We start from the raw sequence: 120,000 nt of genomic DNA on the forward strand, positions 1-120,000 counted from the left end.
GCGAGGATGATTTATAAAAACTCAACTCAACACAAATATCAGGAGAAATAGAAGATTTTCCACACAAACTAACCCGACACGCTGGTGTGTGTTTTGGCTCCACCAAGCTCCTCTTGAGTCACGTCTTCATTGGTGACAGACTTCACAACATCGGGTCCTGTGATGAACAGGTATGATGTGTCCTATACTCACGCAAACAAACAAACACATATACACACACACATCAGAAAGTGGCATTTTGGAAATACTGAAACATTTTGGTTATCTCTGTTTGTTAAAATAAAATGAAATATTTCTTATTATATTAAGAAATAAGCAGAACAGTTCTGGCTCAGTTTGTCAGCTGGAATGGTGTGGGTCTTTTATACCTTCACCATGAAGGTGAAATCTGTCAGCGCAGGGGAGTAGACGGCCCCTCCTGCACAGGGGCCCATGATGAGGGAGATCTGAGGGACCACTCCTGAAGCCATCACATTCCTCTGGAAAAGGAAAATGTTTTTACTTTTTCCATTGATAGTGCCAAGAAAAAAAAAAAAAGAAAAAAAAACCCTAAACCATCCATTTGCATTTCAGAATGTTAATACTGGGAGTGCGTTAACCCCACAAATATGTTAAGTGCCTACAGTCACTGAGTAACGACTCTTGAGGTCTGATAGGTGTGAATTTGATATTAAGATTTCAGTCAAGGAGCAGCGATGTGCAGAGACTCCACAAAATGACCACACCAGGAAAATATCTGCATATCCAGCCAGAGACTCCACTCCCTCCTGGATCCGAGCTCCTCCGGAGTCGTTCAGCCCGATGACCGGGGCGCCAACTGTCATGGCCTGATCCATGATCTGAGCACAGAACATTTGAGAAGTTTTAGATCCAACATGAAGAACCGCTGACAAAATAACAAGACATCATATGCTCAGAGTGCACAAGGCAGGCTGAATGCCACGATTTCAGCATTTTACCATTTTGTCCAAACAACCTGCATAGTTCATACACACACACACACACACACACACACACACACACACACACACACACACACACACACACAGGCACAGAAATATGCACACACACTTCGGTATCTGAGTTATGTTTTAAAATAGGAAATAGTGATAAGGTTCCTGGAGGTTTCACTAACCTACCTTACAGATCTTCTGTGCGTGAGCTCCAGACAGACTGCCGCCAAACACTGTGAAGTCCTGAGAGAAACAGAAGAGAACAAGAATATTATACAAGTGAACCAGGGCTGCTCCGCATTTCAAAAATGTGGGATTTCCTTTATGTGTTCTACCTGACTGAATACGTAGACCAGTCGGCCATTGATCCTGCCTCGGCCTGTCACGACGCTGTCACCCGGGAACTAAGACACAGAGAGAAAAAAAAGATATGCTGACTATAATTATATAATATAATAATATTCAAACCCGCGAGGAAGGCACTACTACAAACTGTAATTGAACAAAACACGATTAGTGCCGTTACCTTGTTTCTGTCCTGCTCCATGCTGAAGTCGGAGCAGCGATGCTCCACAAACATGTCTGTCTCCACAAAGGACTCGGGGTCCAGCAGCAGCTCCACTCGCTCCCTGGCTGTCAGCTTACCCTGCAACACATACACCCTGTTACTGCAGATGTTCCTGAAAGAACACTACACTGTGGTGGTGCAGTAGGACAATATATACTGTGACACAATTTTAATTTGTCTGTGCACTGTGGTCAGCACTGCGAATCATTCAGTAGGGCTGCTTTATAGCAATATTTCGGGGTGCACTGATCCAACAGCTTCTCTCCTGATACAGATATAAGTATCCCAATCCAGAGTATCTGCAGATACTGGATACTGGTCCGATACCAGTGCTACCATAAGACCAAGGAAAAATTTTACTGGAAGCTGGTGATGACTAATAACTGATTTCAGAGTAACAGAGTAACATCTGATCATCCCCATAACTATTACACTAACTTTTGAGAACACTAACTTTTGACATTTACATGTCACCTTGTCTGTGCTGTAACACTGGACACTAAAACTGTCATTTTCAATTACCAGTTTTATATATATATATATATATTTTTTTTTATGTGTTTTGCGATTTGTTATTTGAGCTTTAGCTTCTATCTGAAGCTGGCAGAGGATTAGTACCTAGCTCAAGGGCACTGGGAGGTGGATGTTGTTGAAAGTGTCACTGAGTAACACCTTACCCATGCAGAGCTAGAGAGTTAGCTCGTAAAGATCACTTAAATGCGTATAAAGGTAAAAAAAAAAAAAAAAAACAGCAAACACTCCGGCAGTGACCATTGACTTTGAACCTTTGAGCCAGGCAATTTCCCTATCAAACCCTCCAGCTGCTAATGTAATGCAAACAAGTCAGACTGAAAACCCCGCACACATGCTCCAGTAAATGCATGTTAGCATAAAACAGACATAAAGTAAAATGTTAGCTAACTTTACCCTTTTGTGCTGTGCATCTATTCTCTTCTGACCTCCCCCGACTAGCGCCGCCTTCCGTTTCTTGTCGATCCTCTCCTTCACGGACAGGTGGCCGACCGAGTACCAGCGGCTGTCCCGTCGCAGGCTCGTCTGCGGCACCGAAGCAGCGACTGCGCCATGTTTCACTTGCGCCAGACTCCTGAGAGACGTCCTCAACCCGTGTATCAGCCCACAGCTGCTTCGAGCCACACCGAAGGCCGCCATCATGGCCGAGCGTGTTATCGGATGACAGCGGCCGGGAAATGAAAGGCAGAGATTTGAGCCAATAGTAAAAAGGGGGCGAGCTCTCACAGCCAATCAGAAGGAAGGAAGTTGTAGCTGTGGCTGGTGGGCGGGACCAGGAAGGGTCAGGTTTTTTTTTTTTTCCTGCAGTTTATAGGTGCCGTAATTTGAAAGTCACGGTTTTGGGACATTTTCTGACCTGAAATGATTTTGTCAGGTAAACTTTCCTCTCAGCTTGGGATCACTTTCACTGCTTGGAAGCTCTCGCCTTCAAACATTGCTCAAACTGCACATGTTGTTCAAGGAAAAGTGAGCATAATAATAATAATTGTTACGACCCTGGGGGGTAAGCACTGCCTGAAAAGGTCCAACACAGGGTAAAAATGCCCCCTTGCCCTAAAAAAAATCCCAAATATTACATTTTCATGTCAACCATTAGTCAGGCAACAGATGAAACGTATGAAACAAAATAAATAAGACGACATATGACAAAAGTTATGTCTGTTTAAAAACAGACATAGGTCTACTTGTATATAAGTGACCAGCAGGATACAAATAACCAATGTGAGTGAAATAATGTATCAATACTACAACTTCACAATGTTTATTGTCTAGATATAATATAACATTCTCAGCTGTGCCTGAATTCATTTTGCACTGAAAAACAAAGTGTGTTGTTTTTACAGGTCACAAAGTCTTCGAGTCATTTTAGTTGTAAGTTCACTCTGGAAAAATATGCTTCACTACATGTAAACAGAAACAGTTTGGCTAGAAGTCTGTATTAAGTTATCCTGAAATGTGACAGTCTTTGTGTGTATTATTATTTGTGCTCTTCCAAACCTAATCTATGGCAATAACTGGATAGCACTGTCAGAGACAATTCAGTGAACAAAAGGGAACAAACAGGTGGTGCAAACACATTAAACTAGTTAGCTGTTTTCAAATTATACAAAGCAACTTTAATTAAATGTAATAATAAAAAATAAAAAATAAATAAAAAACTTAAGACCCTGCCTTAAGAGCATGCTACAATTACTCAGAGCCCAAAGTGACATCCTCGCAACGTTTGTTTTGTCCAGCCAGTGGTCTAAATCTTAACTTGATCAAAAATGCATTAAAATGAGAACATCTAAAGGGAAACGCAGGAAATCTTCATATTTAAGAAGTTGGGACCATAAAATATTTGGCATTTTTGAATGAAAAAATTACTAAAAACAATTACCATAATAGTTATCAATTATTTCCAGTCAATCGACTTATCATTTCAACTCTACTCTAATAATCCAATTTATGTTCTTCATAGTTTTTGTATGCAAAAATCTGCATTGAAGTAACTAGTAACTACAACTGTAAAATAATTGTGGTGGAGCCAAAAGTACAACATTTCCCTCTGAGATGTTTGCAAGTTTTCTGCAGTGTGTGATTCATAGATTATGAAACATTTAGTTAATTAAAACGGGAACTGGTAAAAGCAGATCTTTGTTCTTTTAATCAAGCATTCCTCGTTGACGAAATAAATTAATTGCTACGTTTAATTCGTAACTTGTTTATGTCAGTAAGTACAGAGTGCGAACAGCGGCGCAAGCAGACGCCGTGAAGCCAACGTAAACTACGGTAACCAGGGTAACTAGAGGAAGTCTCGCGTGATTATCGTGCCTGTCGAGAGGGGTTGATGCGAGGAAAAGTGGAAAATCGAATGCTTGATGCATTTGTAAAACGGCTAGTTAGCTATGTTTCGGTCAGCACTCGCCAAGTATTATAGTAAAACGTATCAAAATCGAAGGATTTCAATTTACAGCTTTTATTTCCCTCCTGTGCTTGAGGTTTAAGGCGGCCCTAGGGGGGGGGGTTAGTGATACGGTTGATTTTTCGCTAGCTAATTTGGCTAGCCATGCTAACGCTAGCTGGTTAGCTTTGTTTACATCAAGTGCGCGCCTGCGTTCTGTTAGCTAATTGCTAACCAAACAAACTTGCGATCTTAGCAGCGGCTTATCGTTCAGTTAGACATCGACGAGGAGACAGTGTTGGATAGTAAACTGGCTCTATGGCTAACATCGACCATCTCTCTTGTAAAACCTTTGGCTGATGTCGTAAGCTAACGCTAGCCACATAATGCTATCCTTTTGATCATGGATCGTTTGATCATTTGGTTATTCGTAATCTGTTAAGCAACGTTAGGGATGATGTGAGTAATTGTAACATAGGATCGAATTGGTCCAAATTAATAGAAACTTTAATTGTGATCTGACAGATCTCGATGGTGAACAGTAACGACTACGAACCGGTGATGCTAACTTTAGCTAGCCACCTGCCAAGCTAACGTTGTGCGCGTTTATTGATAACCGCTTCACCATGTTCGTTGTCTATTATTGTGTCTAATATTAATTCATATGTCTGCATTGACACACTGGAGTGACTGACTGTTGCACCGCCAGGCCAGTTTATATTCCCTCAGTCCACCCTGAGACTATCTTTAACTCCGTCGTAACGAGTGGCTGGATTTTTTTTTTTTCTGGGCCGTATTTCCCTGAGGCTGAGGAGTATATCGCTATGAACCCAGTCAGTGCAACCGCTCTGTACGTGTCTGCCAGCCGGGCCGTGCTGCAGTGTGACCCGCGGCAGCCGCACACCTTCGCAGAGATGTACAAGCTGCTGCCCTTCTTCCGACAGTCCCTCGCATGCCTCGTCTGTGGTAAGCATCCTGAAGATATGAGTGCACCACTGCATGCTCATCTTCTGTTCCCTACCGCGAAATTAGTTTTACTGTCCTACTCTGGATGAGTGTTTCATAATCTTACTATCCATATTGATTAAAGTGTCCGTGGGCGTGCGGTGCGCCTCGCAGCAGTTGACACGATTTGTCGTGCTCACCACCGTGGTCTCCTTAGCAACCGAGGCTGAGCCCCAGTCATCTGTTCTCTTGTCAAGACAGATGACTCCTCTGCTGTCGTGCCTGCTGCAGAGCCATGTGTTTCCTATTCATGCTTTATTTACTCACCCCGCTTAGCTAGTGGAATATCAATACTGGCCCAGCTTGTATTTATAGATGGGCAATATTTGCGAAGTGATATATGATCATTATTTATGACCTTTGTTGAATGTGTAAGATTTGTTGGCATGATTGTTTGTGCTTTCGAGCATGATTTGGCCAAACTACAGGTTGATGTAAGCAGTAAAAATCAGTAATGGTGACATAACGATCAAGCAGGTTGGAGCCGTCTTTGTTAATTTCAATAAACTCAGACAGAAAAGTTACCAAAAAAAGTCCAAACACACCAAGATATAAGGTATAGTAACAATTAAAATCCCAGATGAGTCACAGATCATTAAATTGGTATTGAATTTATTGATTGCTGCTTTGTTTAAAATTCATGGGTTGGTACATAGAGCTGAAACAACTGGTTCAGAAATTGGAGTTAGCTGGCATCTGTTTTGAAAATCTATTAGTTATTGAGGTAATTTTTCTGGTAAAAACTCCCACCATCCTCTGATTCTGGTTCTCATTCTTGGGCATTTGCTCACCCTCTCCATTTTCTTTCACTGTAAACCTGATGTCTTTGGATTTTAGACTTTTGTTAAGAGAAAATAGGATATCTTAAGAAATCACCATAAGTTCTGGAAAATGACAGACAGACATACCAATGGTTAATCGAGAAAATAAGCGGCAGTTTTATTGATTCTTATGGTAATTATTATGGTTTCTGTATAGGCATGACGGTGACTGGAAATGGCTTTAAATGACTCTGGTGCAGCTAGTTGATTGTGCCATATTTGCTGTGAATAAGCACAGCAAAGTGCATAAACAAGTGGATTAATATCTCCTTCTTGTTTTTGTCTCAGGTAAACTGCTCCAGGATCCCATTTCGCCAACACATCCAGAGTGTCAGCATTATGTCTGCTTGGGCTGTAAAGGCCAGAAGATGCAGATCAGGTTGACGTGTAGTCGCTGTAAGGATTATTCTTGCTTCCAGGAGAACAAACAGCTCTCCCTGCTGGTTCAGTGCTACAGGAAGCTCTGCCTCTATGTAACTCATTCACCGTTGCTGCAGTTGGTCAGCAGTCATGTGGGAGGATCTCCAGAGGTTATGGCCTTGCTAGAGGAGGTGCTAATGTCACATGAAGAGGACATAGAGACAGAGGACCCAAGCTTAGCACAGGAAGATGTGAATCCTTCTGCCCCTGAGTCACTTACCCCCACAGAGGCACCACCTGTTCCTGCAGAGCTCTCAGCTGTACCCCAGAGCTCCTCCTCTGACCCTCCCTGTTCCAATGGACCGCAGGAATGCAATGGAGAAGTGCTGGAGGACCTGGACCCCTCTTCTCCTGAGCTGGAAGTATGTGAGCTGGTAGAAGAACAGCCACAGACAGGCCTGTCTGTTTCCAATACTGGTTGTAGTGGTTTGGAACTGAGTCTGACCACTGGTCCTCTAGCCCCAACTCCAGGCACTGTGTGCTCACTCAGGGATGGGGAATCTAGCAGCAGGGAGCTGGAGGAAGGGGAGGTGTTGCTCCTCAGTGTGGAGGAGGTGTTACAGACTTTGGATCCCCTTCAGCCCAGTCGAGATTCTCCTCACACACAGCCAGACAGGACGCACACTCACACACACATAGCCACAGACAGAACACATGCTCAAATGTACATACAGCTGGATGCAGCTCATAACTACACACAGATTCAAACGGACAGGACTAACACAGTGGCAAGCCATGGTGCTCATATACACACATCCTCCTTTGATCCACCGCCAACCTCCAAGCCCCCACCAGTCCGCCTTAACCGTAAACGGTCTCGTTCAGAGAGTGACAGGGAAAAGGTAAAACCCCTCCCCATCACCTCCATCCTACAGGGCTCATCCTCACATGTACACACTCCAAAGCCCTCTCATACACTGCACACACAACCACCCACACCTTCCTTAACTGTACCAGCACACACATACTCATCCCTTCCCAATGGGGTGCCTCCCAAGCCCAGCCGCCCTGCACCCAACCACAGTAAAGCAGCCAGGAAGCACGTCGATCCGGGCCCAAAGAAGCCGCATGCAAAGGCCCGGAGTAGTGGAGGCTCCAAGACCAAGGACCGAAGCAAAGACCAGCGGTTGATGTCAGGCTGCCCGGTGCCCCCAGCACCTGTCAGGCCTCCGTATAAGAAGCCAGTGGAGAAGAAGGGCTGTAAGTGTGGCAGGGCCACCCAGAATCCTTCTGTGCTGACCTGCAGGGGGCAACGCTGTCCCTGTTACTCTAACCGCAAGGTGAGACCGGAAGCGTGTGTGTCAAATGTTTTAATTTGTTATGCTGTCATTATGTGATTGGGTGTGGGTTATTGTTGCGACTATTTTATGTAGTCTAAATATAAACATTTATGAACAATAATATTATACTATTTTTTAATATGGACCACTGAAGGAGTATGTGTTGCCAGGAAAACAAATAATGGAAATTCCAATAAACAAACTATAAATTGTAAGACCAGTGGATAGTCTTAAAGCTCTCATCTTAGGTTTTTAAGATGACTTGAGGTTTACGTGTTTTGATTTGTGCACCGCCATGATTGTTAATCCAGAAAACCGAGCTTAATAATATACAATCCTGACTTACATTCTTTACCTTACTTGTGGTGAGATCAGAAACCGTTTTGCAGCTTTTATGTGACATTGGTGGGCTGCAAATCGATAAATCTCCTTATCCCGTTTCTGTCATCTCTCTCAGGCGTGCTTGGATTGTATCTGTCGAGGTTGCCAGAACTCCTACATGGCCAACGGTGAGAAGAAGCTCGAGGCCTTCGCCGTGCCAGAGAAAGCCTTGGAACAGACACGGCTCACGCTCGGCATCAATCTCACCAGCATCACGGCGGCCGCGGCGCTCCGCAACCCGGCAACCACCAGCATCCGTGCAAACACCCTCCTCAATGTCGCCACAGCAACAGGAACCCCCGTAACCACAGCCTACCTGTCCCCCAGCCCCCCGCAAGAGTCCAACTATGAGGACAGCCTGGAGCTGCTGATTGGATGAGAGGCTGGGACTCCAAAAAAAACAGACAGCTCGGTGCCGATTGAATGTGACGGCTGATCATTGTGTCTGTCAGACAACCTGTACCTTCCCCCCTCCACAGGGGAGGCAATCTAAGGCAGCTATGGGTCTGTCCTGTCCTGTAACCTGCTCTTCTTGTTTATTGGAAAATGCTGAGTAGTAAGACTAGCATGGGTGTGCCAAAGCCTCCTGTATTGTGCCTGTGTGCCGGTGTGTATTGTTGCCTGTCTGTAGTTAAACACTTATACTTGGTTCCACGGCTGTTCTGTACTTCAGAGGTGCTTTTTGTTCATAGACCACAGACATACTGTAAGAGGCAATAGGAACCCATACCAGGTTTTGTGTTCTGTTAGTGTGTGCGCACAATTATCAATCCAAGTGTGTGTGTGTATGCGTGAATTTTTGTTTTTTTGGTGCATAATGACAAAAAAAAACTGCATCATTGCATCTCAGTTACTTGTCACAGCATTTTCCATGATTAAGTATTGCTCCATGTGTGTTGAAGAAATGCATAATAGGTGTCAGGACAGCCCTTACTAATCCTTAACCGTGTATGTGTTCACACCTTAATTGTGAATGACTTTTGTGACTAATCTATGGAGAACTTCTCACACAAGACTGTATGCCTTTTCTATCTCATTAACTCACTCAATCCAAGTACTGTTGGCTGTTAATGAATTTGTCTTAATGAACTTGACTGATGCAGGCATTGTACGGGCAGCGAGATAATGTCAAAGCACTTGGCTGGCTCCACGGTTTCCCTGTTTGTGTGTGTGCGCACGTTTGTGTGTGTGTGTGTGTGTGTGTGTGTATGTGCCTGCTGAGATTTACTGTAGTGTCAGTGGGGAGGCGGATGTTGGGTTGTAAGCACTTAAGTCTGATTGATTGGCCAAATTACAACAACAACCATTCTTGGTTACAATAGCAATAGGAGCACCAACAAGGAGCCTCTCTACAGCTCTCGTGTACACACGCAGTTGTTTACAGTGTTGCCATTTGTAAACTATAACTGTCTTCTAAAATAATACACCATCATGTTTTGATTATGGGATTGTACATGACTGTGTGTGTGTGTGTGTGTGTGTGTAGATAAACTGAAGCCATAGGTTGTCATTAACAAGACAAAATACCCTCTGTGTGTCCATTTTTTCCCCACAATTATAGTGTCCTGACTGATTAGAGACCAACTCAGAGACTATTTTTGATATCAAGTGTTTGAGATTTGGTACCACTGTCTTTGTCTGTGTGTGTGAGCGTGTGTGTGTGTGTGTTTTGGTTAAAGCACCTTGAAGCCCTTCATATAACCCAAGAGGCTGTGTATTGTCTGTGTTTGTGTTTACTGTCTCAGCTGTAACTACAACATGTTTTTCAGTCCAGTCACGGTGACCAAAAAGAGACTGAAGGAGGAGAGAGAGAGAGAGAGTGAGTGAGGACTCAGACTGACCAAACAAACACTTTGGTTCTCCACTCATAGACCAGGAAGTAGCAGGTCGATTACAGTATGATCAGCAAATATGATCTATCTTCCTGCGTGTGTGTGTGTATGTTTCAAAATGTATTTCTTTTGGGCATTACTTGAACCCTGATTAGTTTTTGGTATTGTTTTTTTTTTATGTAAAAACTCTTGTTTGAGGAGTGACTCTTATTATTGCTGAAACATTCACTGCCATAATATGGAAACATGTAATACAACATGAATTAAATGATAGTTTTTTACTTTTTCAGTTTTGTATCGTTTTTGTGTAGAGGTGGCATCTGACCTAAAGCAAACTTGAGTGTGGCTCAACACCATGTCTTGTTAAACTATAACTCTGAACACAGGAGTGGATGGAGGTTTGTGGTGGAGGTTTGTAGTGAAGGCTAATAGGCTTTTTGGAAGCTTTTTTCTCAGAGGATACCCTTATAAGTTGGACAGTCTTTGTGCTGTAAACCACTCTCATTTTCCATTCAAGAATATTAAGAGACAGAGAAAAGTCTGGATAGTCAATGGATATTGGCCATTTGGCCTCAACTCCATCCATAAAATCTTGATATTAGTGTGAAATATTAGAAAACTAGGAAAAGTAAAGTAGGAATTTCATAAAATTTATTCTCTATAGGAGGCTTGAATAAAACAAGAACTGAATAGAAATGCCATTAAATTTTGTAGGTGTTTGGTCATAAGCCACAGTATGACATAAATGTCAAGTTAATAGTGGCTCATCAGAGTTATTAGGATTCATTATCTAGAAACTGAAAGGCTCTACAAGTTTTCATGCCAGTTTATCCAGTAGTTAAGTTGTTGACTAATAAGTTACTGAATATGTGGGGTGGTTTATTCTGTTGCCTTATTATCACTGACCTCGGAAAAGCAAGGTTTTTATTTATATTCAATTAGCATAGCAACCATTTGCAAATGATTTTATACAGCACCAAAGAAAATACAGATGTGTATCCATTGGATATAGAACTGTAAATGTATCAAAACAGTTTTAACACTCAAATCAATTCTTAGTAAATCATAGCTTATCTTCATTGTCTCACTGCACTGCATTTGTTCATGACATTGCACAAAGTCCATAAGTACAGTAAACAAAGAAAACACCTCATTCATCACATTGAAAATCTAAAATCTCATCTTGTGCAATTTATTTTTTGATACGTATTTTTTAATAAAAGATCAGTTTTGTGTCATGTATCCAACACTGCTGTTGTTTTCCTGGTGTTGACAACTCAGCTCTTGACTGTTTGACCTGCAGGCAAAACATCTCACTGTGCTCTGAATAGAAGGCATTCACACATGAGAGCACAACATTTTATCTGCAACTATTGTACTGCTCCAAATGCCTTGTGCTCTGAATGCACCATATAATCTGTTCTCCGTCAAGCAGTGCATTCTGTTTGCCAGTCTTAAAAACAGAAATAACATCCTGTGTGAGGTTTAACAGTTGGTCAATGCTGGAGTAAATGGACACCTTCATCCTTGTCATATTGGGCCCCTGAGAGTCTGCCACCGCAGCTCCGTTAGATCATATTGGCATATGATTGCACTCCTAGCAGTCCATCCTTCTCCAATCCTGTATCCCCAGACAGCTGCTCATATTATCAAGCAAACCCCTGACATTTGGGTTAACTTCTGTTGACGTCTAAATCATGTCATCCCAGTCCTGGACACATCTATCCCCGCTTTTGTTTCTTTAGCCCACCAGGAAGGCCCCAAAGTAGCTTGCCCTCCCGTCCATCTCCATGGCGCTTGCATTGCTAACTGTGATGAAGAGGCGGTCAGCAGGCTGTAAAAAGGCTGTACCGGCCTGATGCAGAGAGAAGAGGCCAGGCTCCTGACCCCGAGGCCAGCAGGCACTCCTGGACGATTTCATCAGTAGGATGGGCACCGTGTAGGAACTCATCTGTTGGCCACACCACAAGAACAGTGGAATCAAGTCATTATATTATACATTACATTAGCATATAGCATTAATTTATTAGAACTATAGCCTGCCCTTCTGATACTATCTAAAATGAATAGCTTTTCATTTCTTGCTCTTGGTGCATTCAAGGACACTCAAGGACAACTGAGGTTTGAGAGTTGGCCTCTGTTCACAAGCTGTGTGTTATTAGAAAATCATTACCCACAGTAAAGTGGCTAAATTTAATTCACTTTGTCCAGCCTGTTCATTTGAGCTTATTTCTGTTTGGGAGGGATATCAGTAGCGAGTGACATGTATTCCCCCTGTGGTAGGGAACACCGGGAAACACTTCCCCCTCTTGAACGTAGCTAATGCCGGTCGACTGCTATGAATGAGGGCCGGGGGTGATTAAGACACCTGTTGGCTTTTGCCATGACTGCAGGTCCGCTCAGTTTTACTACAGAGGTGTGTTGCCGGACACTTTGTTTGCCTTTGGAAGAAGCTTCGTTTTAAAGGAACTGCTGCTTTAGTTTGTGTGCCGGGGCATTGCAGTGAGGCTCTCTGGTTGTTTTCACACCACCTGGGTAAGCAGCGCCTGCACAACTGTTGCATTATTGAGGACACATGTAATTACATTGTTTCACTTTTGTTTTATGCGCCTGCCTTGCTCTTTTATTGTTTACACACTGCTTCTCTGCACTATTTTAAAACACTTTATGGCATTTTATTCAGGTGCTGCCTTTAGGTCGGTCTGTTAACTTTGTAGTTCCTCCTTCCTTTTCCTTAAAGCTGCTTCGTCTCACTTCCTCGGCCACAGCTAATGTCATTTTCTACACAGACGCTGCTTTAACAGTTGCTCATCAATTAAACATCAATTAAATTTAAGAGCTATTATTTCTGCAAGTGGACTTACAACAACCTGTGCAACTTATATAGTTGTCAACAACTTGTAGCATTTGTTTGTCTTGGATGTAGCTGGGTAGATGGCTAGTTCTGTGGTATGAAGACTCAGGTGTACAAGGCTCTGATTGGTCAGTTGCTTGTTAAGCTTTTGGAAATAGAAGTCACAGGATGAGACACCAGACATATTTGAATCACTCATCAAATCAAAGCACTAGGAAAAGATTAAAAAGATTGCACCCTAGGCTAACGCCAAACAGCCATGTGTGTTTACACTGAAACGCTTTAAATTAGTCACACTCCAAGATGACTGTACGCATGCTAAACCTGCTTGACTGATTTTTGAGTGCGGTGTTGAACAGTATCAGGTTACTACTATCGCCTCACAGCAAGAAGGTTCTGGGTTCCAAACCTGCTGTCTGGCTGCGGCCTTTCTGTGGGGAGTTTGCGTGTTATGTCATTGTTTCAGCCCTGAGACAGTCTGACCTAATGTCAGCCTGGACAGACAGTTGGTGTACTCCTGCTCCATCGCCCTCTAAAAGATAAGCAACCAAATGATGACTATCTTCCAATTCTTTTTATTGTCCAAGGGTGGGCAAAGCCTAACCTTCTTGTAGATATACTGGACGAGCTGTGCTCCTTCTTCCTCCCTTGTTTCCCCTGTCTCCCCGTCTGTCTCCCCAGAGGAGGGAAGTCTGAAGTAGGTTTGTGCATATATGTAATAGAGACCCGCTCTGGGCACCAGCAGCTCTCCACCTCTCAGCTCCATGTTCTGCAGGAAGGACAGACCTCTCTGGCCCTCCCATGCTCTGATGCACTCTCCCAGGTACCCCCTGCTGCTCCGCGAGCCTGCGGCAGCACATAAATGCACAACACATAAAACAGGAAGAAATGCACACATGTACAAGGGTTAAAGCAGTTCACTATGATGCAAGATCATTTGAGATTGCAGGGTGGAGTGTTACTGAGTTTAAACAGCCACTGCTATTCAAATTAGAAACAAATGTTAAAGAACCTCTGTTTGCAAATAACGCTTACAGATGTGCCCGCAGACCGACAGCTGCCCAGCAACTTCTCTAATGGATTAAAACAAACTCAGCTATGTGTGAAGAAATGTTGTGTAATTTCATTGACAACAGCAATATGAAGTGACAGTGTGATGACAGGCCTTTTATTATGATATACTTCAGTTGTCTAATTTGAACAACTTTCTTCAGTGATTTAGGGGCGTACTCCAGTGTCGGTCAGTAGTCTGACATCACTGTTGATTACAGCTGGAACAGAGAGGGCCAAGAAAGACTGCTTTTTCACCTAGAGTGAAGTTATTCTTTAATGACTTAAGCAACATTTCCCGCCCTTGTTTTTCTTTCATGTTAATTTGCAGAACAAAGAGTGACAAAGGCACTGACGTGTCCAAAAGAAAACTACACCATGCTCTAGGTTATGCAAAAGCAGCTGCACATCTGCAGGTCCTGACAGACATGTAGGTAGGAAGATGATGCAGAATCTGTAAGTACCCTGAGATGCCTTGAAGCACATTCCTCACCTCTTGCACTGGAAAGGTGTGGGCTCAGTGCATCTAGTCTATACACAGCACCCCTATTGCTTCAACACCCACAACACTTGATACTTGGCATCATGGGTCTCACCAACGTCACTCATATGCTTCCCAGGACCACCTTACCTTATAGAAAATAAATGATTGTAGATGCATCACAGACCACAATGATAATTATACTCACCCTCTGCTGTTGGAGACTCTGTGGAGGAGCCGACACCCGTCACATGAGCTGCAACTTTAGGAAGAGGGACCCCAGGGGTCAGGATAGGAAGCACTCCGGTCAGCTTATCTGTGAAAATGCAAGCAGATCAGACACACACACACACTGGATATTTCTATTGGAAAAGGTTTTACTTAAGCCCATTAGCAGTAATTGACAGTCAATGGAGACATTGTTCTTACCCCTCATAGCAGAGGATATCTCTTTCTGGAATCTGTCAGCCATCGTCTGAAAGAAAAACACCCAGAGAAACAGAAAGAAAAAGAGAGTGAATGGGCCGGCAAGTTAATGTATCATGTTTTCTATTATTTTGACTTTTAGGTATCTTTCAATCTAAATGACAGCATTCAGTAATCTACCAGAGACCTTGTTACCCCATGAATCATCCAGTTCTCACTCTGGGTCAACAATCATGTCATCTGTTGACCTGTAATAGCAGCATTCCCCTGTAGCTCAGTCAGAGTTACTTAGAAGAGATGTGGAGTTGTGTAATTGTCCTGCTTTCTGTCAGTCTGAATAACTGAATGTAATGTTCAAACAAATAGAAGTCTAATTTCTCAATGTGCTGCAACATTGTGAAGAGAGCATCCCTGAGTATTATTTTTAAAAATGGCCACTGGTTTATTAAAAAAAAGATTAAAAATGAACAGATGAACCTGGCACCCAGTCTTGGTTGCGAGAATTGCGTAATAAGGAAACTTGAAGTTAGATGAAACAAAAATGAATCAAAACCTTCTCTATGTGGTAGTGGAGCTGTTGCGTGACTTGCCAGCAGGGGTCGCTCTTCTTGTCCTCAGCTGCCAAATCCTCAAACTGCGAGCGCAGATCTGCATTTATCAGACAGGACACACTGCTCCTGGAGAAACTTTCCTGCATCTGTCCAGAAGAAAAGATGCGAAACAAACAAACTAGCAATTAGGTTGATCTGCCAATTATTTTCTCGATTACATTTTTTTTTTTTTTGTCATAAAATGTCAGACAAAAAATGAAAATTGTCCATTACTTCACAGAGCTGATGCTAAGTCTTAATTTGTCCACTAGTCCAACATCCTTAGATTTCCAGTTTGTGAAAATCATGTATATAATCTTATATGACAAAATAAAAGCAGAAAAACCTCACATTTGAGACGCATATTTGCTTCTTGAAGAAGGACTTATACAATTAATTGATTGATCATCAATCAATTGTGGAAAGCAAAATTCTCATTTTCACAAAATATTCTTCCTCAAAATAATATACTCCCTCTTGTAATTTGGACAATAAAGGCTAGTAGAGGTGGATATCAATAGATGTGTTAATATATAACTAACTTTGAAGAGGTCACATGTGTGGATGAGGAGAGGTGTGTGTGTTTTACTGTGATCCTCAGCCAATCGGAGCTCAGGACCTGATCTATGAGCTTTATAAAGGGGTTTTAACAGCTTGTACTGCTTTTCATAATGTCTGCTCAGATCTGAAATATGTTGCTTTAGGGTGTCACAACCCCTCTGGCCCAACTAGTCTCATTTCCTCCCATTGTTTTCTCTTATCTGCTCACCCAACTTTCTCCTCTCTCATTGTCCAGCGTTAGAAGCACAAATTCCTGCATGAGTCATGTAGAATATTTACACCTTAAATAACTAAATACAGTCATCTAGACTATTATTACTGCACAGTGATGGAAAGTTGCTAAGTATATTTACTCACTACTGAAATAAGTAATATATGTAATTGTGAATGTGGCATTTTGCGCAATGAGGACTTTTATTTTTGGTAGCAAATTCTTTCTACACTGTGGTTTTGCTACTTTTACTGATGTAAAAGATCAGAGCATTTCTTCCATCACTCTTCTCAGTTGTCATCTCTGTAGGAACAGAAAGGTCTGTAACTACTCAAGGGATGTGATAACGCAATTTCAAGGCATATTGATCTGATATTATGTTACAAACCCTAGATAAACTCTTAAACTCACCACCACATGTTTCTCATATATAGTATTTTGGTATTTACATGATAGTGTCATGGGTAGTTGAAAGCCATGAAACATTATTCAACCCCTTCAGTCATTCTGACACTTCTACTTTAAGGACCATGGAAATTTCTTTATATTTTGTTTCATCGTTCTTGGCTTCAGGCAAACTAAGGAGGACCCCCAAAGAAAATCTTGCTTAGGCCCCCCTGTTGTCTAGCGCCGGCCCTGGTTGCAATAGCTACACGGTGTCTGTGGTACCAGTTCAGGACGTTATTATAAAGGTCCTATTTCTATATTCTTTTGGAGCCTATTGTGTCCCTGGTATTGTGTCCCTCTTAATGGTGGATCACTATGAATATGTTATAAGTAGAGCTAGTTTGTTATGGTTATAACTCCCCTTTCCCCAGTGAGATGCACTCACTATCTGTCAGATTGAGGGCAAGACAAACGCATAACTTACCGTGTTCAGGACTTTGTTGAAGTACATAAAACTGACAGCAACAGCGATGGTCTGGAGGAGGATTGCTGCGAGCATGATGAGGCCCAGACACTGGAGAGAGACAGAAATGGCCATATCACAGCGTGAGAAAAGCACCCAAATAAGTCCCGAAGAGCAAGAGAATACTTCCAGCAGGCAGGACAAGTCAGATCAAGCTCTGCTGCATTTCTGCTCTGGAGGGAGAGAGAGAGGAAAACAGAGCAGCAGTTTGTAGGTGGAGCAGAGAGGAGGTATGGAGAATTACAACAGCCTCAAGATGTCACTGTTATTATCCAGAAATGAGCAGGGAGTTTTAAATAATGCAAATGCAACTTCAAGTGCTGTAGGAAATATGGAAACTTTGAGGTGACCTGCTGATTTACCACTGGTGTATGGCCTAATATATAATATTTACTTTGCATTTCTAATACTTACTGTACACCACAGAAAAGATGGTGCAGAATTAAACTGAACTCTATCACAGATTATTTTCTTGACAAAACAATCTCAAATCAGGATCCATTTATTGGCTGTTCTGGAACTTTTGGTTATCTTACCTGATCTTCATCTGCAGGTGGAGTTTGCGTGGATGTAGATGTTCAAATTTCAGGACTTCTCATCCGTATTGGCTCAAAAGTTGGAGCTCGAAATTTATTCTGCTATTCGATAACATGTGCATGATGATGTACGTATAATAATGTAATGTATATATAATGTTGGAATAAAAATGATAATCAAAAACAGCAAAGCATGTTTTATTTTCTACACATTGAAAAAAACATTGTACTTACAATGAGGTTTAAAAACAAAAAAAAAAAAACATAAATCTAAAATTATTTTGTGTGTGTTCTGAGCAGACAGGGATATAGAGAAGGAAGCGGTTTTCTCTTTTGTTTTCTGACTTGTATTAGGTTAAATCCTATAATCACTGTATGTGTAACAGATGTAATAGCTGTAACTGTCTCTCAGTCTTTGAAAATGTTTACTCTGTTCTCAGTTCAAAGTAGCTTTATGCCATTAAAATCCCAATTTCCCAACATCAGCCATAATTTGTCATGGGGTCTATTTAGTTATTCCAGCCAGGAGGAACCCTTCAACGCATTGCAAATCGTTTTTATGACTCCCAGTTTCCACATTTGGAGCAGCTGAGGAAGGAGCATAAGATAACTGTGTTGGCTGAATGAGGCGTTTAAAAAAAAAAAAAAAAAAAAAAAGTGTTGAGGCTCTGGAAACAATCAGTGTTAAAAACTAAAGTGCTTTATTAAGGCATTTGGCCTTTTGTTTGTAATTTCCACTTTGTTCCTTTGTTCACTTTTCATTTCCATAATGTTGTTATCTTGGAGTTCAGCAGTTAAACAGCTGCAGATGAAGTTAATGTGCAACAAACGCTGTCTAATACTGTCATTTAATCTAACTTTATTTTCACTCCTGTTGTCTGTTTGCTCCTGTGGACTCTGCAGATACAAGGACCTCCAAACTGTTGTTGCTTCTCACTTAATGTACAATGATTTGTATGTATGGCAGTCAAAATCGGGTATAGGAGCTTGAGTGGAGCACTTGAACACAGCATCACTGCATGAAAGCGTGGGTATCAGTGTGGTGCAGGTAGCAGATTATCAGCACCTGAAAGTGAGATGAAAAAAAAAAAAACCCGCCTTTCTTCTTCTCTTTCCTGCTATTGTGAAGTGATCTGAGAGAATGCTAACCGATTAGTGCCAAATGACCCGCCATTGTTACTGCTCCAGTGTAGCCCAAAGTAGCATTTGTCACAGGGGAGTCATTCAATATGCTGAACTTAACCTTAAATGATTTCTGCTAGTTCCTGCACTTTCATTCCTCCACCTTTAACCCCTGCTCCATTGTCAGTGTGAGGAAGTGAGAATGGAGTTGAGGGAGTTCACAGCTCCTCCTGGATGTGCATGACCCTCCCAGCAAACCAGGACCTGTGTTAAAGCCTGTAAAATTCAACACAGCACCCATGCACACGCATCATAAATTCCACAGCTGGTTCACAGAGATGCTGTGTATGTATGTAGCATCAAATGAATCTGAGAATATAGTCGTAAGTGCGTGCGCCACATCTGAGGAAAAGAAGTGTTTTACTTTGTTTCCCCTGAGTGATTAAAATCTCAAAATGCGGAAGAGAACGTGATAAGAGGTTCCTGCCTAGTTCCATTAAGTGAGTCAATTCCCAGGCTTGTCAGGGAGAAGGAGGGGAGAAGGTGAGTGACAAATGAAGGCTGTCTGGCCTCGGGGAGGGAAGATGACACCCTGAGAGAGATGCCTGTCTACAATATCATGGCAAACAGGCAGAGAGAGAGAGACCATGTGTGGAAATGTGTGTGTGTGTGTGTGTGTGTGTGTGTGTGTGTGTGTGTTTGAACAGTTTATCTCTTTTCACTAATTTCTTCTCATAAGTCCAATCAGCCGGTGACCTTTGACCTCTGTCAGACATGTCCGCATGCAACAGGCCCTGGCTGATTGAAACTTACATTTTGGGAAATGTGCTTGTACTCTTCCTTACCCAGAGTTAGATGAGAGGGCAGATACCACGATGACAGGAGGCGGTTAGCTTTGCTTAGCATTAAGACTGGAAACAGCTTCCCTGGTTCCATCTAAAGGCAACAAAATCCACCTACCTGCTCCCTAAAGCTCACTAAAAACACGCATCTTGTTTGTTTTGCCTGCTCAAAAACCAAAGTGTAAAAACATCATGTTGGCTCAGGAGGCTTATGCGTGTATTCTGTATTATTTTTCTTTTCCTGGCTGTGGGAGGAGTGAACAGGAAACAGTGAGGCTGATATCCGTGAGATAAAATTACAGATAATAACTCTGGATTACCTTCCTATGATTCCCCCCACCCCACCCTCTGAAGACAATTTCAATCCAACTCAGGAATCCACTACTACGAATGACACCTAGTATACAGCAAGGTAATCACAGAATGCTGACCATAAATAAGATCAAAAACGGGGTTTTGAAGCCCTCAAATGGGAAAATAACTTTGGTTAACACAAATCATCAAAAGCTAATGTCTCTGTGTGGAACACAGGCTCTGACTGCGATGCTGTTATACACAGTGACTTAAAACGTAAAGAATTTTCCAAACCCTAAATCTGAACTCGGTTACAAGAACAATTGGAAACAGGCAAGCATAAGGAGAACTGTTGCTTCACTGGGAGTAAAAGCAGTTTCCCCCCTCAAGCGAAGAGCCTGCATTATACCCAGAAGACATATAATGGATATAAAGGAAGGATCATGCTCTATCCACCTTCCTCTGCCCTCCACTCCTCTCTTCTCTCCCCTGAGGCTTCCCCTCCCAGCGTTCCTCCTCCCAGTCATGGAATCTCCCTAAATTACCGCCTGAGCGCTACAGCTGCTCATTGTCTCCTCCTTAAAACAAAGACTAGAGCTGAAAATGCTACAGCAGCACAATGCACACAGAAAGTTGCCAATGACTGAGCCTGTCAGTGGAAGGGTGTTTGTTTATGAGAATGTGGCAGTATAGAGACAGAGCCAATACACAGTTTAATTTCAGAATCCTTTATTTCTACCATCATTTTGAAAGAACAAGAGTTTAATTTGAAACTGAGAGTTAGGGTTTGACTAAGATATGAATATTACATTTAGGTATTAAGAAAATGTTCAATGCCCCCCTCCAAATACAGTGTATCAGCAGCTTGCATTCCATATGTTATTTTAAATTACAGGAGGATTATCAGAAAAAATTGACTTTAATAGTATTTTATTACTTTCATTACTATATGGTTCATCATTGCATTATTCTTACCGGTGTATTAATGTGTAAGTAGCACTTTATGTTGTGGCTGGTTGAGGTGGAGCTGTTTTTTGAACTACTTTACAAACTGTTTGGTTGTTTAATCTAAAACAATCATTTTTTTTAGGCTGGTACTATGTTTTGTATGTGAAAGCTAAATCATAAAAAAAAAAACAACCGTTAACTTTAACGGCCACATAAATGTGCTGAAGTTAAAACAACACACCAAACATGTTAGAGTAAGAACATCGTGGGCCCATGCTGTTATCAGACCTCTAGAGGGCACTGTTGTATTGCTTATCGATGCTGCTGGATTTAGTGACCCAGGAATGCACTCGACTCTCCTGAAGCCCCTGTGCAGAAAAAAAACCTAATGCTTCTGTGATCATGAAAATGTATTGAAAGCGGATGCAGTTGTGAGTCTTTTACGTTCTTTAGTAATATCGTCTTCATTGTGTACTTAGCTGCTGTGTTATTAAGTGTTATTCATTCAGATTTGCAATTTACACATATTAAGACTCCAAATTCTGAGCAGCTAAAGGTGGCAATATAATACCTGGAAGTGTCCTGGAAACAGTCACTGGCAAAAAAGGCTGTGGTTAATTCAGAATTGTTTTATTCTATAATAACTCTTTGTTGTCCTCAGACAGGCACAGTTCAATGCATTAACTCAAGCATAGTTTTTTTTGCATGATGAGCATCTTCTCCTTTTAACGCAGGATTTCATCATATGTCCAAAAGCCCTTGGCAGTCACTTCTGTCATACACAGCCTGCAGGTAGATTTGCAACATTCACACCTTTTACTATGAGCTAAAAGGCAATCTGGGAAACATGCATGTCACTAATAAGACAGGTTGAGAAAAAGCAGAATCACTGATTATGAAAACAAAACTCATACCTGGTCAGAAAATAAGATCTGACAAGTACCGAACATCACAGACTGATGGTAGATACACTAACTGTGTATCTGGAATTTTGGTTTAAGTAAACCAATAAACAGATTGTTTGACTCGAGGTTTTTATGAACATCCTTCAATCAATTAAACAGAGACACTGAAGGAATTTGTGTCTCAGTTTGAATAATTGTTGGACCTCAGGTGGCATGTATGTTACTTTCCCGCCATTTCAGGAGTGATTTCATACATGTAGACGTCTGACCTTAGACAACAGCCAGTATGGTTGAAGGGGGATTTATACTACTCCTTTTTGGAAGGGATACTGACGAGTGAATGCAACTTCAGTGATTCGTTCATGTTCTATAGTTATCCCCATTCAGGCTTTTAAATCACAAAACATATCATTCATTGCAGCCTCAAGGGCATATACCTAAAATCTCCTGTGACTGGAATAAAGCTGAAGGAAACAGTGCATTTTCTTTGTGATTGTCACGTGGCAGCATCATTATCAGGGAAGACATCACCTTATTGTCGTACAAGGGTGTTTACTACAGCTGTCAAACACACAAAAAGTCCAATACTGTCCTTATGAAAGGTAATAAATTACCTATTTATTCAAAAGAAAGAATATCAGTTTACAAATGTTGTGTCCTGTGTTTGATGTAACAAGAGAACCAACCACTGTGGACATGAACTTTTATCAGGGGTTTATGATACTTTTATTCTGAAATTTAAAAATATAAAATCATTTACTTCTCACGCGTTGTTTGTAGTGTGCATATGAATGAGTGGACTGATGGGGGACCAGCTTATAAATTTGTCCCTCAGTGTAAAGCTTGTGGCTGTGATGTCGAGTGTTTTCATCAGCTGGTCACAATGTGAGTTGATGTTACGATATTTGCCCTTCTCCACTGTCAGCAGACTGTAAACTGCTGAAGGTGGTGTGTGTGTGTGTGTGTGTGTGTGTGTGTGTGTGTGTGTACATGAGGGCCCTGAGCTTAGATCTTCTATTTTCAACACAAAGAGCAGATGTACGAGCCCTTTATCAGGTCTATAATTCACAAAGCGAAGGAGTGCATTTGTATCAATGACACACACGCGCGTGCAGGCATGCACCCGTTACTCACTAACTTACTCACAAACACATACACTCTTACAAGTTGTTCTGCAGCCAGTTGATATAACCCCTGAGCGCCCTCTTCCCGACATCAAAGTCCAATGGCCACGCTATAAAGCTGAAACATCCGTGGAAGCCGTCCTCATAGTGGTCGTTGGTTACCATGACACCTGCGTCCTGTAAGCGCCGAGCGTACATCAGCCCGTCATCCCTCAGCACGTCATACTCGCACGTTAGGATGTACGCCCGAGGGCATTTCGCCAAAACCTCTGGGCCTGCCAGCAGTGGTGACGCCCGCACATCCAGCAGCCCTGGCACCTCTTTCGCGAGCCCCTGTGAACCTTTCTCCACGACGAGAGGCTTGTAGCTCTTCTTGTACTTTGGGGGCAGGAGCGCGGTCCAGTCTACTCGCGACCTCAGCTCGGGGGTGATGGCTGAGTGGTGTAAGGAGCTGTGGTTGTTCACTAACAACTGAGGCTGCAGGGAGAGGTCAGCACCGAGGTACTGCAGCCAAAAACGGATCATGACGGGCCGGTAGAGGATAGGTATCTCTTGGTTCTGCAAGTAGGAAGGCGTGTTGAAGTCCAGAGCCTGGAGCACTGGGTAGACCAAGGCCTGGATGCTGAATTTCACAGTCGCAGTGTCATCTATGGCAATCTGGAGAACATATATAGACACACATGAGGCCTTGCCCTTTAATCCCTTGCTTTACATTTACACTGTGACGCACATTTCTACAGGAGATGGCTTCTTTTTACCTCCTGAGCGACCGCAGCAGCCAGATTTCCTCCAGCACTGTCTCCTGACACAGCCACGCGCTCGGGGTCGATTGCGTACTTGGCCAGAACCTCTGGGGACAAGAAGTGTTTGGCAGCAGCGAGGCAGTCTAAATATGGCAGCGGGAAGTGAACCTCTGGATACAGACGATACCTACACCAGACAATGGTTACAGATGAGAATTTACTTGAGGTTTAGAAAGCTTTAGAGCGTGTGATTGTGAGCATAGTCAAAGGGCAGCAGATCAGTTTACTTTGTCTAAGGGCAGAGGAACTGTTGAAACAGTGGACTTGCGTTGCAAGAAAAGGCACACTTACTCAACAGACACCACAACAGTGTTGAGCTCATCCGAGACCATTCGGTTGATGGCATCATACGACCCCTTCTCTGAGGAGGAGAGAGAGAGAGAGAGAGGGATGGTGGAGAGTGAAAAAAAGCTAAATGAACAAAAGTGATGTCCTGTCGAATCGTCAGTTTAATTGAAAATTTACTGGAAAACACAAAAACAAAGTTGCTACACAAATTCCACTTGCTGAATCTGGACAAATTATTTCTATTAACGACAGAAACATAACATCACAGACAACTTGTCTGCAGGTTTTAGCCAAACTTAGGAGCTTAATGTTGCATCTATAGTAGCATTTATAACCCATTTAAAATACAACATGAAGAAAGCTCTTGAAACTAGCCTTTTTCTAACTGAATACTGGGCAAAGAGCAAGAAAAGACACAGTGAAACATGCATATTGTGTTATTTGCACCGTTGGAACAAGCTGCACCTGTAGTGCAAACAAAGTTGTAATTATGTGGTAAGAAAAATTCTGCAATTCTTTCTTCCTCTTGATTCTACTTTAAGACAGCAGTAACGTCCACACTCACTGCCACTGCCGAGGGCCCAGCCTCCTCCGTGGAAGTACATCAACCCTCTCCTCAGATGGCCCTCCCCTCCAGCCGGCGGTTCATAAACTCGGACCGGGATGCCGGCGAAAGTGATGTCGCTGACCTTCACGCCGGGCATGACCCCTCCGCCGGGCTCAGATGTGCCCAGCCCGTTTATCATGCCCTCGAAGCCCTCTGTGGACTGCCTGATAGACCTGATGTAATGGTCCAAGCCCAGCCAAGCCTTCAAAGTGGCCTGAGAAAGGAAAGGTTTAGGGTATATTTAGGCAAAGAGTGAAAACAGCTGGTGGAGAGAGGAATATGGGAATAGACAAAATGCGTTCATCCTTGGGTGCAACTGTCTCACCCAGTCACCTCTGTCCTCCTGCACTCTATCTTACTGATGTGTCTGCCCCCTGCCCCAATAACCTCAACACTTAGACTGTCTCAACCAAGGCCAGAACACACAGCTGCTTGGCACAGTGGGGCCTCAGATCCAGCCAGCTAATAAAGTTTCATAATGATACTGTGAGGAGAAATTTGACATTTGAATTTCATCTTTCTCTCTCTCGCAATACCTCAGCTCCAGGTATCCGCCGATACTGAGTACAGATCCAGGACCAGCGTCCCCCTTTTCTCCAGTTTAATATCTGTAAGCTTGTAAAGCACTGGAATAATTTTTATCTGGATTGCTGTGACACTAAAAACTGAATGAATGTGACTGAGAGCACAAACACTGATGTTTATAAAGAAAGAAACTGGAGTTCATGTAGATCATTCACATCATAGCTGACGCCTGATCTGAAGCTAAATGAGGTTAGGTTAGTACTGACCCTGCATTGCCTTTGGATGTATCTTATACACACACACACACACGTACTTCTATCTTTGTGAGGACACTCATTGACATAATGCATTACCTAGCCCCTTACCCTAACCTTAACCATCACATCTGAGTGCCTAACCTTAACCCTGACCCTAACCTTAACTTCCCCTGTTAAAATATTCTTAAAAAGTTATATTTTAACTTAAACTGACATGTTTGTCTTCTGGTGAAGGGGAGCACTGTAGACTACACATCATTTAAACACTTCATTTTAGGTATTTTATCTGATTTTTGTTTTTACAAGTGTTTTTCAAGTACTTTGTTCTATATGTTACATGTTCTTGTGCTTTTATTTTTTGTTGAGTTCCTCCCTGATGTTTAAAACATTTGTATTGTATTCTGCTTTCACCTGCATCAAAGGGACAAAAAGCTAAAGCTGCTGAAAACCATTTTGGCTTCTTCCTTTTCTTCTCGAGTGCATTTAAAGGTTGTAAGAAAACATTTTAAACAACACTGATAACTGTATATGATTTAAGAAAATGATTATGGAAATGATATTCATTATGGATATTCATTAAGATACAAGTTTAAACCATCTTATTTCAGTGGATCTTTCCACTTAATTCTTGGGAAATAAACACACAAAATGTTGGATGACTTGTGTAAAGAGGAACAAACAAGACCTCGTAAGTAGCACATCACTCTGTCCTGCAGACAGTGTGGTAACATGAAACTGATATCACTGGCAACCTACACAGCCACTTTCAAAATGTAGATCAAAGGTGAATGTGAAGGGTTCACTGTCCTCGCATAGGCCCAGAACAAAAGTCGCTCCTTGATGATTAGCACCATGACAGACAGAGTGCAAGTTTCACAAGCAAAAACTGAAAAAGCTCTTTCACAAAGTTTGTGCATTTCAGCCTGCTGTTACTAATGCGCTATGATCAATACAACCATGGAAGGACATGTAGTCTGGTAAAGAGAAGCACCGTAGAACACACATAACTTCATTCAGGGCACGATGGGCGCCACATTTCATTTGCATGTTCATATCAGATTAATACACATTGTAAGATACTGATTATGCAATTATTACCTGAGCCTCATCAGCAAGCACTCTCGTAGCCTATATTAAGGTGGGGTACTTCAGGGTTGACATACTTAAACACAAGGTTTTAGTGGGTAGGGTTAAAGTCCAAGTGTGCAGAAGGTTACCAGGCGACACTATCACACTATTTCACATCTATCACATGTGTCACAACTATTTCAAACACACAGCACATGCAACTAACCTATTTCACTGGATGACAACTCTTGGCAAATAATACCTTTTATTATTTAGCTAAAAAGAAATGGTGAAGCTTGTGTGCAGGTTACCCTGCAGTTGTACACCTGCTGCATTCACCTGTTTGTGACAGCAGATCCGCTTACTACCTTACATGCACCACGATTGCTTCCCAATGAAAACACCCTCCTCTCTTACCATTTGCGACGCTGCCCGGAACCCGGCATTCAGCATCATCAACTTCCACGGCTCCTGGATGGCATCGGGCAGCGGGACGTAGACGTAATAGGCGACCGCCACCGTCAGCAACAGTGTGAGGGCCACCGGCTTCAGCCTCATCTTGTGTGTGACAGCCTCGGTGTCCTCAGTGACTCATGGAAAGACGGATGCTCACATCCAGAGGACCGAGGATCCAGACTGACTCTGCTGGCTGCAGCTGGTACTCGCTGTTTTGACGGTGGGGGTCTGAGCGGGACTGGGAGGGCCAGCCGGGTCCCAGAGGTAACGCGAGAAGCGGTAGTATAAAGCCAATAAGCATGGCATTAAACACTTCCGCTGCAAATCTTCAAAATAAAACCGTATTCTTATTATTCTTATTGTTTTTTTTGTTTTTTTTTTCTAATCGACAGAAACGTGTCCATTTTTTTTGTAGGCTACAAGTTCAGCTTTATCTTTTCTAGAAAATCAGTTTTGAATTGTGCATGAAACCTTTAGTCAGATCACTTTGCAGTCAGTAAATATGGTTGTTGTTTCTAATTATATTTTTAATATATTTTTTGCTCTGTTATCGTTATCGTCTTCTTCAGCCAGAAACTTTAGAGAAGAAGAGAAGTTTGTTTTTTGTTTGTTTTTTTTTTATCAAGAAATTTGACAAGATTTACACTTTTATTTTGGCAGGCAGAAAGGCAACAACGAATGGGAATATGGGAAATGAAGTGTTTTTTTTTTTTTTATGACAGCCGTTTGGTTGGTACAAAGTTGTACTGTATATATGTGACCACAGCGAGGCACAATAGAGCTGCAGCCAGGCCCCCACACACTCCATCCTATTTTATCCATATCTTTATCAGACAATGTAAAGTGAAGATGTAATCACTGAAATAAGAAAGTTGGCTAGGGGATTGGAAATCTTAAGTTAACTGTTTCAAAAACATTTAAACAGCTTTAATTTTTTTTTTTTTTTTACCTCTGAGAACACAACAAAACCTGTGGAGGTGTGCTCTCTTCAGATGCATCATTTTTGAACTGCAGGGCATAGAGTAGGTTTTATACTGCAGGATACACAAATCCAGTATAAATATGCCATATGTCACTTGAAGAGGCAGAAACTGGCAAGTAGGAAAAAAAATAACACTACCTCCTCTTCAACAGCTTATTTAGACACTTGTTGCAACTGTTAATGCAACAAGCCATTAAAGCAATATCCTGTGTTATGCAGCATCTCTCATGTAATGTGAGAACGGTAATAACTGCTAAAGAAACCAAAGAGAATCTATTCTTTTTAATGCACAGCTTGTTAGTTAATAAATGATTATGATGAATTTGTATTAACCATTAACCATTAGATAATTATCAATTCGGTTGTTACATTTTTGTTGTTGTTATTAAAATGATATGGTTAAAAAAAAAAAAAAAAAGCATTAAAATCCAATGGGTTGCAGTTTTTAAAAGCTTTGAACAGGAGGGTAAATGTTGTGTGGTGAAGTTCCTGTACATTTTGTGAAATAAAGAGCACCTTTCTCACTGACTATTGATCCCTTCCCATGTGAAGATATCAATACCGGACTGAAGTCTCACTTGCATTAGTGATGCAAGTTCCTGGCAAGAGATCAGACTCATCACCGGTCGGGGATATTGATCGTTCTACAGTGCAGTAAAATCTCATTTTTCTGTCTCTCCATCTGTTCTTAGATAAAATAGGTTTTTTTTTTTCTTTTGACATTGAAGCGTCCAGCAAAATCAGCAGTGTTGAATATTTACACTCGGCCAGCACACAAATCAAAGCAATCACTGACAGATCAAAACCTCCCGGGAGAAACTGCTGCATGCATGACTTTTAAATCGAATACAGAAATGACTCGGCATGATATCAAAAGATTTTTTTGCATTGAAGTTTGTTCTTTTTGCCATTTTGAACTGAGGATGCTGCAGTTACATATTATGCATCTTAGACCACTGAGGCTAAGGATTTTTAAGACTGATCTGAATCCAGGTCGCAGTCACAGAAAGGGAAAGAGCAGCACGGTGCAGTCAATAGTGCTACAGCCCACTGTGTAGACAGAGCAAAGACTCTGCCTCTCTCTCTCTCTGTGCTATTTATCGCCCTGTTACTTCCCACGGTTTAACTTTTAAATGGCCACTGTCTGTCCCTGGTGGCCCTGTGTGAGAATGTAAACAAACATCAGAGCTGATGAGGATCTGACCCCTGCACTGGGCTGGTTTTCCAAAACATAGCAGCCAGACCACTAGGCCATGTCAGATTAGCCTCATGGAAGACAGGAGTGGGGTTTTCAGGGGACAACATGACAAGTGGCTATATAAAGTCATAGTGATCTCTTTGATTAAAAAAAAAATAGGGATGTTTGATTTCAAAACTTGATGAGAATTGTTTATACAAATGTGTGTGAGCGTCCATGTTGGAAATAGTGGTAGAACATGTGTTGTTTGCGTGGTTGAGTTGCTCAGTAAAAGTTATGGAGTGATGACCTTGTACCATGACCTCACACATAAACTCCAGATGGCTGTCAAGACCCAGAGGAATAGTTTAGCATTTTGGGAAATAAGCTTATTAACTTTCTTGCCAAGAGTTAGATGAGAAGATTGATGCCTCTCTCTTGTCTGGCCATTCAACATAAAGCTGCAGGCAAGACCTGGTTATCTTTGCTGAGCAGAAAACCCTTCCAACGCTCATTAACAACTCACATTTTGTTTCTGTAATCCGTCCCAAAACTTGTAGTGTAAAAATGACAATTTGTGTTTTTACAGGGAGTTATGTGTTAGACTAGCTATTTCAGGCCTGGTGGTTGCCAGGCAACCAGAGGAAACTATAGAAAGTCACATAATATAAATAAACATAAACTCCTCTGTAAAATGACCAACTGTTGTTTTTACATGAACAAGATGTAACATGTTGATTTGTCAGCTTTAGAGCTGCTAAATCTGCAGGCAGAGTTTGTTATCTGTGGACAGAGCCAGGCTAGATGTTTCTGGTCTTTATGCTAAGATTAGCTAACTTTTTCCAGTTTACAGCTCCACCTTTACCATACAAGGATGAGAGTGGTGAATAAGCATCACAATACAAAGGATTTTAACCGTGCCTTATGCCACTTAAGATAAGCCAACGGTAAGTGTAGGTGTGGGTAGTGTAACTTGGTAGAAATGGTATGTAGGTATTTTATGATGCATATTTTGGTGATTATGGTATTGAACTATTTGCTCCACATTAAGCAAATGGGTGAAGGTGGCTTGTGCTACAGAGGTGCTACACCATAGCATACATAGTAAATCCCAGTTTAATCACTCAGTTTAAAAGTTTATTGGAAATGGCTTTCACACAAAGCTTTTAGTTTAGTACAATTACATGCAAATTATGAGTACACCTGACGCAAAATTACTGTATCACATGACCTTTGTTTGACTGGAAATTTATGTCAGTTCAGCAGAACTTTTTTTTTTTTTTAATCACAAAACAAAAAACATTTTTACATCATATGAATAACAAATATATGTTATATGGCATACAACTATCAGGTTTCTGAATGTTTATTTTTATGTTTATTAAACACAAACAAAATTATGTGTCATAACTTATTTATTTTGTGTACAAGCCCAGAGCTTGGCCCTGCACGGCCCGAGCCCTGAGCTAGCTGTGTGGCTCAGATCCACAATTATACTAAGTTTATGATCTTATTTTGAAGTTTACATTGACCTAAATTTATAATAATGTCTACAACTTTTCAGAATACAAGACTGATAACTTTGAATTGGCATGGTAAAAATAATTTCTGGTTTGCTTACCATTCTCTCTATGTGCTCTAGTCAAAGATGGATTGAGTAATGTGAGCTATACTTCCCTAATTTGGTGTCACATGATAACTTTTGTTTATGGTTACCTAGATACAGGGGGCGGCTCATTTTATCCACGGGCTCAGCTTACCCTGTTGTCCCTATACTCATGACGCACAAAACTACACACTTTTTTTTGCTGTCATCTTGTAACCGTAAATCCTACAGGGGGTCAGTGTTTCACACTCATAAGATCATTTTATGTCAGACATACATGTTGCACTCGCTCACTTTCCAAAAATCCCTCTGAATGAGAGTGTCAGCAGAAAGCTCAAACCGTAAACGTTAATGTGATATATGTGCTTTCGTGTGAGTGTATGTGTGTGAGTGTGTGTGTGTGTGTGTGTGAGTGTGTGTGTGTGTGTGTGTGTGTGTGGTGTAAAGAGTGTGCATTAAAATTCCCTCTTCCTGCCCCCTCCCTCCCTCCTGTGTGTTAGTCTGGCGTCTCCCTCCAGTCTGTGGTATGGAGGGCAGAGAGAGGGCCCCTCTCTTGTGTCGCTGACTGGAATTACACTTATGGTCATTTAACATGACTAAACGCATGAGGCAGAAATGGAGATTTTCCATTTCAGCGACGTCCTGTCTCGTTGTTCAGCCCCTTTCTCAACACAGCCTTCATGTGTGTTTGAGGACAAATAATTGGGTCGATTGTGCTGGGATATTTTATCAATAAAAAGCACCTTGAACAAACTGCTTTGCATCTGTTATTCTTCATTATTATTTCCCAGGTGCTGCAGTTAAAGGACTTAACCAGGACTTGGATGAAAAGATGTTTTACAGCATCTTGCTGCAAGTAGAAATGACAGAATACCGGCTAATTGGCAGCGGTGAAAAGAAAATGTGAACGCGGTTGTTTCATTATTTGTGTCTGTCACAGGCTGAGTTAGGTCCATTAGCTCCAACACGATATTTTTGTCTTCACTCCCTTTTAATATTTTGAATGTATTCCCAGAAAAGACGAAAACACTTCTGGACAGATAATTTACATTATCTTGATGTATCTAATGTGCATGTAAAATCAGGAATGTTCTTCCTGAATATGTCTGAGAGGGAGAGACGCTTCAGCTGGGATGCTGACAGGGGCTTGAAAGATTCTGACTGCTCAGGGATGAACGCATGCCTGTGTGTGTTATGGCTTAGGCTTATGTGTCTGTGCCTGAGTGCATCGGGAGAAAATAAGAATTGAAGTGCACTTTATCTCAGCTGGCCCCAGGTAAAATGTTTTCATTTCATCATTACAAACAGACGTTCCATTCTCTGAAATGTCCAGCACACCCACCACAGCTGCTCTGACAGATCGGACCTCTTTTCATGTTAACGTTGCTTATCTTTGCTAATTTTGGAGGATCACTGGGAAAACGCAATCCACTGCAGGACCCTTCATGAAGCTCTGGATGTAGGCCACCAGGGTTAGATGTGTGGCCACATCTTCAATTGAAACAAAAAGAGGATAAAGAGACATTTCACCTGAAATCTAACTGACATGAATTGGAGTTGACCACAGCTGCTGTTCTTTGTAAAGGAGGAAACTACCAGCCACCTTTCAAGTCTACAGGAAATGAGTTTTTGATACTAAAAAGGAAAGCTGCACTGCCATTCTGTTGAAGCAGCACTGGTGAGGATTGGCAACAGCCACCAAAGCAGAACATCTGCAACCCTTAAAATTAGACTAAATTCACATTTTACTGTCACTTTTTTCTATTGAATCACTGAAGAAACTGAAGATATGGACAGTGATATCTGGAACCATGCAGTTCATCTGTAGGGTCATTCTGAATTATGTTGACATTGTAAAAGCCAGAGAAATGTGGATGAAGAGTAGCAGAGAGTAGAGTATTTAACACTTGTATTGTCACTTTTACTTGAGTAAATCAGAATATGTCTTCATCCACTGCTGTGGGGGGTTCGTATTGTCACGACAGAGGGCAGAATGAGTGAGACAGGAAACACACAGACTTCTTTTGTGGTATTACAGCTGTGCTCAATCAAATGAATGGTTAATGGTTATGATCAAAATGCTTGACATTGTCATTTTTTTTCTAATTGAAATGGTTCCTTTAAACGCACCTCACATAAGGATACAATGCACTGTTTGACAGGACGGACAGGGGACACACACACACGAACATACACAGTGACAATAATGTATGGGGGTATTCAGGAATGTCATGGACAGCAGGCCAGTTGGTATGCTTCAGCTGCAACTCAGACTATTTCTGAAATGACAAACAACAACCTGTTGTTATTTTGCCCTCTGCAATGCAAGGTGTTACGTCCGAGAGAACGGGAACAGAAGGAGGCCCGGTTTTGTGCTGGGTTGCATGCTGTTGTCGGTGCGAGGTGTTCAAGTACACAATGTTCTTAACTGTTTGAAGGCTGTTTGCTCTGTTTCCAAAGAGATAAAATCATCATCTTGGCCTGATTCATCTTTGTTTTAACATTTACTTCTCTGCAATTACACACCAGATTTTATCCTCTATATTCTATAGCAATATTATTATGGTGTGATGTTGCTAATCTGTTTCGACATGGCTTGATTTGTTCTATAGAATCTGTATTTGGTTGCATGCAACAAGAGCGAAAACAAAGGGACTTTGAACTCACATTATAATTTTTTGCTACATCTGTATTATACACAACTTTAACAGTTCAACTCAAGCGGCCCCAGATTGTTGCAATCACTCTTGCAAAATGAGACGAGGCTTTGTTCCTATGCCAGCAAAGAAGTGAGGATGTGAAACAGAACTGATCATAATGAAGTCAAACATCTCTTAGACCGAATTCACACGCGGTGCTCTGCTATTAACACATGTGTAATGTGGTTTTCATTTCCTTTATTAAGAGGATGCGCTACCAAAGAGAAAAAAACGCTGTGGACAGTGACAATGAGAGAAATTGATCCAAGTGAATCCATTACAGAAAATCTGCACTCCATTTTAGCCATGCTTGTCATGTGGCTGTTAGACTGGCAGTGTTTGTCTGTTTGTCCGTCGGTCCTGAAATATCTTAGCAACGATTTGATGCATTGCCACAAAAGTTTGCACAGACGTACATGGATTCCAGCAAATGAATCCTACTAGCTTTAGTGATCCCACGACCTTTCCTACCACCATCTCCAGGTTGACACCATTGGTTTTTAGTGAAATGTCTTGACAACCATTGGATGGATTGCCCTGAAATTTTGCACAGACATTCATGTCTCCCTCTGCATGAACTGAAATAAGTTTGGTGATCCTTTGAATTTTCCATCAGGTCCACTGTCCAATAGTTTGGTTTATAAGTATACTTTGTGTTAAGTGCTAATTAGCATGCTAACACACCAAGTTAATGCTGTCAACAAAGTAAACATATTATACTTTCATCATGTCATTATTGCTTGCATTTTAGCTTGCTGGCATCATTTAGCTCAAAGCACTGCTGAGCCTGAGTAGAGCCTCACAGTGATGCTAGAAGTGGCTATAGACTTGTATTTAGACACATTTTAAAGCTTGCATCTGTTTTTACGTTTGTCACACAATTTGAATGTAATTTAATGAAAAATAAACAGAGACGTCTATTATGCTAAGTTGATTCTGAGTCATAATTCCCATGCCAGCTAACAACAATACGTTGAAGATATTTTCCGAATCTCATTTACTGTCTCAAGTACCCACGCAAAATAGCCAGAAGCAAAGACAGCCTCTGACTAATGTAATCTTCTGGAGTTAGTTAAAATCTTTCCTTTACTGTTAACACAAGGGGGAGATATGAAGTAAAGACAACTCAGTTGTATACAGTATGTTCTATACAATGTTGATCTGGTTTCAGTCAGAAACACATCAACTGATTCAGTTGTAGAGGTGTAAAAATATTTCATAGTCTTTTCATCACCGGTTTCACAGTTTCTCTCCTCATTTTTTTCGTCAAACCCGCCCCCCCCTCCACTCCCAACCAGATCTTTCCACCACCAACTCAGAGCCAGCTCATATCTAGTTACTGTCAGAGTCAAGTTTTCCGTTGGTCTCCTGGGGATCCTGGACTTCAGAAGACAGATGGTATAGTCCGTCCACTGTAGCCAACAGCAGATAACACATCAGTTTCCTCAGTTTGTGCATCCCACAGTTTGGAAAAAGCGTTAGGTTGGCAGCCGGCCTGGGCAGAAAGAGGTCAAAGGTCAAGTGTCAGACAGGGACTTATGTGGACAGCCGCATACCTCGGCCCTGACCTTTAACCTGGGGGTGCGTGAAGACAGTGCTGTACTGTTCTGCAGTCACACATGCTCACACAAAACCTCAAAGTCTTTGATGGATACAGTGGCAAATACAAACCACCACATTAGAGACAATACAAATGCACATGAGGCGGTAGAGATTAACAGAGCAGCTGTGATTAAACACGCTTTAAAAAAGCATACAGATGAACATGCACACTCTCCCTCCCCCAGCATACTCAGCCGACACCCTGTCCCACTCCCATGAGCCTCGCTCTGGTCTAAATGGGATCCTGATGTTCTGTTAACCAAACCCCCACTCCCCCCCCAACCCGCCCCACCTACCCTTCCGCCAGAACCAAGGCAGTTAAACGGGATTTCGCACTCCACCCCTCATCCTCAGCTGCTGCAGAGCGACGTTGACAAGAGGCAGCTGTTGCGGTGGTGAGAGGGTGTGAGTGATGCAGTAGGCAGCAACCAGAGAAGATACATAGATAAATAGGCAGATACTCAGACATATGGTTGGGGGGGGGGGTTACCTCCAGCATGCACACCCACATTACAAATATGTGAACGATTGCCATTTTATTAGAACATAAGTCTGTGGTTGTGGCTTGTGGGATTTATTTTAGCAAATTTGTAGTGTGAGTGCCTCAGAGATGTAAGGATGAGAATATTTGGACACAGGAGCAGCAGTACAGGACTTTGAAATGTTGAGGAGCTGCTAGAAGCTGCAGGGAAAGAGTGTCTTGGTCTGGAGAAGGGAGCCAGTTTAGACAGCTGGTATCATGTAGCACTCTAATAAAACTCTTCCCCTTTTACTAACATTTCCCTGTGGAGATGAAACCCAAACTAACAAAGATGTAGAGTTCGGGAAGCCTGGTGATAGCAAGTGCGCGCACACGCACACACAGGCAACCAGGCTCACCTTGTAAAAACGCATGTGCAGTCAAGGGTTTTATGAACTTGGATTTAGTAATAAGCTCGCCTCTGTCTGCCAGATTCAGGCCTGGGTAACTGAACTGTGGTGTGTGTGAAAGAGGGTATGATTGTGTGACCTGGTCGTCCTTGGCTCTATATGTGATGCTGTATTTCTGGCATCTGTTGCTTTCAGCAGAAGCTCAGATCCAGGTGCCATGTCCTTAAGGCAAAGCTCTCATGTACACCATGTACGCGTGTGTGTGTGTAGTGTATGCACATTGGTGTGTGAGGTGCTGAGTGACACTCCCTGTTCCATTTTGTCAGGATGTGTCAGCACCCTCATTGCTTTTTCTTTTTATCCCTCCAGCCCTCTCTCCTTCTCTTTTTCAGCTCTGTGCTGCAGCTATCACCAGCTCAGGATGGCTTGGTATTTTCTGCATTTCAGCGTGTTTTTCTTTTCTGTGGGAAAAAGACGCTATTCTGTTCCTCAGGTTTCCTCCTTAGCTAGCAGCCCTCATTATGAAACAAAGTTAGCCTCCAACTGCTTCTTGGTTTCAACTGGTGATGCTTACAATTTATTTTATGGAAAACAAAAGAGTTATAGCTATATCTTTTCTGTGGGAAAAAGGGACATAAAGGGTTGTAGAAGCTAGCCACATTTTGGTTTTACTTGCTCCAAATTTTAATATATCTGTCACAAGTATTACTGCAGTCAAAGTATATACTACTTTGTGTTGATATTTTTGTTTGAGGCCAAATAGAACACTGTGATGAACTGGCATGTACAGTACACTGTAACATGTACAATAGGAGAGTGTGTCCAAACTTGACAAGACTTGTATTGTACAACCTATTAAAAGCTCATTTTTATTTATTTTTTCTAGCTATTGAGCATGTACTACATCTGACTTATGCAGAAGAGCAGAAGTTGCCTCCCTTCATGATTGTCCCCCAGCCTCTCTTGCCTAATCATAATCATTTTTTGTTTGCCATAACCACTATGTTCCTAACCTTAACTATACAGTCCAAATATCGCAGAAAGCGAGAATTTTAAAGACTGCCTTATTGGCTGTGCAAATAAAAACAAATCTCATTTACCAAATTATCATGTGCCACTGGAGCTAAAGGAGTAGTTTGTGTGAAATGAAAGTTTAAGGTTTCACTTTATTGCTGCTCTTCACTGGGGTTCAATATGTGGTAACCTACCCGGGCAGTGTTCCTGGGCATGGCAAACAAAATTAGAAGCAGGGTAAAATTGTATTTTGCTCTCTGCTGCCTCCTGGGACTTGTTATGTAAGTGGTCTAAAATGTTTAGGCAAATTCTTGTTATCCCTGTAGTTGGTCCTCTCCCTGTAACGCTGGAGTGGCTCCTCCACTACTTGAGTGTTGGTGTTTATTTTTACCCCATGGGCTAGAACAAGGTACTGTCCAACATGTGCGCACACTCTCAGAGATATATGGACACACACAGTAACACAAACAGGCCCTTCTTGTCATGTGATGCCGGCCTTGTGATAGTTGATGTTGTTATAGGAGACACATTCCAGCAGGATTTGGAGGGGGATCTTAGGTGTGAGTTGGTGTGTGTTCTGGGAGTCTGTGTGTGTATGTGTATAGAGCTGGGGTGCTTTAAATCAAATCCACTGTACATCATCCATCAGCAGGTCTTACTCTCAATCATCAGCAAGGTAACTTCACACTGACAGCGATGCTAACCACAGACCATATCCCATTTTAGCTGTTTTTTCTTTCGCCCTCCTGGGTCATCTGCTAAAACTGTGGTTTAAAGTCTACGATCAAGCGGCGCCGATGTCATCACTGCCTCTCATGACATCGATGGAAGACACACGAATCCCATCTACTCTTTTGACCATGTGTGTTTAATAGCACAGTTCGTGCATGTGTAACGAGGGGGGGGGGGGGGGGGGGGGGGGGGGGGGCTCACGTCTCTACAGAGCACATTTCCATCACTTCCTATTAACACAACACTTAACTGGGAGTAGTGTTCTCCACTTGAAGTCATTGTGTGGGTGTCACTGTCAGCCACCTGTCTAACTGAAAGAATTTCTTCTTATCTACATTTATAAGCTGTATCACGATCTGCAGTCCGTGCTGTAGTCGACTACCTGGTCTCCATAGAAACACAGATTTTGAGAACAGAAGTCTTGTACTCCACCAGATTAGTTGTGTAGCTGGACTATACCAGCTGCCTGATGTGGATATTGTACTTCAGTTTTGTCATGTATAACTCACTGACTATTGAAAGAGGCCAAGGGCATAAATCTCACACACTTGTCTGTGGTTGTTACAGGGTCCTTATATGCTCCAGAGATGAGTACTTGCACTGCAGGTTAAACTATGGCCTTGGAACTCAGGCACCAAAATGAGAAGATGTTTTGTTGCTGATTACTGTTTAAAATTGTATATTAAGAAAGAACAGTGTGAAAGTCATACTCAAACATGTGATTAACGGAGCCATTCCCATGCATTATCTCACTGGATTCATCTCTAGTGATAGTGAAACTGAAAGGCAGAACTTTAACAGGTGAGACAGGGACCCTTTAAATGACCCCTACACTTCCCTGGACCCCACTGTGAGAAGCAGTTTTATGTCCTGCCTGTCATTGTTCGAGTTTATAGCCACAAGAGTCAGGACCACATGTTTATTCTATTTAAAATGAATAAATACATAAAAAACAAACAATCGTACATCTATATTTCCTGATTTTCTTTTCATTTTAGAGTGTAATTTCTTAAAATGCTGCTTCATTTGTGTTGAGGTGAATTAAAAAATGAATGCATTTGAGTATTATAAGTTATCTTATTTTGTGGGAAATCATTTTTATATCTGACAATATGAGTTTTCATAAAAAAGTTATTGTTAGTTATCAGTTTCAAATTTCAAATAGCATTTTGACACTGAAAAACTTCATACAGACTACCAAGCTTGCAATAGCCTAATAATATAATAATAAAAATAAATAATAATAAAAAAATATATATATTTTTGATCACTGATTATGATTATGTAATTTTCTAAGCAAAAATGCCAACAGTTCTTGCATCTCAAATGTGAAAGTAAACTGGATATATTAGTTTTCTATGATGGTAAATTACCCGTATTTGAGATTTGGACAGTTCACTGAATGAAACAAGTCATTTGAAGATGTCATCTTGTACGTGACATTAAACACAATTTTTTTTTGCCATTCATGCAGATTTGCAGATTCATCAGTGATGAAAATAATCATTAGTTCCCGCCTTAATTTATAACAACCTGATATGTTTGCATGTGGGCTATAATCTTTTGTGGTTGGAAAAAAAAAACAAAAAAACCTTACCCTATATAATGTTTAAAGTGAAATAGCCACTAGCCTATGCAAAGTAGCCCACCGGTGACATCACAATGATATGCAACAATGCAGCATACGGGGCTACATATAGCTACAATAACCGGGTAAATACATTTGTTGCTCTTCACCTGTGGCACTAATGAGCCGCGAAGCTGGGAGTAGTCGACCTGTCACTCTGCTCCAGCCCCCGCCTCCCCGCTCTGTTAACGGGAACTCCCCCTAAGTTCCCCGGTTCTCCTCTCTCTGCTCATTCTCTCCATGAGCTGTCACACACACACACACACACACACATATCAACCCCCCTCTACACACACACACACACACACACACACACACACACACACACGGAGGCGCTGCATGTTGGAGCAAACGTCCGTACTCTCCCTGCTGCTCCCCGGTTGCCGAAGAAGCGGCGGTGTGGTTTCGCAGTCTGCGGCGAGCCTCGTCGTGACAGAGAGTTTGGAAGCGGCTGAAGGAAGGAGCGAAGAGGAGGAGGAGGAGGAGGAGGAGGAGGGGGTGCTGTGGTGGAGAAAAAGGTAAGAGATGGTGTCAGTGGGAGTCTTTTTCTCTTCTCTCTGTTCGGAAACTTTACGGCGTGTTTACCGTCCTCTCCGCTGTCTCGGTTCGTCGTGGGCAGGGATATCGCCCTTTATTCCCCAGCTGCAGGGGTTTTTGATAACCAGGGCGTGTTTTGGTGAAGTGTTTCTGTTTGCGTTCACATTGGGTGGTGGTGGTGGTGGTGGTGTGTGTGTGGGTGTGTGTGTGTGTGTGTGTGTGGGGGGGGGGGGGGTCCTCCTGGTGTGTCAAAGGAAGTTTTGGAGATTAGACGCGCAGATTGTGGCAGATCATTGAAGAGAGAGAGAGAGAGAGAGAGAGATGGGGGGGGGGGGGGGCAGCCTGTCCACTGCAAAAAATAACCGTCTCATGTGAGTGAAATCTTATTTTTCACTGAGGAGAAAGGCTGCTCCTGAAGTATGATCAGGTAACTTCAATTTTCATATTTTCATATTTTTAAAAAAAAAAAATTATATTCTAGAAAGGTGAAGAGCTACAGAAGTCCAGTGAGTGAATTTTGTTTGGATACGAGCCACAGAAAGCGGAGTTTTCTCATCAAAGCCTTGTGGTTTTTTTTTTTGTTTTTTTTTTTTTCCTGTACAGTTTTTTTCCAGTACACTTCTGGTGTAACTGGCAAAGCAGTATCACTTAGTCTGTGTAAAAGCCGCATATTTGACTTTAAAGCACAGTTTAGTCACTGTGACTGAGTAAGGTGAGGTAAGAGCACCAACACACACAACACAACAGAAGTGCAGAATGGGCCACACAAGGTAAAGAAATACAAACAAATATATATATATTTAAGAACACAACAAACGAGAGAGAAAAAATCAGCTGAGGTGTATTGCTGGTTCACTGATGTGTGTATGTAGGTGTGTGTGTGTGTGTGTGTCTTTCAACACTCCCATTATGTGTTTGTTTCTGTGTGTATTTGCATATAGCCTATATGTGTGTGTGTGTGTGTGTGCGTATTTGTGTGTGTCTGGTGATATCCTGTCAGATCCTGTGAGGTGGGGGTCAGTCACAGGGTCTCCCCTCTGGAATTCTCCTAGAATAGATGTAGCACACACACACACACACACACACACACACACACACACACACACACACAAACACACACACACACACACTCACTTTGAGCAACGTCTTCAGTCAGCTTAATGTCTTATCATTTAATGATGACCCATAATGACCTCAGTGCTTTGATTTCCTTGTGTTTAAAGGCTGCTGAAGCCCAGACATCCACTTTATTTCAAAGTTCCACAAGTAGACAAACTATAGCGTTCTTACGTTCGATCGCTCTCTTATAGTCTCCTTTACATTTCAGTACCAACCAGTTAAGCCTGTGTCTGAGGACCTGCAAGTGCATTTGTGCTCCTCTTTGAACAGCTTAATCCATTAATCACTGCATCACCTTTTATTGTTATATTTTAATTTCTGTTATTTTTTTAAGTATTTAGAGATGAGAATTCGTCTTTTCTTCCTCTTCCTGGCACAGGTGGCGTTAAGCTGTCTCATAGCATTATCATAGATGCTGGTTGGGATGCCTTGCTCAAGGACGCTTTGGCAGTGCAGACCTGGGGTTTGACAGATAGTTGAATGTCCAGTCTTTTTCCTGCTCTTACAGATAGTGGAGAGTGACAGGAATGAGTAAGACAGGATGCATCAGAAGAGCGACAAACCAGTGCTCTCTTGTTGCTCCCTCTCCTGTTCAATGGATGTGTCTGTTAAATGATGGATGCTTGAAAGTGTGTGTGCCTGTGTGCATGTGTACGTGCACGTTTGTGTGAGAGGGAGTAAGAGGATTTTGTCTGCGGTAACTTGAGCCTGGCTGAACACACTGACTTTTGGAAGGCCCCAAAGACTGTGCTGCATGAACTGTGGGGAATGTGGAAGTTTGTGTGTGTGTGAGTGTGTGTGTGTGTGTGAGTGAGAAAGCATCAACATCCAACCAACCACAGAACCTCTTAACACACTAACACACACACTTGCATACAGACACCACCACCACTGTAACCAATCAAAGGCTGACTTTGGACAGAAACTAATAGTCTATTAACACATTAGCTGATTGACAAAAAATTACAATTATGTTAATCAGAGACTGGTTTAAGTCATTGTTATGGCAAAAAACAGCCTCGGGCTCCAGCTTCTCAAATAGGAGGATTTGCTGCTTTTCAGTGTCTTTTACCATTGTGAATGGTGCATTACAAGGTCATTAAACATTTTCAAAGAGTCTACAGATCAACAATATTAAGTTTACTGTCAAATAAGACAAAAAAGCAGTTAATTCTCACAAAAGTGATGCTGAAACAAAGGCATGTTTGTTGTTTTTGCCAAAAAAAAAGTAATGAAAAACGAGTGATTGATAATCAAAAAAGTTTTTGTCGAGCGACTAACTGATTAGCTGTCTTGGCTTTAACCTTAACTGCATGGAACTGATTAGTTGAAGCAATGAGTCACTTTATGTCAAGTCATTTTTCAACAAAGCCCAACAGTCACTGGTTTCAGGTTCTCTAATTTGAGGTTTTGTTACTTTTATTCTGACATTATTGTAAATGATATATCTTTGGATTCTGGACTGTGAGTTGGACAAACAAAACTTTTGATAGATAAGATATCCTCATATCCATGTTTTTTTTTAAAAATTGTTTTATTATGTTTTATAGACAAAGCAATTAACTGGATAACCGAGAACATAATTGGCAGAGTAATCACAGATTGCAGCCATAAATACAATATGTTTTTGACGACGACAGTTTGGGGTCTGGGATTATGCAGTTGTCATTTTTCACAGCTTTTTGACACTTTACAAACAAAAATAATTGAGAGAGCAATTGATATTGAAAAGAGTCATTAGTTGCCACCCCTCGGGTCTGTAATAAAAGACAGATGAACTCATGTGGATGCATGGCTGTGTGTATGTTTTCCACCCTCAATCTGAGGTGGTGTGTGTGTGTGTGTGTGTGTGTGTGTTAAAGAGAAAGCGAGAGAGGAGGAGAGAGCATCTGAAGGTGTGAATGTGTACTGTATTGTGTACTGTTTTACTCCTCGCCATGGACGGAGTGATGCAGGAGGATGCTTTACTGGTGTGAAACATGATGTTGAACTAGCTTGGGGCCAGACATCTATCCTGTGTGTAAACTTATCCATGGGTCTCAACCCACAGGGGGGAAATTAGTAAATTCACACTTTAAAGCAGAGAGAGAGAGAGAGAAAGGGGCCACCCTTCCTCCAGTGATCGGCCCTCGTTGTGGTTTTTCCTCTGATATCTGCAGATTTCAGCACTGATCGTCGTATCTGAGCCGGAGCTGTCATTCTTAATACTGAAATGATGACAGCATTGGAAACGATGCTGCCTTTTCCTGTCATCATCCATTTTTAAAGGGCCTCCGAGACCAATTTAAACCATTTAAGTGACAGAACATTTAAATAACTGCGGCCTTTGTCTTCTCCTTTTTACGCCATCGCTCTTCTTTTCACCGACTCAGTTTCGGTTCTTGTCTCCTTTCCTTTCTTCCACACATTGCGGAGGAGGTTGTTTTATGTTCTTTAACTTCCAGAGAAGTTGACTGATCAGCGACTCTGCCTGTTGCTTCCCAGTTTGTGGGTGGATGGGTGGGCGGATGGGCGACGGAGTCTGCGTCCGTTTTTTTTTTTTTTTTTTTGGATCTGTGTTCATGTGAGCCACGTTTTCTCGCAGTCCCCCTCACGGATGTGCGTCTTTTCACAGGTGCTTGTTGTTCCCAAGCTTTGCAGGTTGTGTGCAACTTTGTAGCTGTGTGTGTGTGTGTGTATGGGTGTGCATACATGTGTGAGATTAATCTGGGTTTTATCCAATTCTCACAAAGGTGTGGAAGGACAGTAAGTGCCTAACAACAATATCCCATTGGGATACATTGGGAGTGTTCTGAGGTAATGGAGGAATGGCTGCGGTTGTGCTGGTTTAGTCCCGACAGATGTAGGTTGGATCGGTGGGATGAGTCACAAATCACAGACTCACAACGTCCTGTTTCATTTCTGTTCATGTCAGTTCTATTCATATCTGCTTTTGGCATTTAATGCAACAGCTCTTGTTGCCAAAGCAAACGCAACAAATAACAGATTATTTTTAGATTTAGATCCTCCGTGATAAAGACAACAAACTGTTTATGTGTGTGATATTTGCTCAGAAAATCAGACAGGATTTGACCACAATATGTATGTTTATTCATGTTTATTGTTTATTTATCATTTATGCATAGAGATGTCCTGAAACATCGTCGAATCCCTTTTGCCTTTGCGGAGCTTTGTCCTTTTTTTCTTGCTGTTAAAGGGTTTGTTTTTTGGAGTTCTTTCTTATCCAGACTGAGCATAGAGAGGGTGTCCTGTGCTGTACAGACTGTAGAGCCCTTTCAGGCAAATTTCGATTTGTGATTTTGGGCAGTATAAAGAAAATTGACTCAGCTTGACAAATCTCCTGGAGAGGCTTGGAGCAGGTTTGGCGTTCAGGAAATGTTTCATGTTCTTAAAAGTTTACTCCACAAAGTTCTAATCCTGAGAATGCAGGCACAGCAAGGTGTAGAACAGCGTGAACTTTATTACTTTATTATTAGTCCTTTAAAACTAAAGGGGAACCCCACCAATTTCACTCATGATGTTCAGCTCACTCATTATGAAGAGTACCACTCCTATTTCTCTGGGACTGCTGGGATACTATCTTCTCTAGCTCTGAAGGGAGCTCTCAAAAGGCTGAGAAAATAACCTTGATTTATGGCGTCAGGAGTTAACTGAGTTTGGGCTGAAAGCCTCTGTTGTGAACACGGGCTGTGGAGTGTTTATCAGATGGGAAACAACCTTGGACCATGCTGTTTTTAAATCTGTCAAGTTTCCATGCTGGATTGCTGGAGTAGCACTTTGAAATATATTTTCTAATGTGTGGTTCAAAACATTTAACAGTGAGCTGGAAGGAAATAATAATCACAGAATGTATTATTAGCATGGCGGGATGTGCTGTTCTGTTGTTTTCTTTCAGCATTTCAGCAACCTCTGCTGACATCATGGACAGTTTAGAGCAGTCTTTAGTTTGTCTGTCTTTATTGACCTCTATAGGGAGCAGTAAGCAGCATTTTTTTTAACCTAGTTACATAAATTCACCAGATACAGATTCACCCCAAGTTGTGAATCTGTGAATGCAACACCAGCACAGACATGCAAAAAAATAAACAATAGGAGTTCAGTCAATAAAACAGTTACGTAACAGATATGTAACAGGGGTGGAAACTGTGTTTGAAGTAAAATGGACAGACACACACCTCTTTGGTTAAGTCTGGACAACTCCCTGATTCTGTGTTTAACTCTCTGTCAGACAGCTACTGTGTGTAGACAAGAGTTGTATATGTGTGTGTATGTGTCTTATGTGTAGGGAGAAATAAGAAAACAAACATGGAAAGATGCACGTAAAGAGAAGACACACAGAATCCAGACGAATCCAAAATTTTAATTAAGTTTCATTTTTGGCTTACTGTCACGTGTAATTATGAGTTACGTCACACCCACACCCTAACTCTTGTGTGTGTCTGGATGTGTTTGTGTGTTTTGGTGTAGGCCTATGGGTGTGGTGTGTCTGTACTCGAGCTAGTTTTAAACTGTGTACCGGGCCTCCGACCGCTGAAGGACTTCTCACATTTATGCTTTCTAATTGATTCAGAGTGTGATTTATGTAGCTCTCTGCAGCCACATGTGCTTGCTTGCCCTTCATTAGGCAAACGCACACACACACACACACACACACACACCCGCGTACACTCATATACACACACGTAGACACACACACAAAAGCTGTGAGTTACTCATCTCCGCAGCACAAGGCAGCATTGTATTGACCGTCTTCATGGCACTTTTAGTGACACAGTCATTCACATTTCCCAGCAGCATATGTATGGGTGTGTATGGGTGTGTGTGTGTGTGTGTGTGTGTGTGTGTGTGTGTGTGTGTGTGTGTGTGTGTGTGTGTGTGTGTGTGTTAGTGTATGTGTGTGGGTGGGTGGTCGTCTCATGTTCCATGTAACACTGCCGGCTGCTAAAAATGAAGACGTGACAGGGAAAGTGTGAGTGTGATAGTGAGAAGTGTGTGTGTGTGTGTTGCACACAGAGTTGCATCTCAATAAGCCGAGGTTACATGCTCTGCTTGTTTATCATGGCCTTTCGCCTTCAGGTGCTCATCTCCAGTCAAAATTATTACTCTATCAAATTTTTTTAGATACACTCAAAGTGAGACTTTGCAATAGAGAAAAGCATGAAAGTTAATATGGCATCATCCGAGCGAGCTCAGCTCCCTTGAACTGAGTTTAGTTTTCAGAAAGCAGACAATGTTTTATCTTTTCATGTTTTCTCTGAATTTTAAAAGGGGAGAGTAACTCAGAATATTAAAAAATAGACTTAATTCAAAGATAGAGAGTGAGGAGATACTTCAAAGTAAAGTTTTAAGAACTTCACCTGTTGTTATTGCATGTAGTGGTTTGTGGGAAACTATAAAGTGGGTTACCGTCACACAGGAAAACGTTGGATCAGGTTCACTACTTCACAGTTTTGGTCGTAGCCTAAAGCTGGTGTGAAGTAGGGGTGGATGATACAAGCAAAACAGCTGTAATTATCACAGCCTTCCCTTGATATTGAAATGTTATGACATTTAATGAAATAGTTAGAACCATTGACGCAAGTGTTTTTTATGTCTTACTAGAACAACATCCAAAGTCTGTACATAGTTAAAGAGTAACTCCAGTTTATTACAACCTGGCTCTCTTAGCTGTTTATCTATATGTTTGTCCATGTCTAGATATAGATTATCAGTTCTGATGACATTGTACTCATTCATTTCTGAAACCCTAGAATACCTTCAACTAAATGAAATAAAAATATTATAAAACATAGATGAGACTTTTTAAAAACTGCTCTGTAGGACTTTAAGGAATAATTGTAAACAAAAAAAAAAGAGTTCCATAAATTAGAAATTAATCTCTTCTTGTAAAACGTTTGGGAGGATTAAGATTAGATGACTAGTTGAGTAGGAGTGAATCTGTGAATTCATTTGAAAAGAAACATGCAACTGAAAATATCACGCTTCACATTGGAGGCTGCCATTTATATAAAAGTACATGTTTAGAAAACATTAATATCACGTTACGTTAAGAAGTCGAGTTTCCAGATGTAAAGGAGCTGATGCAAGGTCAAGTTACAGAATCTGTACTTGCACAGACAGGTTGTAAACAAAACAGCAGTTCAGCCAGGTTATCTAAACCTGAGGATTATTTGGAAGTAAATCTGAAAGTGAAGCACAACCATGATGTCAGCAATAATCCCTGCTGGCACAGGAAGGTTTCGTGCATGCACAAACAAAGCAAGCACCAGGATATAACACACAGTTGGGGTAATGATTCTACTGTTCGTCTAAGTTTTCTGACCTGGAAGTTTAAAACATGTATGATCATACAGTATGTCTGCTTGGCTCTGTGCCACTGAAACAGATGTAGATAATGCTTCACTCATCATTTGTTATTGCTCTGAGATGTGAATGTGAGAAATGATCTTGAGTGATAAGTAATGATGCTGAAATGTTGTTGAGTCGTACTGTGAATCACCTCTGATTCACCTCCTTCCTTATTAGCTTGTATCCATTCTAACGACTCACGGGGTAGTTGCATGTGGTTGTCAAAATAGAGCCCATACACAGGAGGAGTCCCAGAACCGAAAGCACCACTGTTTGGGATCGAACTCAGCCCAAAATGATGTGATTCATACATGGGTGTGTGGGAGGTGGACTGTGCCTGATGGCCTCTTCGGACCACCTTTAACCACTGAGAGATCCACCCTGGGAAAAAGAGGAGGAGGGGAAGAGGAGGAAGATTAGTGAGACAGGGACGAGGAGCCGAACACTTTGATTCACAGATCTCCCCATCGTCCTCTGCTGCTCATTGACTGGCTCCATTGTGGCTGCGGTACAGCGTGCCGATTGGCTGGTCGGGTCTGAATGTCACTGCTTCTCGTCCGCGGACTCTGGAATTTGTGTGTGTGTTTGTGTGCATTTGTGTGCAATGAGTTAATAGCTGTCCATTGAGTGGCTGATTGTGTTCTGTTGTCCACACTGGCTCTCTTTGTCCAGAGACTACACACACACACACACACACACACATACACTTATGCACACACATCTGAATCTGAACCAGGCATTCCTCCAGTGGCACGGCACTTTCCAAGAGAGACAGAAAGAGGCAAAAGAGTGAAAGAAAGAGAAAGAAGGAACTAACTAACTAACAGCACCATTCATAGTCAGGGCGCTGTGGTTCTTCCTGGCCCTGGTTCGAGACATGAATGGGTCTGAAGCTAAAAATATTTTATTGCTGCTTTTTTATGCTCCTTTTACTCCTCCTGCTTTTTTCATTACTCCTCTCCTTGCTTGTGCTCTCTCACAGTGGAAGCAGATGAAGCCTGTGCCACATTAAGATGCATTTAATAGCATTTCAGACTTTATAGAGTGAGACTGTGGTTGCGGTTCTTCAAGGTGTAAATGTGTGCGAGTAAAAAAAAGTGGGCAAGAAAGTAAGGGAGATAGCAAGCCAAAAAGGGGAGGATGACTTTCAAGAAAGGTCATGAGACGAATCCAGACCTGTGACATCATGAGTAGACAGTCTGTGCTGTGCGATGTCCTTGCCTGGCCTTGCAACATCCTGAGCTGTATAACAGACAGGCTGACTAAATGACAGAGGCAAAGGGCTGCTTTTTAACGGTCAGTGTGGGTAGACCATGCGTCTCACTGTCTACCACAGATGGGGGGGGGGTGAAATGATGAGATAGAGCAAGAGGGAGGAGTGAGGAGACATGAAAGGAAGGCGGCACAGAGAAACTGACAGTAATCCAGCGAAACTCACAGAGAGAGGGAAGTAGAAAGACAGACACGTGGGGAAATTATTTGATCCAACGCTGGGAATTTGCTTTTTTACCACGGAAATACCTCTGGTGCAGCAGGGGGAAATTGGGTGTGGGGGGGTGGGGGTTGGGGGGGGGCTATTTCAAGCTTTGCTCCTGTTTGTTATGCCAGCCAGCATCTCAGGGCAGATTGAAGGTTTTGCAAAGCTCTAAGTACATTAACATGTGATGTGGGAGGAGGAGAAGAAGAAGAAGACAGCGAGGGGAGGTGGAGGGCAGCAGTTTGGGGGGGGGGGGGAGAAAACAACCCCATTGCACCAGAGTGCCCTTGTCTTGTTTTTCCCCTCTCTCGGTTTAATCTAAATCCATTCAAGAAGCTTTATTGGCAAGATAAGATCGCTCTGACAGTGCCAAGGCTTAAGTGCATCTCTCCTTCTCTCTGGTTGGAGGAAGGAGGAAGTAGGCTGGTGGTGAGAGAGCAATGACAGCCTTTATCTCGGTCAGTAAACACAAGCCAAGGGACTCCCTACATTGTTTATATTGTGTCTTTGCCTCCCCCACTCCCAAGTATACACATTTAGAGGACACTGTAACACAATCGCTCGCACAGAGACACACAGCGTTATGTATGTGGACACACAGGCCTGCGGTGCACACACAAAACCAAGGTCAGACTCACAGGGATGTGTCTCACACACACGTGCATGTATGCAAAGGCGCGCATAGACATACATGTGTGCACAAACACACACACAGACTCAGAAACTGTAGTTGTATAAAACAGTGGTGTGTGTTTGTGTGTGTGTGTGTGTGTGTGTGTGTGTGTGTGTGTGTGTATGTGGTGGGTTGCTGGCAGACAGTATATGGTGAACGGGTCAGATCCAAGCACACTCAACCTTCCCTCCTGCCTGCCAGTCTGACCACTAGTGGCTGTGTGTGTGTGTGTGTGTAAAACTGCTCTGCAGCACAGTGCAGTTCAGTGCAGCAGAATTTGCCATAAACTAGAGATAATTCCATGCAAAACCTTCCTCTGCCAAGTGGATGTGCTCTGTATTTATTATTTCCTGTAGATGCTCATTTGGTGATTTTTTTTTGTTAGTTAGGAAATAATTTACATCCCACATGTGCTTTACTGTGTTTGCAAATGTGTGTGTTTGCAGCTCTTTCGATGTAGCACAACGCTAAAGCTTGTTTTTCTAGAGCTGCTGCTGCATCTCTGTGTCACCTAGAAATTATACAGCTAATTTGGGATGCTGGCCAGATTATGTTTTCTGTTAACATAATGAAAGTCGCTAATTAGGGCATCTGGGAAGTGGGAAACTATTGATGTTGCCAAAATATCCAATCCTGCAATAGAAAATCTGCTATAATCTCCAATATCTACTTATTGTGCATTGGCTTAATACAGAAAATCACTTGAAACTTGACACATGACGTGTTAATTAACAAAATCCTGCGCTTTGTTCGCCCACCTCTATGCAGCTCGGGTGAATAAATATAGCACAGTTCATTCACTCAACATAATCTAGCCAGCAATGAAAGCTGCCAATGTCATGTAACTGGAAAAACAATTTCAGTGAGACAGGAACTTTTAAAACACAGTGTTGGCTCCATTGTAGGTCAGAAGTCAGTTCTCCATCCATCCTTCTGTATTTCTCTTTTTCACATATTCACTGCCTCCTCTGTCTCCTTCCTCTATCCGTCCTCTGCTCAGCCAAGTGGACCTAATCCAAATTATCCATCTATCTCCACGCAGGGCCTCTAACAATTTGGGCTTGGCTCATCTTGTCTGAAATACAGTGCTGTATATCACCTTTGTCCTTGTTACATGAAGCACATCACTTTCACAGCATTTCTACATTATGAGGTTGTCTGGAGTTATGTGTTAAGGAAAGGAATATCAGGGCATTGCTAACTCACAAAGGAGGCCTCAGTGGTTCGTTTTTGTGGCCTGCAGTTCCTGGGAAGAGGTTTAATGTTGGGTGGCTGTAGCCGTTGGTTGTGGGCTCATAACCAGAGGGCTGCTGGTTAAAGAAAGGCAGCAGGAGGAGTTTGGCTGAGCAAAGTAAATAGCCCCTAAAGTAAACAGGTCAAGTTGCCCTTGAGCAACATGTTGAACTTGAGCAACTCTTGTGGAGTTGTTGCTTTGCTGACAGCAGCAGACTTGGCAGGTGTGTTAATGTGAAGTAGAGCTGTGCAAGAAACAAGTGTGTTCAGCTCATCTTCTAAAAAAAAAAAACAAAAGCGGCGAGATCCCAGCGGACTTTTGCGGACACAAGCTGTGTGACGTTTGCCTTACTTTGATCACGGGAACATGATTTTCTGTATGTGTCTGTGTGGGCGTGTGTGTGCGTGTGTGCGTGTGTGCGTGTGTGTGTGTGTGTGTGTGGCATCTTTACGCCATCAATTCCTATGACTGTCGATGCCACATCCCTGTGGTTTCCATGGTTACAGACAGTGCTGGATTCCCGCTGCGAGACAGACACGCACAGACACCAGACAGATGAGAGTAACTTCAACTAATAGTTAGAGCCGAGTCGTGCTGAGAGCTGAGACCCAAGAAATTCTGAAACAAGGCTCTTTTTTTTTTTTTTCCTTTTTCTCCTCTTTTTCTCTTCTTCTGTTGGAGTGGCATCAGAGACATTTTCCTGTCTCTACTGAGTTAAAGCAAGGCTGCAATTTAGATAAAATCTGACCAGTCATGCAATACATTTTTTCCGAGTCTTGGTCGATTCAATTTGGAAATTATGTGGGTTTGGCATGATTGGTGGTGTGGTTCAGCTCCATTGTACAAAAGCCCAGAAATGTGTTGTGTTGTGTGACTCTAAAAAGAAATGTCACACCTGTTGCTGCCGCACATCTAACTTTTCTTTTCTTACTATCGATGCCATGAATTAGCATTTAAATATTTAACTGCAGTTCTTTGATTTTTAGTTTTTAGATAAAAGAATGAAAAATGGGCAACATTTTCTGATGATAAAAGACAATAACAGCTTGTCTCTTCCCATTTTCCTTGTGGATTTTTTTTTTTTTTTTTTTTCACAATCACGAAGCCTTTTTGTCCACTTAAGCCCAGCTGTTGGGAATGAGGGATTTTAGCATTTTTTTGTGACGTTTTGTACATCTACTCAAAATTCCCCAGACGGTTGGGTGGAAACATCAGCTCCTCTCTCCTCCCAGCTATTTTGCTTTTCCAGAAGCAGCCTTCAAACATGCGTAAGGACTGAGGACAGGTAGGTTTCACTGATTTTGACTGACTTCACCAGAGCTGCCGTTTCTCCTTTTTCTACTCTGCCTCCCCTCTTCTCCTCTTTCTTTCTGTCTGTCTTCTCTATCTTCTTCATCTATCTTCTGATGTCTTCAGACTGACAGCACTTTCTTCCTCTCACCCCCCCTGCCCCCATATCATCTTCTTCTGACTTCTCATCTGTCCAGGTACAGGCCCCTCAGGGGGTAAACACCAGAGACATGAGTGGCACTGTCTTTGATGCAAACTGAATGACTGGATTTGTGTGTGTGTGTGTGTGTGTGTGTGTGTGTGTGAAATATTTGTCCATATACAGTAAGGGGATGCTGCACATACCTGCACCCATGTTGTTATAATGCTGGTATAAATATCTTCATGTTCTCACCATTATTTTTCTCTGTTGAGAGCCCTCAGTATTTTATTGTGTGATCATGAGTGTGTATGTGTATGTGTGTCTTTGTGTGTGTGTGTGTGTGTGTGTGTGTGTTGGTGCCCCATGCCTGGGAGAGCTGCGATGTGGTAGTTTGATATCATTGGCGTTCTTTCATCAGTGAGGTGATTCTCCTGCTATGCGTTTGAACTGCAGTGAATCAAAGACAGCTTGTTGTACGGCTGCAGCTGCAGCCACATCACCTGCACACTAAATCCACTGAGCCTTTATTTTCAGTCTTTTTTTTCTGTTCTTTCCACTGTTCCTTCGTTTTTGCTTTAGCTTTCTGAGCTTTTTCTTTTTTTTTTTTTTTTTTTTTTTGTTGCCGTTCTTTCTCCAAGGGTGCGTGTTGTACGCTTCAGAAGCTAAATCCAGGCTGATCGCTCTTTCACCTGTCGGTATCACACTCTCTACAGTCAACAGTTAGTACAGAATGTAATCTGTCTAGTATTGTAGTTACAGCTGAATTGAACTATTGAGAGTTTTGCAAATTCCTTCTTTGTGTTTGCTGGCTGAGTCACTTGGGATAGTTACACAAAAAGGGGAATGTTGTACTAAAAACACTGCAACTTTGGAGGACACCCACCTGATTTTTCTACCTCACATTAGCTTCAGGTGAACTTTAGGTGAACATTTTTTTGCACAGAAAAATATTATGATTATGTCCCCTGACACTAAAATCACTTTAGGAGAAGCAATAACTCTTTCAATGTATGGGCCATGTTTAAGACAGACTGATTAATTTCATCATTGATTATCTGTTGATTCTTTTATTGATCAATTGTGTTATTTAAAAGTTTACCAAAGCCTAAGGTGAAGCATTAAATTAGCTATTTGTAAGTTCTGCTACTGCTTCCTAGCTAGCGTTAGCAGCAACAGCTCACTTACTTACCAGTTCAGAGGAAACGTTGCGAGGTCAGCATCAAACTTCATGCCTTTACTCACCAAGAGTTGTCTCCAGCCGTGGAAAGCAACATCAATGTTAACTCTTGTCTCTATCACGTCTTTTCTTCTACTGAACTTGGCGCACTAACCAGCTAGCCCCACGTCACTTTCTGATAGAGACTCATTGCCGCCTCCAATCTGTCCTGAAGAAGGAGCGCTGCTCAGAAGGCGTGTTATAACGTCTTGTATTATAAAGACAGCAATAGCTGAAGCTCTCACCACCAACTGCTCCTGAGAAACCACATTCGATGGCCGAGAAAACTCACAAATAGCCCCTTTAAAGTTGCTTGCTTTATTTGCAGAACTCAAGGATATTCAGTTTACTGTCACGTACGTCAGACAAAGAGAATCAAATTTTCGCATTTAAGAAGCTGGAATCACCAAACGTTTGGCATTTTTGCTGAAAAACATAAACCATGTAGCAGCTCTGAACCAATCCTTTAACCAGATGTTTTCATTTTGTATTAATTGCCGACACATCGTAGCTTTTGACTCAGGGAATGTTTGTGCCCCCATCTTTCATGGAGCATGAAGCTCCCAAAAGTTGTTTTGCAAATGATGCATCAATCAAACTATTTTTCTCCTGAGACTGACCCAATACAAGAACTGTTCTTTTCCTCCAAAGGTTAGAATCTTCTCACCACATCTGGAGCTCATAGGAATCATTTTTATGTAAGATAACATGAGGCCAGGGAATGTTGTGGCACTAAAAACCTGCGTCAGCCGTCTGTTGTAACTGAGAGCAAATAGAACAACACTGAATTTTATATTAGCATAGTGATAGACGCTGTATTTAATGTGGAGCAGTCATCTCACGTCTGATACCTGATCCACTTAATAAAGTCACCACTACTGACTTGTTAAACCACAGTGGTGCGTCCCTACATGGAACACTTGACCCTGAATTTGTATTTTTGCATCAAGCCATGTCACACTGTTGCTGTCAGTGTTTGGAAAAGTTTGCACTGGACAATAAGGCTTAAAAGAGTTTTTACTACTGATCACTAATCGAATGAGCTCAGCAGCAGGAGACGCAGTCTCTACTTCTCAGTCATACACTGACAGCTATCTTGATTATCTCTGGAGTGCAGGGTTTTTAGGTGTACTTATTTTTTGCTCTTGAAGGGGCTTTCTTTCTGTTCCCCTAATCTTTTCCCATGTCACACCAACATTAAGTCTCTTTTTTTTTATCCTCAGGAATTTAGATCTTAGATATGAGAAGGGTGTGCATGCTTGATTTCTGAAGATGATTGATGTTTTCCTTTGCTCCCGCCTATGAAATTCCTGCCACTCAATTTATTTATGAAGACATAGAGAGGAAAAAGATTTTATGCTCTTCTCATCCAACTGTGGGAACTCTTCAAAAATAGATTGTCAAGTTATGTTTAGACATTACAGTGAGAGTACAATGACAGTATATACAAGGTAGAATTAGCGCCTATCAGAATAATAATGCTCTGGCTTTCCTACTCTATACTTTTTGATTGTGTCCTGATTAAAGACTGAGTTTTAAAGTAATCATCCCAGAAACACGGAACTACATGTTGACTACGCTGATGTGGTCCATGTGTGTAATTACGCTGTAATTTCATCATGGTAACGCTGTGATTAAGCAGTGATTTACTGGTTTATTTGTAGCAGCATTGTATAGAGTTTCACAATAGAAACCAACGCAGTCCAGTGGCAGCCTGCGTGGGCCGAGCACTCATGGGAACCAGAGTGGCTTTTAGCGTTCATGTCCTCTGGGACGGCTGGGACTATGTTGTTGTTGTTGATAAACGCACTCCCACAGTTCTGGGGCCAAAACACACACACACACAAACTCACACACACACATAGGAAAAAAAAAATTTCTGCTTGTGCTCACAAACACACACAGGAAAATCACATAATGTTACCAATGAAAACTTGGTATTATCGTAATGTCAAAGTTCAGGAAACAAAAACAAAAACAACAAAAAAACAAACAAACAAACAAACATAAAAAAAACCTGCATTGTGTGCACTGTGCACTCAGGAACACACCTTACATTCACATGCTCTGAGGATCAGATTCTGTACATATAAGCACACATAGGTATAAGTGCATCAAAACATATGGAAGCTGAAGTACAGAGATGTGGACTTTGTTGTTTAGTTGATTCCTTGTTTCCTTGGTTCGTCCTTTTGCCTCCTCGTTCTCTCTCTGGCAGTATGTTTACAATCAATATACAAACCAGGTATCTGTGTTCATTAAGGAGCAGATAATATGCACCAGTGTTTACAGACTTTTTTGGTTTGTTGACTCCTTATATCTAGTGACGTCAAGTTTGACCCGTCCTGTTAATTATCTCAATCATCAAATTTAAGTAGATTAGAGTTTTATCATTTTGATAAAAAGTTTTTATGAAAATGTTCTGTATTTAAATTGTCCTCTCTTTTATATGCTTTTATTTTGAAGTATTTCTCAATTAATTCATTTTTGCATCAATCAAAATGGATCCTTTGTTTTCAACATTGTACAATATAAACTATTTTGACAATCTGGTACTTGTTATAGTCATTTTTCAAGCAAATTTGTCAAACATTCTCTGTTTGCAGCTTTTACAGAGTCAGGATTTGGTTCTTTTCTCTGATTGCAGATGGAAGATGTATTATTTAAGGGTTTTAGACAAAACCAGACATTTAAAGCAGCCTGTAGAAAACTTGGTACTTTTTTATTTTCTGACACTTTATAGACAAAATGCTGAACTGAGAAAAAGAATCAGCAGATTATTCTCTAAAGGCACTAATTGTTAGTTATAGTTCTACTTTTTTTGTGTCCATTTGTGTTAGGCTTTTTGAATAGGACCCTAAACTTGTGAACAAAGTAATGAAAATATTTTTTTTATTAAATGATGAAAACAGTCAAATCCAGAGTATCTGTACTAGTATCTGGGAGGCAAAGGAGGTGAAAATAGGAGCTGAGTGTTAAGATTCCCCCCGAGGCGAGAGAGAGAGACTGTGACAGTGAGGGAAGGTATCTAAGGTATCCATCATTTAGGCTGAATCAGGGGAATGCAGGCCACTCTACCCCCAGGGCGTCAGGACATATATAGGCCGTACACCTCAGGACCCCAGCGTTGTCCTTCCTGTTGCTCTCTTTCTCCCTTCCTCCTCCTCCTCCTCCTCCTTCTATGGATACACCTACAGCATATTAATCACACACTAAAGCACTGTCAGGCTGTTTTCTCATAAGTCATGTCGCAATGGCCTGCCTTCAAAGTCTCCGCTCTCTGTTTTTCGCCTGTCTCCAGGAATCCAAAATCTGCCTCTTTGTCATGATGAAAAAGGAATGATGATGGATTGCAAATTAGAAGGGGTAAAAAGAGAAGCAGTCCTCTGAATGGAGACACATTTGAGGTGAAGTGATGACAAATGTTTACTCTTTCTGCCTTTTTTCTCTCTGTCTCTCTGGCTTTGTCTTTCGTCCACGTGGGTGCGTTACTGGCATCGCTGGCTGTGAGGATTTGTGTGTGTGTGTAGTTATAAGGAAGAAGGTGTTTTAATTCAGGGTTTGTGAGGTTTCTCTACTCAAAATGTCAAAGTGGCTCTTCCTTCCTTTCTGTCTTTCTAAGCATGATGGACTTGCCCAATTCCACTCTTTTAAGTCAGAATATCTCCTCTGCTTAAACCAGATTCTTAATCCCAAACAGTGCAGTGTGTCACTGGGGGGAAAAAAAAGATGATGGGAAGCTTTAAAAGACTCAGACGAATTGCTGATGCTTTTGAAATGAGCGAGTATTTTCCCCCTCAAAAAAAGAAGATACAATCTTTGGACTTAGCTCGACACAAAGGCCTAAGACTTTTTGAATAGATCATTATAACCTGGAGCTCCTCTCTTGACTTTATAATGAGGCTTTTCGGGAAGCTGCTCCTGAGTTGCGAGGATCGAAGCCAGTTTCCCAGAGGTTTACTGACTCCTGACTTCAAAAGGCCAAAACAGTCACACTGCCACTGCTGCTGGAGCCGTCACATCCTGAGGGATCAGAAGAGTGTGCTTGTGTGTGTGTGTGTGTGTGTGTGTGTGCATTTCCGGTTGTGGGAAATTACACTTCAAGACTGTTGATATGAAAGTGCCACTCATGTCAAAATAGCAAGTATACAATAGAATAAGTAACTATGACTTGCTGATCTTTGTTCTCTTACACCTTAAATTATAGGGATAAGTATATAGAATGATTATTTACTATATCCAGTGTTGATTATGTATTACCAGTTTCATCTCTTGTAAAAAAGGTGCTGGATGGATTTTTACATAGGAGAGATGGAAACAAGACAAGTGCGTCTTACTGCCATAGAAAATAAAGGAAGACTTTCTCACTGAGCCTCACTGACAGCCTTTTGTTTTTATCCATCTTCAGAGAGGAAGAACTCACATTGTCGACCTTGAAGTTGATGCCTTTTAAAAGCCTGCAGATGTGATTTAATTCTTAAATTTATCCATGAATAGTTTGCACACTCTTGAATTTGGGCATTTCCATAGGTATAGGATCCGTGTAGGATTCGTACTATGCAAGTGTGTGTGTTTGTGTTTGTGACCGAATGCAATACATGCTGTGTGTGTGTGTGTGTGTCTGCATACATGTGTGCGCATGTGTAACAGCAGACAGATGTGAGGCGTGGACGTGGAAGGCTTGGCAGTAAACCGACAGGATGACTGTGTGTCTGCCTCCCCTGTCTGCCAGCAGCTCACTAACACTGACTGGAAAATTTGGAATCACAGCGCACACTGCCTGCTCATGTTATATGGCACACACACACACACACTCACACATTCAGTTACATTTATAGTATTTACTGGGAGCTAATGGTAAGAACTCAGACACCCACTCGCCTACCTGACATATAGCATTTACTGCCTTCTCAACTTTTATGGGAACACACACACACACACACACACTGAAGTTCTGAGATATGAGCTAATGACATCCCAGCAGTGTACAGCTCGCCGTCATACTGAATGTATTAGGGATCTGAGACAGACGAAGACTTGACTTGGGTTTTGTTGGAGGGCTGTGTGCTACTTCTTACATTGTGTGTGTGTGTGTGTGTGTGTGTGTGTGTGTGTGTGTGTGTGTGTGTGTGTGTGTGTGTGTGTGTGTGTGTGTGTGTTTCAACACTCCAGATAAGGCAAGGCTAACAAGGCTGTTGGCCTTCGTCTGACCTACCTTACACAGCCACATACTGCAAAGCATCTCATTTTTCATATAAACTCACAGTGGTGATGATGATGATGATGGTGTCCAGTCCATGCTGCCTTTTCAGCTTCACCTCACTACTCTTCTTTAGCTCCTTGTTTAGATTTATAATGTGTAAGTAATCCAGTATGTAGTGGTATGAGTAGCAGTGGAACTAACAATGGTTAAATAATGTTAGGAGAAACTCATATCACTTGGGATTTAGGCCATTATAATACTGTAATAAGGCCTAAATTGTTAGTGGTATTTCCTGATGTTAAATGGCGCCTCACAGCTTTTACAAAAAAAAGCCCCACGTTACTAAAATAAGCCCCAGTTACTAACTCTGAAACTAGTAAGCGGACCTTTTAACTTTGGAGATTGTTTCGTTACATACACTGATGGTAAAATAGTTGGCAATGGTTGGCAAAAAGGAATTTCCAGATTTTATTGCCTCCCATCAACTCCCTGTCAAATTCTGACTTCAGCTCCCTCTCACTTTCAGAGCCCTGTATGGGGGTGGTGGTGGTGCTGGTGGTGGTCAGTGTTCTGCTTCCTGCGGGATGTTACTGAGTTACTGCAGCTCTGTTATCACAAGCGCAACACTTCAGTCCTCTGAGCAGGACTTCAGACTTGAAACCGAAGCTGATTTTTTTTGTCGAGGTCTGGAACTCACTCCCACATAACTTTTCTATTTAGACCATGTTGAGTTTTTGGAGTCCGCAGCTTGTGCCTGTTTTAATGACTTACTGTCTTCACCAATATATCATTTTGAAGCATTTTTGTGATGTCTGCTCAGAAAAGGTCTGATGCCACGTTTGTGTCTTATCAGAGTTTACGCGGTTATGAGTTTCTGATTTGATTTCTGATCAACTTCCAAACTGTAATTATGACCGGGAAGACTGGGAGATTTTTCTGAAAGCTCAAGTCCCCAACAAGGTGCTTACCAGTACCAAAGTGCCTGAAGACAAAAACAAAAGCCTCACATTAGCTCAGCACTTTAATCCTCACATGACTGACTGTAATCATACAACCATCTTGATGACACGAATGCTCGCAAGTTGTTAATCTTTCTCACCGCAGCCATCCATCCCATATGACTGGAACACTGCGTTATATAAATGCATATAAATAAACTGTTCCTCTAGGCTTTTAGTTCTTGACTTTACACGGTCACTCACTTATGATCCAGTAATAGTCTCTAACTTACATCACTGTTGGCAGTCAGCAGTCATGACTGTGTGTGTGTCTGCGACTTGCCAGGCTATTGGTCAGTGTGTTAGTATGATAAATTGTGACAGTAGTCAGTGTGATGGTCCAGGCTCGCAGCCAGTTAGAGCCATAGTAACAGAGCAGCGTTCCCACTCTGCCTTTGAACTGCTGTTATGCTGCTATAATGAGAGGATGTTCTTTTCTAAGCCTTACTCAAGGGAGGGTGTATGTGTGTGTGTTTGTGTGTGTGTGTGTGTGTGTGTGTGTGGCATGGTGAGTCATACATGCTGTGGCCATTGTCTTTGGCCTACAACCAGAGGTCTTGTTATTTTCCTCAGACTCCAGGTGACAGAAACAAGCCAAGAACTGTGTGTGCATGTGTGTGTGTGTGTGTGTGTGTGTGTGTGTGTGTGTGTGTGTGTGTGTGTGTGTGAATATATGTTGCCCTAGGGTATATACTTTCTGTATATACAGCATAGCCTCACATGAGATCATGATGTTCTACTTCGTAGATTTGGCCTACAAGACTGGGCTGCCTGTCAAGAAGTTGTGTGTGTGTGTGTGTGTGTGTGTGTGTGTATTCGTGTACGTGTGTGTCTATGTGTGTTTGATGACAGCAGAGACAGTTAGCCCCCCTCCTCAGCTCTCTGTTAAGTCCTGGTTTGACATTATTGCAGTCTAATAAGCCATACTCCAGTCAGCTCATGTAGTAAATCTTTGCCATTGTGCTGCCATATTACAAACAGATGTGCACACACACACAACACACACACACACACACAGACACACACACACAAACACTGTAGATGCACGTAAATACAGCCTGCAGCTATATTTGGAAGGCAGAAAAAACACTCCCTGCCTCCTTCTCTTCTTGTGTTTACTTTGACTCTTTGGTGTGACCAAACCCAGTTTTCTAACCTGGTTGGACAAACAAGCTCTTTTCATTACATCTCATCATATTATCCTCATTTTACTTGTGTTTTATTCTGCTTTCTTATTTCCCTGCTTCTTGTTTTAAACCGGAGCTTTCCCACCTTTTTATTGCTAACTTTCATCTTTCGCCTCTCATTTCCTCCCCTCGCTCACCTGGATTGAGTTTCACCAGCTATTCTGAAATCCATCACTCGGTTTGTGTGTAGTCTTTACAAAGTCTAAGAAATGTTTTAGCATTTAAATTCCTTAGTAATGAAATGAGAGCGGCAATGATTAGTCAATAAATTGATTAATGGATTGACTGGCAACCATTTTGATGAACAATTAATTGAAAGGAAAAAATATCTAATGTCTCTGGTTTCAACCTCTCAAAAGTGAATCATTTCTGGTTCCTGTTCTCTTCTGTGATATTAAACTCAGTGTGTTTGGGTTTTCGATACTTCATGATGTCACCTTTGGGAAAGTAGCACAGACATTTAGTCAAACTTTATAATTATAATAAAAGAGAGATTTAGTAATCTGAGGTACATTATGTCATGTCTGTAATATGTAATTTAATAATAATAAATAATCCCAGATTGCACTGCATTATTATTAAACAGCATTTTATTGAGCGTCAGGTCAGATGTGTTGACAGTATTAGAAAACTAAAGCTAATGCTAGTTCTTCGGGCAGTTAGCAACACACAGCTGCTGTAAATATTTAATAACAAGTCAGCTCTACTTAAGAACTAGTTTGACCAGTGCAGCCCATTTCAGTCTTCACTACTTACTGAACAGTTTGAGCCTGCCTTGGTCTGGAGTCGAGAAGAGCTGATGCGACCGGCTCCTGGCCAGATGTTGTACGGTGACACTCCTGAAATATAAGAATTATCCAATTACAGCCCAGTTCTGAGCTCTTCATTAAAGTCTCTGTTTTCTGTTTGTGAATGGTTTTCTGCACATTTGCCTGGATGCAACCATGCCGAATCATGAATGTATAACATCCCAGGCCTTGACTATGGCGTGCTGTACGAGAGGGCTGCTTCTCATTAGGAAAGTCTAGACCTAAACCTCCGGCTTAGCTGCAGCGCCACAGCCACATGCTCAGCTGAACCCACATCCCAGCCAGAGCCTGTGTGCGCTTGGCATATGCTGAGGGTTTATGGGTAAGTGAATGAAAACCCTGGTGTGCGCTGATGTCTCAAACAGATGAAATTAAATGTTAAGAAAAGGGAACGGCAAAACATGAGCCCACAGAAGAGGAGAGGAGAGAGGCTGTTAGTGTTTGTCTTTCATGATCCTTGAGTGGGTGTGGGGTGTCAGTCACAGGGCGAATAAAGCAGGAGGAGTAAAGCTCAAGAGGTGTTGACTAGGAGAGATGAAGGATAGAAGAAGAGAGGGAGAAGGGAAGAAGGAGTGGTGATAATACTGGGCTGGTAGTGGAGAGGTGAAGGGAAAGGACAAGAGGGAGAGGAAGTGAGTGATGGCTCAAAGCAGTACGCACCCAAAGGTGAAAACAAGGCCCCTTCACTGTGGATAAGGTTGTGTGTGACGCACGCAGAGAGAGTGAGACCCACAAACATGTGCACACATACGTTCCCCCGAGACGAAGAGGCAGCCGGACATTTGACCGTGAGCAGCGACCAGGGTCACATGCACAAACACAACTCCAAGAATAGACTCTAAACACTGGGGGAGAAAATAACCCAGTAACAGAGGATGTGGCATGTCTCTGTGTGTGTGTCTGTGTGAGAGAGAGAGAGAGAGAAAAAGAGAGGGAGATTTGTGTGTTTTTCATTCTGTGTGTTTGTGCTAATACTTTTATGTGTAGGGTTAACTGGGCTTATAAATGAGCGATCCAGTTACTGTCTTTAAGCTTTGTTTTCATCCCTGGCTGTAATGAATCCCATAAACCGTTTATTATCTATTAAATCTTCATGTTGTGTCTTTACTGTTGCTCCCACTAATTTTCCATCAGTTGAGGTTGCATACAGCCACAATTTTTTCATAAAAGGGAGGGAGGAGAGTTGAGGGAGAGGTGAGGGGAGTCCAGTTTTATAGTCTTGTTTGTAAGTTGGGTTGTAAATACCCTCTAACAGGCTTAAAGTGACAGCTGGTCCCAAGGAGTGTCATAGCTGCTCCGGCTGAAACTGCAGAGTGATTTGAAACATGGGAGGATTGAAGGGGTCTCTGAAGATGTGGAAAAACATCTGTTTTAAGCTTTTTTTTTTTTGTGATCCGATTTATTTGTACTGAATGATTCAAAAGAAAAAATCACAACGATTAAGTTAAACTGGATCAAATTCAAAACTGTGGTTAGACGACACTTTCTGGTTTTCAATGAAGAAATCCAAAATGGCTCACAGGCCAGTCAATGAATGGGTCCGATGTTGGAGAAATGCAACAATAACTGTAATATTATATGGCACTGAGTCAGGGTCCGTGAGGTAGAGAAAGTCCACTAATACAGGGGATAAATTAGAGGGCTGTTGGGATGATTTAAACCAAATTGGCGTCCCAGCATACATCATGGAAATCTTGATTAGAGGGTTGGTTGGAGCCAATGGTCAGTAGAAAGTAGCAGTGTGAGGCGTTCAGAGATCCAATCTTGACCATCCATCTTGCAGACTTATTCAAGCTGCTTCAGCTCCACGTTCAGTAATGGAACATGGAAAAGTTTGTAAAATCAGAATAAAAGCCTCTCAGAGATACTGTACCCGCCACGTCTTGTTGTTTATGCACATAGCATTAAAAAAACAAAACTTCTCTAGTTCCAACTTTTCAAATGTGATGATTTGCTCAGTTTTACATAATTGGAAATGTAATACTCTGGGTTTTGGGCTGATGGTTCAGATGATTCAGCTTGTCTGATATACTCGTGTCAGACTGGGGAACAGGCTTTGATTAAATATGAAGCTGACAAAAATACTTTCCTGACCTTTCAGAGGTCAGGTCAGAGTGTATTTATTTTATGAGGTGATAGTTTATTAATGAAAAGGCACTTGTGCTAATAATTTGTTTTTGTTGTATATAAGTGTTTTCATTTTTTTTGGTTTAGAATACTGTTTGATTGTTGTTTGATTATATGTTTTGTGTCTGTCTCTTAATCTCCATTAAGGACCATGTTTGAAATGAGTGCTCTCATTCTCATTTATTTTATTTCATCTATTCATTTATTTGACAGACAAGACGATTCTCGGCAATCAACAGAAAAAAAGAACTAAATGGCTAATTTTCAGGGGCTAGTTTTCCCTGCACAGGTGTTAATGAGGAGCCTAGAATTAGGATAAAATGACATATTTTATATATATTTATATTACGCAACATAAGTAATATACACAGACTAACACAGTTCACATCCACCAATCCAACAATTTCACAACATAGTACAGAGTAGTTAGCAACAATTCATAATGACTGATAAAGACACACAACACAAACAGGAAGGTTTGTAGATTCATTAAAAAAAAAGGTTGGACAAAACAAGCCGTCTGACGTTATATTGTACGAATGATCAGTGAATGAACTGAGAAAAGCATCAGTGTCGATAATGAAACAATCGTTAGCTGCAACACTAATTTAAATGGGTGTTAATTTGCTTGGGCTCAAGCTGATCTGACTGGTGGAGATGTTGGGGCAGGAGAGGGGATGAAGAACATGTGAGTCTGTGGCGGGCTGCACCACAAAGTCCTGATTTAGATGTGGTTTTGAGTGTGTGTGTGTGTGTGTGTGTGTGGGGAGGGGGTATTCGTGCACATGGCGGCGAGATGAGGAGGGGTGAGGGACGTTTCGGATCACGATGACTCTCCTCGCCGTCTCCGTGACGATGGCCCATGGCGACAGGGGTTTGCGGTTAGAAACCCTAATCTGCTCCTCATATGACCCGCTGACGGACAGGGACAGCAGTCAACTCTCACATACACACACGTACACACACACACACACACACAGATAGACGGCCCTCAGACTAGTTAGTCTAGCTTCAGCTCTCCAGTCTAAACATGTTCTTATATGGATTTCTGTTCAAATCTGCAGATCTCTACTCTTTCTTTCATTATAAACACATAGTCCTGTTGCCTACATGTAACTGCCCAGTGAGCACAAACATGTCTGAACGGACATCATGTTTGGACGTTCAGGACGTCACTAAGAGAGTGAGAATGAATGTTTTTTATACGCCTTGTCATGACATTGTAGAGACGTCTTTAAGATGCTACGTTTCTACGGAGGCCAGAGTATGAGTATAAGTTAACATTTTAAACATATTTTCACATATCTATATCTGCTATTTTTTAGAACTGCAACAATTAGTAATTAGCTACAATTTTGATAATTAAATAAATATTTTTCAAATTTCAAATATTTGCTGCTTCTGACTTTTCATATTTGAGCATTTGATATTTTTCATGATCATAAACTGAATGTCTTTAATTATGGTAACTCGGACAAATTTTACCTTTATCAAAAGATTGCAGCTCCTGCTGTTTGAATATTGCACTTGGCCATATTGTGATTTCAATAATATTTCAATGAATTGTTCAAAACTAGTCGCAGTCCTAGCTGTATTCCAGGTGTCTTGTTATTTTTTTATTTTTTTTTAATCAAAAATTGTAACTCTGATTTGGTGTAAAAACTAGAAAAATGATACGACCAAATCCATGTCTGAAAAACAACAGAGAGAGACGTCTGATGAAAAGCTTTCAAAGACACAACCTCTCAAGTCTAAGATGTGATGAATATATCAACATTAATATGTATGTAGACATGTTGAGTTCTGAATCATTCTCTAAGGAAAACCTCACTCCAACCCCTTTATTATTGAAGAAAGATTTATTGGAAATCTCTGTAATTTTATAATATATGAGCATGTCATTTTAATAACAGTAGAGGCATTTTAATAATAACCTTTAGGTGCATTTAAAAGGAAGAAATAGATGAGAGGTTCGGAAAATGAGGAAAACAACTCATAAGCCGTGACTTCTGTTTTCGTAGGAGGCTGGTTTCATGTGGTTTGCAGCTTTGATCTGGGAGTCTTGGTTTCCATTAGTTCAAATACCACGGGAAGGTGATTGGAAATAATACAGCATCAGACTGTTCTGAAAATCTGTCAGGACGAGGCTTGCTCCAACTTTTGCTTTTGCCTCCTTCTCCTCTCTTGTGTCAAATTCCCCCTCACTGTCTCTATGTGTGTTGTATGCAAAGATTATACAGTCATCTCACACCCTGTCGTGCCGCACCTGCTCACTAGACACCTATCACCATACATCTAGAGTTAACTGGTGGCCCTGCTGATGCCTCCCACATCACCCGCTCGTGGGGCGGATCAATCATCTTGTTGCGGGATTTACAGTTTTGTGTTGCATTTGAGCACAATATCCCTGTGTATTGTGGGTCTTTCAGGTAGTCTTGCTCCTAGTGTTACTTTGAATGATGTCTGTTAGTGTAAAAACGCTATGGTATCTGGGGAATGTCTGAGTCCAGGACTTTCCGGAACGAGTCATTCAACTATGACCAGCAGAGAAGCTGGGATTTGATCTGGTTGTGGCTCCATGTCGTCTAGATTTGTCGTCTACTTCTCTTCCTTTTTGGGCTTTGAGTGTGCCTCAACACTCAGCACCTCATAATTAATAGTGTTTTTAATTTGTCATATTGGTGTTAGTTATTTTTGCACTGCTGGAACTGTGATAAATGTTTTCTAAATAGTAAATGATACACTATCCAACCTCAACCGCGACCACTCTGACCAGATAAAAATCACACGATTTACCTGATAAACTAACACTGCTGTGCATCTTTTCCTACATATGTTCATTAGAGATTGGTCAGAGTAATGGATGCTTTTATATTAATTAATTATGGTTGTATAAAGCACAATCCATTTATGACTTAGGATGTCCTTTGTAATGTGCTGAGCTCACGTAACCTCTGCGTTCAAAATGCAGAATTGTTTTCCATTAAAATGCTGGAAATTGAAATAAACAGCATCGAGCCATCGGTGACATTTAAAGTGAAAAAGGAGCTGGTTTGGGTTTTGGGTTTGCTCTTACATTTCTTAGGGTGGACCATGGCACAGAAGTGCTGCTGTTGGCTTTTGAACCTCAGTATTTTTGACCAGCTTTACCGTTACAGCAGTTCCAAACTCTACCCACACATAAAAAAACTAAAAAACGATAGAGGAAATAATAATTATGTATGGAAAGCTGTGATGCAGGCTATATTTTCCTAATGTGGACATTCTGCTTTTAATAAGTCAGCAAATTTTACACCAGGCCTGTCTTCGGCTAAGTCTGTTCTGAACAGCTGTTTTATTTAGGAGAATATACTGTAAATATGGGCAGGGGGCTGATTGTTAGCAGATTTTCAGTGTTAAAGGACAATGCAGATCAGGGATAAGGGAAGCCGCCTCATGGTAGTCAGATGTGCGAGCCACTTGGTTCAGAGATGTTATGTTTCAGTGAATTATTTCTTTTTCCATGTCTTAGATAAACAGTATGTAGACGTTTTTCTGTTTCACAGTGCAGGTCCTACATAGTCTGAATCAGTGAGAGAAGCGCGTTGACCCCTGTCAAAGTGTACATTGACGGACCAAGTGATAGATTGATTTGGAGCTTCACTGCTCCAGACACAAAACCTTTTTCCCCTCTGGGCTTCACTTCCTAATGTTGGTGTATGAGGTCGGATGTGTGTGCATTCAGCTGAGCGGTTGGTGTAAGCTGGTTGCCCGTGGGTCTGGGTTGTAGGCGGTAGGAAGAATAAACTGTTGACTGGCTGAATCCAGGTCAGCTGTCTTTGCGCATTACATTAGATTTATTTGGGTGTCCATTGTCTTGTCAGTGTGTGTGTGTCTGTGTGTGTGTGTGTGTGTGTGTGTGTGAATTTGTGTGGGCATACATGTGTCTGATGTCTGATTTGCGTGTCTCCATGTGCTTTAGCAAAATGCAGCCAAAAGCATGACATCACCCAAAATGTGCGTTTTAAATTAGCTGCAATGCAGGGACCGGGTCATAGTGAGCTACAGGCAAGGCAGGATGGACAGATGTGTGTGTATGCGTGTGTGTGTAGGTGTTTGTTTGTGTGTGTGTGTGCTTATGCATGCTGGCTTTCACGTGCATGTATCTGTATGTCAGTGTAGTGCAGATGTTTATTGACTTATTGTGACGTATCTGCAATTGTTCAATTGTGCATGTACATGCTTTGGTATTTGGGTATAGATGTGCAAAAATGTGTGTGTGTGTGAGTGTGTGTGTGTGCGCACACTGCAGGTTTGGATGTTTTGAAGCTGATGCCAGCTTTCATCATCTTCATCTCATGTGGCCCACAGTGTTGTGTATTTACAGCATGTTTTTTCTGCCCTCTGCAGTGGAACAACAGGATCTGTGTGTGTGTGTGTGATCAAGACTGTGTGTGTTAGCCTTATAAGGCCAAGCCATTTTAACCAGGAAACATTTAAGGATAAGAAAAGATGTGAGTCACTCTTTTCCCTCATCTGCTCAGAAGCACAAAAACATCCTCTTCACTGCCCTCAAGACCTTCCCTCAGGGGATATATTGTGTTAAGATATGTGAGTGTATGTGTGTGTGTGTCCATGTGTCCTGTAGTCTGCGGAGTTACTGTTTTCTTCCTAATGAGGTGCTGAGCTATTCACACAGCCCACTCTCCTGAGAGATGTGAAGAGCACCGGGTGAACAGCTGGTACAGTGCTGTAGGTGTAGAACCATGGAGGAGCCCCTGTGTCCTCTCAGCCTGTAAAAGAAGGAGCTTGTGTCCAGTTGGAGAAGAGGAGGAAAGGATGAAGCAAGGAGCAAAGGAGTGAGAGAGAGAGAGTCTCCTTAATTTTACATATTTAAAATGTAATATTTTTTAAAAGTTTTGCACTAATTTGCTGTATTACCAACTTAAGCAGGATCATTCAGACTTAACGTGTGCCGCTGTGTGCAGGTTGAAGGTATGTTAACTGTTTGGTTAGCCTAGCTTAGCTTAGTTTCAATCAGAAGCATGTCAAGGAACTGACCATTCATATTGTATGATTATCCAGTCACATATGGCAGAAAACACGAACATTAAAGGTCCCATATTGTCCTGTATGTTTTATTTGAAGTTTTGATATCCACAAAAAGTCTCTTAGCCTCTCTTCTGATTGGCTGACTGTTGTCTGAGTGATCTAATAAGATATAGCAGATTTAAGGTAAATACTCAGAGAAACCAAATCCTGCAAGGTGAAAGGGTTGGTCCAGGTGGGCGGGGCTCGGGCATGGCTAAGCGCGGTGACTGTTTTGTTGTGACATCACAAAGTTACAGAGTTCTTGACAGCTCATTTTAAGGCACTGTTTCTGAATATGGGCTGTGTGCATTTCTACATGGACACAGTGCTTTAATACTTTCACAGTATTAATATAGAACCAAGATCTGCTTTACAATCAAAAAAGACATGGAAATCGCACTTTATACATTAAAGGACCTTAAAATCTTAGGTTCAATAACCAAACAATACCAAAAGTGTTTACACATGAGGAGGAGGATGGTGTGATTTGTAATAAAGTAGCAATAGTGAGACGTTTCAGGTTATAATGGCCACTGTGCATGATTACGACTGAACAATGAACCAGTGAGTGTGAAGCATGAATGAAGCAGCTGGTGCCAGTCAGCTAATATAAGCACAACTTCAATAACTAGCCACATAACTATGGTCTGTAGCTAATGGTTATTTTCATTATTGATTAATCTGCAAAGTATTTTCTCAGTGAATCGATTAGATGTTTTGTCCATCATAGGTCAGAAAATAGTAATCATTTCCCACAGCCCGATGAGATTTGTTCAGAGGGCTTGATTTATTCAACCAGCAGACCAAGACCGGAATATATTTACTTTACTGTGCTATATGACAAAGGGGCGTCATATAGCATCATATAATGACATTTTAGAAGGAGGTAATGTTCTTAATGTTTTTTAATGAATTTAATTTAATGAATGAATTTATCAACTGATCCTTACATCTCCAAATGGATCATGTAGGATCTCCTCTCAAGTTCTAGGGAAATACTCTGCTAATGGGTTTCCCCGACACTAAAATCCAGGAAGATAACAAGGATTATTGGAGCTAGGGTTGGGCGGTCACTAAATGTTTTCATTTATTGCCTTTCAGTGGAATCTACGTCAGTCAGTTTCATGTGTGCTGCCTCTGGAAGCCACTCCTGTCTGCTGCACTCTCCTACAAAGACCATTTGACTTTGTTATCTGGTAGGGAAAAGTAATAGAAAACAGATTAATCCACGTCTGTCATAACATGAAGATGAATACCGCCTATACAAATATAAATCACTGCTCTGCTTCCGCTCTGTGTTTACAGTGAAAATGCCTTCACAGTGGTTTTATGAAACTGTCCCTATAGGCCTGGACCTGCCTGCGTGTAGCTTAGTCCTGTTCAGCCCTGACGGCTGGTCTGACTTATGGGGGCTGATGCCATTATTCTGGGGTGTGCTCTATCAAGCCTGCAGACGTGGTTTCATCATGAACAGCTGGCTGTACGTGCGTGTCTGTGTGTGTGTGTGTGTGTGTGTGTGTGTGTGTGTGTGTGTGTGTGTGTGTGTGTGTGTGTGTGTGTGTCTCCAGTGTACAGTGATTTGTGCTCTCAGCAGCCTGGGTCACATCCAGACAATAAGTTTGGCAAACATAATGAGAGAACCCCTAAGTCTCTGCCAGATACACAAACACACACACATACGCAACCCCTCACTCCTGCGCATATTCAGTTTTGCAGTTCTGATAAGAAACATATGCTCTTTAAATGCTTACCTCTTTCTCTCCATTCTCCCCTTTACGCAATAGATCTGTCAGAAAGAACCTGGGTTGTTGTCTTCCCTAATTTAAGGGAAATTCTGTATCCACAGATGTGTGATAATGGCTATTTTTTTCTTTCTACTGTTTGTACAGTCTAAAAAAACAGACATATTCTTTCTGACTTGAGGGCTCATGAACACAGACACCTTAACCATCCCTTAATCCACAATTGTGTTAAATATCCCCACTGATTTTTTTTCCCCTGCCTGTGTTTTGGCTGGCGTACAGATGTCTGGTTTGCGGAGCGGCTCCCTGCTTGTCTCTGTGGTGGACCTGCCGGGGGATTTTTTTTTTTTTTTTAAATCCAGACCCCCAGATAGTCCCTCCCAGCCCTCCTCCTCAAGATAGACTAATGGCCTTGTGCATCTGGCACTGTCAAGAGAAACCTCCTGCTGTGTTTTATATATCGCATTTGAAACCTGTTGCACTTCAAAGGTGCTTTTGCTTTAGTAGACAACAGAAAGAGGAGAGTGGGAGAAGATGGAAGACAGAGAGAGGGGTTGTGTTTTGGAAGATTCAAACCTGGAGTCATGAGGATGTTCTTTACCTAGTTTAATGCTGATTATAGATTTAAGGAACTGTATTGATTGCATTCACTGATTTTGTCTTCAGCTGAGTGAATTTGGGTTTGCATGTTTTTTCATCTGCACAAAAAAGACGATTGTGTCTCTTCTTCCTGTTTTGCACAGTCTGTTTGCCAGCTAGGCCATCTTTCTCCCTCATTTCTCCGCAGCTGCAGCTGACACAGAAAATGATGATAATTGAAGTGTCGCCCAGGCTTGACAAGGACAGAGCTGTCTGCCAGGGTGTCTCTCTGTCTGTCTGTCTGCCAGCAAAGACAGTTTGACGTCTCTTCCAGATTGATGCACGGCTGATGAACAAACTGCTTCAAAATAAGTTTGACTCGATTTTCAAGAGAGCATGAATGTGTCGTTTGTGTGTGCGTGTGTGTGTGTGTGTGTGCATTCAAACAGGCACTTAGAAGTCAGAGTAAATAATTCATGTGAGGATTACAGACGGAAGCAGAGAAGTGGGTCAGAAATGCAAAAAGCTATTTGGTTGGACATTGGTGAAGATCAGAGTGTGTTAAAAGGAACAAGTGAGAGAATGAAATGAGTAAAGAAGAGAAGGAAAGGAGGAGAGAAGAGAGAGAATGATTTTAAATTGACATTTTAAAAAATTGATGAAATGTATCAATGAATTTGTTGACGATACTTACAGTGGCATTTTTAATTTCATTTCCATCAGCTTGTGAGTTCTTTGTGTGTGTGTGTGTTTGCATGCATATGTGTGTGTTTCCATGTGATTGCGAGTGTTTGTGTTTCTCAGAGGAGGGTACTGTTGTATAAAGCCCAGTAATCCCTCTTTTGTAGCTACTGTTGTCCCTCATTGTCGGGCAGAAGTCAATACCCACAGAGATGCTAGTGTCTCTCCCTCAGCCCTGTTTAGTATGTGCATGGCGTAGCTCTCTGTTCTCACTGTGTGATCTCAGTAGCAACACAGAAGTTGCATCAAGCTGTGCGTGTGTGTGTGTGTGTGTGTGTATGTATGTGTGTGTATATACAGTGAGTGGGCTAGTATAGACCTGTCCTCTCTCCCTGGGGGTATGTTTGGGGTTCCTATTTGGGCCCTCTCCTTCACAAAGACCCACTTCCCTTTGGGAGGCCCCCCTGGCCCCTTGCTGTGTACCCATAGGCGCTCACATATACACACACATGCACAGCGAAAGAACACAAGAACGTTCTGTGCACATTTGCTGATGCACACACACACACACACACACACACACACACACACACAAAAACATACTTTTAGTGGCTGGATTAGAGGTTGTGACAGAAGTGGCCTCTGGTGATTTAGTGCTTCCTGGTGAAGGTCAGGTTGAAGGGAAGACTTTTTTAGACTGGGTAAAAAGAAGGGAGGGAGGGGAGGAGAGGTACAGAAAGAAAGAGGTAGAGATGGAGAGGATGGGAAGGTGAGAGGAGAAAAGGTTGTCACAAATAACCTCATTTTGTCTTACAAAAAAACTCAAGGAATGCAATCAACCAATCCACCGTGACTTCTTTCTTGTTCTGACTTTAAATTCAAGGCACAGAGAGAGAAATAAAACCTCTGAAAAGAAGGAAACGGAGAAAGCAACAGATACAAATTCCACAGCAAATTGCATTATGGTGCCCTTTGATTAAAAAAAAAAAAAAAAAAAAAAAAAAAAGCGAGGAGGTAGCCTTCACTATGTACTTCACTATGTACTTAGTCAAAGTTAAGTTTCAATCTAATGAAAATTAGGCCTACCTGTGCATGTAGTTGTTACCAAATGTTGTTACCAATGAAAGTTTCTCTCCAAACTTCCATGACACTTTTAAAAATAAACCCACATTTTTCATGTTCAGAGACTTTCCAGATTTTGGCTTTAAGCTTTGGCTTGTTGACGTTAAAGTGAAAGCTGATATCTCCACGAATTCTCAACTAACTCGCCCATAAATAACTTAGCTGCCACTAAATCAGGGCAAAGCTTGAAAACACACCACAGAATGTGTGTGTTTGGGTGTGTGTGTTTGTGTGCACGCTCACCAGTGAATCATCTCTTTCTGTAATATGTGCCAGTGTGGCATGTGCAGGCATTCACGGGTGGGCGTATGCACGTGTGTGTGTGGAAGTTGCTCAGTGTTATAAACACCAGTGGAGTTTGTTTACATGCTCAGTATCACTTTGGGAAGCTGTCGTTTACTAAGATATGCACACAGACACTTAATGTCTGTCTGCAGCAAGGAAAAAAGAGGTGTGAGTGGGCATGTGTGTGTGCGTGTGTGTGATTGCCATCCTATAATAGTTTATTTCTGACTGACTGTCGAGATTTCAAATGCAGTTTGCCAGGAAGTGTAATTTCCTGCTCAAGAGTCTGATTCAGCAGCATCCAGCTGTTGTGTGCGTGTGTGTGTGTGTGTGTGTGTGTGTGTGTGTGAGAGAGAAAGTGAGACAGAGATGGGGTGACCGCCTGTTTTTTCCATACAAAGTCTAAATAGTTTTTTTTCCTGGTGCCCCCCCCCCCCCACCCCCCCTCCACCCCCGACCTCACCTTGCCAGCAGCTCTACCCCCAGCCATGAGCCCACCAATCATTCCTTCCCTTCTCCCCAGTTGCTATTTTTCACACTTTTAAGTTGGAAACTCTGGCTCCATAATTCCCCTGAGAGCCCTGAACAGATCATATGTCTACGCTTTTAGTTGAAGTTGTAATAACCCCCCAATATTGTTCTTTCTTCCTGTGCTTATTCTGAAAATACTGCTTCCCACAGGTATACAGTCCTGAACTTGTATAAACTTATCAGCTGTGTGTCTGTGTTTGAAAAATATGAAAAACTCTTCAAATCCATTATTTCAATATAAGACCTCTTCTACATTTGAATTTCTGAGAATACACAGTATGTCTGTATAGATGGGATTACGCTTGAGGTTAGATTGCATGAGTGTGGTTGTGCCTGTAGTTATAGTCTCACCGCAGAATTACAGTTAATATATATATATATATATATATATATATTGTGTGTGTGTGTGTGTGTGTGTGTGTGTGTGTGTGTGTGTGTGTGTGTGTGTGCAGTATAAATGGGTATGCATGTGTAGGAGTGCCTGAGGAATGCGTTCCCTCTGCGGAGGGGGCGGGAAAACAGAGGGAGGCAGGGAGGAAGAACACAAAGGCATCTAAAACTAATTGCGGAGGGACAGAGAGATAGAGAGTGACAGAGAAACTTAAAAGAGAAAGTAAGCAAAAAAAGAATGAGAGAACTTTTTATTCTTTTACATGGTCTTTAAATCATTTTACCAAACAGTCTTGCTTACAGTTTTACTGCACACTGTGTTTACCTTCTCGTCAGGCTCTGTGAGTCCCTGGTATGTGCTGTATTACTGGTATTTACATGTTGCTTAACTTATTTTACTGCAGAAAAATATCTCTGATATGAGCCATCAGCAGTGAACTTTTATCTGCAAGCTGATTTTTTTTCATTTTGAAAAAGTTTGAAATCCCAAGCCAAAAATGATCAAACTTGAAGTGTGTACTTTAAGTGCCTAAATACTGAAACATGCTTCATTGTGTGTTAGTTTGTGGTTGTAACTTTCAGCTCAAGGTGTTGGTCCAAAAGTCAGATTTTACAGCTCTGTGAGGAGCGTTTGTTCTATTTCAACTTATAATTAAGTTCAAGGGAACTCTTTGTTACAGTGTTTGGAACAGCTGACGGTCACACTGTGACTTGTGCTTAACAACTTTTGTTGTGTTTGGTTAAGTGTCTCTTTTTTGTCTTTCTGTGTGTTTTTGTTGAGTCTCTTTGTTTCCTCTAAAGCACTGGAAGTTGAAAATGATAGACTCAAACACAACACACAACAGTAATGAAAAATACATCTTTATTGGCTTTACAAACATATAGGATTTGCAATGGAGCTTAGGCAAAAAAAAAAAAAAACAGGAACAGAAACGTGAAAGCAACAGGTGTTTTTTCTTTCCAACACACCTGCCTCTCTTTTTACTGAGTCGTGATTTCTCAGCGGGGTAAGAGAAAACTCTTTGTAGATCTGCTGTGACGACGAAAGAGGGAGTCACGTCTTTCCTTCTGCTCAGCCTGTTGAACTGTGCACACGTGTATGTCTCTCTTCCCCCCTTCCTTTTTGTCTGAATGTGTTTCTTTGTGGTTTTGAGGTTGATGTTTTTTTGATGACAATAACTCTAAATGTCATATCAACTAAGTAACTGTCTTAATGATTTACTTTCTCTTCCTCTGGTTTTCCCTTTCCCTCATTCTCACCCTCTCTCCTCCCTCCCTCCCCTTTCTGACTCACAGGTGTTGCCCTCCTGTCAGACACACACACTCCTTCTGACACATGGTTGACAGTGGGAGACGGAAGGGGCGAGAGGGAGTACGGGAGTGACGAAGATCCAAACAAGCACTCGCAGAGAGGAGGAGGAAGCCGGCCATCTGTGGTTGGTCCCCTGCTACTCTGCAGCTGTGTCCGTTTTCAGCTCTTTCAGGACTACAAAAAAAACAACAAAAAAAACAAAACAGAGTGAGATAAGGGGGTTCTTCCTACGTCTCATTGCCCAGAGGATGAAGGGGCTATGTTAAGGCCTCGCTGGCCTCGGATTAAGCCCCTGAGCCTGTTTCTTTTGAAGGATGGGTGATACCCCAGCTGGATGTTCCGCTGTCGCCATCCTCCTTGGCTATCATTAGTGGCTAATGAGCGGCTGCTAGAGAGGAAACAGAGAAGGTGCCTGTGGAGAGAGGAGGAACCTTACAGCTGTTATTAAGAGGCCCTCGGATCTCTGACAAGGAATTATTTGCCTCTGCAAGAGAGTGGAATCCTTTAAAACATTTTCGGATGCACGCATGAAAGAATATCAACTTTGGAAGTCATAGTTGTAGACGTGTGAAAATTGTCACCATGCAGTTGAACGACATCTTTTTTTGTGGAGATGATTCAGTATTTGGACATAAACTGTTTTTCTCTCTTAAGTGAAGGAGTGTCAACAAAACGCTAGAATCCAGTAGGTTTTTTCTGTTGAAATTATATTGTTTTTGTTTCACACTTTCATATTATTCTGACCTTCCTATGCCCTGAAGAACATTGGTCATCATGGCAGCAGCCTACCGCGTAGTGGTGAGCAGTGTGAGCTGCTACAACAGTGTGGTGGTGGACCGGCGCACTCACTCCCACGCTGTGCACTACTGCTCGGGGCCATGTGGGGCACTGTCCCAGGGTCTAGACTGTACTGTCGCGCACCGCGGCACCTGCTCCGAGCTGCTTCTTGCACCAGACCCTGTATACACTGATGCAAACAGCTCACCCATACACTCCCGTAACATGATCACTCAGCAACTTCCTAACCATGGTAAAATTAGTGTTGCCATGGATACTTGTTATAATGGTGGTCTAGAGAGGGCGGGCAGCAGTGGCAATTTGTCTTTAGGGGAGGACAGCCCCACGTGGCGAGGTAAAAAGACCCCAAGTTGCGGAGGTTCAACTGGGAACCTGAGCTCCTCTTGCAGTCTCAAGGACATAACCGAAGAGGCCATCAACCTCGCCAGTGGTAAGCTCAAAGAATTTTCTTTTGACAAGCTCCGCCTCTCCTCCTCCAGCCATGTCACCTTCCGGAAAGGTCGTAAAGTCCGTCCTGACTCTTTTAGTCGACGCTCCACTGACCTGGAGATCATCTACGGCCACTTCAGTTCTAACATCACCACCAATGGAACGACTAATGGCTTGACAAATGGCACGGCTACTTCTAATGATGAGAACATGCCTCCATTTGTGCTGGGCAAAGGGGCGGGGCTGGAGGAGACAAAGCTAAAGGGCAACTCAGGCACCTTGTCATCCATTACCAAAGTAGGTGGTGGCTCAACAAGCAGCCTAACAAGCATTGGGTCATTAGACCAAAGTCTGAACACAGTGGCCGCCCTGTACCGCAACACCCTGGGAGAGGAGAACCTAATTGCCCGTCTGCTGGAGAAGACACGAGCTGAGGCAGGCGCTGGGGGAGCAGGCGGGGAGGACATCCGCGCCTGCCTTGACATCCTGCTTAAATGTTCTGAAGACCTAAAGAAATGCACTGACATCATCAAGCAGTGCATCAAAAGCAAAGCTGGTGGAGGGCCAGAGGACGGAGGAGCCAGTCCTGACAGTGTGTACCGGGCTGTGATGGCTCGACTCAGCTCCTATCTGAAAAGACTGCCTCTGGAGTTAGAAGGGATTGGAGGTTTGGGAGGCAGTGGGCAGGGGGGTCAGGGTGCACCCGGAAGCGGCCACAGTGATTTGGCTGAGCTGGTCAACACTCTTCACTCCATCCAGCAGGGACCTTACTCTCCAATATTTGGCAATGAGCAACCTCCCCGCTATGAGGACGTGGTGCATTCACCTCCTATCCCAAAGACTGTTCCTCATTCTGCATCTTCTACTCCCTCCTCTGTTTCATCGTCCTCCTCATCTTCTTTGAAATCAGACTCCATCCATACAATACCAGCCCAAAGCTCCCCATCCAGAACCGGTTCCCTTACCAACGGACTACAGCATCCACATTCTTCGTCTATCACACAACACACACTCTCTCCTCTGTCTGTCACCTGCTCTCCATCCAGTTCCTCTCCAACACAGTCTCCCTCCCCTCTTCGTACTTCCCCGACCCCACCATACACACACACTCCTCCTGCGTCCCCTATGGAGGCTCTTTATATAGAGGAGGAGGAAGCAGATGTGGGCAAGGCACCAGAACAAATCTCACAACAGACACTCACTCCAACCAGAGGGGTAAACACTATCCAGAACAAAAATGGGACTGTGTTAAATCAGCACATGCACCTATCCCAACCACACACACTTCATAGCTCTTCAAATACTTCGCCAGCCAGCACTGGGTACAGCCCCACTTGGCCTTCCTCTGCCTCGATAACAGTCTCAGCACCCAAAGCCGTCTCACACAGGAATGATGACATTGACAAACTGCTGATGGACTTGGAGAATCTGTCTCAGAGTATGAGCCACCCCAGAATCACTGAGCCTCCACTTCCAGCCAAGACCAGGAAGAGAGAGGGGATCCAGGGGATCACCTCCAATGATGCCCTTACTCAGCCCAAAATGGCCCAGTTTCAAGTCCAGAAACCAGCTAGCCACCTAGCCATGAATGGCCCTAGCTCCAGGACCCCCCTGAGTCCTACTCCTCTCCAGGGAGAGAACAGTGAAGCTTTGGTTGGAGAGGAGGAGGATGGGGCCCTTCTGCTGAGAATCCTGGAAAGCATCGAGAGTTTTGCCCAGGAGCTGGTGGACTCTGGGGCGGGAAGCTCAGGGAGCGCTGAGAGGAAATGTGGAAAGGAGCGGGAGGTGATGAGGCTCCTGCAGGATACACTGGCCACCACCGGCAGGGCTGATACCCCTCTGGAGAGCACAAACCCACCAGCTGCTGCTCCCGCTGCTCCACCCGTGCACACAAATGCAGCCCCAGCTATACCGCCCAAACACTCCCTTGCAAACACACCTGCAGTTTCACCTGCACTGACACCTGTACCTACAACACCTGAAGCTGTGTGCAATGCTACGTCCGAACCTGCGCCTAAACCTATACCTGATGTTACCCCCAAATCACTGCCTACACCCGTACCCGAGCCTATAGCTGAAGTTACAGATGAAATCACAGAGGCCTCTACAGGTGACACCCTTGCTCCTGTAACATCTTCTCCTGCAAGCTTGCATTCCACCACACAATCAGCCGACCTTACACCTGAGGCTGCACCTGAAGCTCCAGCTCCTGTTGCCGCCCCCGCCGCAGCAGCTAAAAGAGACACTGCCATTGCTGTTGGTGATCCTGCTGCTGTGAGAGACATTGGTTCAACCCTACTCATCCAGCAGACTCCAGAGGTGATCCGAGTAAGTCTCACACACACACGCACCTTAAAATTAACACTGCTGACAAATGCACAAGCAATGTTATAAATGTTTAATGTATAATGTTAATATTATGTTGAAAGTTGTTTCACTGATAATATTAATCAAACATTTAGGTGCATTTATGGTGTAAGAAGCAAACAGGCAGTCTGAGAGAGACAGCAAAACTGACTGACTGACAGCATTGGATTGACAATAGACGATTTGACAGACAGCCTCTATTGCTTCCAGTGTGTTTAATATAAAACGCCCAGGCGAGGATTTTATTGCTTTGACACAACAGGGCTGATGCTGCTGTAACTGATGGGTCGTGATGAATAGTATTCATTAACTACGATGAACACGCTGATACAGTTCCCCTGTCTGTGCTAGAACAAAAAGCCTGGTGCACTGAATCGTGGAAGAGAACAGCTCATTGTGTTAGGAGTGGCTCTCTGTTGACTTTTCCTGGTTTTTAACTTGTGTTTTGTGATATGAATGTGTATACCTGAGTGTGTGTGTGTGTGTGTGTGTTGGCTTTCCTATCCTCCCTAGGGAATATTTAAAGGTAATTTAGGGTTCTGCTAAAGAGGGAGGTGGGTGGGTCCACAGCACATTGTGGATTTAGATAATTAAGCATGACAGACAAACACACATTAACACCAGCACAGAGTATCAAATCATTACTGTTGTCAGGGTTTCCCCTCTCCCTGCCTCACTCCCTTTCTTTTTTTTTTCTTACTAATTTGCTAATTTTTCTGCTCTCCCTCCATCCCTCCTTCTCCAAACCACTCTCCCGCTGCTGCTTGTGTGTCTGTGTGTGTTTATTTACTGAGCTGTGTAACCTTATGCCCTGCTGATATGTAGGGCACCTATTTATGAGGTTACCATGGTAGCTGCCATAGTCAGAACAGAACAGCCAGCACCCAAACACATCATTACGCGATCTCATTCCTCCTCCGTCCTCTGACTGCCTATCCATCCCTCCTTCCTCTCTCTTTTTTTTTGTTTTTCTGCTCCCCTGCCTCCACAGCTCTTGTAATCTCTTGCCATCCTTGTGTCTTCTGTTCTTATTCTCTCCATTTTTTTCCTTTTCTTTTGTGCATCTGGGTCATTTTTCTTTCTCTTCTCAGTGTCCTTCTTTCACCTGCGGTCAAGGAGGCGGTCTACGTTGACCACCGCTTCTCCTCCTGCACTGTGATTGGCTGCGATGTTATTTTGGGAGCATGGAATAACAGTTGTTGCTGTGTGGAAGGCAGAGCAACCCAATGAAAGGTGCTGATTGGAGCACAGCGGGAGGGTGGTTGAAGGGCGGGACGAGGTGGGGTTGGGGTTGGGGTAAGGGGGTGGGTGTCTGTTGGCACACTGAGTGTTAACGGTATCGTTACCCCTGGCAGAGTTAGGTGTGAGGGAGACCTAAATCTGTCCACCTCTCTGTACTATGGCATCCTGCTAACAGACGCACTGTCGCCACAGTGTAAATGGACCTGTGTATGTGTGTGTGTGTGTGGGGGGGGGGGGGGGGGGGGGGGTGAGGATGTGCGTGTTTGTTTGCCTGTTGTGTGTGCATCCAGACTTTCATACATGTCCAGATGTTCATGCATATGTGTGCATTTCCGCATGTGTTCGTGCACCTGTATGTGCATACAGATGTATTCTTATGAGTCCCAGTTGGTGAATGTGTGTGTTTGATCAAGAATGTATGTGTGTGTCTGTTTGTTGGCCTGGGGGTAAGTTGACCCAGTGCTACTGTGGGTCACAGCTGAGTTTGGGAATAGCTCTCTGACACCCAATACCAACTCTGGCACTCTGGGAATTATGCTAATATTCCTCAGCGCCAACCCCGCCCCCCCTGCCTCAGTTGCACATTAAACTGCCAATCAACCTGTAAACAAGGCAAGCCCCCCCTCTCACACAAGTGAGAAAATGCCCATGCACTAACACACAACTACTTACACACTCCACCTTGGAGATTTGTAGCCCTGTTTCACTTGGCACTGCCTTGGCTTTGATGGGAAGTTCTGTTACGCCCTCTGGGACGACACTGGCCTCAGGCAGTAGCATCCTTATTTGTGTATGTGTCTGTGTGCGCGCAAGTACACACATATTTATTGTTGATTCTGCTGCTGACAGACTAATACTGGGCTTTCTGCACCTGTCAAGGCAGACCCATTAATCTCCATGGAGACAAGGAAGCTGATGTAAATCAGAGGAGAGGCCACAACAGTCAAACTCAGAACCGGCGAACGTGGCAGTAGTGATGCTGAGAGCGGAGTGTGTTTGTGGTACTTCGGCTCGAGGGCCTTCAGCCAGCAGTTGGTCTCTCTTTCTCTTTCCCCTCTCTCCCAGTTTTTTAGGGAATATGAGACAAGAAATTTGACCTGAATGTTTTTGTTTCAGAGGGGTTGTTTCAGTCCAGCTGATGGCGACATGATTTACAGACACATGTACGCTCCTGGCTGCATCCAGAGCTGTCATTCTGATGGCTTAATTAACACACTGCTGATGTGAGTGTTTTTGCCAAGTGGTGAGGACTTGTTGCTAGGTTAGAATAGCACCGGTCAGTTAAGGCAGGGTTTGGTGCAGGGTTTCCCCCCGAGGAAATGGATGAGGAGGTGGTAGAGCTTGCCTCTTTGCTTTGTCCATACCTGGGTCTGGACCACAACTGGGGCGGTCTCTGCAGAAAAACTGTACTTGGTAATCTACTTGGCTTGTAACTGGTAACACATCTGTGTTGTACTCACAAAAATGCAACACATGAAGGCAGACTTCAGACTTTTCTCAGGTGCTGTTGAGCCGATTTAGGTAAAATAGAAATCCTGACAGTTGAACCGTGTAATCTGGCTGGTCAGAGAAAGTTTACAAACCTGATCATTTCTAGAAAGCACAGGTAATAAATGTGGGATTAGTTTGTGGATATGTCTGTGTTTCATAGTAACATGGGTCAACATATCCACAAATGAAAATGGCAGTCCTCTCCCACTCACAGCTTTCATTAAAGCATTCAGGAGGTGCAGTGAGTGCCACTCAATGGCTATTATTCAGTTTATTGTGGACGTCTCTCTGAGATTTTCTGACTGTGTTTTTTTAGCCAGCTGAGAGAAGTGAACTGCTGACCTGTGAGACAGAAACCTGATACTTTTTTGGCACAGAAAGCTTTGAAATAAAGGGATAGAAAGAGCGATAAAGAAAAGAGTGGAGATAGAAAGGAAATAGCAGGAGGGCAGGAAAGCCAAATGAATGAGTGTCTGTGTGAGACAGCGGGAGAGAGAAGTTTTGTTGTTACCCGAGAAGTTGGCTCAGAGAAGAGAGGAATTCACGGGGAGCTGGACAAGAAGAAGAGCAGGCAAAGAAAAAGAATGGAGATAAGAAAGAGACTCATGGTGATGGGGGTAGTGGGCGGGGGTTGAGGTGGGGGGGGGGCTCCTGCAGTGTACAGTTGTTGACTCTGGGTCAAGCGAGGATGACATCATTCCTCCGCTACTTCCACAGGAAATAAGGTCACAGCAGGAACCCTGGCCAAGCACGGAAAGACGCCCGTTTCAACTTAGGTGCACGAGCACACAGATGAATGCATTTATAATCCTTTACACATACACAGACACACACACATACACACACGCACACACAATGCACTCTCAGACAGGGGCCGGTGTTGCTATGTGTGAGAGGAGTTTTCCAATACAGTTCATACCATCCAAGGTTAGCCTGGACAATGGATTATTCACCACCCAGCCTTTTAACACACACACACACACACACACACACACACACACACACACACACAGAAATGGTGGAGTTCGTTAACTTTATACATTTGGCTGGGAGATATTTGCGCACACATATACACACACAGCACTTTTATGCCATTGACATCATAATTCACCACTCCCAGTGCAGGCTGGGATATCATCCAACTGCTGTTCCCAGCAGTGCACTGTGCTCTGTAGGAGTATGTGTACTCTTGCACAGATGATTTCATGCAGACACACACACACACACACATGAAAGCCTGACTTTTTTTTTTTTTTTTTTTAATGCAAGTCACTTTTTCATCTGAAGTTTTTAACTCAGCAGGAGTCACTGCTGTGTAACTCCTTGGGCCTCCCTCTGTGTAACCATGGAAACCAACATAACATGTTTATAAGCAGTGGATATTTGATGGGACTCCCCTACCTCAGAATATCAGTTGTGTGACCTGATTGGCTGATGGGGGCTCCCTTGCAAAATCATGTGGGAGATCAAATGGAGACTGGATGTTTGCGGATGTGTGGGTGTGGCTGGCTGCACGTACGTGTCTGTGTTTGTTCGTGTGTGTGTTTCCGTGTGAAAGAGGTTCCCAATGTTCTAGAACATCATGACTCGGTAGAAGCTTGGCTGTCACACACACCCCCCCCTCCTCACCCATCTCCCTCCTCTCCTGTCTCCCCATCTAACCCCACCCTCCCCTCTCCCTTTGAACTCACTCTTGATCCAGCTCCACCCTAACTGAGCCGGGGGTTTTCTCTCCACAAAACTGCCTCAGCTGCGAAGATGCTCTCGCCAGCTAATCAAAACAAGCATGTCAGTATTTGCTCTCTGAAAATATTCCCAAATTTGAATGCACAGAAATAATTCTGTGTGAATGAAATGAAAGCTGCAGGATGTTTGTAGTGTTGACCTAAATACATTTGTTTATCTTATCTTTCTAGAGCAAGTATAACTGAGCACAACATGTTCTTTGCTGCGTAATGCGAAGCTGCATGTTGTTGTTACAAAATTGATATGTGAAGCTGTGGTTCCCTCTCTGCTGACAAGCACATTGTTTCCATCAAACAAACATCTCTGTTGGCCACGGGGATTTCAGGAATTTTGTCCTGGTATGAGATGAGATTAGAGAGAGGCACACAGGATGAAAGGCAGCACAAACCAGCATCCACAGTCAGATCCAAACTCACCTGTGATGCCTGAGCGCTGGGACCATTCAGACATGGTGACATGCAGAGAGCTGCTACCCTCTAGTGACTCTCAGGCCCTGCTGTATCATAAGGCACGGCGATGGCTCACCGCTGTTGTTTGACATGAGAAGGGTCCACAGCTCCATCTACAGGACGATTGGTGAACTAACACCAGTTTTGCAGGATTTAAATCACAATTAGTTTCATTGTCCGAATAGGTTTCGCACGTGCTTCCATTTCATAAGCTGCTTTTATTTCTTTTTAAGGGATTTCTTAAGTCCAGGGAAAATAAAAAGCAATATGTGTTGAAATCATTTCACAATCTGCCATGATTGAGACATGATGATGAAATAACTGTTGGATGGAAGATGAGTGGTGCAAGATACAGTTCTGTACCGACTCTTAACGACATGCTGTCCAGACATCATTGCCTTATGTCCTATGTTGGAATAATACTGTTCAGTGGGAAAATATTGCTTGAGCTGCATGGTGGAGGGATGCTTCTGAATGATCCGGAGGTTGGGATCATGACTTACGCGACAGGTGCACCCTTTTTTAACATGCGCCCACTTTTTGTGCACCGTGCTGCAATGCCATCTGACCATTCCCTCCAAAGATTTGTTTTTAATATCATAGAGCTGCTGCAAAATGCTAATGCCCTGTGCAGTGGCTACTTATTAATGCTGACACATTTCCCCCTCCTACCATTCCTGTCTATCTTTACTCTTCTATCTAAAAAAAGAGAGGAAACAGGAGATGATTTGCTCTGCCATTGGCTGCGTGGAGTTCCTCACTGCAGCTTCAGGCTGAGGCCAGTCACTATTGCTGATGTAGGATTAGCTCACTTAGTCTAAATCCTAAAATAGCCAAGAAAAGGTAATGCAAAACTCCCCCTCATAGTCATGTGTTTAAATATAAAATGCAAAGCTGGCCAATGAAAGCCTCAGAGTTTGTTGTCATTAAACATTACTTGGTCACAGGCTGTTCTTCCCGCTGAGGGAGATGAATCACTGGGAATTTTTTCTGATGCTGTAGCTGGTCATCCCTACCAGAAATAGGCAGTAAAATGATACAATAAGCAAAAATGTCTGTAAATGTTCTCTGGGCAGGAAGCCGCTCCTCCTGTGGTTATTGAGGCAGTTTCTTATGGCTTTAAAATCTAAGGTTAATGTTTTATGTTTTTATGTAATGCAGTTATTCAGAATGTGTGTATGTTGGCAAATGTGCAAAAACAATTGCAAAGCAGCAGAAATGCAACAGATGTTTCATTGGAGGCATTTTCATGTACATTTGTTACTAATTTTTTATGAATTAAAATTTGATCTAGTTAGTTTATGTGTGTTGTATATAGTTATTTGAAAAAATAAATTTCAGTGATGTTTACTGTTCAAAATATATTATCATCTTACTGTTATTTGCAGTGTTATTTAACTGTAAAATATCTTTTCTCAGCCATTCTCCTGGCCTCCTAAGCTCTCTTAAGAAAGCACACTGATTCGTTAAAGTACAAAAGTAAAAAAAAATCAGATCATGGCTACAAGATTTAAAACGGGACACTTCTAATAAAGCTTGGCGACAGCAGTTCTTCTCTGAAATCTTAATTTGAAGCAACTGGGAAAGTGTGAAAACATAATTGGATAAAACACAACAATGGTAGCGGTTACCAGTCTGAAAAAGAGAAACCGCAGACACTAAAGTTTTTCTAAAAATGAATTAGTACAGTATGATGGAAAACTGATTCAAATCACTGTCAAATTAGATTCACACCCCCACATGCCAGGAAGAAACAAAAAGTCACAAGTGAAAGAACAACATGGGGAAAACTTTTTACAGACGTTCATGATTTTCAGAGAACGAAAGCAAATGACTTCTGATTCCAACTTTTCCTCTTAATGCCACTAAAAGACTAACAGATTTGGGTTATAATGAAATGTCTCCACATTTGGTATCAATATGATGAATCCTAATGACTCTGGTGACCGCTTGACTTTTAATCTCAATATGTATTAGATGGATTTGCACAAATTCTGATACTGATTTCCATGCTTCCCAGACAATGAATCTTAATGATTTACAGACCCATCTGTCAGGTAATAATTTGACTTTATTCAATTCAGCAGTTTATAGCCAAATACCTGTAAAACTAAGGCTATTTGCTAAACTATGCTAAACTAAGATGGTGAACATGCTAAACAATACACCTGCTGCACATTAGCATGCTGACATTGTCATTATGAGCATTTTAGCATTCTGACATTAGCATTTACAGTCCAAATTCTGAGTTCGTGAGATTCTCCACTATATAGTTCCCTATAAAAGTTCCACAATGTAAGGGAAAAAAAATAGTGACCATGGCTTGTCCACTGCTTTTTTTTGCAAAAATGTTATGAATGTGTCTGAAATCTCAATCTACTGATCAAAAAATTGAGTACCCACTGTAGTGAGTGAACAACAGAGGGATTTCGGACATATCCTTGTTTATTATTCTGTAATCTGTAATACTATATCTGTATTCAAAAATCCAATATAATTGAGGATCTAATGTAGAGGTTCAGTGGCTTGATAAAAATAATAGCATTGTTGTTGTGGTACCTGAGCCCGTGACATTTTTGTTCCAGGACAGCCTCTGCTTCCACCCAAACAGCCACAGCAGCTGTGTTTTTAACTGTTCCCATGTTGTCCTCCTCTGATTCGGATGTGAGGTAGACCGTGGCCAGCAGTGATTCACTTCATCTATCACGGAAGCAACACTTGAACTGGGTTCATTCTCCCCGGTTTAAAGAGGAGGCTCCCAAGGCAACTTTGTGTATCCGTCTGTGTTTGTGTGTGTGTGTGTGTGTGTGTTCTTGTGTTTGTGTGTGTGTGCATGTCCTTCTTAAGAGGAAGTGAGACTGGGAATAAAGAATAGAGCAGAGATGTGAATTGCATTTCCTGCTGTTGGCACGGTAACCCTGGGAGCATTCCGCCCACCGCTCAATCCAGGGAAAGGGTTATCGCCATGGAGATGGCATTTGGCAGGCATGGTCTAAAGTGAGTGTGTGTGTATAATCACAAAGATGGAGGAGGGTGGGTAGCTTTTTTCATGTGATGTCAGGTTCAAGTTTAAACTTTATTTGTCCCAGTGGGCAGTTAGTTTCACTGCAAGTTGTAAAAATATAAGGCTGACATGTATAACAACACGTATTTGCCAATGCAGTAATGATAACACTAATCTTATAATGAAAAAAGTGGTTTGTAAACCTGTATACTTAGTGTAAAAAACAAAACCAAAAAATACACATGAATAATTTATCATTTTAACATTATTCTTGTTCAAAGGGTCAAAAATCACGTTTTCAAAGATTTACTTTTCAGTGTAGCTATCAGGTTTGTAAATAAAAATGACAGTAACAGTTTTACTGTGATTGACCCATCTCTTTCATTGCCTGATCGTAAATCTGCTAAATTGCATTTTCAAGCATGTTTCCCAACCTGAAGCGTGTGCGTGCGTGCGTGCGTGCGTGCGTGCGTGCGTGCGTGCGTGCGTGCGTGCGTGTTGTCACGTGTGTGTCCGTATGTGTGTGAAGTCTGCCCGGTGCCTGAAGCAGGAATAAACATGAAGTCGTGTGGCTATATTTAAACAGATAATTTTACACACAGCAGACAGCCAGTTTCACAGAGCAGGTGTGTGTGTGTGTGCATGTGTGTGTGTGTGTGTGTGTTTAGGAAGTTGTTATGTTCACACTATTTAACTTCTCTGAAAGACTCAAAGAAGCAGTTCCTGCTAACTGACTTCATCAAGGCATACATGCACATACACACACACACACACACACACACACACATCCACACATCCACACATCCACACACACACACACACACAAATGCTCACCCACACAAATGATATGCCATGACAAATTAGACACATGTATTCATGCTTGTGTGCTAATTAAATCCTTTAGAAGGGCATGTGTGCTAACAGTTCGATGAAGGTAGCAGTTGTTGGACAGCTGACCCGCTGCCTCAGTCCCTCTGGTCTTCCCATCATGCATCTATTTGATCAATGTCGTGAAGGCTGCTGACTCACCTGTTCCCGTAGCGGCGGGGTTGGATTAGGTCTGTGCAGTGGGCGAAGGACAGCACTTGCAGACATAACACTCAGCATACACATACACACCTGTTCCTCGGCCCCTAACCCCCCCTTAAATCTCCACTGGCACTTCTTTCCTTCCTACAACAAATCCCATAACCTTGTCTGTCTGTCTTTTCTCTTTTTAGAGAGGAATATATTTATTTTGGGGGGATTAGCATGTTGTTCATTGTGCCATGGAGCCAAGGAAAACTCCAATCAGTCATTAAATTACAGGCATATTCACATGCAATTGAACAGTTTGAATTTGATTAAAATAAGCATTTGTGTTTCCCAACTGATCCCTGAAAAACACAAGTTTACTGATGCTTATTGTTTGCAAATCTATAATAGCATCAGATAACAGTACACTGATAACTTTGTAACTCAGATTTAGTTCTTATCTGCTTTTAATCCATGTATCAGTTCATCATTTGCAGTGTAATGAAAGACATTTTGTTCTTGTCTGACAAATGTTTCACCCACTGCAACAGTATTTTTTAGTGTTTTATAAACCCATGCGGGCTTGGTACTTGCATTTCCATGATACACATCTAACTAACTATTAAAAATCAAATCCTTTTGGAGGTGGTAGCAGTCATCATGGTCTGTGTGTTAATGGTCTTAATTTTATGACCACACCACTACATTGACATTGCTGCTATTAGTAGACAGTTACCTCATTTGGTTCATTTGCTCATCTTTATGGCCGTGCAATGAATGTTAAGTACAATGCTCACTCTTCTCTTAGCCCTGTTGTGGTCACCACTAACTGAGAAACCTTTTGGGCTCTTTAGCTGCTGAGTGCTACACCTTCTTCACCAGCTAGTTTTTAAGTTAGTCTGTCATTCGGTGCTGTGCAGGGAGCATAGTTCATCGCAATTTTTTCTTGCTTGCTTCTGTAGGAAGGGTTGAAGAAAAGGCTAGGACTGAATCAAAACAGTTGAGTTGTGGCTTAAAAAGACAAAACAAAGGTTGACATGCATTTGGGCGACCTCAGAGCTGGCCAACATATCACTGCTTACCTTATGTATATCTCTAAGTGGGAACAGTTTGTCCCACTAGTTGTTTTCATGTCACCTGAGCAGGCTGCAGCTACTGTCCCACATACTATAGTGGAAAATCTGAGTGTTTTTAAAGGACATTTGTTTCTGGGAATTCCCGATCCGCAGAGTTTCAAAACTTGGTAAATAAACAGTTTTTCATTTCAAATGTAAACTTTTTTTCCCCGACTGTTAGTGACTGTGAAGTGAAGTTTAGCATGAGAACAAAGTGGGCAGGTTTTAGGACCAAGTGGAGACTTTTTGAGAGGGCAGGGTTACACCGACTGTCAGTCAGACAGGAAAAGAGCACACAGCTGCCCAATGGCATCTGTTCTGGCTCCCTTTACACACACACACTCACACTTCCATGCACACACGTATCTCTTTATACAGAGATTTATGATATCACAAGTGAACCGCTCCAGTTGATGAGGTGGTGCAGAGGAAGCGGTGGGAACTGACTTTGGGTGAGAGCAGCAGAGATGTAGCGGGAGAGAGAGGGAGAGGGAGAGGGAGGGGCGGGAGAGTCGACATGACATGAGAGGCTGCTGTGCGCTCCCCAGATCGTGCTCTTTTGTTGATAGACACGAGATACTGATTGTATAATGTTTCCCTCTGCAGAGGGGAAAAAGAAGTGGCCAGAAAGAATACAATGTGTGTGTGCGCGTGTGTGTGTGTGTATGTGGGATCGGTATGTGACCTTGGCTTCAGTACAGAGCCCAGTTGTTCCAGAGAATTCATTAGGGCGTACAAGGAGCTCAAAGGAGTTACCCTAAAACCCAAGGTTACTCACTTATTTTTCTGGAAAGTCACTCACACACATGTACACATCCTCAACTTTTCCACACATCCAGTTTGAGAAATCTCTGCCATTAATCTGCCACACACTATGTTGCAAACACAGTAATGCAATAATACTGAAAAATAGGTCGGAAGGGCAGCAAGAACAAGCTCTCAACGGACAGGGTATGAACATATAGCAAAATAAAATATTTAAGATGCAGAAAAAACACTGCACCAGCATGAAGGTTGTGTTTCTGTTGTGGGAAACCATGTAATTTCAGTTTTCATGGCCCCTTAAGTTCTTAGACGACTTCTTGACTGCAGGAACTGGAAAATCATTTCCCTAGTTCCTGAAAAGTTTTTGTCCAATAGCTTGGATGTATTTCTACTTAAGTATAGCCCTCTGTTTTACTAGTTACCTTATTCATGGAGTACCGAATAAAGCACTAGATGGCACTAGACTCTCCATCTGTGCTGCCCTGAAACACAACCGCAGTGGAATCTGTGTTTACTGCTCCCACAGATTCTGAGAAACTGACGGTTTCCTTTTCTCTGACAGTCAGTGGCAAGCAGTGATATATGTATATGTACGGTACAGTGTGTGTGTAAACTGTTCTGTGGCCGACATTTGGTGTAGTGTCTTGGAGGGGTTTTAGCTGGACAGGTTTAAAATAGGTATAGACTGTCTGTCCTGAGGGATCCCCTCTCTCAGTGCACTGCCAGGCTTCAGACTGGCGTGGCCTGGCGCTGAAGGGGCTCTGGCTTCATTTGGCATAGCTGGGAGGAAGGGCAGACTTGGAGCTTCCTGGCAGATGGACGATGTTGTATTGGCATTTCATACTGTAAGCTGACCACGCTCACTTTTAATTAGCTTTTACCATATATGCTAATTTGCTGCCACTGTTCCTCTCAAGCTTGACTTATATGGAAAAATTCAGCCACAATGACTAGATTTATATTTTACACTGACTCAGCAGAAGCGGTGATAATAAATAATAATAAATTTAATGAGTCCTTTGGCAGGCGCCAATCAAGAGTAGGGCGAAGATGTTTGTTGTTGATTAGTCAAATGACAGGAAATTACCAACAGTTTTAATTTGTCATCCCTGGTTTACGGCTTCTCAAATATGAGGACTTGCTACTTTTCTTTTTTTTATGTCATTATAAAAAATAACAACTAATTTGAAAGTCTCTTGGTTTCAACTTCTCAAATGTTAGGATTTAGTAGTTTTCTTTCTCTTATGTAAGAGTAAACTGAATCATTCGGGGTAAGAGTCTGTTAATGTGATTAAATAAGTAATTTGAAAACATCACCCCAGGCTACAGGACATTGTGCTGGGAGTTTTTCACTTTTTTTCTGACATTTTGGTGATTCAATTAATTAAGAAAATGGTTGTCACGTTACTCTGTAATGAAAATAATCATTTGTTGCAGCCCTGTTGGGAGTTGTGATCAGCATTTTTAAAAACATACATGATAATAATTGTCTGTCGCAGCCTCAAGCTTTAAGCAAGTTACTTTCCATACACGCATACATTTTAAAAATATTTAAAGGGAATGCTACTTTCAGTTAGTGAGCTAGTCCAGTGGCATTACTCTATGTCAACAGATACAACAACAGGTGCTTTGCTCACTGATTTATCACTCCTTCCCAAATTATCTCTATGATAATATTTCGGCTTACTCGTCCTACCCGCTCACTCTGAAGCGCCGACCCGAGCTTCCTGTCCGCTGTGAAATGATTTCAATCAGTCGCTCTTGAGTTGTAACTTCCCTCTGGCTGACGTTCGTCAAAAGGCAGGGACGGATCCTGCAAAACACTACACACAGATATGCAACCTGACTGAACCCCCTCCCCATCCTCACCCCCCCAACCCACGCCACCCCCACCCTAATGCTCAGGACAGCCGGTTCGCTGCGCGTGTGTGTGTTGCCAGACCCCGGCATGGCTCATGTTTCTTTGTGCAGTTTGTCAGAGCCCAGCTTGGAGCAGCAGGCACCAGTGAGACTACACCAAATGCATACATCCAGAGCTGACAGGGGAACACCAGGGGGTTTCTACCTCAGATAGAAGCCACCATTAGGGGTTGTGATTTGCCATAAAACGGCGCAGTACCATGGTTCAGCCTTCCGGCCTTCACAGTAGCACGGGCGTCTTGAGGAACATCTCTTTGCACAGATACACTGCTGGATTACTGCTGTACAGGACACAGCTTTGGGAGCCTGTGCATTCAAGTGGAATCTGGAAGAGAGAGATTTTGTGAGTGTGTGTGAATGCCAAAGGACATTTTGAGTGATATCACACACATGCTGGATATTCCTTTACTATCCGAAGGGTTGGGCCTTTTTTTTTTTTTTGGTCTGTGGATATCTGAGCTGTCAGGTGGACTTCTTTACTGCCCGCTCGATTGTTTGGTCGCTGGGTAAGCTGGTCCTTCTGTAATCGCCGTGTCAATAGCCGCACCGGTGGCCGTGTCTGGTGGGGGGTTGCCTGTCTCGGCCCCCACCATGATGATCAAGGAGACGTCGTTACGCCGGGACCCTGACCTGAGGGGGGAGCTGGCCTTTCTGGCCAGGGGGTGTGACTTTGTCCTCCCCTCACGCTTCAAGAAGAGACTCAAGTCCTTCCAGCAGCAACAGGTCAGTTGGTGCAACAGGCAGCAAGGACGGAGTGCAAGTTTGGACTCAATATAAAACAGTTAAGACTCCCGCAAAATACACTCAAACTATTCGTACAGTAATTGTCTCTAAATGTGTATCTCATTCTTTATTTTCATCTTTTACACACACATGTAAGCATACGCACATGTTCGCACATTAAACACACACAGTAGATGAAACTTGTTGCTCTCATATGCATAGAGTGACATGCCGGGGACGACAAACTATTCTGAGGCAGATAGCAGCAGAGTATTAATAGGGCAGGAGGTGCAGGAATAGAGTGATAGAATGAATGCTGTGAAGGAGAGCGGGAGGGAGGGAGGTACAGCTGTCCTGCTCAATACACACAGTATGGTGGCCCTCGGGAAGAGACACACCAACCACAGCAGGCGACAGGGAGCGCCTGGCTGATCACACTGACAAGTTTTGATCTAAGTAGTGTTCATTTGAATTGAAATAATGAATTGAAATGTGTAACTTTTCATGTCTTTATCAACATCACCTCTGACCCTGTCGTTGCTGGTAGCATAAATTGATGTCTTCTGAATAATGGAGCATGTTAATGATGAAATAATTGTTATCTGAGCTTCTTCTCAAGGATGTACAGTATATAGACAGCTATTAAAATTGTAAGAATGATTAAGTAGATTATTTTCGAGGTTATCCCAATCTAAGAAAAACCCAGAATGCCCTTTTTTTAAAATTCATACTGATGTCCAGTTTGTTTACGTTTGTACTTTTATTCTTTATTGATGTGTGCACAGAATAAGGCCTTGATCAAACCACAGTAAATACCTTTACAGCATTACTGTTCCTATGTGTGTTCTTTATTCCACCTTACTATTTAGTTAAAGTTCTGAGGATTAGGATAGATTACATTAAGACAAACATAGTCTTGAGTGCACAGTTCCACCTGAGGCTTTTCTTGCCAACAGTTTAAATCGGTCTGAGGTGCTGACGGCTTTGTCTGACTGACTTACTGACAGTCTCTTGCTATTTGTATGTATGTTTATGACTCACATCCATTACATCAGCATATGATCCTCATAAAGTGAGGTTGAGTCTTCTGAGGAAAGTTACAGCTGGAAGTAAGAAAAAAAACACATTTCTTCTTACCATAAAAAATTAAATGAAGTTCGGAAAATAAGGTGAGTAATACATAAACAATAAGTCAAAATAATCTAAGTTTGCTTTTAGTTGTGATTTGAAAATGCAGTGCAAGAGTGTGGCTCTGACTGGGAACAATAAGCCATGTGAAACAAGTGTTAGATGTTGTAGGAGTCATATTAGGTTTGATTCACAAACCGTTTGAAGGAAAATTCAAATCACTACATTCCTTTTTTACACTTAGTTATTAAAACAAACAAACAGGTAATCACCGCCACCCCTTCTGCTTATCCATCACCACACATGATCTCCCTTCTCTCTTTCAGGTCCAGTCCAAACCAGACAAGAAACCAGGCACACCCCCACCAGCCCCTGCCCCTACCCTGGCCACAACCACCCCCACGCCACGCTCACCCAGCCCTCCTCCAGCTCCGGTGATAGTCACCCCACCTCCCCCTGCCATCAACATTCCCAGGTTCTACTATCCCCGTGGGCTCCCTGCCCCGGGCCCGGCTGCCAACCACGACGCAGCCATCGCTGCCATTGAGACGGCCTTCACTGAGTTTGAAGAGGAGAAGGCTGACATATATGAAATGGGCAAGATTGCAAAGGTCAGCAGTTTAACAACAGACATATGCTATTATAATGTTTATATTAACGATGAATCTGCTTTTAAGTTGAATAAAAGCTGAGAACATCAATCTTTACACATTTTGTCTTGTAGCAACCACACAGCTTTACTCCATAAATGATTTTCTCTTCTCCAGAAATCCACACACCCAGTACCCAGGGTGATGCAATTCTGTTTTCATGCTGCCACTCCTTTCTAAGGAGTGTGATCATCAATTCTGGGAAACAAACACTGTGGTGGAATACAATATACAATTGTACTTCAGGGTATGGTAATGGTACTTGTGTTACTTGTGTTTGTGTTCAGGCATGCGGGTGTCCACTTTACTGGAAGGCCCCCATGTTCTATGCGGCAGGTGGCGAGAGGACGGGCTTTGTCTCTGTTCACTCCTTCATTGCAACCTGGAGGAAGTAAGACAGACATCATGTTTATCTGACTCCTTGTTCATTACTGCTTTATCTGTCATCAGGTTATGATATGAGGACTCTCCTTTCCTCCTCTCCTCTCCTCTCCTGTCCTTTCCTCTCCTCCTCTCTCCTCTCCTCTCCTCTCCTTTTCTCCAGGCTGTTGCACAGTTGCCACGATGATGCGTCAAGGTTCATTTACCTGCTATCCAAACCTGGCTGTAATTACCTGGAGCAGGAGGACTTCATTCCTCTACTGCAGGTAAATTTGCTATCAACATTGGTCAGTCAGATACATTCCACATCTCTGTGCTGTCTCCTGTAGATTCCCCTCAAACTTGTCTAAATTATGTTTGTGTTTTTTTCTTGTCTTCCTGTTTGTGCTTGTCTGATTAGGACATAGTGGATACACACCCAGGGCTCACATTTCTGAAGGATGCACCTGAATTCCATTCCCGCTATATCACAACGGTAAATACCATGAAAAATTGTATCAGCTTTGCTTTTCATGTTGTATTATAAATGTGTGTTTTAGTATAAATATAACATCACTTTCTATTCTGCTAGGTCTGTAATGGAGCCACAAATGCTAATCAATTACCCCAGTATAATAAAAAAAAAAACATACAGTAGACTATTATGTAAGAGTAATGCACAAAAAAGCAACCTAGACTAAACATCACACAATGCACAAAAAAGTACAAAAAACTAAAGAATAAATTTTATTTTATTACAACATGAAATGCAAGGAAGGATTACGTTAACGATTAATTATGGAATGTCTTTGAAGGAGCTAATTATAAATTTTGCTATTGCTGCATAGCTAACGTTAGCATTAATAGCTGTTTAATTACCAGATTAGAAGAAACGTTGCGAGTTCAGCATCAAACTTCATTCCTTTTGTCACCAAGAGCTGTCTCCAGCAGTGGAAAGCAGCGCCAATATTAACTCTTGTCTCTATCGTGTCTTTTCTTCTACTGAAGTTAGCATGCTAACCAGCTAGCCCCGGCCTGTATCAGCCCATCTCCTCACTTTCTGATAGTGACTCACTGTAGCCTCCAATCCGCCCTGAAGACATAGCACTGCTCAGAGGGCGTATTCTAACCTCTTGTATTGAAGACATAGACATCGATAGCTGAAGCTGACAAACTTACAAATAGCCCCTTTTAAAGGTAACACTGTGCCAGTGGTGGAAAGTAACTAAAGTGCTGTACTTCAGTACAGTCTAGATGTTCTTTTACTTTTTTGTAATGTCTCCATTTCATGTAATTTATACTGCTGTATACTATATACTGTGAACTATATACTTTTACTGTTACTCCACTACATATATTTAGAGCTTTAGCCACTAGTTGCTTTATAAATGACAGATTTACAGATTTTACAGGTTTTTCATGCAGTGGATTTGGTTGTGAAATATGATGATGAAGATTAAATTGTCCAACATGTATAAAACATTTGATATAAGACCCACCTTACCTGGTTAAGATAAAATACTGCCTACATATTAAAAAAAAAACCCTGCGAAAGGGATTATTGATGAGTAGTTTAGTAAGTACATTTTGCATCTGTGCTTTTACTTAGTAACTTTTTGAATGGGCATTTACTTCCCCCACTGCGCTGTGCAGAGCATTGAGTAGTTAAAACCACAACCACAATGACATCAGTATTTAATATCAATAGCCTCTCAGAAATTAGTACTCCTAGGTTGTCAGCAAAACATCTTCCGCCGCCATCTAGTAACTTTAGCAGCAGGCTGTGTGTGTGTGTGTGTGTGTGTCTGTGACCGTGTGTGGCCCGGAACAGCTGCAACACGTGCCACAGAAGTTGAGAGTTTGCTGCATAGAAGTGCAGAGATGCAGAGGAGGCCGCGCTTTGGTGCGTCAGCGTGCTGTGACATCACGGAAACACTGATGCCCCCTGCAGCCCGCTGCAGCAGAGGCCTCGGCCCTTCACATGTCCATATTAAGTCACTTCCTTCAGTTTAGACCAGCTGACTACTGCTACTGTATGAGACATTAGTAGCCCTGGGAGGTCCATGTACCAGGAAATGGGTGTTAATCCGCTCTTTACTAAGCCTAAGTGTTGTGTTTCAGGGACAGGGACCGCGGGACCTCTTGTTTCCATTGTATGCTAAAGACCTGTCTCACTAAGATTATGAATGAGGACAAACATATCAGTTGTGAATGCGTTGTTGGTAGGCCTCCCTCTTGGAAAGATGAGGAACACATTTAATAAATCTGGATGACAGGGCTTGAATGGATCCCATGTGAGATTTATGCTATTTTCATTAGACTGAAAGCAGAGTCCAGGCAGTGTGACATCTTCAGTTTCAGACCTTGCCTTCTTAGTCTCTTTTTAGACTCAGCTAAAACCAACTGAACCAAACCAACAAAAACAAAGTTAACATTAGCATATACCAGTGCCATTTCAGAACCCAAATTTTAACCATCTTATGTGCTTCCATTTAATTCTGTGATAACTACATCTATAACTTCTATAAAAAGTTAGTCCAAGGGTGGGCTAATTCTCTTTGTTGTTTTAATTGCGCTGATTTTACGTTGTTATCCCAGGTGATCCAACGGATATTCTACGTGGTGAACCGCTCGTGGACAGGTCGTATCACCATGATGGAGCTGCGCAGAAGCAACTTCCTCCAGACCCTGGCTCTGCTGGAGGAGGAGGACGACATCAACCAGATCACTGACTACTTCTCGTACGAGCACTTCTACGTCATCTACTGTAAGTTCTGGGAGCTGGACACCGACCACGACCTCTACATTGACCCCAAAGACCTGGCGAGATACAACGACCACGGTAAGAACAACTTGAGCTGAGGATTTATTTCCCCCAGCTAAAAGACATTCATACCAGATGCATGGGGGGCTATTGTACAAAAATCTAAAGTATATCAAGAAAGAAATCAGGGCTTAAGGGAAAAACGTATTATCTCCAAATGAAAACCATAAAATTAATGGTGGTTGACATGACCTTTTTAATTTTTTTTTGATTCATTGATTTAATATGGGTTGGAATACCAGTAAAGACCCAGAATCAGAAGCAGACAAACTTTGGATTTGGCATATTCATTGGCCTATTTTCCATTTGATAGGCCCCAACTCGCTGGTGCAAAAAACAACAGCTGTTTGTCCTCGACTCAGCACATTTTGATGCCATCTGATGTGAAATGAATTATACCGTTAACTGCATAATCTGACAGCTCAGCCAAAACGTTATTCACCCGCTCTGTTACTTACGCAAATGACCGTGCTGTATGCGCAATGCTTTGCAACAGGACCCATTTGTTTCTGTACTTTTGAACAAAATCACATTTGCTTATTTTTGTCATTCTCCCCTCTCTGACAGCATCCTCAAACAGAATCATTGAGAGACTGTTTTCAGGGGCCGTCACTCGGTGAGTGGAAACACACACATTAACAAATGCAGAGGAGCTGATTATTTTTGCCATTATGGCAGTGCTGCATGTGAATGGCTCTGTGTCTCTTGTTTCCAGGGGTAATGCGGTGCAGAGAGAAGGCAGGATGAGCTATGCCGAGTTTGTCTGGTTCCTCATTTCTGAGGAAGACAAGAAAAATCCCACAAGGTAACAGTTGCCTGGTTTTGTGCGACTCAGCATTGTGTTTGTGCATTTTTGGTGACGACATGTGCATAATAAATATTTAACATCCAAGCTAGACGACAACTGTCACCATTGTCAGTCACACATCCACTTTAGTTCATGACAGTTTGTGTCTGTGTGTGTTTGTCATTCTCTCTGTAGTATTGAGTACTGGTTCCGGTGCATGGACGTGGATGGCGATGGCGTCCTGTCCATGTTTGAGTTGGAGTTTTTCTATGAGGAACAGTGTGAGAGGATGGAGAGGATGGGCATCGAACCTCTGCCCTTCCAGGATTTGCTCTGCCAGATGCTGGACCTGGTGAAACCTGAGAGCTCAGGTTGGTGCCACCACTAGCTCCTCCTTGATTTTTTTTTTTTCCCTTTTTATAATCACGTTATCTTTTATTTCTCTTAACTGCAAAGCCTCTCCCCACCATCTTCCTCTTTTACCCTGCTTTCTAAACTTTACACCTGCATGTGTTTGTGTTTATGCTATTTTCTCCAGGTAAGATAACCCTGGGTGACCTCAAGCGCTGCAGAATGGCTCACATATTCTTTGACACCTTCTTCAACCTGGAGAAATACTTGGACCATGAACAGAGAGACCCATTTGCTGTGCAAAAGGTGTGTATCTGCATCTTGCGTGTGTGTTTGTAATATTCAGCCATATTAGCAAATCAAAGAGGAATTGTTCCAAAAGAGAAGATACAATTTTTTTTTGCAGTATCAAGAAACATAAAGTTTGAAATTTACCCCACAACTGATGAAAAGTGTTGGAGATATAATAACATAAATACTGTGACTGTATACACTGTATGTTCATTTTACAACCTAAGAGCCACTTTTCACCATAATGATTATGGATGCCATTGCTCTTGAATAAATAGTGCCAGTGCTGAGGTCTGTGGTGTTGTGATGTTGAGTTCAATGATGATGCAATGATGACTATTTACTCAACACAAATTTCCTTCATTAGCATCAGAACAATGGGATACTGGTTTTTGGTACCCAGAAGTATGAGAGTCTCCTCCTCATTTCCAGATGTTTGACATTAAATAGATCTGTTCCTTGTTGGTTGTGTTTTGTAAAGAAATAGTCTCGCTTTAGTGTGTTTTTGTGAGGGCCTTATGTTTGTGCTGTGCGTGTGATATTGCAGGACATTGATAGTGAAGGTCCGGAGCCATCTGACTGGGATAAATATGCCTCAGAGGAGTATGAGATACTGGTGGCAGAGGAGACTGCAAATGAACAACTACATGAGGGGTAAGACACACACTCTCTCACACACACACACACACACACACACACACACACACACACACACACACACACACACACACACACACACACACACACACACATTCACATACATATGCATATGTGCTTTTCCTAATATGGAAATGTAATCAATCTTGATGAGATGAGGAGATGAGTTTGATTGGTGAGAAAATAAAGGTATGAGAACAACCAGTTCTACTGTGTGTGTTTGTTCCCAGGTCATTTGATGATGACTATGAATCCGAGGAGCTTCAAGTCCCTGGAGAGATCGGGAATAAAATGGAAAAACTGGTCATATCAGATCTGTCGGCATAAAACTCCTTCCCTGGAATTCCTGGGCGTTTCATCCTGGAAAACAAATGGGAACCAAGTGATAAAGGCTTATTTATGAAAAAGAAAATACATGGATGTAAAGACAGAGGGAGAAAATGATTCTGGCATCTGTCTTACAAGGACTCTGGAGTCTCCTCAGAACGGACTCATCAGTTTTTGTGTGTGTGACCGTGAACCAGCACTGTTCTGTGTGTGGTGGAAAAAAAAAAAAGCATCTGTATTGATACAGAAAACATTGTCACTGCCTCCAGCTTTTCACTCCATCAGTGAGAACAAAGCCAGCGATGGAGGGAGAAGTGCTCAATAAGCTCTAAAAGGAATCAAGAAAAAAAAAAACTTCACTGTAAAATAATGTATTTGCCATTGTGAATTATCTACTGACAATCCTGCCAGAAGACAATCACCTGCATTTTCAGTTGTCGCTGTGCTAAAGGCGTCAGGTAGACTGTCAGTTACACAAATAGACTCACAGAACTAGATAATGATAGTGATAGGCATTGCCATTCAAAACCCACACTCACAACAAGTTAGCTGCTCAATTATATCACGTACAGATAGACACTGCCACCAGAAACCTGCTGCCCTGTGCAGCTTGTCACTGTGTTTCTTCTGAAGGAAGTAGTCAACTTCAGGGGGAAATCATGCAACCCTTTGGGTGGTTGTAACAGCCCCTCTCTGTGGCCAGTCTGTGCTAGTGCACACCGCCGCTGTCACGCACGGTGCACTCATGGCCGGCCAACCTTTCCTAGAGGGAGTTCAGCTCACTGCACAGCCTGAGCTGCTCTATTCTTAGAGTGGCATTATCAGCGCTCCACCTCTGGACTCCCTTTGCAATCATTTCTAAACCCCTGGTAAAAAATGTTTCTGACTGCAAGGGCTGTATTGCTCCAGCCAGTGAGGTCACAGTGAGGGTTGATGCACATAAAACGATGCATCTTGACAAACATATCAAACTCTCTGGTAGAGTTGCCCACACATTTCCACCCGTCACATTTGTAATAATATATGCACATAAGAACTGTGAGTTGTTCCTGTCAGCCTCATGCATTTATCCACCACATCCCACTGTATGTTTCTCAAAACCTTGTTGATCGTGTACAGGACCTGGTAATTTCTTTGATTTGTTCTTGTCATTTATGCCAAAAAACTGTCATTTTTCCACTTAGAACTCATTGTTATATACCATTTGTTTCTGCAGCTTTCCAATGTCCATTCTCCCTGTGACACACAAACCAAACACACCGTTAAGAAGGATGACTCTTAAAGGATCAGTATCCAAATGATGAAAAAAACACTAGTGGTGAGATAGTGCGTAAAGGTTTGGTATATTTACCAAGTTTTGATTTATCTGTCCCTGAGAGTTCAGCCTCCATCTCATTACAATGGAAATGAAATGAAGTTTTGTCTGTGGCTCTGACAACATAGAAAATTACCTTAGCATTTAAGAGCAACCTCTCTTTGTGCCTGTTACTCCACTGGAGCTACTTTCTATTGAGGAAAGAGTCCTGATATTAAGGTTCGTGAGGAGTAATGGGACATTGTGTTTAGCAAGACATGAAGTTGTTGAATTCCTGCAATGTCATTTTTTTTATGCTTATGAGAACCACAGATGAAATTCCATTCACTCCTGTTGCACTGGGGTGGAGGCGGGAATCTCAGACACAAATATCTAAACCTGGGCAAACAAAACCCAAAGTATTTACACAGGTCGATAACGCTAAGTGAGATTTTGTCTGTCAATTTGTGTGAACTGATCCTTTAACTCCATTATTTACTGTGCTGCACTCGTAGGGACAGGTGCATGTGTGTGTACACTGCCCTTACTGTAATAGCTAGGAGCGTGTGTTTGCTTATACATCACTGATTGAGGAGTGTGTTTTAGGAGCGTGTGATATGTAGCTCTCAGTTTAGGGCTGTTTATATGTCATAGTCGTTGCCATGGGGATGATGTTCCTGGGGTCTGCTTGTGTGTGTACGTACTGTACACAGACACACTTACACACACACCACAGTATAGTTGCTATTGAAAGGGAGAGAGAGAGCCAGTGGATGCTTGAAGACCTTAAGGACCTTGAGTTTCCCTGTTCTGCTCTGCAGCCATTGTAAATGTGCCTGACTGTGTATTAAACTATATTATTATTATAATAACAGTAATAATAAGCCATTATAGATATAACGGCTATGATTTTTGATGTATTTTGATGGTTTGTATTGCTGTGCCACTGTGTGGCTCGGGACAGGGGGGTAAATTATGTTAGATGTGTGTATGTTTGTGTGTTAGATGCACAGTCTATTTGAGCGGAGGAGGGGGAATCCTCTGGAGGACTGATCTGAAGCTCTGACCACCTGACAATCACAAAATTATGAGACTCGTGCCATATGGAAACCTCTGAGATGGATGTTTCACAACCATGGTCACTCACACACTCACCCAGACAGTATTTAAAAGGAACTGTTAAAGGCGACGGGACGTCTCCACGATAACTTTCTGGCTCTATGCAAAGTGTCCTGGTGCTCACACATGCAGCATCAGGCAAGGAGAGAAGCCATGTGGGACTTCTACTTTGAAATTATATCTCTACCATGAGAGGTAGAAAAAAGACTTTTATTTTGATGTACTTCCTCTGTGCAGAGAAGACTTGAGTAGGCTGAAATGTGATGCAAATCCTGATGATTGTTGTATCAGCATGGTTTTCTTTCTCTCTGTCCATCACCTTTCTTTCTTTCTTTCTTTCTTTCTTTCTTTCTTTCTTTCTTTCTTTCCCTCTCTTTGTCCTGTTCTCTGTTATTTGTTGCTTTTGTCTGAAGTTTCAAAGTTTAAATAAAGATGTTTCAAGAATATTAATCCTCCTTGAAGATTCTTTATATTTACCTGCACACACCCTCCTCTCACCCCTCAGACACACACATCTCTATCAAACACACACACACACAGATACACACACACACCCACGTCATCATTCCCTCCTTGTGTACACACACTGTGTACTGTAAGTGTTTGTCTGCACTGGTGCTCAGTAGAGTGTACTTTATTGTCTTTGAACCAGTTGAGTGTCCTGTCTGGAGGTCTGACCTTTTCACCTGGCAACTGCTTTTGTGCATTTTCTACTTTTTTTGTACATGTTATAAAAATATTTGTTGTATTTTTTTCTTACCAGCATTAAGCAGGACTTCAGACTCAAATTACACTTTATCTGCTATTTTTGAACAGCTGAGGGTTTTGGAGTTTGTTTTCTCTTCAAGTGCAGGAAATGAGTTGATGCTAGTTTAGTTGATTGAGGGTTCTCAGACCAACATGGCCTGGGCTGTGACTGGCATACATGACGCAAGCAGCTCTGTACTGAATCACTGTGACTGGCGTCACTGTTGTCATAACAAGCATGGCCCAACACAGGAAGTCTCTGGTGAGTGTGGCACACTGTTGATTGTTCTTTTGGCAGAGAACACATTTAGGAGATTCCCAAGCTAACCACAACCAATGATCCCAAAGTGACTGAGAATCACTCACTCACTGGATTTCACCTTGTTGCATGGACTTTCATAGCTGATTGCATGTTGTACAGTTCAATTCTGTAACTTTCCAGACTGTTTGCTGTCCCAGCTGGGGACTGGTTGCAACACCAGCTAATGTGCTATTATATTATTACCTCTCTCTCACATCAGTGCTAAGGTTTGCCTGGGTCTCGATACTACCACTTCTACCTCGGAGCAGTTGCCACTGGATACTTCTCCCCTGCTCCTTTCTACCAGTAACCATACTGGGCGGGCAGTGGTCTGTGACCAGCCAGAGCTGAGTGGTACCATCTGGCATTACTAGCTTTTTCGCTAGCACCATGGTTTTCATCCTTTCCCTTTTCTTCCTCACTCTCTTCACCACGCAGCTACCAAAGACAGGGCATGGTGACACCAGAGCCCTCGAATACAGTTGGGTTTTTAAATCACTAATAATACTTCAAACAAGGAGCTGAAGCTTATTGTTTCAAACATATACTCTAAAAATAAAGGAGGAAAAAAAACTTGCCAATCATTTTATTAAGGATGTTACGGTCCTCAGACCTCTAACTGTTAAAATAAGAATAAAGTTATATGTAAAAGTACATATAAAATAGTGTTACTTTTAAGGTTTTTGAAATGTGAAAGATACATTTCAGGTAACATAGTTCACTTCAATTGATAGTGTTTTGGGATGAAGCCGTCACATGTCCTGGTTCTCACACTCCTACCAGAGACTCACTCATCTAAAAAAAAAAACGTCTGAACCAAACCGAAGGTGATTGTGGGCAGGAGTGTCTATTGGGGTTTATTGTTCTGAAAGCAATGATTGTCTTGAGAATGGTGTAATAGCTGGCGTGCCACCACGTTGTGATTTGTGTTCGAGCAATTTGCCTCCCATCGAAGGTCAGAGTTGACTGGTCATTGTTTGAAATGGCACTCTGCTTGTTTTCCACAAATGTCAGGGACAAAGCGATTAGCCAACCAGATCCCTGTCCCACCGCCTTGAGTCACCGACATTCCTCTGCCCCGATTGCCAACACCCACCACCACCCTACAGTGGTGTGACCCGGCCAGCGTGATGTCACACGGCGTGATGTCATGACTGGAAGGTGTTCTGTAAGTAGGAACACATGACACGATCTGCAGCATTAGAACAAACACAGTTCTTCCCTGAACATGGAGCTTTAGATAAAGCTGACTGGAAACCCCCTGAAAATAGCGAGGGAGACAACTGGAACCAATTCATCTTATCAAAGACAGAAAAGCAGCGACAGAGAGATGTGCTTGGGTACTGAAGGGTCTTGAAATAGGTGGAGTGTCTTATTTGTTCCAGACATACCAGTGATAGCAGAAACACGAGCTTTGGATAAAGCTGCGTGGAAAAAGTCCTGAAAAGCAAGAGGAGGCAACTGGAAGCAATTCATCTTATCAAAGCGAGACAGAGAGATGTGCTTGGGAACACAGGGGTTTAGAATCAGGTGTCCTGCTTGTTCCAGACATACCACAGATACCAGATATGTGCCAAATAAAATACCGAATATTTAAAGTCACTACGTGCAGACTGTTTAGCCAGGCAAGAGGTGTGGCTGTAGAGATACCAGTGCTGGTCCGCTGGTCAGTCAGTTCACCACTTTGGCCCAGACCAAAATAACTCTTGGATGCATTGCCATGAAATTTTGTACAGACATGCATGATAGAAGGGTGAACTCTACTGACTTTGGTAATCCCCTGACTTTGCATCTGTCAAACCATGAGGTTCACATTTTGCGTTTGGAGCAAAATATCTCAACATCTATTAAATGGATTTTAATGGAATTTAATACAGATATCCAAGGTTCCCAGATAATGAATCCCACGGCACACAACCGACGCCACATCAAAGATTTCACTTACTTAGTAAAATCTTTTGGCATCTACTGTAGATGGATTGACACAAAATGTGGTACAGACATTTATTGTTCCCCAAGGGTAAATTCCTGAGGTGACTCAGGTGGTCATCTGACTTTTCCTCCAGTAGCTACATGAGGTTAGCATTTTTTGTTTTTGAGTGAAAAGTCCCCACAAGTACTGGATTTAGTGTGAACTTTAGTACAGAGATTCATGTTCCCTTGAATTGTGAGACCTTCCACATTCCCCTCAGTTTTCGTCGAGCACCATCATCAGGTCTAAATTTCATTTTTGCTTTACCAAAGCAAAAATGAAATTTACCTTGCAGAGCTGCTAGCATGGCTGTACCCTCCTGGTCTTATTAGTTGATTATAGCATCTTTTCAAATTATTCTGATGGCATGAAATGAAACCATGATGGTGAAACCTGATGCATTTGGTACATTTATTCAATTCTTCTCAGTGTCCGCAGGTGGTCCGATGCTGGTTTTATTTTTTTTTTTCACACTGCCACTGGAGGGGGGAAAAAGGGGGCAAAAGAATCTGACTTTTTCATTTACAATTAATTTCAAAACACAACAAACGCGGTTTTTCTGCCAAAGCTGCCAAAAGACGCCAAAAGCATGGCTAAAAAGGCAAAAGGCAAAGAAGAGCTCCACCCAGGGGATTTATTTATATTTCATCTTTATATGTTTTCATTTTTATTCTAACATTGCAGTTTGTCTTTGCATAGTCTACTAAGTTAGCACGTCAACACACAGAGAAAAAAAGCATTTGTTCCTCAACTTATTTGTCATTTAAAGAGGAAAAGAATGTATGTAATGTAATGAAACACATGTAAGGCAGATTACTAATGTAATGTAATTTAACTGTGTTTTCAATAAAATCACAGCAGATTATCACGTCTCAGATCACTTCCAGGTTCTTTTCCTGTCGTTTTTCCAGACACATAAAGGCCCCTATCTATTCCAATGAAATGCACAATTCAGGCACATACAAACACACACACACGCACACACACACACACATCACAGAAATAGGTGAACTGTTTGATGGTCCAACCAGCTGCCTTGCAGAACCTAAGGAAAAAAGAGAAAAATGGGGGTGGAAGACAAAGACAGGGAGAGAGACAGAGCAAGAGGAGAGGCATGTCTGCTCTTGTTGGTGTGCACAGAGCTTTGGGTTGACTCCTTTGAACTTATGATGAGCCAAATTCCAACCCCACATCTATGGGAGGAAGTACCTTGCATGTACAAACACACGCACACACACACACACACACACACACACACACACACACACACACACACACACACACCATCATGTTCCATCCACCTTTTCTCCATTGCCAGACCCCCGTTATCATCTGTCACCTGGTGCCTCAGAGCAGCATTTCATTCCATTTTCTAGTGAGCATATGCGCGTACACGCCCTTTGTAGACACAACATACACACACATAACTGCATGCATAAACGCACACACGCGTGTAAGAGTGGAGCGGGGGCATAATTAACATCTAGAAAACCGCACTTTTCCCGCTTTCTCTTCTCTGCCTTCTTTCTGCTATTAGAATATAGACTATGCTATCAGATGGCTGGGCATATTCCACTTACTTCAAAGACCTCTGGTGGACTGATGTGCGTGATTACAGGGAGGGCTTGCTTTAAAGAGCCTCAGAGAGACAGAGAGAGAGAGAGAAAAATCTGAGCAGGAGAGACACAGAGAAATAAGAAGGAGAGAGAGAGAGAGAGAAAGCAGCTGGCTTGGTGGTAAACATCTGCTGGTTGTGGAGGCCTGGCCCTGACATACAGGGGGAAATAGCTGCATCGCTCTTCCAAGATCTGCTCCCTCCAGTCTTTCCTCATCCACTCTCCTCCACAGATCTAATCTAATGTGACTGGCTGTCTGTAAAGGTCCAATATGTCACTCAAGGTTGCCCCACTTTGGTTTTGTTAACACGTTTATCCAACTCTTTTTTTTTTTTTTTTAACTCACACACTGACAGTACACAACTCCCAAATGTGCAATTTCAAAATCACGCTAACAGCTTTCTGATATTCAGTTACAGCCTCCGTTGCACAATTCAAGTTCTCACTTGGTTAAAAGTTTCTTAGCCCTTTCCTAGCCCATCTGCTAATCTGTATGTACACTTTCATAGTTAATACACATTACACAGTGGATCAATGAGAGACAAAGACATAAATATAGATTTATCGTTTATTTTGTGTTCACAGAAGAAATGGATTAGTAGATCAAAGTTCTAAGCCAATATAAACAAGGCATCTTTACAGTGGTGAGAAAAACTGCAACTTTGAATTTGATATTCATATTTGATCAAAAGCTACCGAGTGGACCTTGAGATGAGCTTTGCCAACTATAAATATTGTGTTTTGCACATTCACTGCAGCTGTTTATATCTGCTCGATGGCGTGTAAACACAGCTGTATTTTGGCTATAATGTGGCAGAAAATGCAACAGCATCAACAATATTAGGGAATTCCTAAACATTCCTACAATATAAACTCCCAGCATAGGTTGGCCATTTATTGTATGTATTGTATTTTTATAGTGTGTAAAATTTGTGTAAGATTTTCAAAAACCTTTATTGTTAAAGGGTTCTAAACACATGACTTCTGCAGGTCCAGTACTTGCATATTGTGTTTAATAAGGTAGTTCAAATGGTTCATTTTCACTACTATAATTATCTGTAACACAGTTTGTGTCAACATAACACATTGGTTTAAGAGTTGAGCAGCTGAAAACTAAGCAGTTTGCTTGGCCATAAATAGTAAACTAGTGGAAACATTCAGTGGAAGTGAAGCTAATGTCTTATAAGTGATAGATGCTGAGGCCAGCAGACCTGTGCATTTGGTCCAGTGACAAAGCCAAGCTTCACTTTGCATCTATCACACACAATAGACGTAAACTGGCACAGATTTTGCTATATAATACTGCAGTAACTGTCCCTGTAATGTCTCCAGTTGTGCTAAGCCAGTGAGGGCAATGTTGCAAATCAATAAGCAGGACTGCTTTATGGCCCTTTCGGATTTTTCATTCAATGTGATTAAGTACCTTGACTTGTTGAGGATTTAATTAAGTGGAAAAATCAGCCATTAACATTTGGTTAAAAAAAAAAAAAAAAAATCTTCCATCTGTAATCGAAGGTAGCTGCTTGATGGACCTGCTGCTGATGAATTAATGGAGACTATTGTTAAAAAGACTCAATTCTAAATTCACACTGAAACATATTTGTGTAGGTTTCTCCTCTGTGCTGAAATAAATTAAATTAAAAGAGCATTCAAAGAACAAGAAAATGCCATAACGCAATATACATCTCAATCATAATATGAAAGCACGTATACTGGGAGAGAAAATTCTATCTCCAGGGTACTCTACTGTCTGTGTGGTAGCTTCCTCCTGTTGCATGTGTATATGGAAGAAAATGATAAACAAAGAAGAAGGTGGAATAAATAATAATCTATTAGACAATTAATGAATACATATTATAAATGAGATGTGGAAGTGACCCAGTTTGCTCCAGTGGTATTATGCACTGTTTCTGCAGTTAGGGGGCTCCACAGTCTGTGTGTGCCCTCTGTCTATAACCTGAGCTGTATTTTTGGTGTGAGAGCATGATTTTTGTGCCTGCTATATCAGTTGCCCCTTGAGGATGATTAGTGTTTATTGAATTGAACTGAATTGAATTTAATTCCTTACAGGCATACTGTCCTGGTCTAGGGCCATTCTTTTACTGGCTTAGAATTACACCGGTGGCTGTTTTCATAGCGCACTTGCTGGAATGTGTGTGTGTGTGTGTGTGTGTGTGTGTGTGTGTGTGTGTGTGTATGCCAGCAGAGAGAAATCTAGAACTCAGGGGCAATGAGTGTATTTGGCTGAGTCTACTTGCTTGAAAATACAGCAAAGAAAGAGGTCGATCACTGTTGGAGACAAAACACGTACATAACAGACGGAAGCCCTGTTGTTCCTTAAACTTTTAGCTTGTTCTTGTCTTTTTTGCTCGTGTTCTCTATGCAGCTTGCAGTTATGTTAACGCATAATAAAACTAAGAAAAGCAACACCTACATGAGACTAATGCTTTGTCATGTCTACTGAGGGATTCTTCACATTTTTCAGTCTGGGACCTTAAATTTGAGAAATTTTGTTCTGGCACTGGCTGGCAGTGACTTTAATGAGGAGCTTACTGTGCAATGAATGATTCACTTTTATATGCAGTCTTTTTTCTGTTCAGTAGAATTGAACTCTCAGTAGTCAGTGAAGACCCTGTATGCATTCAATCTGTTATTAAGAGGCAAAAAAAGCTTTGATTGTTGAATATTTCTAAATTATATAGCATCTGATCTGTAATTTCACTCCCATTCCAGTTTTAAAATGCACTAGAAATCGCTAAGGAGAGGTATTGGTCCTTTCAACAAATGGTTCCTACGTGGGCTTGTTATGCAGCTATTCAAATTATGCGTTCAGCAGCGAGACGCATGTCAGCATTAATGTCTCAACACGCCCAAATAATCTCCTCTACAGATAAATGTAGTTTGTATATACATGTAGCTGTGCTGTCATGCGCCCAGAGGAGGGAAATTGAGTTCATACAGCCACAAGACCAGATAGAATCTAGTATTTGTGGCATATCTTGTCCTGATCAGTAAACATGAGGCTGTGTGGTTCTTTTCAACACATATGAGCACTAAATTTCACCCCTGATTTCACTGAGTTCATGATTGCATCATTAAGGTTGTGCTGTTTTTTTTTTTTTTTTGTTTTTTTTTTTATTATTTTAAGCACCAGTGTTGGACCTGTACCTTGGACCTGTCAGCTGAGGGATGCCAGGTTTCAGCGCAGCCAATAGAGGGACTTTGGTCTGTTGTCTAAGTTGTTTTTGAAGTACTGGGACAAAGCTTTGACCCACTATAGACAGACATTTTGAAAATGTTCCGTCTGTAAGAAATTATTATATACATATATAAAGTTCCTTTTCTGTGACATTCGCATTTATTCCTCTTTTTTATTATAATCTTTTTTTTTTTTTAAACGATATCAACATTTATCATTAATTTTGCTTTAACAGCGGACAAGTGCATGCTGGAGGACACAGGGCAGTGCAGGTCATCTGCTGCTGCAGGATGACGATACCCTGTGTCATCATTAAAGATAAAAGAAACCAGCCTCAACTGGATTCATCTCGACTTTTATTTGCAGAGTTGCATTTTAGGAGAGAGACAGCAACTGTAATACATGAAGATACGCATTACTTTTGTTATTTTTCTGAAAAAAAGCAAAAAAAAAAAAATAATAAAAAATGAAAATAGTATACATTTTTATTGCTTTAAGTGGTGGTTAGAATTTTTTCCCTTGCACCTTAATTTTTTACCTCATGATCAGTGGCCCGCACCCAGACAGTAAAATTAGTTATGTAATAGGCCTACACACACACACACACACACACACACACACACACACACACACACACACACACACGAGACGTCCCCTGTCAACAACCGCGCTGGCTGCCCCTGTCACAAAGGTGAGGGCGCCGCTCATCTCTCTGTTTTGGCTTTTCCCAGTGCGCACTGCGTTATTACGGTAGGAGGGAGGCGGGCTCTAACCTCCATGTGCGTCGCGTTTTGATTGACATGGCGGAGTCTCGCAGTACGCGTCGCGCCGCGCCAGCAGACAGGCAAGACCCGACCCTGGGAATAAAAAAACGCGCAGCCCCGTCTGTTTGAAGATTATTTTATTGCAGCGAGGTGAGTTCTTTTACACTTCTTTCACGGCACCAACCAGCAGGGCACAGAACGGGAACCGAGGCCGAAGGAGTCGATGTTGGAAAAAGTTTTAGAAGTGCGTGTCTTGCCTGTGTGTATGCGTCCTGTGTGTGTTGAGTGTGTGTGTGTGTGTGTGTGAGTTTGGAGAGCTGAGCGCTGACGCCGGCAGTCTGGGCCACTTGGCCAGCGCAAAGGAAAAAGGAAAACTGCTTCACCGCTGCGGAGGGGGGGGGCGAATCGAAACTTTTGGGCAAATTGTGCCGTTCATTTTGAAACGACAAGGAGAAGGCGAAGCTGAGGGGACTGTGGCGTTAGTCTTTCGCACCAGTCGAGCGACTCGTGTCGGGGCTGTGCGTTTTTTGGAGCCTGCTCTTTGTGGTCCCCCGATTTCTCCGCTTTCACGAAAGAATGTGTTTTTGTCTCCGAGGACTTCAGATGGAGTGAGTGCGCAACAGGAGAAAACCTTCTCCCTTTGGCTTATTTCTGCAACAAATCGCAGCTGTTGCGTCGCGACCTGCGTTGTTGAAACGGCCGCTTGTGTTGTAGCCGCTCAAAATCAGGAAATGAGCACTTTTATAGCTGGAAAATAAGTTGGAATGGAAGATGCTGAGGCAGTCAGATTTGACAGAGAGGGGGTTGCGAAATCATTGAATTGACACCATAGAGGGTTATACTGGATAACAGCGGAGAAGCGTCGGAGGGGCTGTGTTAGAGCGACTTTCCATAGAGGCTGTGTGCGGCTGCAGAATGCAGGAAAAGGGCTTTGGAGAAGGAGGAAAAAAAAAAATCCCAACTCCAGCATATCCTAGCATTCCTTCCAGCCAGTGTGTCTACCTCTCTCTCTCTCTCTCTCTCTCTCTCTCTCTCTCTCTCTCTCTCTCTCTCTCTCTCAGAAACGACTACGTGTCTGTTTGTGCAGGGAAGACAGACAAATCTCTCTCTCTCTCTCTCTCTCTCTCTCTCTCTCTCTCTCTCTCTCAGCCTCTCTCTGATGCAGACGTGGAAATTAAACATTGGTCTCCTGCATGAAACGATCGATTATCAGCCTTCCACGTACCTCCATTAAAAAAAAAAACAAAAAAAAAACAAGACTTGTATTAAACTCAGGCTTTTTTTTGTGTGAACTCATCCCGCTGAGGAAACGATGGATAATGTGGCAGAAAGAGGTCGGAAATTTTAAAATGCAAAAGATGACTTGAGCCTCAAGTTAATGACAGGACTGAGTGGTTAATTGTCATGCTGTCATGATTAGCGGTGGGGGGGTAATTGAGGCTATGATTTGGGAATCGACCCCCCCCCCCTCTTCTTCATGATGTGGGATCTGGATCCAGTGGGCACATTGGAGAATATAGGCTAGGGGAAAAAATAACCTAACACACATACACGCGTACGCGCAGACACACACACACGCACACACACGCACACACACACACACACAGAGCTTTACTTTTTCAAGGGGAGAGAGAAGGAGAAATCCGATCCCAAATAGATGACGTCAGATGACATTCCTTTGGTGAAAGGCTGATGTGGCCATGCAATTTTTTTTTTCTTTGAAAAACTGATATCCGACTTTTTTTTGTGAGGGGGGGGCGGCTACCAGCTGAAAAGGTGTGTTTATGGTTGTAAAGGAATTTTCCCTGTGGTGCATGAATGGGCAATTTATTTTGTTGCCACAAGTCAGGGGCATCAAAAAGTCTTAGCATCAAGCTCTTGAGCCAAGAACAGTCCTGTGACATTTGTTCAAAATAATGTCTTTGGTTGAAAAGAAGTGATTTCCTCCTCTAGAATTGTTCTCAGACACTTCTTTCACATTTCACATTTCTTAATCTGACCCTTTAGTCACCAGTTACTTAACAGGTAAGATAGGATTTCAGATTTGGGAAGGCCCTGCTCCGCAGCCCCAGGACGTTTCTTTTGGCTTCTTTGGTTTCAGTCAAGGATGTTAATCGAGGCCCCGCAGTGCATGTTAAGTGTGTTACATGTGAAACAAATGCTGGAGCCACTGTAGGATTTTTTTGCAAAGAGTTAATGGAAATGAAGGCTCGAGCTGCAGGTTGAACAACCTGAGTGGTCTGAAGGTCCAGGTGCTGACCCGAAACCACATTTTCAAAGCAAAAAAAATGTTTTTGCATGGGCTAAGTAATACACCCATATCCTTCTTAACACAAACTGAATGAGGTTTATATCACTGAACACTGTTCTCTGTAAGTTAAGCCTCTTTGGCTTCAGCGTTTATAAGAATGTAAACAAAGCTCATGGGCCGGTATTTGAAAAGTTACGAAAGCCCCTGTGTGTTGAGCTTGTCTTTAGAGCAGATTCAATAATACAAAAAAAAAGTTTGGATGAATTATTGTTTCAGCATTTTGAAATGACAGATTTTGAGTTTTTGCATTTTTTTCATTATTTATATCTGCTTTTTGTGGCTGTGTGGAGAGCCAGGAATGTGGTGCTAGGGATTATACAACAGCATAATGTAAGCAGGGATTTGCACTCAAACTGATGCAATTGCAGGCAAGTGATTTTTTTGCCCCCAGTTTTGGATTGCCATCTATAAAACATGTATTTGAAAAAAAAAAAAAAATTATTTAATACACTGTAATTATGTAAGGGAAGAGAAAGAACAGTTTAAACCGGAGTCAGGTTGAAGGAGGGTAACCATTGTTGCTTTCTCTCTTTCACATGAACAGGCAAAGGGGTTGAATAACACTTTATGTAAGTTAACAACCTGTGCTCCTGTAACCCCTACAGCTTTGTCACACAGGTACAACCCGCCCGCTTGTCTCGGTCAGTGTGATGGTGCGTCATTGCCTCCGCTTGGGGTAAATGTACCTTTCCATCCGCTTTGTTTGATCCCACTTAATCAGTTTGTCAGTTTGTTTTATTCCACTTAAGTGCTTGAACGAGGGCAGAATTAATGAGGGCCGGGAAGTCAAAATATGTCACTTGAAAGTCAATTTATTGGGCTTTACTTTTGGCAGACAAAGTTGCCCTGATTTGGCAAAATAACACCTTGCTGTCAGCTCCTCCAGTAGGCAGACACTCGGAATGACACACAGTGGCCTGGGCCGGGTTTTAGTGGCAAGTGTTGTACGCTTTGCCTCTAATGTTCTGAGAGAGGTTATTCTAGGCGCGATGAGGAAGTTGTTCCCGTGCTTCATGAGGACTCGTGATGTCTCGATCTAACCTCAGGCACAATCTGGCTTCTCCACTTTCCACCTGTGCAGGCTTCGCTGTTCGGTCCAGTAAAACCCTCAGGTACGCCTGGTCGAAATGGGGTTAGGGAAGGGTACAGGATGATGCTAGGCATTGTGTGTCTCAGACTGGTAACCTAGAACATGTTATCCAAGGGGTAGTGTTACTGAACAGTGCTTGTATATCAGGAAGAGAAGCTGGAGCAGATATAGAGTTACACAGACAAGACAATGCAGACCTGGATACTGTGTGTGTGTGTGTGTGTGTGTGTGTGTGTGTGTGTGTGTGTGTGAGAGAGAAAGAGAGAGAGAAAGAGGTGAAGAACAAGAGGAGAGCTTCACATAAACCTCCTCACCACTTGAGTCCTGTTATGTTGGTTTTCCAGGAGTGAGAGCTCCTTTAACTGCGCTCATCTGATGTCTTAATGCTGGGTGAAGCTGCTACTGTCAAACCTGTGAGCATTAAATTGGATATTTTGGGAGGACAGTGATATGATTGGTGTGTCTGAGAGAAAGAAAAATCCATAAACCATTAATTGGCAGGTCATTTTCAATCAGGCGAAATTGATGTTTGGGGATAGGATCAAGATACACACTCATTCTGTTTCAGCTTTAGAGCTGAAAAGATTATTTCAATTTAATCAGTAACCATTCTCCTAATAGATGAAGTAATTTTCAAATGCTTTTCTTACATTTTATAGACCAAACAAGTAACTAATGAATCAAGAAAATGATCCTCAGATGAATCGATAATGAAAATAATTGCTGGTTGTGGAGCTGGTCAGTGTAGGACAGGGGTGATTCAGCTATTGAAACAGGTGCATAAGTCCTGGAAGCATTAGAACATAAGGAGATGAAATATGCTAAGCCCGTGCAATTTTTGCTATGCCTGCAAATAATCAGCCATAATTGCTGTTTATATATACTGATCCTGGCTGTTCAAAATTCTGCGGTAGTCCCTGATCAGCTGCGCACATTTGGAATATGTCCCCCTCATTAATTGGTCGACCTCTGCTATTTGCAGCGCTGCAGTTTGTATAAAGCCTGCGATCAGCCGCGCCATCTGTTTCTCCCAATGCAACAGGTGTGCTCCCCTGAAAGATGGCTGCCTTCACTGTCCCTGTAGCCGCGGTGCGGTTTGGTGAAGTGAACGAGCCGCCTCTTGCTCCCTTGACAACAGTTTTTTTGTTTTGTTTTTTTTTTTTCCTCATTGGAGGCCTGGGTGCGAGGGGGCGTCCCTCTGCTGTGAGGTCAAGGGGTTGGCACCTGGAGTGCAGGAGGGAGAATTTCTGCGGTCTCTCTCTCCCTCTTGTCTCCCTGGCCTCTTGTGTCTTGATGATGCACGGGAAACGTGCGCGCGGGTGCTCCCTGCGGCAGAGGGAGGCTGCTGTGTTTGCCTTGAAAACGGCCGCTGTGACATATGATGGAGTGCAGGGCAGCTCCAGAGGGTACACCAACCTAAACTCACATTACCCAGTGTTTTATTTACACTGAAAACAGATGGAGGGCCACTTTTTCAAGCTGACAAAAAACTCTAATCTCTGTAATAGAGCTGCAACTAGCGGTTGTTTTCATTATCAATTAATCTCTCTGTTACTTTCTCAACTAATCACTTGATTGTTTTGTTAAAATAGTCAGAAAGTAATTAGAAATTCTCAGTATAATTTCACAGGTGTTTGATCTGACCAGCAGCTGAAAGCATAAAGATATTCAGTTCACTATCACATGTGACAAAGCAAATCTTTGACATTTATGTATAAAAATGGCCGAACTGATGAATCAGTTATCCGAATAGCTGCCAATTAAGATTCTGTCAATCAACTAATCAGTTAAAGGACAAACTTCTTTAGCTCCGCATTTCCTACTGGAACTGTACTGAATTCTCCGGACGCCTCTCAGACACTGACTCGCAGTGACTGTCGGCGGGTGCTGAGGAGTGACTGTGTGCAGGTTCTTGGTTTGTTTAGTCAGGTCATGGAGTGAAGGAGTGAAGGAGATGAGCAGTGTTAGCATCCGCAGCAGATTCCTTTGGGTTTGCAGGCAGGGTTTAGTCTCCGTGTCACTGCGTTACACCAAACATTTACACGAAGGTGCAAAGTCTGATTACAAAGCAAAACAAAACAACTTTATGGCCGATCTCGTGACAGAGGCTGATTATCTGCTGCTCGATGCTTTCACTTTCCATTTCCCAGCTTTTTCCTGCGTTTCTCTCTCTCTCTCTCTCTCTCTCTCTCTCTCTCTCTCTCTCTCTCTCGCGCACTCTCTCTCTCTCTCTCTCTCTCTCTCTCTCTCTCTCTCTCTCTCTCTCTCGCTCTCGCTTCTCTCCCATATGAACGGTGGCTTTTTGTTGAAGTATCCCAGCATCTCATGTTTGCTTGGCACAGAGCTGTAATGTTTACCCTCCTCCTCTCTTTCTTTCTGCCCCCTCCTCCCCTCTCCTCCCTCCTTCCATGCCTCTCTCATTCTCCAGAGCCCCGTCTCCCCTGTTTTTTTTGTTTTTTTTTTGTCTCCCTTGATAATTTCCTGCATTGTTGACAGTTGATTTAGAAGAAGATAAAAGAAGCCTTTCAACCTCCCTGCTCCCCGTCTCCCTCCTCCCCCTCTCCTTTCCTCATTGCCCTCTCTTCTCCTTTTCTCTCCTCTCCTCTCCTCTCCTCTCCTCTCCTCTCCTCTCCTCTACTCCTTATATACAGTATGGTTTTAAAGTAATGTGTATGTCAAACACACATCAGTTTTGGATCTGGTTACACAAGTTTCAATCCAAAATAAATAGATATGACATTTGGAGAAATGTGAAGCTCCTCTGACTGACTGTCATTGCTGGAATTCAACCTTAAACTCTCCAAGAACAGTTACTGAAGTTCTCAGCTATCCCAAACTTTTTGCAAAAAAAAAAAAAGTAGCCTTGAGCCCTCATAACAAGCACCCTACTCTTTTGCTTGCCTATACCCAGCAATAATTTAGAGCAGAGCTGCAATCGATAATTATTTGAATCACTGATCAGTCTGTTTTTGATTAATCAATTAATCATGTTGAAAATTGTGAAAAATGCCCACGGCCAGTCGAAGGTCTTCAGATGTCTAATTTCTTCTGACTCTGGCAGAGATTTCAGCAGTGATGTGGGAGTTGTTGTGTTACATTTCCATAATGAAACTCAACGTTATTTTGCACGTTTCACCTGCAGTGGCCGTTGAAGTGGGACAAAATAAGAAGCGAGATCATTGAAAATGAATCAATTTGAAATGTAAAATGATAACAATGAAATCAAGCTGAAATAATTTGTCCGTTAATTGATTTCCCAATCAACAGAAAATTCATTGTGAAAAACTCTTTTTGATGAATCAAAATAACAAACATTTAATGATGCCAGCTTCTTAAATGTGAAGATTTTCTGCTCTGCATCAGATATGATAGTGACTTGAATATCTTTTGGTTTTAAACTGTTGCAAACACCAATGGATATATACTGAAGCTAATTGTTAGCTGCAGCCCTACAACAGATAGTAAAACCGAAGTGGGGACACAATTTCAAGTCTAGATTTAATGGGTGGACAGAGTTAGAGAGTACCTGAGATCATCCAGGAGGTTGTGCACAACAGTATAGCATGGTACAGTATGACTCTGCGAGGGGAGACGCCAGCAAATTTTGTGTGGCTGTGATGCATTTGAAAACACAACGATGCAACGTGTAACTTCACCAAAAAACTTTCACTTCCCTCGTTGGTGATTTGAGTCTTTGCTCATCACCTGGTGGCATTTGAAAGGTCCTGACAGCAGGTGTGTGGCTGCAGCGAGGGGCAGAGGCAGGCTGACATCGGAGGAGGAGGAGGGGAGCAGATGATGAAGTAAAATGATTATGACAAAGAGATAAAATGTCTGGAACCCAGAAATTTGGCCGTGAAGTTCTGATCGGCTGGTGAAGTTTTGTGGATAGAGGTTCGAGTGAGTCAGCTCGATGGTTCAGTGCTCGGTCGCCCTGCCCCGCTGGTGCACTCACACAGCTCCTCGGGGGTATCATCCATAGAAATAGCTTGTTGAAGAGCTGCCCATTGGTGTGTGTGTGTGTGTGGGTGTGTGTGGTCAGCTGGGCGAAGGGATCAGGTGTGCACCTGTACACGCACACACAGAGCAGCGACTTAACACACATGCACGAAACACACTCACACACAGTTAACTTTACGTGCCTGCATTAGCATGCCAGGCGTGTTGGTGCTGCTAGTTGGCAGGCCCATGGAAAGTTCCGCCAGTCGTTAATGGCTGTTTTTATGCCTGACTGTGAGTGTTTTGACTGTGTATCTCAAGTGTCTAGAGTCTGCTGCGGGCTGTGGGCTGTGTGTGTGTGTGTGTGTGTGTGTGTGTGTGTGTGCGTGTGTGTGTGTGTGCGTGTGTGTGTGTGTGTGTGTGTGTGTGTGATGGACTGGGGGAACTGAATCTGTAACTGGTTACATTTCTGATTATTAGCACGGCTGGAACTGGAATTGGAACCGGTACGTTGACACATTTTCAAGTATTCTTATTTTTGGTGTGTGTGACCATCTGCGCTCATGTGTATGTGCAATGTGTGTGTGCATGTTGTACACACACTGTCACAAGTTGGCGGGTATGCAGGGCCAGAGCTGAGGGTTGTGCTCTAGGAGGAAGTAGGTGTTTTTTAATGCAAAGCCACATGTTTTATTGCTTTCCCTTGTTAAACCACCCTCCTCCTCCTCCTCCTCCACCTCCTCCTCCTCTCTCCCCCCTCCAGGGCATGCAGACACACTTTGACCCTTCCCTCCCCTCCCCTCCCCTCTGCCTGTCTTCTCCCACCCATCCCGGCTCCACATACCTGTCATTTCTCCTTCTTGTTCCTTTGTCACTTCCTGGAAAGTGCTGGTGCACTTTTAGGTAGTTTTTGAAAAGTTTGTCACCCACATTGAATTCCTCCTCTTCCTTAGGGACGGGGACAAACACAGCCACTAACGTTGTTGAGTATGAAACAGTGACCTGATAGCAGCTCGTAAATGTTACCTTTCAACCACATCGAACAGTTTTTCATGTGCTGCCTGTTCAAATTAACATTTCATGATTGCACAATCAGCTTATTCCAAAACAGTAATTACAGGTTCATGACAAAACCTGTATTGTATGATCAGCTCCACCAGCTTCCAAAATTGTCCTTGCGGGCATCATTATTTTGGGAAAGTTTTGATTTACTTTGGAAAAACTTTCAAAAACCAAAACTCAAATGCATTTTCAGATGTATCCAGCCCGGCGTGGACGTTGTCTCGGCCCCATATTTGGCTTCACTTCTTCCCTCCTTGCCCTCAAGCCGGACCCCCCACAAATCACTAAAACATCCCAAACACACATCCACACATGCATACACACACACGCACAGGCAGGCAGAAACCCACAAAATCACACTCACACACCCACATCCCTGAACTAGTGTGTGAAATCCTGAGGCTGATTGAGGAGGAGGAATGTGACCTTGTGACCCCCAGGCTGTGGGGAGGGGTGTTATAAATGTGTGTGTGTGTGTGTGTTTGATGTTGGGGAGCAAGTGATTGTATGTACACTTTCCATTGGCTTCACTATTCCCACAATTGTCCGCTTTCATTTTTCCCGACCAATCCTGTTTTCTTCTAACAGATTAAACGCTGCCGTCTGCTCTCCACACATGCACACTCACACGCGCACGTACACATTCATAAACACATCTATGAGTTAGTTGTAGAGTGAAGCATGTAAAGACCCGTTCATTCACTATTTGCCTGCTCTGTTGTGCACATAAAGGCT

At 42.4% G+C, this 120,000-nt stretch overlaps 6 protein-coding genes and 1 long non-coding RNA gene across 9 annotated transcripts in view; 4 read left to right on the forward strand and 3 right to left on the reverse strand.

The window, feature by feature from the left end:
• Positions 1–2,735, reverse strand: part of pccb (propionyl-CoA carboxylase subunit beta) — a 7,990-nt gene extending 5,255 nt beyond the window's left edge. The window contains exons 1-7 of the mRNA XM_071499143.1: positions 2,449–2,735; positions 1,480–1,599; positions 1,289–1,357; positions 1,140–1,196; positions 726–839; positions 369–479; positions 74–182 (exon numbers count right to left, since the gene is read on the reverse strand). Coding sequence (XP_071355244.1) covers positions 74–182; positions 369–479; positions 726–839; positions 1,140–1,196; positions 1,289–1,357; positions 1,480–1,599; positions 2,449–2,694 — 826 coding nt within the window. The 5' untranslated portion in view covers positions 2,695–2,735. The remainder of the gene's footprint in view (positions 1–73; positions 183–368; positions 480–725; positions 840–1,139; positions 1,197–1,288; positions 1,358–1,479; positions 1,600–2,448) is intronic.
• Positions 2,736–4,375: 1,640 nt separating this feature from the next.
• On the forward strand, positions 4,376–10,463 carry msl2a (MSL complex subunit 2a). Its single transcript, XM_071499142.1, has 3 exons — positions 4,376–5,401; positions 6,550–7,961; positions 8,419–10,463. The coding sequence occupies exons 1-3, from the start codon at positions 5,260–5,262 to the stop codon at positions 8,719–8,721; spliced, it is 1,857 nt and encodes a 618-aa protein (XP_071355243.1). The 5' UTR covers positions 4,376–5,259; the 3' UTR covers positions 8,722–10,463.
• Positions 10,464–11,081: 618 nt separating this feature from the next.
• LOC139633440 (tumor necrosis factor ligand superfamily member 10-like) lies at positions 11,082–17,481 on the reverse strand. The gene is made up of 6 exons (XM_071499145.1): positions 17,219–17,481; positions 15,539–15,682; positions 14,989–15,034; positions 14,768–14,875; positions 13,633–13,874; positions 11,082–12,125 (listed from the first exon to the last, which is right to left on the reverse strand). The coding sequence occupies exons 1-6, from the start codon at positions 17,330–17,332 to the stop codon at positions 11,916–11,918; spliced, it is 864 nt and encodes a 287-aa protein (XP_071355246.1). The 5' UTR covers positions 17,333–17,481; the 3' UTR covers positions 11,082–11,915.
• A 4,127-nt stretch (positions 17,482–21,608) lies between these two features.
• LOC139632913 (neutral cholesterol ester hydrolase 1-like) lies at positions 21,609–27,303 on the reverse strand. The gene is made up of 5 exons (XM_071498193.1): positions 26,994–27,303; positions 24,685–24,940; positions 24,123–24,192; positions 23,787–23,958; positions 21,609–23,685 (listed from the first exon to the last, which is right to left on the reverse strand). Exons 1-5 carry the CDS (start codon positions 27,132–27,134, stop codon positions 23,065–23,067), a joined length of 1,260 nt encoding a protein of 419 aa, XP_071354294.1. The 5' UTR covers positions 27,135–27,303; the 3' UTR covers positions 21,609–23,064.
• Positions 27,304–39,657: 12,354 nt separating this feature from the next.
• Positions 39,658–75,616, forward strand: LOC139632713 (uncharacterized). Its single transcript, XR_011693608.1, has 2 exons — positions 39,658–39,859; positions 75,398–75,616. It is a non-coding gene; the product is annotated as an uncharacterized lncRNA (long non-coding RNA).
• A 420-nt stretch (positions 75,617–76,036) lies between these two features.
• On the forward strand, positions 76,037–100,205 carry ppp2r3a (protein phosphatase 2, regulatory subunit B'', alpha). 2 transcript variants are annotated; one of them, XM_071497857.1, is made up of 12 exons: positions 76,037–78,968; positions 93,931–94,215; positions 94,542–94,645; positions 94,799–94,901; positions 95,036–95,110; positions 97,213–97,456; positions 98,006–98,054; positions 98,154–98,243; positions 98,421–98,596; positions 98,764–98,882; positions 99,415–99,521; positions 99,755–100,205. In XM_071497857.1, exons 1-12 carry the CDS (start codon positions 76,188–76,190, stop codon positions 99,849–99,851), a joined length of 4,230 nt encoding a protein of 1,409 aa, XP_071353958.1. In that variant the 5' UTR covers positions 76,037–76,187; the 3' UTR covers positions 99,852–100,205. The 2 variants fall into 2 exon arrangements, with proteins under 2 accessions (XP_071353958.1, XP_071353959.1); XM_071497858.1 differs by lacking the exon at positions 76,037–78,968 and adding an exon at positions 91,758–92,476.
• Positions 100,206–110,879: 10,674 nt separating this feature from the next.
• fndc3ba (fibronectin type III domain containing 3Ba) overlaps positions 110,880–120,000 on the forward strand; it is a 97,288-nt gene continuing 88,167 nt past the window's right edge. Inside the window, exon 1 of one of the 2 annotated variants that reach the window (XM_071497809.1) lies at positions 110,880–111,013. The gene's annotated coding sequence lies outside the window, so the exon portion shown is untranslated. Of the gene's footprint in view, positions 111,014–111,066; positions 111,472–120,000 lie in introns of those variants that run through there. The other variant, XM_071497811.1, reaches the window with a different exon arrangement.

This window comes from Trachinotus anak, unplaced genomic scaffold (assembly GCF_046630095.1).
Source record: "Trachinotus anak isolate AG129_WGS33_773 ecotype Australia unplaced genomic scaffold, CSIRO_AGI_Tana_v1 ptg000015l, whole genome shotgun sequence".
NCBI classification, from domain to species: domain Eukaryota; kingdom Metazoa; phylum Chordata; class Actinopteri; order Carangiformes; family Carangidae; genus Trachinotus; species Trachinotus anak.

Excerpts from the sequence above, each read along its gene's own strand:
- msl2a (XM_071499142.1), top strand. The coding sequence starts at position 5,260 with ATGAACCCAGTCAGTGCAACCGCTCTGTACGTGTCTGCCAGCCGGGCC. Across the intron at positions 5,402-6,549 it reads CCTCGCATGCCTCGTCTGTG|GTAAACTGCTCCAGGATCCC; the intron begins GTAAGCATCCTG and ends TTTTTGTCTCAG. Across the intron at positions 7,962-8,418 it reads CCTGTTACTCTAACCGCAAG|GCGTGCTTGGATTGTATCTG; the intron begins GTGAGACCGGAA and ends CATCTCTCTCAG.
- LOC139633440 (XM_071499145.1), bottom strand. The coding sequence starts at position 17,332 with ATGGCCATTTCTGTCTCTCTCCAGTGTCTGGGCCTCATCATGCTCGCA. Across the intron at positions 15,035-15,538 it reads TCCACTACCACATAGAGAAG|ACGATGGCTGACAGATTCCA; the intron begins GTTTTGATTCAT and ends TTTTTCTTTCAG. Across the intron at positions 13,875-14,767 it reads AGAGTCTCCAACAGCAGAGG|GCTCGCGGAGCAGCAGGGGG; the intron begins GTGAGTATAATT and ends GTGCTGCCGCAG.
- LOC139632913 (XM_071498193.1), bottom strand. The coding sequence starts at position 27,134 with ATGAGGCTGAAGCCGGTGGCCCTCACACTGTTGCTGACGGTGGCGGTC. Across the intron at positions 24,193-24,684 it reads CTGGGCCCTCGGCAGTGGCA|AGAAGGGGTCGTATGATGCC; the intron begins GTGAGTGTGGAC and ends TCTCCTCCTCAG. Across the intron at positions 23,686-23,786 it reads CTGCTGCGGTCGCTCAGGAG|ATTGCCATAGATGACACTGC; the intron begins GTAAAAAGAAGC and ends TATGTTCTCCAG.
- ppp2r3a (XM_071497857.1), top strand. The coding sequence starts at position 76,188 with ATGGCAGCAGCCTACCGCGTAGTGGTGAGCAGTGTGAGCTGCTACAAC. Across the intron at positions 94,216-94,541 it reads AAATGGGCAAGATTGCAAAG|GCATGCGGGTGTCCACTTTA; the intron begins GTCAGCAGTTTA and ends GTTTGTGTTCAG. Across the intron at positions 98,244-98,420 it reads GACAAGAAAAATCCCACAAG|TATTGAGTACTGGTTCCGGT; the intron begins GTAACAGTTGCC and ends TTCTCTCTGTAG.